At 37.9% G+C, this 121,896-nt stretch overlaps 3 protein-coding genes across 4 annotated transcripts; 1 reads left to right on the top strand and 2 right to left on the bottom strand.

Moving 5' to 3' along the window:
- Positions 1 to 8,719: 8,719 nt before the first annotated feature.
- On the bottom strand, positions 8,720 to 27,425 carry ASIC5 (acid sensing ion channel subunit family member 5). Its single transcript, XM_005509557.3, has 10 exons — positions 25,449 to 27,425; positions 22,713 to 23,019; positions 20,638 to 20,869; positions 19,776 to 19,895; positions 17,595 to 17,744; positions 16,888 to 17,035; positions 15,415 to 15,471; positions 14,222 to 14,390; positions 12,065 to 12,156; positions 8,720 to 11,478 (listed from the first exon to the last, which is right to left on the bottom strand). The coding sequence occupies exons 1-10, from the start codon at positions 25,486 to 25,488 to the stop codon at positions 11,279 to 11,281; spliced, it is 1,515 nt and encodes a 504-aa protein (XP_005509614.2). The 5' UTR covers positions 25,489 to 27,425; the 3' UTR covers positions 8,720 to 11,278.
- Positions 27,426 to 35,067: 7,642 nt separating this feature from the next.
- Positions 35,068 to 48,637, top strand: TDO2 (tryptophan 2,3-dioxygenase). Of its 2 annotated transcripts, XR_272357.4 has the most exons (13): positions 35,068 to 35,216; positions 35,587 to 35,692; positions 36,754 to 36,844; positions 37,707 to 37,777; positions 39,740 to 39,867; positions 41,573 to 41,759; positions 43,001 to 43,108; positions 44,017 to 44,128; positions 44,245 to 44,302; positions 44,830 to 44,909; positions 45,510 to 45,600; positions 46,837 to 47,082; positions 48,006 to 48,637. XR_272357.4 is itself a non-coding variant. In XM_005509558.3 (12 exons), the coding sequence occupies exons 1-12, from the start codon at positions 35,182 to 35,184 to the stop codon at positions 46,988 to 46,990; spliced, it is 1,221 nt and encodes a 406-aa protein (XP_005509615.1). In that variant the 5' UTR covers positions 35,068 to 35,181; the 3' UTR covers positions 46,991 to 47,626. The 2 variants fall into 2 exon arrangements, 1 of the variants encoding a protein (XP_005509615.1); XM_005509558.3 differs by lacking the exon at positions 48,006 to 48,637 and having other exon boundaries at positions 46,837 to 47,626.
- Positions 47,686 to 58,896, bottom strand: CTSO (cathepsin O). Its single transcript, XM_065061471.1, has 8 exons — positions 58,377 to 58,896; positions 57,334 to 57,439; positions 56,151 to 56,284; positions 54,813 to 54,980; positions 53,182 to 53,303; positions 51,806 to 51,969; positions 51,288 to 51,380; positions 47,686 to 49,587 (listed from the first exon to the last, which is right to left on the bottom strand). The coding sequence occupies exons 1-8, from the start codon at positions 58,638 to 58,640 to the stop codon at positions 49,553 to 49,555; spliced, it is 1,086 nt and encodes a 361-aa protein (XP_064917543.1). The 5' UTR covers positions 58,641 to 58,896; the 3' UTR covers positions 47,686 to 49,552.
- Positions 58,897 to 121,896: the final 63,000 nt, after the last annotated feature.

Genomic DNA, 121,896 nt, shown 5'->3' with positions numbered 1-121,896 from the left:
ACACAAACACATTGTACAGTGTTCCTCCAGGGTGAAGGTTGTCTTTCTGCATCCTTCTGGTTGATCAGTGTTGTCTTTGGCTGTCACCTCTACTGAGAGTGGGGCCCGCAGTACCATTAGCTGTGTTTCAGCATGTAAGAGTTTGCAACTAATGCCCTGGGAAAACCCCCACTGAAGGCAGCGAGTAAATTCTGGATTAAACAAACACAGACCATAGGGATAACTCAGTTCCACAGATGGATCACAGCTGGAGGTAGTTCATATGGCTTCAGATGTTTCTCTTAGATACCCAGAAGTGTGATCTGCGATCATGGGGCAGAGACACCGCTGCCAGGCAGGGAAGGGGTTAAGAGCTCGCTGTGGCTGCAGGACTGTGCACACCCGCGGTCTTGTCAGCCTCCCCTGCTGTTGCCATCCTAGCCAAACAGTACGGTGTCAGTTTGATATTTGTGGTTGGTTCATCTAATATGGGCAGTATTAATATTACTTTAAAACCATACAGCTTGTGGTTCATTACATTTTACTTCAGGAATACACAAACCAAATGTTTTGTCTCTGATGAATGTGTTGATACTTTGCGTTGTAACAGCTTTCATGTAAAAGGAGGTAACAGAACCTATCATTTTAAATGAGCATAAAATATTCCAGTATCTACATAAGAAATGGTTAAAATGCCATTGATCTATGGCACTTTTTTTGGTAAGGATTATGTAACATCGGTGTTCCATAACAACCCCAATTCGAGATGAGTTAAACTTTTCCAAAGCAGCACACAGTATTCCCACAACTGTCTTTACAGGAAGCTCTTAGAAGAAAAGTGTCCTAGAAGCAAATAAAACTTGTTACAAAGGAGATATTATTTTAAGGAATTTCATTGTTTAAGATAGGGCATCTTTCTCAGCATTTCATTTCATATTTCACGGATAGTTTCTCACAGAAGAATTTTTGTGTCGTTTCCTCTTGCAAAGCAGAAGATTTTATTGCCTCCATGAACCTGGAGACTTGTGGCAACCACAACATTGCTGCATACAATACTACATTAGGGCATTACCATGACGTGTTTCTCTGGTCTGTTAATGGAACTGGTTGGTTGAAAGAGCTGGTCTGCACTTCAGGAGTGGCTACTGTTATGGAGTGCTCTCACTTCCCTGCTAGCAGTTTCCAGTTCCTACTGACCAACAGCATCACGCCCAATGCAACATTGTGCATTTTACACATATGTTTCTGTGCCTTATGTTCTTTTTGACCACAACTTTCTGGCAAATATACAGAAGAAGTTCTATTAATACAAGTGTTACTGAAGGTGTCTCTGGATTGGTGACAAGACTGAAAATACTTCCAAAAAAAAAAGAAAAATTAATGCCCTGTTATTTCCAGACTGTTGCTAATACCTGGAGAATGCCAAAAGCCCCTGATTCTGATGCTTCTGTTCTACAGTTCCACCATCTTCAAACTACTTCTCGGTCTGTAATTACGAGGATGTGAATAAACTGGATGGACTAATGTTGAAGAGTCTTTGCTTCTTTCTCTCATCTGTTTCTGTAACAATTCCCCTTCTGTTCATCTCAGTAATGCAGATATGAACTTTAGGTTGCATTTACCAGAGTTGTTTCACTTGGTCACTGTACTTGAAAACATCCGTAAGTCATTAGTGTTACTAACTGCAGTAGCTGGGTCAGGTTGGAATGTCTTCTGCTCCTAAACAATGACCACATGCTAGAAAACTCCCTGCCTGGGGAAAAATAAAAAAGCAGCTTTCTTCTGGCTGATATGCAAGTGGGTGAATTCTATCAGTGCATGGCTTGGTACAAAAGAATTTAGTAGCAATGAGGGAATAGGGAACCTGAGCATGGAATTGGGTGATGAAAACCCTCACCCACCAGGACACAGCTCAGTCAGGGAAGAGTTTTAAGCACTGCTGTGGCTTTTTCATTGGTGCCTGTTTCCACCCTACAGGGACAGGTGAAACACATAATCAGGAGGCTGCAGGATAAAGGAGACCTAGTGCTTCCTGAGCATTAGGTTTTGTTTGGGCCCTTCTTGTTTAGCACTTGTATAAGCAACAGCATGTGGGATACACCTGCCTTGTCCTGTGCTGGATAGAGTGTGGCTCTGTAGGGGACCTGTGTGAAAGAAACTGATTTGCAAGGTGCTGGAGGCACCTTGAGCACCATCTGTGCTCAAGGAAATAGTACAAAGTGATGTTGCTACTTTATTACTTTTAACAAGAAAAAGAGGGACAGAAGTTGGCCACTGATTCTGTAAGTATGTCTGGAGTTGTCATTTTGTTTTATAGATCTGAGAGCTGCTAGGCATCTGTTGTCTGTTCCTTTATGCTCTTTAGAGCAAATATTCATCTGTTGATGTATGTGAACTATGCATTCATTTTAATTAATGGATTCTGCATATGCTTTATTTCATTAATCTGTTGTTAGTAATATGTAGTCAAATGTATGCAGTCAGAAAACAGGATATAAATCCCTTCTTCTTGTAGCTTTCTCAGCAGGACAACCATTCTGTCCTGATGGCTGATTGCTGAACAATCTCAAAAACTAACCCTCAACCTCTTTCAGCTGATTATTAGAAGGCAGAGAACTTTTGGGTAACCTAGTGTTCATAAATCTAGCCAGGGAGGCTGGTAGTCAAAATTAATCTTTGATGTAACCTTCCAGAATTTTACTAGCTTTAACCACTGTTGCATAGGATTTTGTTGTTAATTAAATCCATATTGATAAGTGACTGGTGTGTTCTTCTTGCAGGGCACCCAAGGGATGGTCTTGAAATCATGTAAATGAATGATCCATTTTGGGAGGTGTTTATATTTTCTGCTCTATTGAGGGAACAATGTCACAGTTATACAGTTGAATTCTCAAATGTATTTGTTGACTTTGAACTGTGAGAATGTGATGAAAGCTACTGTCAGGGTTAATTAACTGAGCCTAACTTCGCTGCTGAGTGAAAACTCAGTAGCAGGCTCTGTGTTTAGAAAGTATATTTCCTGTTATGTGTTATGAAAGACACAGAGGTTAAGAAAGAAGAAAAATGTTTGGGTTTTTCCTTAGCACAGTAACTGTTTGGATCCTCAGCCCTTCTGATGCTCCTCAGATGTATAAACCATACCTTTCATTGGAAGTGTCACAAGAAATACTGTTCTTCTGTTTGAAACTACCCCTTTTTCTTCCTCAAAGAGCTCATTTTCCTTATTGGACGTATCTTTGGGACTGAATACAATTATTAACTTGCTTATAATATTCATGATTTCCAGACAAATCTTCTACTGAGATTAGCTTATTGTGCTTAAAAATTCTCATGGGATATGCAGAAATTGACAATGCCAGCTAGAGACAATTTGGTCTTGTATCAGCAATAATGAATGAACAGATGGTGTCCAAATTTAGGTATAAACCTCATAATCTAGTATTTGCTAGTGTCCCCAGCAGAGTTTGTGGGTGAATATTTGCTGGAGCAGACTCAAAAGATGTCATCAAAACAACTGGGGGGCAGGAAGCTGGGCTGTTCAAACACTATTCAAAACCATTGCTGTCCCCACTGCCTTCTTCACACACCAGGTGTGTAACCTGTGTCCCTCAGCAAGGGAGGCTTGGGGAGAATGATGCCTGTCTCTATGGCAGTGCTGTTGCTGTTGTCTGCTCACTATTTAGGCCATTTGTTTGATGTTGAGGCACCTAAGCTTTCTCTGGTAGGAGCAGGAATGAGTGAACAGGGAATAGCCGTTGCTTACTTACCCCACTTTCCTATCTGACCATTTAAAGTGGCATCCCAAAATACTTCATTGCTTTGAATTGAGGGAAATGCAGGTGCTTTACAGTTTTCTAAGGCTGAAGGACCATTGGAGCAGGGTCCACATCTTGTGAAGTACTTCACACAGTGGAGTCCCCATCTGAACTGGAATACTGGAATTTAAAGAGCAACTGGTAACTTACTGTTCAGGAAAAATGAAGTCTCTAAAGGGTAGTGCTGTACTGAACAATGTGACTTTGTTTTTCTAATTTTTTTGTTTAGAATTATGTATCTTTCTTAGTAACATTTTTGCCTTTTTTTTTCCCTGCTACTTGTTGCTGTCTGCTAGATTTTAATGTTTCAACAGTGACAAGCTTCTTACAATTAGTCTTGAAGCAGACACTTTGTGGTGTTTCTTGAGTTAAATAGTAGTTTTTTCTCATATCTGGTTTGTTTCACATGGGGCGTTGTTTACTATTTTAATTCATACATTGCTTAGAAGTTTGAACTAAAATAACCCCCCAAAATTCCTTTCATTCAGGCTACAGTAAATGATCAAAATATGATGTAACCTTTCCAAACTAGAACATGCACAACCTATAAATGAACCGTAAGTTTACATGGGCATGGTCTGAAATTGTTTGGCATTTTTAGGTTGGAAAATTTCCACTGAACTCTGGATCAAGTCTGTAACAAATTATATTAGTTCTGCAGACAGTGGCTAGAAACGTTGAGAATTTGTTCAGATTACAAATGTAGTGGGCCAGGTGACCCAAAGGAAAATATGCCAGGGCTAGTCTTATTAGCTAGGAGCAGCAGCAGGCTTTCTGTGTTTTCTTTGGAAGCTTCTGCACGCAAAAACCTGTTGGTTACCCTGGGAAAAGAGCTTATATTAAAATTCTTACCTAAAGTTATTGGAAACTGCACTAAGAGTGGAGTTATTTTCATGGGAGGCATATGGATTGAGCTGAACAACACCAGAAGCAAATTTTGTTTCTTTTAATGAGCGGTTCTTGCATGTTCTACGGCATGTGTGCAGCCCTGAGAAGTCTACATTTTCACAGCTTGTGTACAAAAAGTCTTCCTTCATGTAACTGTTCCTGGTTTTTATCTGCAGTCAATTCACAGTTTAAAATAAAGCCTTTAAGTATGTAATGGATAGATCCACAATGGTCAAATATATAATAGTAAATCCTGCCTTTAATGCCTATTTGCCAAGTCTTCAATAGGTAGAATAGATAACGCAACCCAGTGCTATGCTGACATTGAGACCCACAAAGGACATAATGTCTGTAAATCTGAGTGTTCATGAGTTTAACTCAAAACAACTGGCTTGGTTGAGAGTGGCTTCAAAAGTGTCACAAAGTAAGCAGAAATACTAATAATTATAATGTGGGTTACAAACTTTCTTTTCATCAAGGACCCTGAAGTGTACTGGAAGTATTACTAAATTTTCTAAAGCTTGGGATCCTTTCTTTAAAAGGAAACGCCACAATTAGCAAGGCAGAAGTAGATAGGTGCATAACCAGTCTTCATGTAGCAAAATCACTCACTTTTCTAGAGGTAGAAGTGCTTTAGTGTTTCCATCTGGAAAAATACGGCTACATGCGTGGATCTCTCTATCCCCTTTCTACAGTTTGTGAAAGCGGTCTTGATCCCAGAGGAGGTGTTGTGTGGCAGGTTTTTTTGTTTGGTTTTCAGCATACTTTCCTGAGATAGGGTGCAGGTAGGGAGCTCTCATTTGTACATCAGTTGTGTGTGTAGTGGGAAGGGCCATTTGGGAGTTTATTCTCTTCTGAAGAAGCTTCGCTGCTTATTGTGGTGACTTTGCCTCCAGTGAGGAGTCGGCAGAGGTGAGTTTCTTCTGGCAGATAAAGAGACTTACAGTGCAAGAGTATTAACAGGACCGGGTGGTCATAATCAACATCAACAAGATGTGATGCTAACCCTGAATCTACAGAAGTATCCCTTGCATATAGAGCTTATTGTTTATAACTCAGTTGTGTTACAACAATTCAGTAAGTAATTACTACACTATACGCTTGGAGATCTGCTTAGTGGATGGAGAAAAGGCTGTGGATATTGCATACTTAGATTTCAGAAAAGCCTTTGATGCTGTTTCCCACAGAATTCTCCTGGAGAAAATGGCAGCTCATGGCCTGGATGGGTGTGCTCTTCACTGGGTAAAGAACTGTCTGGATGGCCAGGCCCAAAGAGTTGTGGTGAATGGAGCCAAATCCTGTTGGTGGCTGGTCACGAGTGGTGTTTCCCAGGGCTGAGTATTGGGGCCAGTTCTGTTTAATTGCTTTGTCAGTGATCTGGATGAGGGGATTGAGTGTATCCTCACTAAGTTTGCAGATGACACCAACTTGGATGGGAGTATTGATCTGCTGGAGGGTAGGATGGCCATACAGAGGGATCTGGACCAGCTGGATTGTGGGGCTGAGGCCAATTCTATGAGGTTCAACAAGGCCAAGTGCCACCTCCTGCGCTTGGGTCACAACAACCCCAGGCAGCACTACAGGCTCGTAAGAGTGGCTGGAAAGATGCCTGGCAAGAGGGATCTGGGTGTGCTGATTGACAGCCAGCTGAACATGAGCCAGCAGTGTGCCCAGGTGGCCCAAAAGGCCAACAGCATCCTGGCTTGTATCAGGAATAGTGTGGCCAGCAGGACTAGGGCAGTGGTTATGCCACTGTACTCAGCACTGGTGAGGCCACACCTCAAATCCGGTGTTCAGTTTTGGGCCCCTCACTGCGGGAAAGACATTGAGGTGCTGGAGAGAGGTCAGAGAAGGGCAACGGAGCTGGTGAGGGGCCTGGAGCACAAGTCTGAGGAGGAGCAGCTGGGGGAGCTGGGGCTGTTCAGCCTGGAGAAAAGGCAGCTGAAGGGAGACCTTATTGCTGTCTACAACTACCTGAAAGGAGGTTGTAGCATGGAAGGTGTTGGTCTCTTCTCTCATGTAGCAAGCGATAAGGTGAGAGTAAACAGCCTCAAGGTGTGGCAGGGGAGGTTTAGATTGGATATTAGGAAAAATTTCTTTACAGAAGGGGTTATCAAGCACTGGAACAGGCTGCCCAGGGAAGTGGTGGAGGCAGCATCCCTGGAGGTGTTTAAAAGACGTATAGATGAGATTCTTAGGGACTTGGCTTAGCACCAGCATTAGGTTAATGGTTGGACTCTATGATCTTGAGGGTATTTTCCAACCAAAATGATTCTAAGATTCTATATTTCATGTATCATGAGTTTACATCAACTGTCAACCTGAGGATGTGTTTAAGTCAGGACACAGTTATAGTAACTGGATGTTTATAAGGGATATCTACTCGCAAAACACTGTGTGTTTTGATGGGTGTTATGAGTGAACCATTATGGTTTATCTTGGTCTATGATTCTTTTAGAGTTGCATGATGATCCTTGGATTTCCAAAATATGGAGCAGCAGTGCTAAACTAGAAAGGAGCCATGAGAAACTAAGGGGCTGTATCATGGTGCTGTGGGCCACTACTTGAATTAGAAATATGACTTTCCTGAAGTTTTAACAGCACCAGATTCACACAGTAAAAACAGTTATATTAAGGCTACAAGTCAGACACAGCTGCAAATGTGAGTGATTGTATAGGGGTGTTTCTCTGTTCTTGCATAGTTTAATGAATTGGTGAGGATTAAGGAGATTCTCATTTTAACCTTAACCAATATTTTGTTAAACAACAATAGATCAGCTGGTTTAATAAGGTCTTTAAGAGATACTTTGATCAGCTTATTTTTATGCAGAATGGTGATGGCTGTAGATTTTTGTTTGTTCATATGCTTACCTTGGAAATGAATCTGAACATTGACGCTACTATTCAGCTCAGGCTAAGTAACGTCAAAGCTGCCAGCAACTCCTTTGAAATATTTCTGCAGCTCATATATTGTTAATCAGAGGGAAATAATCTGACTTAGGTTATGATGAGTAATTTTGTAATAGATGCTGAGAAATCAACTCCAGGCACAAGGTGGCTTGTGAACAGGACAAGCCTAAGGTAAGTGGGGCACCTGCTGGTGAGGCACTGCAATGAATTAATCTGCTACATAAAAATCCAGTCCAAGTCCTCCTGTACAGGCCATTCTGTGTTCATTTTGCTTTGCCAAATAAGCAAGTGCCAGGCCTGTGCTGAGCTATTTTGCCAAAAATGCAATTTCTCCTTGAATAAATCTTTAATTTCTGGCCATCTTTTGGAGATGTCTTCCAATATTAGTCTTGTGAAATAGTTAGAAGAAGAAAGGAAATGAGCTAAAGAATCTTGTAAAAAGATGTGATGCAAGTCTTTCTTTCACAATCTCCAGCCCCTGCTTCATTCTGTCATGGCAGGTTCTCTGTTTGATAGATTATAAAGCTGTCTTCCTTGTACCAGGAGCTACAGCAACTTTGATCTGCCGCCCAAGGGTGTGAAAATGAATACGATGCATAAGACAACACAACAATACTCTATGGACATAAAATCCAGAGCAACCAAACACAGGTCGTTATCCACACAACCCATTTGCCTTCCTCCATTCTTTGGAAAATGTTGTATGCAACAGCCTGATATTCTCCACAGCGTTAAATAAGCTTTAATAACTTCTGCAGCATGCATTTAAGTGTTCCATTTTTGTTTTATTTGTTGTGCAACACTTAATTGCTTTGGTCCAGTTAGAGGGTGTCATCTTCAGGCTGATGTGCTTCTAGCTGCAAAATTCTGTGTTGGATCTCTGTGCACATCAGGCAAGGATTTGTAAGTAGCCCAAGGGGGCTTTCCTAATCATGTCACTATTTTCATTGTTATGATTAACATTGTAAAAATCAAGCAATTAGCATGAGAAAATCTTGCTGATCTCTACTTGGAGCATGGACATGCACTTGTGAAAAGGAAAAGAGAACGAACAAGCAGCAAAGTAATGCTAAATTGGGAGACAATCTGTTCAAACTTTTAAAATACCTTGCTTCTACTGCCCTTATAGATGTGTCACCTTTACTTTTGCAGTAAATTAAAATATTTTCTTAAACTTTTTAAAAATTCTGTTGCCTTAGTAGAACAGTAGTCATACATCAAAGTACAAAAGCACCCTTACTTCTGCTCTGCTGCACGGCACACTTGCTATTATATATACATATAGCAGTGCTGGGGGATTAATTGCTTGATACAATCTCGTCACAAGCCATTGCTGGAAAAATATGCCTGAATCAGCTGACCCTGGGCAAAACACCAGTCTTTGTGCTTTCTTCAGAGCTCCTTCTGCCATGTATGTTAGAAGAATCTGTAACTGAGCAGTGATTTCAGCTCTCCTTGCCCAAAGTCAGTGGAGTAAGCAAAAGTCATGTTATTTTTGTAGTTGCACATTCTGTGCTTCATTTCACTGAAACTTTTGGCACAGCAGAAATAATACCAGTTTTCTTTTGTTTATTAGTACTTAAAATACTAATTTATTTAGCCCTTCTTAGTAGAAGTAAACAAAGAAAATAATAATTCTGATTGATAGCTACAAAACACTTTGATCTCTGAAATATGAGCTGTGCTAGATCACTATGTTTAATCTTTCCCCTGCTTTTCTTCTTATACAGGAGCCAGATAATACCTGATTCCTACTTCCAAAACCATCTTTTCTTCTGGCTTGGGGATTCCCAACTGTTTGAGACTCGGAGAAGTCTTTAGAGAAATATTACAGTGTGTTCGTTCTGTTCTTTCCATTCTGCCTCTGCATTGGCCACGCACACCTCAGACACCGGGGTTAGACAGACCTTTTTGTACAGCTGCTGTTCCAAGTGTGCATGTGCTTGTTAAGTCAGGGGGAAGACTCTTAGCAGAAATGACCAATAAAAAAGAGCAAGACAAAAATCTCCAAGTTAACTTTAAGGTCTCTCAACCCTACAGTTACTGAGGAGTGGAATAAAGGCATCTCTTTCTAGGAAGTAAAACATTTCCTGTGTTTCCCAAATTGCTTATACTAGGGCTTATGTTGAAGGGAAGTTGTTGTCAACGATGACCAAGTGGTAGCATTTTCATTACTTTATCCCTAACCTTAAGGACTTGGCTGCTTAATAGGTACACTTCTTTTGTAGAAACTAACTAATTTTTAGCCACTGAATTTGGGCAGATGGTATGGAAGAACAGTGGGAATTGCGGAGCATGGCTATGGCTGGTGCTCACCTGGAGTTTCAGGCACAGCATTGACATTATTTAAGAGCATGGAGACTGGGTTGACTGAAGGTTGCAGGGCCCTGATGCTGGCTGGGGAGCAGTGGCTCAGAAGGTGTGATGTTGTAGCCTTTGTGAGCTTTCTAGTGTAAAAATGTTTTGATTATCAAAGTCTATATTGTGCTAGTCAGAAGTCGAGACAACTTTCTGTAAGTTTTCAAATAAAGAGACGTCTCTTGCTGTTATATATAGTTAATTGAATAAAAATTGGCTTCAAATCAGGATAATATTTTATCTTGTAGTCTTAAATTTAGTCTTGGGTACGTCTTGTCCAAGATGGTTTTGTGTCGATATTTCCATAAGGTTTTCCATCCAGGTTCTGTTTGGTACCTCCAAACACATCAAACGCTCTGATTGATAGACTCTGGCAGCAGACTTGGGTAACTGTGGGTTTATTTGCAACTGTATTCAGGGACTTGTTCTAGGGGAAGAAATGTACTAAAGGTACATTCACTGTTTGTGAAGACATAGTTAAAAACAAAAATCACCTAAGTTGTCTTTAAACATGTAAGAGTCTAAACTACTACTGCTTCATAGGCCCACATGGATGTAGGAAAGCACGGAAACTTTTCTGAACTATTTCAAAGCAATAAACTTTGAGCAAGCCTGATTCACCACCAAAGCCACAAAATTCTTACTCACAGTAAGACTTAGATGGAGCCTTTAGTCTTTACAATCATCTTTCATGATGTTAAACATTGAACTTAGCCTATGTTAGCCTACTTGCCATCTGCTCAAATGCCCTATATTTGTCTAGTTTTGTATTTGCAGTAGTTCTCAGATTCATGAGATTTGTTTTTTGGATGCATTTCAGACAAACAGATACTTCACTGTAGAAGTTACCGTTATTAGGCACACTCCTAATTCTGAATGAAAAGCTACCATATTCTTCATCATTAATAAGGAATCTGCTCTTTCAGCATGGCAATGTTTCATCTTTATGGCAGTTTAGGAACTTGACACATGTGTTAGTTTGGCACATGTATTAATTCTCCTCACACAAAATACAGAAGATAAAAACTGGGTCAGACGTGTTAAGGTGCATTGTATGTCAGTATTGCTTGCTATGTTACTTTAAAACATTGGTAATTCTTTAAAAAAAAGCTTTAGGTAAAGTTTACATATTTCTTCACATGAGAAAGAGTGAGGCTTTCCAAAGTTCACTTTTCAAGGATAACCAGCACAGCTAAACAGTTCTAGGCAATAAATGACACAGGAAGAATACGGAGCGCAGGGAAGGGAGAAATGCAAAATATTACTGTCTCCTTTGTATCTTAAAAAGGAAGTTGCAGGAACAGCTAGTTTTCTGCTTCTACAAGCCACTAACATTCTTGTATTCCAATGTTTTTTTCCTTGTGTGTTGCTTGGTTCTGGGATGGATTATTCCATTGGGGCATTTCAGGAGCTTTCAATAGAAGGAAGATGCACATCCAACAGAAGTTAGTAAAAATATACTCCAACAGTTCTATAATTGTAATCACACTGGCACCACAAAACAATCCAAGCTGGCCACCTACATCAGCTGTAATAGACGGAAATAAACATATGTCATCCTAAACTTTTGATTTAGTCTAGCAAGCAAAAAAAACCCTGCCAGGTTCAAGTGTTAAATAAATTCAATAGATGTAAGCCATTGCTTTAAGAAAACAGAATTCATATTCTTAAGAATGTTTATTGGAGAAGACTAATATGTTTCTTAACATTCTAAATAAAGCAAGTACAACACAACACATCATACTGTGAAACAGATACTTAAAATATTTCCTACTTGTATGCATTTTTAACCATTCTCTTGGTTCTCCTCCCTATGTTCTTACAGTTCTGCCTGTACTATAGACATAAACCAGTGCCGAACTTAATTCTTGCTCTCAGCTGCTGTCCATACTGCAGGTTCTTTAATGCAATGACAGGAGACAGTATTAAAATTTACCATGAGACAGGCATGATTATTACCATTATAATATAAAAAGTATTGCTTTTTGTTTAGAAACCCACATGGGCTATGACTTGGGATGGAGAGACTGAATAAAACAGGTTTGTTTCTGTGGGGTTTTTATTTTTAGATTAATTATTAACCAGCAATAAATAAATATTAAACATTTACTTACCTATCAACTCTGATATAGTCAAGGCCTTCTGCTGCTGTGTTATTTTGTAGCTCAGATCATTATATTTAATGTCAATACACACAAGGTTCTTCCTAATGACAAATGCATATTGTATTACTTGAAACAGTCGGGAGTGCTGTTCATTTTTACCAACATTTATCACCTGGGACCAGGTTCAGGAAGACTGATGGTGTCTTTTACAGAGAAATTAGATGAGTATTATCAAAATGAGTTAGATGACTGAAGAAAGTAAAAGTATCCTATAAGAACAGTGGTAACAGGAGTTTGTCAGATCAGTAGATCTTCAGGCTGCGTAGATCTGTACTGCAAGACTTGTACTTTTTAATGGTCACAGAGGTAAGTTTGAGTGGAATTGTCAAGCATCCTGACCTACAACAGAGAGTGCTTGGAAGTGTACCCTACCACTCTTGATTATATGCAGCTGTATATTTAATTGTGCTTATTTTCATGGGCATGTTTGTGCAGAAGAGCCCTTGTCCTACACTTGCATGTTTACTTCTATCCTCTGCTAATAGCCTCGCTTACCTAATTATATTCTTGCCTGCTGCAAAAGTGGAAGAGTAGGTAAATCTCAGTTGGAGCAAGACCTGTGGAATGATTCAGTGTGAGTAAAGAGCTCATCGTTTTTGTATCATGTCTACATAAAGATTCTGCCTGACACCTAAATAGAATATAAACATAACAGTTGTGGAATACAACAGACCAAAACTGATTGCAGGCAAAATGTTGTGATCTTTAAGAATAAAAGTAGCAATTACTCTTCAGAAGTGTGAACAGCTACAGGCTTTTGGTTTGACAGTGATAATGAGCTCATTAAAAATATTAATGAAAATAGAGTATTTGCTATACAGAAAGATCACTGCTATCTCTTTAGGTGATAATTCTAGAACTCAGGTAGCACTGAGTAATAAAAAAATTCTTATTCTCACCACTTCTATTAATAAGACTTCCCGTCATTGCTATGGAGTTGCTAGCAGAGCTATCCAGTAAATATTTGTCTTTTCCCTTCTTACATCTTCAGAAATCAATAGATTTCTACATTTTATAGTTTGAAATATGTACTTGTTAATATGTGGGCAGGATTTCTGTTGGTTAAGGCTTGGTAACAAGAGAATGTTCTGGATTTTCACTTGCTTAATTGAATAATTACTGTGTTGCGCATGGTGTTTACAGACAATAAAATAATCAACAAAGATAAAATGTTCTCAAAGAATTAGTATCTTTTGCGTATAACAAGAGGTTTAATTTTAATAATCTTCAGTGGGGACAGACTCTTTAGTAGGGCCTGTAACGATAGCACAAGGAATAATGGTTTTAGACTAAATAAGGAAGACTTTTTTATGATGAAGGGGATGAAGCACAATGGTATAGGTTTCCCAGAGAGGTGGTGGATGCCCCATCCCCTGAGACATTCAAAGCCAGGCTGGACAGGGCTCTGAGCAACCTGATCTAGTTGAAGATGTCCCAGCTCATTGCAGGGGGGCTGGACTAGATGACCTCTGAAGGTCCCTTCCAACCCAAACTATTCTGTGATTCATATAGGTCCTGTTCACATATAAACGTATACAATCATTTGAAGACTGATGGCTTCAAGAATGAGAAAACTGAAGTCATTGAGAGAGTGACACACTCCTATTTCATTACCCATATTTTTCACAGTTCTTTATAAACATATTTTGATATTGTGGATATTATGAGTTCATGTAGCACCTTAGTGCTTATTTGTACTGCTGACAATTGCATCTGTGAGCAAGAGGCAGTTCAGTTCATTGACTTCAGTTGTGGAAGGAGGAAGATTTATCTTCTCTATCAGATGGTTTGCTTATGTGGATAGTGGATAGGTTTGATAACCCTGCCCTTTCTTTATTCTTAATTGTAAAAGTGGTTAAAATTTTGTTATAAGAGATCAATGACACAGAAGGTAACTGAAAATATTACTTTTTAACTGCAGTATCTATTTTACGTTATCCAAAAGCCTTAGATGTATGAAAATATATTTTAATATATACAAACATGTATAGATGTTAACAAATTTTGTCTAAGAGATTATCTCACAGACATGATTAATACAACCCGTAAGAATATATTTTTAAAATTGATAATTTCTTCATTAGACAAGGCGTTAAGCAAGATTACCTGATGTATTCTGTGCTTTTCTTCAGTTTTTCAGAAAAGTATTTTATGGCGTTTTCTCCTCCAAAACTTGAATAGGTGACAGTAGTAGGATAATCTGTTTCTTCACATGGGACAGGGCAAGTAGAATTGTGAGTTCCTACTGTACATAATCCTTTTATTTCTATGTCATCTGAAATTTTGTGAGATGGAATTTACATAACATTTATTAAAAAGTACACAGTTTAAAGACTTTTTAAAACTTACAAAATTACCTTTCCCTGACTTTGATAAACATGTGGGTTAGGTATCCAGAGAGAAACAGATACTTAACAGTTTTGAAGGATCAAATAAGTATTTGTAACTGGCACTTGGGAAATTAGTGCACAGTAAAGACTGAGATTTTTTTTTTATTATTATCATTTTTTTTTTGGTCATTTTTTCCAAAGAAATTCAGCATGCATGAGTCTTTCTTCCTTCACTGGGGCCTCGTGCGTTTACTTTTTCTCATCCACAGTTAAACAGTAGGACTACAGAAAACTTTCTGTGTTCTGTGCTTGCTTTCTAATCACATACATAAGTAGTATACGTACATATATAATCCTTGGTCTTGATATCTGCCTGCAGCATATTCCAGAAAGTCTGTTGTAGTGACTTAAAAATTTTGTATCTACTGTGTGCAGACTATTTGCTTATGGAAATGAATTGCATGTGGAGCACTCTGAAAATAGAGAATTCATTTTACTTTTGAAAATACAAAACCTTTAAGGCCAGTGATTTAGAACTATATTTTTTTCAGTTAGCAAACCTGTTATTTTTATATCTCTATATAAACAAGTATATTTTTATATAACTCTGCTCTTCACTTTTCTGTCACAAACGAGAAGAACACGACATTTGATCTGTAAGGGTGATACCACAAAATGCAAAAATGCAAGCCAGAGGCTTGATAACTGAAAACAGATTAAGTGAACATTCTTCCCTTTTAAACCATTTTCGATTACTGAAATGAATTATTATTTTTGTGGGGTTTTTTTGTTTGGTTTTGGTTTGTTTTTAATTGGCATCTATTTAATGCTCTCTCTGGTTCCTATTTTTAGAATATTAAATTAACTGGGATGTATTCCATTTCAGTATTACTTTCAGTATTTTGTCTTAAGTGATAGATATTGCCTACTATTTGGAATTGGCCTTGAAAACATGAAGTTATTACTTACAGACTGCTGGATAAACACAATTGTAGAACTTCAGCAAATCACATTCTGTTCCATTTCCTTAAAAATAAAAAACAAGCTTCAGGAACTCCAATTAACAATCTAACACTTAGCTCTGATTTGTACTAAACTGCAACGTAATGCCATTAAAGCCTGCTCATCACTTCGTGCTTATCGTCATTATATAATTGAGAAATCAATTCAGTTGGGCCCAGTGCAGTTACCAACACCAGAAGGGGAACATAGTGAGGAGAGAGAACGGACCGAGCCAGGAGGCTTGCTGTTGGTGCAAACATCTTTACAATGTGTGCCACCCAGAACTGCCTTTAAGGTTGTAGCTCACTCTGTTTTTCCTAGTGGATATGAAAAAACAAAGCAGGGTAGATGGAATATATGGTTACACCATATGCGTTTCAGCAAAAGGTTTGAACTTCATGCAAGAGTAGTTCAGAGACCTGAGGGGTAAGAGAGCACCCTGAGCAAACAGCAAAATTTTTCTGATTTCAAATGGTCTCAATCTCAGCCCATTTTTTTCCCTTGCATGGAAATATTGCTTAGCAGTTTAGCACAGCATTAAAAAAAGCATTGCTCTCCTTCAGCTGTTACTGTATAAGGCTTTGAGTATGGGAGATCTAGGCTTAATTTCCTTCTCAAACCCTTTGCCATGAGAGTTTCCAGGCAATTACCAACCTCATTTCCAAGAGGCTGTCAAAAAAACAGGCTAGAAAACATTCTACCTTGCTTCAGGATATTTGAAAGTACATTGAGTCAGAAAGTGCAGGCATGACACTGACTTTCTTGCCCACTAATTGACAAAGAAGAGCTGTGAGAATGGAGATTTTTGGTTCCAGCTCTTGCTTCAGAGAGAGGTGACAGTATTATCATTACTTTTAATGCTGAAAAAGTGGGAAGGAGAAGACTGGTTAGATCTCAGCGTTACTGCGTTACATTTCTCAAGTGATTAAGATGCCTGGATTCCTGAATGGGGAGTATTACAGTATACACCTGTACTCCACATTTTGGGATGATTAGGTGGCTCTGCGCAGCCTTTTGGCTTTTACAGAGCCCTATTCTGGTGCCAGACTCTTTCCAGGGTTCATGTGGAAGACCTCAGTTTCTGTTTTCAAGTAATCAGTCCTGTCACGGCTGCTAAACACCTGCAAAGTAGGTTTTCTGTGATACATGTGAAAATCTCTGACTACTTGTGTATTTAGTTCCAGCTCTTTAGGAGTTCAGGTTGAAGAGTACAGACTTGTCTCACAACCCTAAGGCATAATTTTTTCTTGCAAGTAGAGCTGACCTGATATTTTGCTTTTTTTCTATGAACTGAAAAAAAGTAAAAAAAGACTAGTTTTAATGAATCCCAGCTGTAGATATCCCTCAAGCATATGCCCCATCTCCTTTGCTGCTCAATAACAGGTGGGGTCTCCTATTAAGATCATCAGCATATGGTAGAATTATATTTCTGAGAAATACCTGGAAGAATGAATGGCAAACAGCCACACCAGTCCTGTATGTACCGAGCTTTGCATTCCTGCAAACATCCATTAGTACTGTAAGTCTTGTGGTACTGAAGCTTTATATCAGGGTTGCACTCTCCCCATGGGTATTCTTGAATAATTGACTGTAGGATAACAGTAACAAAAGATATTGGGTTTTTTTTTGCCTCTGTTTAAATTTAGATATTATTTTCTCACATTTTAAAGTGCTGAAGGAAGGCTGTTGAAGACATGAGCAGTAATGTTGTGATTTAATTGGAGGCAATTGCAGTCCATGCTTTTTGGATTATAAAATCATCTCCCCCTCTCACAGCAAAAGCAGGATCTGATCAGACAGGCTAGTGTAGAAGGGCAGTCCGCTCCACTTGGATTAGGCTAGGAGTCTGAAATAACCGTAATGGTAACAGAATGTGTTGATGGAGAGATGCCATGGTGTACTTGTGTCATTATATGTCAGAGAGACTGTAAGATCTTAGTAAAGAAAGGCTGACTTTAATAGATACAGATTGTGAGGACCAATGACATCCCCTCCAAAAATAGCCATAATTTTGTTTGTGGCTGGAGGAAATGTTGTTTTTAGGAGTCACTTTGGCATGACAAATACTTTGATTTCCAAAATGTGTAATTCATTGTCTTACTTCAGAATAGAATTAGAGACAATAAAGACCAATTATTTCCACTTACCTTCAGCTGTCGGATTGCAACCTGTGCATGCATGCCAACGGGTGTTAATAAACCTAAACCATCAAAGTGTGGATGCTCTTTGGGTGAATGGATAACAAAAATCATACCAGCATCAGTATAACCAAGATCAGGTTCATCAGTGAATTGTTCCTGATAGAAAAGCAATTATTTAAAATTATTTTGGCTTTGCTTACCTTCTGAAGCTTTAGTTATATTTAAAATGGTACTATACTTTTTGTATTTGGTCTCATATCTCTGCTCACAGTTTTGGCACTTTACAGAAAAGTATAGAAGCAGACTGACTTGAATTTATTTTATTGATTACCTCTGTGAGTTTCCTTCCAGTTACTATAAACTTTCAGGTTTTTTATTCCCTCTGGCATCTCCCAATTTCAAACCAAGAAGACATAAATGAACATTTACTCATAACATTGATACTTGTGCCTTTTATATTAAACTACTCATCACATTTTGGCAAACTTTCAATTACTTTTCCAGAACCTATCACTCCTGCCTCATAATTCCTAGAGAACAAAAGTGAATGTCTAAGTTATTTATCAATCTAGATTTTAGTTTTGCCTGAATGGTTGGGTAGTGAGGTGGACTGTGAACTGGCTGAAGGAAAGAAGCCAGAGAGTTGTAGTCAATGGGACAGAGTCCGGTTGGAGGCCTGTATCTAGTGGAGTGCCCCAAGGATTGGTACTGGGGCCAGTACTATTCAATATATTCATCAATGACTTTGATGAGGGAATAGAGTGCACTGTTGGCAAGTTTGCTGATGACACCAAGCTGGGAGGAGTGGCTGACACACCAGAAGGCTGTGCTGCCATCCAGTGGGACCTAGACAGGCTGGAGAGTTGGGCGGGGAAAAATGTAATGAAATATAACAACAAGGCAAGTGTAGAGTCTTACATCTGGGCAGGAACAACCCCAGGTTCTAGTATAGGTTGGGAAATTACATATTAGAGAGCAGTGTAGGAGAAAAGGACCTGGGGGTCCTGGTGGACAGCAGGATGACCATGAGCCAGCACTGTGCCCTTGTGGCCAAGGCCAATGGCATCCTGGCGTGTATTAGAAGGCGGGTGGTTAGTAGGTCAAAAGAGGTTCTCCTTCCCCTCTACTCTGCCCTGGCAAGACCACACCTGGAATATCGTGTCCAGTTCTGGGCCCCTCAGTTCAAGAAGGACAGGGAACTGCTGGAGAGAGTCCAGTACACAGCCACAAAGACCATTAAGGGAGTGGAGCATCTCCTTTATGAGGAAAGGCTGAGGGAGCTGGGTCTCTTTAGCTTGGAGAAGAGGAGACTGAGGGGTGACCTCATTAATGTTTATAAATATGTAAAGGGTGGGTGTCATGAGGATGGAGCCAGGCTCTTCTCTGTGACAAGCAATGCTAAGACAAGGGGCAATGGGTACAGACTGGAACACAGGAGGTTCCACTTAAATTTGAGAAGAAACTTCTTCTCAGTGAGGGTGACAGAGCACTGGAACAGGCTGCCCATGGGGGTTGTGGAGTCTCCTTCTCTGGAGACATTCAAAACCTGCCTGGACACCTTCCGGTGTAACCTCATCTAGGTGTTCCTGCTCTGGCAGGAGGATTGGGCTAGATGATCTTTGGAAGTCCCTTCCAATCCCTAACATCCTGTGATTTTGTGATCTCACAAGGTGATATTCCCTAAGCTTTCTGGGTTTTGTTGGTCAAAGACAATTCTAATAAGGTCAGAGACTACAGTGCGTCTTAAGTGGCATTGAGAACTTAGGGCTGCTGCTGCTACAACTGAAATTCATTATTGCTTAGAAACTGGCACCACATGAACTTCTCTAATAGGCCTTTTATTAAAATGAAATTATGTTATCCCAAAGTGCTTGTATAAAATTAAATTACTACTTTGACATGTTTCAGTTTTAGATGAACTGTATATATATACATATGTATGCCCCTCACAACTTTCAAAATCATTTAGCTGGAAACAGAGTCAATAATAATTCTGACTTTTAAAATCTGTATTAGAACTTTCCTTTAAAATACCCTCTCATAAATAATCTTGATACAGAATTTTGTGCATGAAATTTTGAAGGTCTGTCTAAAACCAACCAACAAACCAAGCCCAAACCAAAACAACTCTGCTCATTTATAAGTTATTACATGATTTGTTGTTTATAATCATTAGGATAGCTGTACCTGTTGGACATCAAAAAGCAAATGCAAACCTCTTCCAGACAAACTCACTCTTCTTGCTGAAATATCATTGTGATTAAAAGTAAAGCAGTTTCCATATTCAGTGAAAACATGTTCAAAATCCTTCAATAAAGGAAAATAGGGAAGAGTAAAATGAAAGAAAGATCACTTGAAGTTTTCGTAGTGAATTACAGTGCAAGAGATGGACTACTGTAATTGTGTAGGTTGTGTTTGTTTGGTTTTTTTGGGGGTCTTGTGTGTGTGTGTTGGGTTTTTTCTTTTCCAAAGGTAGTGCTAAGTATTACAATCAGAAAAGTGGTAATTGGTGAAAATATTCAAAAATATTTCATCCTTTTCTGTAGAAAATAAAGCTTAAAGGATACATTTCACATTGTTTATTAATATCTATGAGTGTCTCATTATTTAAAATTCCTGTGGACTCTGCATACAGTTACCCTGGCTCTCTATATTCTTGATCTCAAGAACAAAACTATGCAGGTGTGTCATGCAAAAACCTCTGTCCAAAATGGCATATAACGAAGGTCAGTTATGGAAGAGGTTGTTGGATACAGCCTGCAGGTGTGCCAGCTTTCAGAGGCGGCTGTCTGTGCGAAAGCGGCACTAAGCAGAAAGCAATTTAGCCTGAAAACCCCTTGTGCAGCTCAGGGAGTCCAGCAGGCTGTCCCTGCAGTCAATGGGAGAACTGGGGCCCTCAGAGTGCTTTAAAGCAGAGCTGTTTTCTCCATTGGCTGACTCTAAAGAGAAAACAGGGGGATTGCTGCAAAGCTACATGTCTCAAGTTGAGTGGTAAGACTACATCCCTTTCCCCTCTATGCTGCTGTTTTAGTAAAATGAACATGTTTACCTGTGGGTTACATGGCTTTCCAAAGAAATCACATTCTAGCAATGTGCTGCTGTTCAGATAAAACCCATTTTTTCTTGTAAACTCTTTGATGCTGAAGTTCTGATTCCCAAGAAGAAAATCATGTAGCTCTTGAGAATATTTCTCTTCCACATGAGATTTGTGTTGAGCTCCAGACACAATGTTCCAAATTAAAAAAATTATTTTGAGGTTGCTTACTGCATGAGCTTGAAATCTGTCAATGGGAAGGAGAAAGAATTGCTTAGAACTCTGCAGAGTTATAGGACTGGTCTCAAGGCTGGTCTTGCCAAATCTGTGACATGATTTGTTGTCTGATCACAAGCTGTAAGTGATTTTTGCTCACCACATTGCACTTTGATCTCTACAACACGAATAAACAATATAGTCTTCATTTCTAGGAAGGTGTTTCCCATATCTGAAAACAGAAAATAGACACCTTCCCATGGTTATTCTGGACAGTCATATTGGAAACATTTCTGTTGTGTGGTCATTTATTAAAAAACAAAGAAAAATAACAATGAAAGAGGGTAGATTATCCATCTGCATAAACCACCAAACAGATTTGTAGAACTGATGACAAGCTGAACAGCTTACATGTGGGAAGCTACCTGGGAGGAGCTGTTCCTTTCAAAAAAGCTGTCTTCCATCATTTAGAAAATCTATTTCTAAGTGCATCTGCAGTAATCTCTTATACTTGCTTTACTAATGCAGTATGCCCCAGTATAGAGACAGTCTAGCTTCCCATGAGCTCTGTGCGTGGTGACACAGTGGTATAAACCAAGGAGGATCCTTACTCCTAGAATCCACTTGAAAAATCTCAAAAACATGATGAGGCATTGGAGGTCCTTTCCTGAAGTACAGCACTTAAGTCCTTTATTGAAGTAAGAGTTTGCAGAACAGTTGTAAATATAAAAAGAGAATAAATACAAATTAAACTACATTACCATGTTCTTTAGAATTGCCATTTTATGTGATCCTATTTTTAAAAACCTATCAATGCATTTGTATAATAGATCTTAATGCCCACCTTAGGGAAGATTAGTAGGAATAACTCTTCATGACTGAATTTGAGTCAGCAAATAAAGACAAAGGTAGATTTGTGCCTCTTTGTCTTGCCAACAGAAAAAGCCAGTTACTAAAAACAGGAGGGAAGGATAAGCAACAGATGGATGTGGCAGCAAACTATCACTTGGACAACCACCCTGCTTGGTAGCTGACTACTTACAATGTGCTGCTGCTATAGTTACAAGAAGTGAGGCATTTTTATAATAGACAGCCCACTGTAACTAGAAGGGACTTCCATCTGCAGTGCACGTTGTGCACTATAACCCAGGACAGATTTATGCAGGGTGATGGGAAGGACGCACAGCAAGGCAAAGCAGCTCCAGATATGTGAGACTTGGACTTCTGGCTGATTCTGCCAGCAAAAGGTACAAGATAAGAAAACAATTCTTGAGGAGACAATGTGGGTACACTTTCTGTATTTCTAAACCTGTTCCTAAATTGTATATTTACCCTAGAAATCAGGCATAGGTTTGTTACATAATTGTCAAAGCGGCTGCATCTGAATCTTGGCCATTATATTCAAATGTAGAAATCTGTAATGAAGTTCCTGCTTAGATACGTTGACTTCCAAAGAAACCAAACGCTTCTCTCCTGTAAATCCCACTGTCATCAGCTGGAACCATAAAGGCTGAGCACCTCTGAAAAAGAAAGTGTCTGCTTTGCCTAAGATTTCCACATTTGTATGAGGTTTCTATTGTAATATCTCTATTTGCAAATCTTTTGTTTTTAACTTGGATGTGACCGATAACTGTCCTTTAGTTAAGATGTAGAAGCAACACTCATACATGAAAGAACAAAACACAACCACCTCCCTTCCTTGATTCTCATATTTTCGTCTTCCTTTAAATATTGTGTGGTGGTGTGGAACACATGCTCCTCAGAGCCATATTTTCCTTATTTCATGTGATTTGTTCAAGCAACTTGTGGAACCTGACTGCTTTCAGATAAAGAGGTGTTGCCTCTCAAGAGCAAACAACAAACATAATTTTTACCTGTTCAAGTTGCAAAGAGTCACAGCAGGGAATTTGACATTTTCCACATACTGAACTACCACTGTAGTTGTGGTTGGCCAGCTGAAGTAGTACATGAAACGACTGCAGATTTGCCAAATGACAATGGTAAGGCAGCCTGTGACTACTAACAGCCACAGCACTTTGCGAGTCTTGCTCCGCGTTTGAACGATATTGTGCACTCCATGAAATGAAGTGGATGAGGCGAACTCCTGATGATACTTCCTTCTGTCTTCCAAATGTGGCAGCAGTTTCTCTGTCAAGCACAATCGCATCTTTTCCAACATTCCTTAATATGGAGCAAAGTGGAAACATGATTTTAAAACTAGCATTTAAATGGCACTTAAGTAAACCATGTAATTTTGATATTGGAAAGTAGTTGTAAAATTCCTCTTTGTTTGTAAATTCTCTCTTTAAGTAGTGAACTTGCTTCTGAGGATAAAAGATCTGTGTGCTAAGAGATGAGCTCAGTGCTGCCTGACAACAGAGTATATCTTGTAATATTTTAAGCACACAAATTTTTAAGCACATTATTATAAAAAGTGGTTCCCCTTCTGTGGAAGAGATTAGATTTTTGTATGCTTCAGTGATCTAAACCCATGGGTTGCTGTGAACCTCCTGTAAAAAGTGAAGCATCTGATTTTTACCATAACATCCCATTAAAGACCAGGTCCTTCATCCTTGCTCTGAGAAATAAAGTAAAAAGGGAATGATATGAAAGGGATTTTAACTCTTTCACTATTTAAAGTTTCCATGTACAACTTGAAAGGTTACAGGTTCAAAAGGATTTTTTTTTTTTTTTTTTTTTTTTTTTTTTTAAGGTTTATACTTGTCTGGTTTTTGTGACTTTGAAACAAGAATGTTTTTAGTTGTCGTCTACCCCATTTTTTCTACAAACTGATGTAAAAAAACAAAACCAAAAACAAATCAAACCATTTTAAATTCTAAATTTAAGATCTGTAACAGCAATCAATACCTGGAAATGTAGTAATTTCCTTATGCTTTTTGCTGAATGATCTTTTGATCACCTTTGAACAGAATGTTTGCTCTCAAAACATTCAAATGAGAGAAATGTAGTAAGACCTTTCCTGATTCTAGTCCTAATTGGACCAGTCTCTTTGCAAAATGCTTCATTTACATATTATCTGCTACTTTATTCTGTCATTAAGAATGTCTGTAAGAACAGTAAATGAAATAAAGTTTGTGAGACAATAATGAATAGTATCTGAAAATATATTATTTAGATCAATGCTTAACAGCAATGAAATGCTTCCCTAATTCATTTTTTTAAACAAAAAAATAGATGTAATAGTGTGGCCTGCATAGTAGGAAGAGAATTTATCCTTTATAAGACTGATTTACTTGAGGCTATTACAGTTTGGCAAAGGAACAAAGGGAGGTAAGAGTGATCTGCCAAAGCTGTCGTGACCACAACAGTGCTCTAGAACATTGCTTTGAACTCTACACAGTTTCTGGACTATGATAATGAAATCCTAGGTGGCGCTGCATTTCAAAGTATTTCTGAAGGGCAACAGTTTTCTTTATGTTGTTCTCTAAAGCTCTATGTAAGAACTTCGGTATAATTTACTGTGACCCCTTTTTATCATCAATACAATGAAAGTATTTTTGCCAAAGATGTGAATAAACTTGGTATTTATAGAAGATGCAGAGGATGGATAAGTAAAAAAGCAAGGAGGTAACTGAATGAGAGGAATCCAGGTCCAGCAACAGTTTGGAGCCAAATATAGAACATGCATGGAAGAACTAGTAAGGCAGCTCATATATTCAGGATGGGCTGCAAATTCTTCAGCTTGGGAAGCTGATTACTGGAGGAGCCCTGAGAACCATCATGGTTAGTCGGATAAGCCTAATTTTCCAGTCAGTGTTGTTAAAGAAGAAATGACTTCCCTGAGTGTATAACCAAGGATATATGGCCAGGGACATACTATTAAAAGCTTATATAAAAAACCTCAGAAATTCACAGGATCTTTAATGTTAACACTGTAAATTGAATTTAAAGGGGTTTTAAAAATTTAGTCAGCAAATAATTGATCACAATCTATAACTACTTGTAAAGGGAACTGGTAGAGAATAATAATAGTCTCTTTGATCTAGTGGAGAAAAAGATGTAACAGGATGCACTGGAAAGAAGAGGAAGCCAAGTTTTTGCATAGCAAAAATAAGGTAGGTACAACATATTTATTTTTATATTCCCAGTGTTTAATTGTGATTTGATTTTCATTAATAGACATATTAAGAAAGAGTGGCTTTTTAGAAGTTAGCTCATCTTCAGCTGGAGCTCTTAACTGGAAGGAGTTCTTTCAGGAAGGTTAAACGTGGTCTCTGTGCAAGGGTTAGTTAGTTTAGATAGATTTGTGATTTCCTCTTTGCCTTAAACTAAAAATCATTCAAGTATGGTATCATTCAGAGAAGTAATTGTCTGGTTAGAACTATGGTAGCTTTATTTTAAATGCATAAAGAACCAACAGCTAGAAACTTTTACTCACTTCTTAACTAACTGTACAGGTGTTTTTCTAAAAGCTTTTTTCATATCTCCTTTCTTCTTTATATCTTGCAAATGTACACTACTGCTATTTTTGGACAAAGTTACAAGAAAAAGGAAACAGATTGTCTCATTTTGGTGTCAGTCCTGAAGAAAAAACTATGAAAATGTAACAAAACTCTTAGTAAAGCACTCTAAGATGTCCAGTCACATACCTTTAGCATCTGATCGAATGAATCTCCCAAGCTGGTCCATGAGGCTGTGCTTATTTCTGTAAGGAAGGAAAGGATGACAAGCTGCCTTATCACTGTGATCACTACTAGGTAATGGCTTTTATAGAAAACTAAATGGGAGGTGATACTCAATCACACATAACACTGGGCAATTTACCTGCCAGGGTTGCTATGTTTTGCCTTTAAATAACATGGTCTGCAAAGTAAAAAGGAAGATTATTTTTATGACAGGATCAGATGTATTTATATACATTTCAGGTACGTATTATACTAATAATGTTTTGGGTGTTGCATCACCTTGCAATAAGAAATACTAGAAAATTCAGACCTGGGATATGCTTGAATAATGCTTTAGGAAATAATACTTTAAAAAAACCCTTCGCATTCCATCTCTGATCTGCAGGGGATGGGGAATGGCTGCTGCTTCTTTCATTCATTCTCTCATCATCCAGCTGACTGCCCACAATGTTCTTGTATTATCAGGTGTCTTAGCTTGGCCCCTCAGTGCCTCACTGTCTAGATTTTTGCTAGCTGTTTTCTGGCCATATTATTCAAGCTGTGAGCCGCAAGGTAGAGCACTGAGCGCCATGTACTCATTCCCGTGTGACAAGCAGAACATTTCTGTACTCAGCTTCTTGGAAATCCCAGCTCCGCTTGCCACTTTTTCCTCAGCGCGGAGGCTCTCTGCCAGGACAAGCTTTGCACAGCACTTGCATCCACTCAAACAGCAAAGTGCTTAACAGTAAACTGGTTTTCAACATTTGTATGTAACTAATCCACATCTAATGCGCTGCCAAGCAGTTTTTTGCAGATCCATTGAGTCTTATTATTGCAAACCACTCATGGAACCCAGACGACGCCTCTTGCTTGAGTTGCTTGAGTTCTTAAACCAAACTATGTTGGTCTTTTATATTGCTATGTGCATACAATTAAAAAGTACAAGGTTTTAAGCTGCTCTCTACAGAGCAAATATGATTCATCTTACTTGGTTTAAAAAAACAAACCAAACCAAAAAAACCTGTGAGTTGGTGCCTCACAAAGAGCCCTTATGCTTATGCAATATTTTGGACAAACGTGACTTGTGTTCTCCAGTTGTGTTTTACAAAATAAAATAATTTTTAAAATATTATTTCTTTTATGGTTGTTTTCCATTAATTCTTAAGCAAACACTAGGGGGCGAAGGCCAGCCATCTCATATTCATCTTTCCCAAATGGCTTGCACAAATAGCTTTCAGATTATAAATTGGTTACCAGGAGATTGGTTTGTCTGCTTACTCCTTGCAATGTGTATCTCATTATCTAAACAGCACATTTTCTAAAGCTTAATGAGGTAAAGGTAAGGAAAACCAACCAATGACAGAGGTGGTCATGGCTTTTTGTATTCATACATATTGCAAATTTTGTACTCAAAATGTTATTTGAAGTCAGTCCTCAGTGCTGTTCAGTTCTTATGGTGCTAAATTTAAAAAAAAAAAAAAATATGCTGCAGCCAGCATAGCTACGTGGCTATTTGCTGAAACAAATAGGTAACATGTTTCTGGTAAAGTTACTTCTTTATAGCCTCATTGCAGCAAAATGTCTTGTAGGAATTCTTAGGGGCTACTGAGAGAAAATCACAGAATGATAGAGTAGTTTGGGTTGGAAGGGACCTTCAAAGGTTGTCTAGTCCAACCCCCCTGCAATGAACAGGAACATCTTCAACTGTGGTAAAGGTTTCTTTCCAACTTGTTTCATTGCATGAGGCTCTTTAAGTCCCTTATCAACATTAATGCTTCTTATAATGTTTTGCTGGCTCTGTTTTTTTAATAGAAGCATCTAAAATATTATCTCCTTTTAAGACAGAGCAAGTAATGCATTTGCTAATATAGCAGACTGCAAATACTTATATTTAATTCATAAAAAAATATTAGCAAAAATGGAATAACTGAGCAGAAATAGAAGTAGTGACCACCATCTGTACTGTTATAATGCATTGTCATTGCTGTTCCGTGGCAAATGCTGGGATATGAGGAAAATTGGTAACTAATTGTATATACAACCATCTGTCTTGCTCTTTCCTTCAAAGTAGGTACATCAGTGGATTCGGTAAGGAGCGGGGTGGTCACCGCAGAAGAAGGGGTTCAAGGAGTCTGAGGACTCGTTGGGTCTCTGTCTGCACTGAGGCAGATTCAGCTATGACTGGAAAAATTATGAGCTCTCGTCAATGTTTTCTAGTGCTCTACAGATACTAGAAATTTATTTATTTTTTGTTTTCTGATGTCTGTATTATCTTGCCATTATTTAAATAAGGTTACTCCTTTTCCCATCCCATTGTATATAGAAAATTGTTTATTATTATTCCCTTTGAATCACAGAATCAAAGAATGGTTGGAGTTGGAATGGACCTCTGGAGATCATCTAGTCCAACCCACCTGCTAAAGCAGGTTCACTCAGAGCAGATCACACAGGAAGGTGTCCAGGCGGGTCTGGAATGTCTCCAGAGAAGGAGACTCCATAGCCTCTCTGGGCAGCCTGTTCCAGTGTCTGTCACCCTTACTGAGAAGAAGTTTCTTCTCAAATTTAAGTGGAACCTCCTGTGTTCCAGACCCAGCTCTCTCAGTCTCTCCTCATAAGAAAGGTGCTGCAGACCCCAGTCATCTTCATAGCCCACCACTGGACTCCCTCCAGTAATTCCTTTTCTTTCTTAAACTGCAGAGCCCAGAACTGGATGCAGTATTCCAGATGCGGCCTCAGCAGGGCAGAGTAAAGGGGGAGGATAATGTCCCTTGACCTGCTGGTCACTCTCTTCCAGGGTGCATTAAGAATGAGTTTCCATTTAAAATTTCCAGCATAAAATTTTCTCTTTTCACAGTTTTTGCCTTTTGTTGCTTAACATGTTATTTTTTTGAATAACTGAAACATCCAGACAATTTCTAAAGAATTTCTTATTCACTAATTTGGTTATCACAACTGAAGTTCAAAAGAGCTATTCTTTGCATCACTGAAACTGCATATTACTTGTTTCAGTACATTAAAATAATTTTGAATTTTGCCCTCATCTGGCATCATGTGACTATACCTTCCAGTCTGTTTTTATTCATTGCTTTAAGAGGTGTGCAACCTATTCTGTTATCCAAACCATTAATGATAATATTGAATAGCATCAGATTAGCAGATTGTTATCAGTGTCTGTCCAGCCCTTTGCACTTGCTAGCCAGCTGTGCCATGGAGCAAACAGCAGCACGAGTACAGCCACGTGGAGGCATTGGAGTAGCTTATGGCTCCAGATGTACCTGACTGGTAACCAGGATTCAGGTCTTTAGGAGGGGAAAAAACAACAGCCTTCCTAAAGAATTGCACCTTGCCACGTGTGGCTGCAAGGCATTAAAAGAGCATAGGTTTGCCTTGGGATAACTCTGTGGCATGTATTCAAGATATGTTGTTTTTCCCAAGTTTATAGTTTGGTTTATACCGCTACATTTCATTGATGAAAGGAGGAGGTTTTGGCAATAACAGTGAAAGAACATTTTCTCCATGCTTGGGAAATAATTAGCAGACAGAACATGAGGAATGTAAATTGTTCCTCTGGGACAATTCAGAGAACAGGCTGCTTCACCGTCAGAGTACAACTTGTGGGCAACCCATGTAAGCACGATCAGCGTGAGTGCTGTATATGTACAAAATACAGGTGTAGGAGGAACTGGTGGTAATCTAAGAGTTCCCTTTCAAGCACAGTTTTGAGACAGGAGATTTGGTACCAGCATTAACAAAGTCAGATACTGTCCAATGTGAAAGAAATTCTGCTGCATTCCTCTGAGCCACAAATGATAGACAGCAGTGGGGAAATTGTGCTGGGATATGTGAAACATAGATGGACGTTAAAGGTATGCTGGGAAGTGACGACACAGTTCTTTGTGTTTAAGAAGTAGAACAAATACAATATTAAAAAAAAAAAAATTCCTTGCAGCACTATCTCTTCTCTTTGTTTGTAGTTTACAAGACCTTGAGCTCTGTTCCTCCCCCACATACAAATGTCTGATTGGATTATTAATATTGCATCAACTTTAAGCTTGTTTGGTTTAGCTTTGAGCCACTACATTTTATTTTTCTTAAAACCAACTGTTAATTTCAAATGCTACTCAAATAGCAAGTCCAGTTTTGAAAAATCACAAAACAGTAATTTGAAAATAGGGCATGTTTTGGTACCAAATTTATCTTGTCCTCTTCACCTTTCTTTCATGTGTCTTTATTCCCCTCTCTGTCTCTTGTTATATTATTAAGTTGGCTGGGGAAGTGATTTTTGTTCAGTGCTTGTATAGCAGCCAGTGCAGTGAGGTTCTGGCTTATGCCCCAGGGTGCTTCACCTGTGCAATTTGAGTTGCACCTTGTCAACCTAGACCTACCAGTAGCTGCTGTGCTGCATTTCACTATTATGGTTGTGTTTGTTATCCAAGAGACAAATGCTTTCATCACTATAATTTTGTGGGAATAACAATGCTCACATCTATACATTTAAAATATATTCGCCTTTTGAATGCTTCATCTCAAAAAGGGCACAACACAATCTACACAAGTGCAGAGAAGGATGACTGATACTATAAAGGTATAGTACAGTTATTTCTCATAAGCCTATAAGCCATGACTTAGTACCAAACGGAAATTAAAATCACTTGATTACTTGTCAGGAAGTTTGAAACTAGCACAGGGAAATATTCTTTCGTGTGATATACACTTCAGTTATGGATGTCATCGCTGCAGGCTGTGGATTCACAAGGAGGGTTATGAAGTGCAAGGACACAGGCATCTTAGGAAGTCCTGGACTATCAACATTGGAAACTTAGATGGATATACTAGGGAAGTTATCTCACTGTAAGCTTGCTTCTTAGTTTTGTTTGGTTTTGTTTTAATATTTGATTGTTTGTTTTGTTCTAATAGCTCTTCTCAAGGCACTTGCTAATTTCTTGTAGAAACTATTCAGCATGGCATGACCTACTTGGATCTTTTGTCCAACTCACTGCAGCCACCATTACATAGGTAGAAGCTATCTCTGCTGGATAACTCCTGGTCTGTAATTTTGGGACAACAGTGTTGGGAAGCTTCAAGTGCCACTTGTTTGTAGCCAGAAGGTCTCCAAGCTCTTTGTTCAAGTTAATGAACACTGGAAAAACAAATTGTTCTGTGATGATTTTGTAATCAAAATGAGAGTTTGAGCAGAAAAATGGGTGACACTGTCCAAACTATTTGTGTGTGCATTTTTTCTTCTCCGTAAATGGTTTCGTGTAAGATAACTTGAGATTTGGCTTGGGTTAATAGGTTACTTCTAATTTAGTAGGAGAGAAGACCCTTGTTGGATTCGTGACAATACATAGGAAGTCATTCTTACCTGTCCTCATCAGATGGATGTTTTAGACGTGGGGCCCCACACAATAAGAACATGCAGATTCTTGGCTCCAGCTGTATCTACAAAATATACTGCAGGACATCTCTGCCTTACATCAAACCTTTCCTTGGCCAAGCTGGAGGAATGCTCCCTTTTTGACTTTACAGCAAGTAAGTTCAGTTTGCCTGTGCTCTGCAACCTTGTTTCAGCCGAGATGAGTAAAGCTACCCCAGCCTCCCCATGTCAACAACTGGGGAAGGGAAGCAGGGAGGGAAACAAAGTAAGAGGACGAGGGTGGACTAACACTTTCCCATGCTTGCTCATGAAGGCCATGATGGTTCACCTGAAGGCCACAAAGTGCAGTTATGGGAAGCTGTGGATTTTTTTTTTTTTTCTGCTGTGTTTAACTGTTTGTCTTGTATTCAGCCCAGTCACAAAACATACCATTCTCACTCTCTGCTAAAGGTTAGAGTCCTCTGATGTGTTTCTGGGATGAACAGGGGTCTGTCTTGACTTTCATGTGTTAAAAGTGAATAAATAAATAACTACATAAAAGCTCAAGGGCACGCACACGCTCTTGGTTTTCATAGCCTTGCTTGGTCATCCACAGCATGAACAGCAACTTGTGTGTGTGGTTACATCTTATTCGTGGTTATGAGTGTTCAGCACAAAAAAGGGAAATGAGGCACATTTTGAGAAAAAAGCAGTACCATCAATTAAAATAAAGGTTATGTTTTGCTTCCAGATATATTCACATAGATGAGCTTTTTCATCAAACTCATTTATGATTCTGCTAGTATAAAGAGATGGCAAAGTAGCTGTAAAATCTCTGTCAGGGTATGAAGGCCACTCAAACCATTTAAAGAAAATTCAGATCCCTACAGTAAGCCCTAAATTTGAGTAGCATGGCAGAAGCACATGTATTTCTAAGGGTGTCTGCAACCAAGCTGGAGTCGAAGGCTCTGAGTTGAGCCAAACCTGAGAGCTCTTTTAATCTGTGCTATTATCTACACTGCCAACAGACAATTTCATCATCAGGTAGTACAAATCACTTTTTAAAAAAAAAAATAATTTAGCACCAGGTTCATTACACATTTGTGAAGCCTTACTGGGGTCACCTGAATGTAGCCAGTAAGATGAATGAATGACAGCTCTGCATTGTCTGTGGCTTTATTTATTTATTAAGACCTATTTCTCCACTGATCTTGGATAGTTTGAGATCTGTTGTAGTTGGAATGGCTAGAAAGCAGAACTCAGCTAGCATGAGATTAAATTTCCTTAAATGAATGGTTGCAAGGATAATATTATCCATGATACTATCCAGCTTTTTTGGTAAATGGTTGGTCTACAGATGTTGGCCTGGCTAGATATGCAATGCAGGTAGGAGTTACCAACTTTAAGTCCAATACTACTTTTTGCTTCTCTCTATAAAACATGAATACAGTGGTCTCTGTTTGCTTGTTTTTGAGGCAGGGCAGGGAAGAGGTCAGGCTTTTACTCAAGAAGTTGACATGAAGCTACTTCCAACATTTCTAGATTTCAAAGTGAATTGTGGACTGTTAAATTACTGAAGCATCAGATCAGACTCATTGAATTTACGTACATTTTAGACAGAACATTTATTTAATTTGGGATTAGCTATAAGAGATAGAAAAGAGAGAGTAAATTATTTCTGGTTTGTGTGCAAAATCAGAAACTTCGCGTACTTTGCCTGGTAAACATGGGTTTGCATTTAATGTGAAGAATATAGTCTGTACTATAAAAACATATTTTTTTTTCTCATAAAAATATATAACTTTAGCTTACTAAATAGTCTGTACTATTCTCTCTATAAAGCATATACAAAATATAGAGGATTCTGAATTGTATATGAAAGTAACAGTTTACTTATTTTTAATTATCCCTGCCAGGAAAAGGAAATGTTAAATTGTTGAGGCTTTTCTAGGATCTGAGTGAATATTGTGATAGCAGTATTTCATGTATTGAGAGCACCACAAAAAATATTTTTGTTTCTTATTTTAAATCAAAGTACAACGTACAAACATGTTTAGAGGAATATATTTTTCACTCAAGTGTAGGCCTGAAACAAACTGCTTGTGTTTCTTTTTTCCAATGTCTTTGCAGTTTTCTGATGATTTGGAGAATTATATTTTTGAATCCTCTCATGGATATCACAGAGTTCTTTGTTGATAGTGAAATATGAGAGAAACTGACGCAAAGGCAGATATTGATGATAAAGGACGTAGGGGTTCTTGGGAAAGTCCTCTCAGCAGGAGGGTCAGGAGGGTCCTGGGGATAGCTAAGCTTTCTGAGTACACTAGTACAAAAGGGTTTAAGAGGAGAAAATGAACATGGTCATCAAGCAAGAGCAAGGAGAAGTGGCCATGTTTAATTCAGATTGCCATGTTTCATAAGTGTTACTAGGCTGGTGTTTTTTTAGGATGAAGGTGCTTTGGGACCAGTCAACTCTGAGGCTCTTAGAGAGTTTTAACATGTTGGAAATACTGGAAATAATTTTCTAAATCATGGTAGGCTCGCTGATTTATTTGGTTGACTGAACCTTGTCAGTCACTGAATCAGGTGAGAAGTTTGTATAGTGTTTGGTTCAGATAGCATCCTCAGCTAGGTTTTGAAACAGTTTGGTAACTCTGAATCGATTAAGGGTAGTATTACTTCCCAAATAGGGAGCTGATGTTTTGTTAAGCACAGAGTTTAAAAGGACTCTGAGACTTCAAAGTCCTTCACCTACTGAGTAGGTAATACAAAGCCTGCAAGCCAGAGACCATTGCTCTGGAATTTTATTACACTCTATGTCCCACAGAAGAAATTGAAATTGCACAAGGAAACAGACCGTTAACTTATTTGGTGGGGTTAAGAGTTCGATGTTTTTCAACTGTCCTTCTTTTTGTTAGTTTTTCACTCTTTCTTCACTTGTACTGTGAGAAAAGGTAACAGAAAGTTTGTTTTCACTGTGGAGTCTCAGTCCAGATGCTTTAAGTGAAGGTGTAGAAATTACAAGATAAGCCTTCCTTATCCATGCCTTTGAGATCTGTGGATGCGAGAGGAGATTACGATGTTTGTAACCAAGCTGTTTGAGTGCAAATTGGATAGTGAAAAGCAGTTTTCAACATTCAATTTCTGAGGTACATGCCAGTGCACTCTTTGCTTTCATCTCTGATTGCCAACATCCTGAGCAGATATGTATCTGTGTGTGGTGAGTGGATTATTTTACTCTGTCAGGCTTTACATCATAAAGGAGGAACACCTTGACCTTGCTGATAGGTTCCCCTAGTGAAGTCCTACTTTTCTTGTGGCTCAGTTTAGTTTTAAGCTTATATTTGTACAGCCTGACATACAGCATGTGGCTTAGCAGAGCGTACGTCCCATCCCCCATGAGGTACAAATGACATTTTTATGAGCCAACTACTCTTAAGTGGCTGGAACAGCCAAAACCACCACACAGGCACCATTAAACAGTGGAAGCCTTGCAGACAGCAAATGGTTTGGGGTCACGGGGGCCCTGGAGCTTTGTTTGCAGTAAAACTGAGTTTTAACTTCTTATTTTTCAGAAAATGCTGGCAGGCAGGAAAGAAGCGCTCACTGGTTAAATGTTACTTCATTGTGTGTTAGGCTGATGATTAAACAGAATTGGGTAACATTTGTCAACAAACGAGAGTGAAACTTCTGCGTGAGGAAATAAAATTAAGGAATTTTCATGAATTAAACCTCTGGAAAAATAGCATGAGATGTACCTGATTTTTTTTTTTTTACTTAATATTTGTGCATTTTTTTTGAAAGTATGTCTATTACTTGAAATCCATTACAAGCATTATTCAATCTTCCATATAAATATGTTTTCCTTCCCTTTCCTCTTCCATATGTTTCACTTCTTAAACTTAAAAGTATCTTTTGATACAGAGGGCTGCAAGTTACAAACCTGCTTTAATAATTCCTGAATTTATTAAATATTGCCTTTTTCTCACACACAGACCTCTCATTCACTTACCCCTTACACCAGTGTTGATCCCCAAAGAAGCAACTGATGGAAATCTTGCAGTAAAAACTACAAAAAATGTTTTTCATAGGACAAAGCAAATATGCCAGCCATTCCTGTTTTGACTGACCAAAAAAAAAAAATCCTGGAGAGCAAACACAACATGAAATTATTGACCTTTGTGCTGCGATAGTTTCTGTAATTACTGAATAGCGGGGATGGGCTGAGGGCTAAGAAGGAGAATTTGGGGGCTGGCCTAGGCCATGAGCTAAGGTTACATATAGAGTGGCTTCAGTGGATCTGGGAACAGTAACAGAGTGTATTCCCTGGTGCACAGCTTGGCGAGTTTGGATCCTGGAATCATGAGCGGGTGCCCCTTCGCAGGGAACAACTACCCGTGAGTCCCTCATCCCTGTGTTTTGCTTCATAACCTCAGTTCAAATGGTATTTTGTTAATGTAAAATATGTAAGCTCAGAAAGGAATTAATGATTATCGACAGACAGCTGTAGTGATTGCTAAAGGAAAAGGGATTGTACAGGGACTTGTCAAGCACTTGTTATCTGATGAATTAGATGTAATGCTACCAGCTGTTACAGTGACAAGAGATATTTCAGGTGTACTGTTTTTGTCAAAAGCCTTCTTCAGTGGTTCATCTTCTCAAAACAAAGCATTGTTTCAATTTTAGATGCATCTGTTAGTAAAAAGGCAGGTATATTCATCATTATTTAACTGAATAGTTTCTATATTTACCTAATTATTTTCTTAGATTTAATTTTAACAAGCTATCTTTGGAAGATGAAAAAGAAGACAAATCACAAGAAGGGATAAATAAAGCCAGCAAAGGTGGACTTGTCTATGGAGATTACCTACAGGTAAGTTCAAGGATTTCATGTGTACTGCCCTGGTTACTCTTAAGACTTGAGCTAGGATCTGTGACTGACTCTTCTGGCAGTCACTAAGACAGGTGCTGGTCTCCACTGGGAGGGTCGGAGGTGGACTGTGGGATGACTTCTCAAACTGCAGGCAAGCTGGCTATTTTGGGAGTTTCACCTAGTTTTCACCTAAACTGTGAAGTGGTGCACCAGAAAAGTCTTTCTTTGGCCTGACAGTCACCACTTGGCAATTATTCCATGTCAGTAAGACTGTGTGCAGCTTCCCTGAATTATTGCATGGAAGCCCAGGCTGGAAAAATACATTGCAGAAATTTGGATTACAAAAATAATGAATAAAAAAAAGCCCACAACAACTAAAAAGGATTTTTAAATAAGTAAAAATAAACTGGCAAAAGTAAGAAAAAAATTTCCTTTTTTTTTTTTTTTCTTCTTTTTTTTGTGACAGCAGGAACTGAAATGGGTGGAATTACTCTCTACTTGTCAACAGAAGTCTAATTTGTTGATGTATTAGATGGAATCTTGCACATATTTCTTTTAAAGCAAGAATGATGAGATTGTGAATTTGACTCAGTAAAAAAATTAGTAATGCCAGAACTGAAATAACTAGTACAGCCTCAAATCAGAGCTCTTGTGCAGATATGTTATTGCATGATTACAGAGAGTTTAACTATTGGATCTCTGTTTTCCCTAAACAATGGCAGTATTCATATAAGATATGGAAAAATGTGCTGGATATTTTGCTTCCTCTCTCTCTCTCTTTTTTTTTTTTTTTTTTTTAATGATTAAAAATACTTTAAAAATGATTTTCTGAGCTTTACCAGTTGAAATAGTTATACCAACTTAGGCAAGATTTTTTAAAAATTAAAAAGAAGTTTGACACCTGAGACCATTTAGCCTAACTTCTCATACAACCTGGAATATGAGGCCTATATATAGATATGTTTAATATTATCCTTAAACATTAGTTCTACACAGTAGGAATACCATTACTAATAGCAGAATTAAGAGCTTTACAGAACAGTCTTATCTTTATTTTTAAGCTAAACAAAATATTGAATGCTCAAGAACTTCAGAGTGAGAAGAAAGGAAAAAAAATCCATGATGAGCATCTTTTCATTGTGACGCATCAAGGTAAGTGGTTGGGAGGAGTTCAGTGGTGGTTGACCAGTGCTTTTGCCACAGGGTGTTATTTAATGCTGAAATGTGCAATACACAATTTGTTTTCATTTTAGACACAGTCACTACAATTGCTCTGTCTTTATTTGTATTAATATTCACATATATATCCCTATATAATTTGTAAGGTTGTAATCAGCTCTGTGCCTAAGAAGCCATAAGTATAAATTTTGGATTTGGCAAGCCGAAATTTGGGTGGTTCTGTTTCTAGAGAAATTAAGGTAGTGAAATTCATCCCCGTCTGACTAATAAAGGCCGCTATAAAGTTTACTGTAGGCAAATTTTGTGTGTTGGCTTCTGCCTTCTCTGAAACTTCAGTCCAGTTTTAACCACCTAGAGGGTCTCTAGAAGCCTGCATACTTGTTAGGTGCTCCCTAACTGCTAATATCCATGTGTTTTGCAGGCACTGACCCAGTGATTTTTTCCTGTTATTGATAGGAAACATGTAGATGACATTAAAAATGTAAGCAGTTCTGGAGTTAGCTTTTACTGGAGTATCATATCTAGATTTTCTATTTTTCCCCTCTTGTAATGAACGTTCTGTATGTTAAATACCTGATGTGTTATAACATGCTTTTAAAAAAATAATCTGTTAACGTTCTTGATGCTATATTATTTCATATAACAGTTTACATAACGTATAGCACACTGGAACAGGCAATACGTTTGTGTATCAGCCTCTTTGTGTACACCAGCAGTGTAAACGTAGACTATTCATTTCTAATCAAAATGAAAGAATTTTACTTCTTCAGTGCTATGAAAAAAAACCAACAAAGTAATGTTGAAGTTAACGTTAACAATACCTTTCTCGTTGTAGCTTATGAACTTTGGTTTAAGCAGATTCTGTGGGAAATGGACTCTGTGCGAGTGATCTTTCAAAATGGCCACGTAAGTTAAGAACAAATATTAATTTTGCGAAAATTCAGCCCTCTCTTTCTCTTGGCTCCTGCCTTCCAGCCTGATATATTTGGGATTACTAAAGCAACACATGCTCTCTTATAAAAACAGCATGAAAAAACCCCAATGAAATTTGGTTGAATGGCAGTCATTTGATCTGCAAAATCTCTTTCCCTCCTGAAGTCTGCCTTTTGCATAGATCACTCTCCAAGACCAATTCCATTGGCCAAAATGCTCTCACATTCTCCTACTAGTACTGGATGACTGCTGAAACCTAACTTGGGAGTATTCTACTTCAGAATAAGCATGCTCAGAGGCAAAACTGAAAACCAGAGGGCTAGCAGGTATTTTTATGTTGAAATGTCACTTCTCCCTTTGCTCAAATTTTTGAAGTCTGCAGACTATATTCTTCCATCCAATATCTGCTATATGAAAGGAAGACTTGTATCAGTAATTATGAAATCCAACAGAAGAGCAATAATAAATGACAGTGTACAATAGTATGAGAATTTCTGAAAATTACAAGTACAACAGGGATATTTTGAACATCTCTGAACACTTAAAGCTAAATATGTCTCATCACAACAGATAACAAAGGAAAACTCCTGACCTGATATGACATGGAGGGGGTTGGTCTCTTCTCCCAAATAACAAGTGATAGGACGAGAAGAAATGGCCTCAAGTTGCACCAGGGGAGGTTTAGATTGGATATTAGGAGAAAATTCCTCACTGCAAGGGTTATCAGGCGCTGGAACAGGCTGCCCAGGGAACTGGTGGAGTCACCATCACTGGAGGTATTTAAAAGACATATAGATGAGGTTCTTAGGGACATGGCTTAGTGCCAGAGTTAGGTTATAGTTGGACTCAGTGAGCATGAGGGTCTCTTCCAACCAAAATGATTCTATGACATCCACAGAATAAGGCTGACTGCATGTAATTTGAGAAATACCTTGAATATCATCATCAGTATGTGTATATGAAGAAAATTTGAAACTAGACAAGACTGAAAGAAGGAACCTTTTTATCATAATGCCGAATTAAGATGTTATTTGTCCTCCACATTAATGACTTTGTTGACTTTTTAGTTGAACATTGTATCAAATTATAACCAATCAAAATCAGTTAAGCAGAATAATTTTTCATTATTTATTTTTGTGAAAAATGAAACTTTGCTTATAATCAGAATATAAAATGTCAATGTTAAGGTTAAGTAGACGGCAAGATGATTAAGGAAACGGTTATAATCTGTCATTTTTGTAGTTTGGCACTTCCCGCTTGTGCACCCCGGTCTTAGAGGGAAACTTGATCCCATTAAAGCTGTAGGCAAAGTGTTCGGCTTATCCAGAAGAGAACTTCTGTGTTTTCTATTTAATATTTTTTTCGTCCTGCCAGATGTAGTCATCTCTGTTTGCTAATGCACATGTCTAATTAACATCTTTTTAGACATGCTTTCCTGATGTATCTCTCAGATTATTTTGCTTCTGAACTTTTAAGTACTTTCCACACCTTCCTTCACAATAATAGAAATTATCAAATAAGTAATTATAATAGAAAACATAATATATTACATCATCTATCTTTGAAAATCATATTGTAGTAATTGGACATGATAATGGTATAAAGTATTTTGATCTAGAATTTGATTTCTTGTGGTGACTTCTATTTCAGTCAGAAATGTAGAGAAGAAAAAAAAATCCTATATATTTAGCATACTCGTAATATATCATCAGTCAGATATAAACAGATTTCAGTGTTTGAAAATTATAGGTTTGTTTTCCAGTTAAAAACAGGACTCTCTGTTCAATATGAGATTCTGTTGCTGCTGTGGATGTCATGTTGTGAAAGGACTTGGGAGCTATAGTGATGTACAACAGTTAAGAGACCTGAGATGAAGAGGCAGAATATACAGAGAACAGCATTCTGTCTGGTTACGATCTTTATTTTTTTCTACAGGTAAGAGATGAGAGGAACATGCTGAAGGTTATTACTCGAATGAACAGAATTTCAATGATTCTGAAATTACTTGTGGAACAGTTCTCAGTTTTGGAAACTATGACTGCATTGGACTTCTTTGATTTCAGGTAAATACTTACTACTCCTCCACAGTAATCCACAAGCTGATCATTCCCATCCTTAGAACTGATTGCCAATTTTGCATGTGCCCAGGCAGCATGTAATATCTGCACCATCCAGCAAGGTGAGAGCACACTCTTGAGAGGCAACTGTGACTTTAGAATGCAAGGGTCAATTCAGAAGTTGAGCCTGAGTGTGAGTCCAGCATCCTCTGCAAAGAAATACAAGTTAATTGTTGATGTTTGTGTGGTGCTGCTGACTGGCTTTAAACTAAAAAGTTGAAACAATGGAAACAGCTCACAGTTCTGTTAACAATTTATTTGAAACAGCACTGTGCAGTTGCAGCTGAGTTCCATGGCAAATCATAGAAGTGCTTGAGTGAGAGAAATGCACTCTCTGTAGATTGTCAAACAGGTATTTCAGCTGTCTTGGATTGCAGTGTTTCCTTGCTTCGTGTTTTCAGTGGGTCTGCAGTGCTGGAGGCTTCAAGTGGCTAAAGGAAACACTGCTGTCTCTTTCTCCCTGATAACTTCTGCTCTCCATTACCTGCCCAATGTGTCGCTGGGCCAGTGGGTGGCAGCTCTTCTGCCTTCTGCCCAGACTTCCTTTGGTATCCCCTGGCTTGCCTCACTCCTCCATGCTCCTTCCACTCTACTACCTTGTCTGACAGCTTCATCCCATCTGCCTTCCTGTTCTTGTTCTGCTTGTGTCCCTGACCCATCTGGCTCATTAGTTCAGTGCGATCCAGCCTCCCATCCACTCCTGCATTTTTTAGCATCCATTCCTTTCTGTCTTTTAATGATACGTAACTAAAAAACACACGAAACTACAATTTTGCTTCTCTTGGGAGTTTGAAACATCTGTATCATCTTGCATTATACTACAGCAGAGGAAATCTATGGGCTAATCATCTGTTTTGATGCATCCTTGCTTCTGCTTTTCAACAACATACTGTCATTTGATACACACAAGAACAGATCAGTGATCTGTTTCTGCCTTAGAATGTCCTGAGTTGGAAGGGACCCACAAGGATCATCAAGTCCAACTGCTGTCCCTGCATGTGACAACCCCACAGTTCATACTATGTGTCTGAGGGTGTTGTTTGATCTTCTTCTTGGGGCCTGCCAGTACCATTATCTAGCAATGTGGGATTTCACATTACTTTTACTAATAGTTTTTTTTTCAGCATGGTCACGTGATTTAACTCTGAAAGGATCCCATTACTGAATTCCTCAAACAAAACCCACCAAATGTTTCTCTGAACATTATTGTATGCATAGAAATTATTCTGCATAACAAGCCTATTTAAAATGCACTCATTTGCACTTTTATGATGTGGAAATTTTTGTAATACCTATTTGGAGTGAAGCTGCTTATTCTGTCTGGGAAGGAAATGATATGCATTAACGTTTTTTCTTGTTTGTCACACACATAATGCTGCTATTTTAAAACACAGTACAAACACAAGTGTGTGTGTGTATATCTGTGCAGGCATAAACAATATATAGCTAGAAAATGAGAATATTTTATACATACATTGTAGCTGCATTAAAATAGCTTCTTTTTTCTTAATTGCAACCATATAAAAAATGCTCAGATATCTAGCTGATATCTTCAAATGTGAAATATCTATATTTTTTGAGAGCCAGAGAACCCCATAATTGTGAAATAATATGCTACATTTTTGTATCTTATTTTCTTCTGTTCCCAAAGATACTACCTAAGCCCAGCATCAGGTTTCCAGAGCCTGCAGTTTCGCTTGCTAGAGAACAAAATTGGTGTTCCCCAAAGTCTGAGAGTCCCCTATAACAGAAGGCATTATCGTGATAACTTCAAGGGACAGGATTATGAACTACTGCTTAAATCAGAGCAAGAACCTACGCTACTGCAACTTGTGGAGGTAACAATGTCTGTCTTAGACCTTGCTTTGTTTTCCTGTTTCCCAAGAATGTCCTTCATTGGTGTCAGTGAACAATTCTTCTTCCTTGAGAGAATCAAGAGTGCTGGCAATTTTCTAGTCAGTTGTGTTTTGGATTTTTAGCAAATTTTGAATGAAAGAGAGTTAGTCATTAGTAAACCAACTGATTTTTCACAGCATTTCCTCTTGTCTGGAAAGTCCATTAAACTAGTAAATTGCACTGTGGAAACAGGAGCTAAGAATACAAATGTATTGTTTCATTTGCATTGTTTTTCATGATGCTGAACCCTTTTTAGAAGAAAACTAAAAATATTTCCACTGTTAGTGATGGCTACTACGGAATTCAAAAACAAAAGGAAAAATGACAATGCAAAATTGAAAGGAGAAAAGATGTTTAACAAATGTTTCACTTACCTTGACTGAATGACTTCATTTTAGAGTTATGAATGAGTCAGTAATTTGTTTAACTCCCTTGTCATTTTCATACACAAAATTAACATAACTTTCTGGAGAATAATGCAGTATAAACCTCAATAAAAGCATCCACTCTTATTAGTCCTATCCATTTGCCTGATGACACCTGATGCAGAATATATAAGAAATTTCTCTAGCTTTTCTTCATTGATTAAGACTTCATGCTCTTGTATCTTTCAGATGAGGAGCTAAATTAAGTGATCTCTAAAGGGAGTTGGACCATAAAGATTCCTAATTTTTTTTCCTTCCTAATTTCAGTTTCATTATGAAAAGGAAATCAAAGAGAACGCTTTGCTATCTGCCAAATAAATCTGTGTCTTGTATCATCACGTACTGTGGTGACAGACTGCTTGATCAGTATTCAGCCTGTCTGACATGATAAAAACTGGTTGCATAGATGCTTCTATATCTTCTTCCTGAGATGTATCTTTACAATTATCCTATATACCTGGAATAAGACTGTTTTTCTGTATCTATGAGGGAGCTGGTTTTAAAGATACTGCTAGAACGGACCAGCTTTTGTCTTCCAACACTGATTATTTAATCTGCAACCTGTGGGTGTGTTTGCACAGCACCATTATGCAGGTAGAAATCTTCTATGTGGATGTGCTTCCTCCAGCAATAAAAAGCTCTATGGGATATTAAACCAGAAAAATTGTACCAGTATAATTTACGTTGCTATAACATGTAATTCTAGGGTAACGTGCTTGCATTGTTAATGTTTGAACACATTGTTATTATCATTAAAGGCATGGCTGGAAAGAACTCCAGGACTCGAGGCAGAAGGATTTGATTTCTGGGGACAATTTGAAGTGAATGTTTTAAAAGGTCTAGAAGAGGAATTTGCCTTGGTGCAGGTATATAGTGTACTCTTCATCTAGCCATAAACAAAGACAGATGGCAAAATGACACCCTGACATAAATTTGACCTTTGGTGCACTCAGTTTCCCTCTCAATCTTCAGCAGCCTCTGTCTGCAAGAAGGAAATATAAGCTTGTAATCTGACACCTTAGACAGTTTAAAACATGATACATGGGTGATTTTGATTGTGAAACTAAAGAGATGGTAGCAATGTAAAGGTTGAAATAAATTTTAACTTCACCTGTAGTTGATACTTGCATCTACAGTTCACAGTAAACACAAAGTTTGGGCCCCTGAGCTGTGAGTATGGAGTGTCACTATAAACAGCCCATTTCTGTTTAACAGTATGTGGCATTTTGTTGCTACGTGATCATTTTATAATCAATTACACTGGCAAATGAGTACAAGAAAATCCCTGAATATTGTAAGGCCTGTAGCTTTAACTACATTTTTAATGGAAAAAAACACCACAGGAATTAAATTCATTTCCTGAGAATATCTGTTCAGAAAGTTGTAAACTCATCTAAACTCTTCTATTTACAACTTTCTTACCCATAGCTGTGCAAGGATACCTTCTTTTTGCCTTGAAAAAAAAAAATCAGATTTCAAACAAGGGAAGACTAAGTGCTTTTGAGGTCTCTAGACCAAAAGAAAAGTGATAAGCTGCCAGTTTGTTTGAACATTCATTCATCTGAATTGTGTTGACAACTATTTAATTGTACATTTTGTGTTGTGTTTTTTAAAGGACAGTGACTCATCAATCCTTTTTGAAAATACAGTTCTTACATTTAAGATGTAAACTTAGGGTATTTATGATGAAAATAGAAGTCACGCCATGGATCATTCAAGCGCTTTAGTTTGCCCTGTTGAATTCTAAAATAAGTTTTTGTTTTAAATATCAAAGGCCAAACCAGAATCAGAAGAAAAAGATGATTTATTATCTGAATTCCAGAAACAGAAAGATGTATTGCTCTCATTATTTGATGAAAAACGCCATGAACACCTGCTTAGTAAAGGTAGATTTTATTAATATATGTCAATATGCACTTTTTTTTTTTTATACTTATGATCACATAATAGCATTAAATTTGCAGGAGAATCAGTAAAAAATAACGACACCTGTATTTTGCAGGAGACAGACGACTGTCTTACAAAGCACTGAAGGGTGCCTTGATGATCTACTTCTACAGGTAATGTTAGAAATTATATCTTTAATGATTACTGACAGGAGGAGCAATGAAGGTTAAGGACAGCAGCACAGATTTATTTAGGTTGGAAGGGGCCTTGGAAAGTAATCTAATCCAGTCCTCCATGAAAACCCAGATTAGTTAGATTCAGCTTGAAGGTCAGATCGGGCTGTTCAGGGCTACATCTGTTTGAGTTTTGAATATTTTCAAGGATGGAGGTTACGTGGCTTCTGCAGGCAGCTGGTTTGTGTCTGACCAGATGCTGCTCCTCAGACTGAAACCAGCCAGTGCCTGGTTCACACTGTTCTACAAAGTGTTCTAGAAAGATTTAGAGTATTTTTCCAAGTATGAGGGAAAAGGCAAAGATCGAGACTTACATGGCAGGAGCATGTGTTAGGATATCTAATGACACTTCAATACTATATAAGGGAAAATATATATTAAGTCATTGTTATGCATTGGTGGAGCAATACTTTGAAAAATACAGTGCTTCATAAGAGATCTCACTGTCTTCTCTTTCATTTTTCAAGGGAGGAGCCTCGCTTTCAGGTTCCCTTTCAGCTTCTTACCTCCCTTATGGATATCGATGTGCTCATGACCAAATGGAGATGTAAGTTTCCCTTTTGGACTGTGACATTTTCTCTTTCAGATGCAACTGAACTGTTCTGTTTCACCCTCTTTTAGACAAGTCGTACCCAGAGTTTTAGAACTGAGCTTCTTTATGAATGAATTTTTCGTGTTTGTACTTCAACCAGGAGGAAAGATGAGCAGCTTCTTCTGTGATCATTACATACATAGCTATAGCTATACTTCTATGACATGCTTTAAGTTAGGTGAACAATGTCATTTCAGGGACAGGTCTATATTTGTCCAATGTTTGCCAAAACATCATCATGACAGCGCTTCATATGCAAACATTCCTTCTGCTTCTTCCATATCTAGAGATCCATAAATGAATGTATTAATTCTGTATTAGCAGAGCATAATAGTGTATAATAATTAGTGTATTCATTCTGTATTAACAATAATTTTATATTACTTGACTAAAGAGTGGCATAATTAACTCCAGCATTGCTGAAGATCTACTAGTTCTGTATCTCTGTAAAGATCTCTGTACGATCTTTAATATTTCAGTGATACACCTTGATGTTACCCTTTGGTTATAACTTAACACTGAACATATGCCCTGTCTTTTTTTTGCATTGCTAAGACAACCACGTCTGCATGGTGCACAGAATGATTGGCAGCAAGGCTGGCACTGGAGGCTCCTCAGGCTACCAATATTTGCGCTCAACAGTGAGGTAAGATTAATACGTTGCCTTCAATTAATGCAGTTTGTAGATACTCTTAATGCCAGGAGAGAGATTTCAGGCAGCTCACTGGAAGCTGAAGGGCTGTTGTTTCTCTTTTGGGACTCCAGAATTTCCTCCTGGCTGTTGTACTTTTACTTACCAGGTTGACATATATAAATACCAAGCCTTTTGGGGCAAAAAGAACTCCTTTTGATCACTGATGCAAAGTGCCAGTTATAGTTCTCAGTCAAAGGATCTAGGCATGACTGTAACAGCAATAATATTAATCCTCCATTGTTTTGTTTGTGTGCAGGCTAGTCCAAGTTAATGAGGTGATACAGGCTGGAAGTGAGTCCCTTCTACTGTCCAAGTGATGACACTTTCTTTATTCCTTAGCATGACCTCTAACTGTACAACCTAAGCTACTTCAATTTAGGTTTTAATATATTCTTGAAGCTGGTAGTAATTAACACTCTCAAGCTGTGCAGGGCAACAATCAGAAACATGTTTCCTTCTGCTGGGTGAAGCACAAAAGGAACTTAAAAGGGATGGTTGGGGTCTGAGCACAGAACTCTCTGAATGGGTAAAACTTTTTTTATATAAAGTTTGAGGATTCAGATCGTTAGACAGTTCAAGCCTTTTAGCTGCAGCTATGTCCTGACAGTCCCGAACAACACTGTGTTGTTAAATAGCACAAGGCTATTTAAAGAATCTTCTGCTAAGAGCAGCTTCTTTGAGGTTTATTTTTCAAAGAGAAACTGTATGTAGCTGGTGACTGCCATGTATGACTATGGGCAACAATTCCCATCACAAACATCATAATAGAGGGTGGAAGAGAAAGCAGACAGATTGAATTTGAAGACTAAGGTTCAATGTTGGGTTTTTTGTTCGTTTGTTTGTTTTTTCCAGCAAGGCTTCCCATTCTTCCTTAATTTCAGGTTAACATTCTTCCTAAATTATGCTTTGTATCTACCACAACAATGGAGGTCAGGAGATCATAGCCTACATACTCTGCATTTTCAGAAGAAAGATGTGACTACGACAACCATATTTCCTTTTTACATCTGAACTCCTAAAGCCTAGAAACAGTTAGTATTGGATTTTTGCTCTGGAGTATTCAGGAGGAGAGTTAGTGCAGAAACCTTATTAAAGAAATAAAAGAGATTGAATGATTCCTGAGGATTTTGAAATTATGTCCTTCTATGCTGTTATCACAATATTAATTGTTCTAATTGTCTTTTCCAGTGACAGATACAAGGTGTTTGTGGATTTGTTCAATCTTTCAACATTTCTAGTGCCCAGACACTGGATACCAAAGATGAATCCAACCATTCACAAATTCCTTTACACAGCGGAATACTGTGACAGCTCCTATTTTAGCAGCGATGACTCTGACTAGCCTGCCTTTGTAGACTGGTTGCTGCAAAGAACTTCAGGACTTTCACCTTGAGTGGTGCTGCCCGTCAAATACAACAGCTGCTCTCATGGAGGGTGGGTGTGTAAATATCTATTTATGTATGACAGCTATGTGAATAGAATGATTGGCTTATAGAAGAAACTTAATTGTAGAAAAAAATCGTCTGTATTAAGTTAGCCTACCCTAAGACTGAAATGATACCCTAATTCAACTCAATGACCAAATTAACTTTCAGTTGGCTTCTTAAAAGCTACACCTAGAGAAGATTGCTCATAATTATCATTAACAGGTCTTATTTGTACATATTTTTATATTTGTTTGTGTAATGGCAACTTCTAGTTGAAGATGTAATTAGTCTCATTGTTTTCAGAAGAATATTAGTTTCTGAGCTCCAGTGGAATTTCAAAATGAATTTTGGGTTAAAAGTTTAGAAAGTTAGATTTGAAAAAGTCCTGAATCCATAGAAACCAAAGCTTGAACTTTTACATACATCAAGAATCATGTTGCTATATATTACATGTGAATGTAAATCCCTTCTGTAGAAATACTTACTGTTAAGAACAGCAGATATAAATAAGTACTTACTTTGCACTTCAAATAAAGCAGCATTAAAGCTCATCGTTTGTTAAGTCTTCTTCTAAAGCAAGCATAAATTCCAAACAACAATACAACAGGCATTTACAGTGATTTTTTATTAAAAATTTCATTGAAATAGGGATAAAATGGATATATGATAAAAGCAAGGCAAATTTGGCCATAGAATATTGATAAAGCTGTGTTGTCTTCTTATTGATAGACTCTTGTCTTTTTAAATGCTTCCCTTGGAAATACACTGTAGGCCTTAATTTCTGGTGAGTTGTTCTTTATCTTAGCACTTTAGGTACTAATACTTAGTAGTACCACCTCAAAACCACTGGTGGAACGTCAGTTTTTGATACTACTATAACAACATTACTCTCAACAATGTCAATTAGGACCTTTGGCTATTTTTTTCCAGTTGCGGAGGAGTGCTATTGTTGTTTGTAAACTGCTAAGGGAAGGCCATACTACAGAAGACTGTAAGACTACAGAAGACTTCCCCTCTTGTTAATCTGAAGTTTTCAGCCAGTAAATTCAGTAAGTAGCAGAACATGAAATAGCGAGAACATAGCACTTGGTCTTCCTTTAATTTAAAATATTAACACTTAGAAGCAGAAGGACTAAAATTATAATACTTACAATAGACTATTATGATTGCATTTGTCATAAAAAGATAATAATGTGGTGATCTATTGACAAGGTACAGTAACTGAATGCAAAAAACTACAGAATTGCTTCAATACTTTTCATAGTAGTGCTTTAGAAAGGACACAGGTAAAGCATTCAAGATGAAAGACTCAAAGCATTTTGGAATTACATGTTTGGTTGTGAATCTTAATTACATTTGCCTCTAAACACAATTTTACAGGTCAACAGGGCCTTTTGATTGCCAGCAAGTCCCACCTATATTAATTCAATTAATGTATGGAAATTTAACATCCACTCTATTTGCAGTATTGTATAACTGCTGATTTTCTAAAGGTGCTCAATATATATTAACAAACCCCACCCTCACCATTTTTTTCTATAATAAATAAGGTTTTTAATTTCTGCTTTGCACTGGCTTCACTTATTTATGAAGTAGAGAAGAGAGGAGGCATGGACCTGACAGAGCTCTCAAAGCACGGAAAGGCTGATTTGAAAACACATACATCCTCCCAGGACAAAGGATGTTAAACCACTAGAACTGCCTCAGTTTGTCTCAAATACAGTTACTCCTTTTCTATCCATCTAATAAATATTTCAGGCACTCTGCAAAACACACTCCCAGCTCTGAAGAGCTCTGAAGTTGTATTTACCCGATGAAGGTCTGAAGACTGAAAGTGAAGGACTGTGGCACTTCAGAGACAGTGGATACTCAGGAAACAACTTTGACTCCCCATTTCCCTCTTCTACTATTCTAGATGTAGAGAAAAAGTAGGATTTCACAAAAAGGAGGCAAAATGTGTTTGTCAAAGGTGCTAGAAAAGCCAAGAGAGGAATCAAAGCAAAACAGAGAGAATATATTCTTCTACCTGCCCTTCCTTCCTAGCCAATAAAAGCAGACCTAATCATGGTTCTTCTTATATTCACAGCATTTTGATTATATTCTGTCATACTATTGATTATTTCATCCAATTCCTTATTTTTCATCACTCCTTTCCTTTTCCTTTTTTTTTTTTAATGGAGTAATATTCAACACTTGGATAGACTTCACATTCACAGTTTTAGTCCATCTTTGTAACGTCTTTTTGTGTACTCTGCAGTTGATTCAGAGTCTTCTGATTCCATGAGAGCTTTGATATGCATCGCACATTCCAAACAAAACCACATTTAAAAATTCCCACCAACTCAATCCTGTACTGCTTAAAAGCAGGAATTGCCCTTACAGTCCTTTCTTATTTTAGAAAATGTTGAAGTAAATCTTCACATAAAGTGTGTGTCAAACTATTATCCAAATGTTAATCAGTCTTGGGTCAGTAAGTGTCAAACAAATACCGATGAAACTGTATCTGCTATACCTACAAATCAAACAGAAAAAAATAATTAATAAATACTGGAAGTGGACACCTGCCAGAAGTAAGTTCCTAGAATTCACATTCATAGAATGGCCTCTCTCCTCCATGCCATGACAGCAGGTGAACTGCTGGTGGTTGGGGTATGGAATCAGCTGCAACCTTTCTATTTCTTTATTGCCTCACACCATTTTACCTGTGCTTTACAATCCTGCCTCCCCTGCTTTCATGTTCAAAACTTTAGATCCTTTTTGAAGATACAGCATTGGTCCAATCTGGTGCTGAAAAGCAACCTAAACCTTAATATACTCTTACCTTTTAATCATATTCCTTAGCAATGGATAGATGACACGAAGCTATGCAGCTCTGAAAGCTCGGCAAGAGACCAGTAGTCACAAATCCCATTACAAGATGCATTTTGGCACACAGACAGACACAGGGCAAACTGGGCTTTTATTCATGCTGAGTTCTTTTTGCACTGGTGTGCTCATTGCAGCACTAAAAGCGAAGTCTGACTACAGCCTGTGTAGGTATCAAAGGGTGATGACTCATACCCTCAAAAGTGTTGTCAGAGCACATCTAAATCAGAAGACATCTGTGAGGGAAACAGCAACTACTGGCCTTTCCTGGATTCTTCTTGTGGGACACACTACAGAAAATGTGAAGGATCCTGTTTTATTAAAAGAATGGATTTTGAAAATAACACAGCTGTTCTTCCAGACTACTTCTACAATTAATTTACTTTAATTATCACTACTTCTAAATTTATCTTCTCAAACAGTTTGTTTAGATGACAACAACGAGAACAAAAACTTCAGCTACATGGGAAAGCTGTGATTGGATACATTGTCCTGATCTTCACTGAGTGTAGGGAAACTGAATATTATTGATTTTTATCTGCAGATGATTTATAACATCTAACACCTTTTACAATTACTGCAAGAGCTACTGCGAAACATCCATGGAAGGGAAAAGCCAACAGAGGACCTACAGTGTTAATCTAACAGACAAAAACTCAGTGGACACACACCACTCACTATCTAGCTGTCCAATCCCAGCAATTTGGCTCAGCAATCTTTGCTGGTAAACAGGAACTTCACCTGCCTTACCTCCATATTCAGTAACTCAGAAGAAACTGGGTACTTAACGCTACAAAATGCCCTCAAACACCAAGAAAAGTCTCATGCTAACGGTAATAGGGTGGGAGAGAGAGCTAGCACTGAAAGTATATACCTGTATCCCACAAGAAAAGTCACAAGCAGGGTACACAATTCCCAAGCATGGCCAAATCCACTTTCCACCTTCGTTTGCTAAATTAGGCCCAGAGATAATTGCACCCAACAGAAAAGGACAGCAGCTGTTTACCTGCACTTGAGTATAGTGATGGCACTAATCTAGAACTGTGACACATAACCGTATACTTTACAGTGCCATTACCTCCACATGGTGAGGTACAAGAGCACTTTATTTGTTATGCCTTATATGGCTCTACCTTTGTATGGTGTTTTTCAGTTATTCAACTATATGTCCTGGTGAACTAGCAACTGCCACATGTATTTTTCCACCTGGACTCATCTAACCTCTTTCAAAACACTGCAATGATTCATATTCCCTTTCTGAGGATCCCATTATATTGCTTTACTTATATGGAGGAACAGATCCCAGCATATGGGCTTTAACACTTGAGTTATTTTTGTCAGACTCACCACAGACGTTGCTCCCTATCTTAACACGAACATAGCCATCTATTCCCCACGCAGGCCCCCAAGAGTTCTGTACAATCCAGTAAGGGATACTACCTGGAAGAGACATTTTCATAAACAACAGACAACATGAAATGTGGGAATCATAAAAAACTTCTAACACTCTACACAGATAATTACCATTTTAATATCTCATAGTTTCTGATGGTTTGATGATATAGTACAGTGAAGCCTACTGCTGTTCACGAAGAGAACAGAGCTAATAGTCCAGTGTTGAACAGACTGGATACATCCTCTGCCGGTGTAAAGCCGTATTTGTGGCTGTGTCCCACAGAACTGAAGAAGCACAGGCACAAAGAGTTTTCCTCCTGATATCAGAGAGCATTTCCAGAACTGATGTGACACCAAACCAAACAGCTCTCAATAGAACATCCAGATCTGGATTTTAGTCACTTGCCCCACAGGAAATAAGTTTCAAGTAAGAGAAAAAACATGTTAAAGTTCAGTTGATGGAAACATACCTGTTCTGTCAAAACCAGTGATGAGAACAGCATGATTTGCTCTTCCACTGGAGCAGTGATACTGTATGATCCCCCCAAGATAATCCTGCCAGCTGACTGCATCTACTGTTACGGCCAAAGGACCCCAGTTAACGAGCATCCTCATCATTTCTTCTTCCTGGCCGCTGCGAAAGGAGTCAGTGATAAGGCAAAGTGACTTATGTTAGCACGCTAAAGCAACTGAAGAGGTGGTAATCTACTTGTTACACATAATTTAAAAATCAAATAACTAAACTGCTTCTTCTAAGTTCTACACACCACATAACATACGTCAATAAATACGTATTTTATATACTACAACACAGTAATACAAATATAGGACATGCAGACTATGGGAAAGGTGTAGACCCAAATATGCAATGCTATCAAAAAGAAGCAGGTTTCTGGGTCAAGTCAGTGGGCAATGGTAAGCACTATGCACCTTTTATCCATCACTCAATTAAAAACCAGCTTTGGACAAAACATTAGTCTGTATTATTATTTCCTATTAGTTCTTGCAACATGCAGAAGTACCTTTGATATCATACATAATAATGGACTAAAATATGTGTCTCAAACTTATCAAACACAGGACATTACACTATCAGACATCACCATTAGCATCCTCATAGAGTTTTACTTATTATTGGAACAGGAAATCTTTATCACTGCATGGTATGTGTAATGACTAAACTTGGCAAATACAGACTAGCAAAGATGTAATTGATCTAAGTTACTTCTATCTGGCAGTAATTCAATTCCTACTCAAAATTAAATTTCTTGTCTTGAAGTTCAGCTTATTGTACTGATAAAAATTAGGAACAAACTTTCTTGGTACAGAAATCTTAAAAACTATCAATTAGTTGTCTTTACAAAATACAGCTGACAACACTGTTTGCTAAGTCATGGACTGGAAGAGGATGTGGGCGGGTATGTAAATGGATGAATACTGAAGTAACTAAACAGTTTCTAAAATTTTTGACAAATTCCAGTTACTATTGGTAGGATTTACCTTTTCTGATACTTAAGCAATGTAATATTCACCTAGCATACATTTAAAGTGGTAACTGACTCAATATTCTACTTTAAACACAGCCAACTGAAAACATCTAATTTCAAAACACTGACTTAAGCTTTCTAATTTGAACAAGGTTAGTGGTGGCTGTGATGAGTGGATTTACTGTGGCAATTCATAACCCAAAAAAGTGTTATGTATTAATGCAGTGAGCAGTTACAACACTGACGCAATCAACCTCATGACCTTTGGCTGATCAATGCACTATTGGCTCCTGCTCATGCCACAGTCAGCGAAAACAGAAGGAAAGGTACAGCAAATAAAAAGAATCAATAGCAGCTACCTGAAGTCATATGCAGCAAATCCTGTTATTGAAACTCCAAAATCTGAGTGACCAAAATAATGGCACAGTCCTGTCTGAGCTTTAAAAGCATATTCGGAATCTCTCACGAGTTTTACTTTTGTCTGCAAGAAGATAAATCAATGAGAATTTAATGCATTTGACTTTAACACTATGCAGATCAAAGCACATTGAAAATGACCACAGAACTCACTCGAAATTCAGTGTGTTCTTGGTGAGACTAGATATAACAATTTCCTGTTGGGAAATAAGATATATACTATCTCTAGTTTCTTTTTTTGCAGAGAAAGTTCCAGAAGGGATTCAGAAATCTTTAAATAATGAAAAAAATGTAAAGGTATCTCTGGTTTAAACTAACCTCATAAGCAATTTCATAGATTTCAAGACACAGAGACTATGCATTCATTTAATGAATGACTACTCATTCCCTTCAAATGACATCCACACACAAAATTATCCCTTCCCTGAGACAGCTGAAGAACCACAAATATCCCTGGAACAGGTATATAAAACACTGAAATTCAGTCCAATTCTGCTATTAGCATCAAATCCTCATGCTAGTGTAAAAAGTATTATAATGGCTGACACAGTTCAAAGTCCAGCTATAAAGCTATTGCGTCAACCTTTTATACTTTCCTTGTCTTCTGCAGAGCGGTTTGCTTGTGACAGTGTCTCCTCCAGTCTAATTCATTTGGAGTCCCTCTGTTGTCAAACAAGACAGAATTTTGCTTCAGAGGACTCCAGATGAATATCCTCTGTCTTTCTTGAAACGCAAAGTTAAGCAAGTTATCTAGACTGTTATTAGCTGGGGTTATATGAATCTTTAAGGGTAGAATTACAGAGTTTTTTAAAAAGGACAATCAGCTTTTTTTCAAAACTTCAGAAAACTATGGAACTATTTTTATATTATTGCAACTCAAACCATTGTCCTAGATATTGAAAGATATTAAAATGTTTCTGCTTACATATATTATTAACACACATTTTGCATTTTTCATGAATGAAATGTGTTAGCTACAACTAAAGTAGAAATTATATCTGCATTTTCATTGTTTCAGGTGGCAAGCGAAACAAAGTCAATTTCATCCTGAGGTTCTTCACGCTCCTGCATGATTTTACAGGGTTTGCAACAAAAACCAGTGACATTTGAAGGCAGAAAAATCTCAACACCTCTCCTTTTCCCCAGATACTGGTGACTAAACTGGACACTCAAATCCACAAAACAACGCATGGATAAATGGATCTTTCTCGACTGGTACAGTATGTCTGCAGTTCCAACTGGCATCAGTGGAAATACTGTAGCTTTCAAGGAACATTATTTTCAATCCCTGCAGACTGATTTTTTACATTCGCAAGAACATATAGAGACTGTAAAACTCCAATCAAGTTTCTGTTCTGCTTGAAAAAACTGTCTCTTGATTCCAGACTAAGTACGCATACATATATATACACACACAATGTATATGAATATATACATACATGTACACACATACATTTAAAAAAATAAAATCAGATGAGCTGTACACTCATCTTCCCCACCACTTTTTCCCAGTAAAAAAGAATTTCAATATGAAAGTTAAGGAAGGGTTTAAGATTTATGAAAAGTTTCAAACCTGGTTCAGCCAGCTCAAAGCACTAACAGTGGATCCTCCACTGCAGCCATAATTATTGTATGAGCAGTCAATAACCTGCTGCACGCTGAGCTCTTCCAGATTATGTCCTTTAATTGCATAGGCAGACTCTATACCACCCACAACGCTGAAAGCCCAGCAGCCTCCACACTGGTACAAAGAGAAGGGAAACAGGAGAAAGAAAAAGTCAGCTTTGTTTCTGAAGCCCAACAGGAAGAGTCAAAAGGGTCTTCTAATGATCTTACTTTACTACATCATCCTTGAACTTCATTTTTAAGGTAATAATACAGAAATTTATTCAGCGATTTAAAATATTGAACTCCTTTCCCCGCCTTGTACTGCTCACTGAAAGCTAGAAATGCATTATAGGTGTCTTATTTTAAGGATTCCTTCCTGACTCATTTTTGCCTTTTAATATAGGCCTGAGGATGCTTTTTCTGTGAGATACCTGTTTTCTTAAAGAAGGATTTGAGGATGAAATTATTTTTTAACCACATTAGTAAGTTTTTGAAAAGGAGGCACTTACGGAGAGTCTACAACTTCCTATAGTCTGAAAAATTTTATAGAAACATATCTGATTACAGATTAAGAAACAGTAAACTGAAATTAAACATAATAGAAAAATTCTTAGACAGTAACAGAATCTGTACTCCAGTTCTAGGCTCTTTAAACTGTGGCATTTAAAATGGGAAGTGGAATTCATTCCTAGGCAAGGTCCACATTATACTATGTGAAGTGCAGAAAACCACTTGGGATTTAACAGCTTATTTGTTTCTTACCAGTGGCCATAACAACCTTGAGATAAACTGTAATCATGTGGGGTCTGGTTCTCTTTCTATCATGAACGCATCCCCTGAGCTGTTCGATGACAAAGATATGGGTGTTGACCAGCCAAGAGCATTCAGTCATGAGAGAAAACAACAGCAAAGGATCTACAGTCATCCAGGTGAAATGGGGGGATGAGGTCAAGTATTGAACTTACCTCAGTCTCTTCATGAAAATATAAACTACACATGATGCAAAATATTTCCAGATTTAGTTAACTAGATCAAAAAATATATATTACGCATGGTTTATACTTGCACAACTTCTAAATGCACAACTTTCACATCTCATGGTTTTAAGTTTAATCTTGCTTTGCATAAAATGCTCCATGACTTCGTATATGTTCAACTGTCCATACTTGTGCCAGCGCTCCAAGAAACCTTGGTGCAGTGCTGGTCCCTTCCAAAACCTTCACTGTGCTCTACAACGTACCTGCTGGAACTGCCTCTGAGCAGTAGTGCTTGAGAACCATGAAAGGAAAACACCAGTACTTACTGTTTGCTGATTTCTCACTTCTGCAATTACTTTCTTGTCCCTCCAGTCAAACTTCTTTGGCAAAGGTTTTTCCTCTCCCTTTGGCACTTTTAAGTATCTGGGAAGTTTGTGAGGTATGCTTCTTAAGTAAATAGCTAAACACAGAATACAAACATCTATAAATCCACTAACTTAAAAAAAACCCCACAAACAACTGTTTTACTAGAAGCCATAGAGGTAACTTTGGTCTGTAGTTATGATCATGAGATTACATCTCATTCTCAAATCCACAGAAAATCCATGTATTTTAAAATTATAATTACAGTCCAGAATGAATATAAATATTCCTACAGTTCTAGAAAGAACAAAAATATTCTATGAAGGGAATGTGGGTACAAAGCATGGAGATTTATTACTACTGATCAGTAACCACTCCAAAAAACAAGCTTGGGGTTTGTTTTTGGTTTGTTTGGGTTTTTTTTTGGTTGTTGTTGTTTTGTGTTTGGTTTTGTTTTCCTTTTTTTTTTTTTTTTTTTTTTCCAGAACACTTTACTTACTTACTTTATTTTACTCAAGTAAAGAGGGAAAAATAAGAGAATTATGTAAAGAACCTGAAACACATGCAATTGCTAGTTTTTCACTAAAGTAAAGGTTGCTTAATTATTTAAAGCCAAAAAAAGATGTGAAATACCCCAATGAACAGAACGTATAACAGTAGACTTGAACAGCAAGAAGGGAAAATTAGGTTAGGTACCAGACAAATTTTCTTGGTAAAAAAAACAAACTGTGTCATATTGCTCCTGCAAGTCATAGAATTGTTTGGGATGTAGTCAATTTTGTTTTGGGGTAGAGAACAGAGACTTAAGAGCACTCAAGAACCTTGTGTATTTTCCAATTTCAGAACTGTTGCAACTGAAGAAGGCTTTAAGGCCCAGTGAGAACAAAGAAGGAAATAAGGAAAGCAGGAAAGAGGAAAAGTCTGTATACTAAATCATATTCAGCCTCTGAGCAATTCAACCTCACGAACTAGAGCAACATAGAGAAGATTGTTGTAGCCTTCAGAAGTACTTACAGTTTGGTACCAGGCATTGTAAACTAGCTGACTATCAGCACTGGAAGAATCTGTAAATATGAAAGACACAAGGTTCTGGGAAATAATAGGAAAAATAACAGAAAAGGCATTAGCAGCAGCCAGAAAACATACCTTTGAACTCTTCAGGAAATAGGTGAGAAAACTGGTTTATTCCATAGAAAGCAGTCATATTATCTTTTGAAGATGAATTCAGTAATCTAATTCTTTTAGTGCTTTCCTGAAGGAAAGAAATATTGTGGATATTATTAAGTTAGCAGTAGTGACAAATAATACGAGCAGAAAAAGCAGAGGTTAGCAGCAGTAAACATGAACTTATATAAAAGACATCTCTTAATTTCTTCACCTCAGATTAATTGTGGATTCCTATCAAACCAATAGGAAAGGCATTAGACTAATTTCACCTCCAAGAAACATTTGTTAAGTGCATAGTGGGTAAAAAAAAAGAGACAGACAAAACAGGCAAGCTGAGAACAAACTGTGTCACTCATGTGATGTGCTTTGACAGCAAAACAAACCTTGTGGTTCAGAGATATGTAAAAATGACTTCCGATAAGAGTTAACTCAGTTTTGCTTTATGTCCTTACAAAGCAAAAGAACAATGTTATGGCTTAAGGACACTAAAAAACTCACACTTTAAGCTATCAGGACTCGCGGCGCGGTCCCTCAGCCTCGGGCAGCCCCCGCTGCCCGGCGAGCCCGACACCCGGCCGGCCCCGCAGGCTCCCCCCCGGCACGGCGGGGACAGGGGTTCGCCGCCCTGCCCGATTGCTGCCTCTCGCCCCGCTTCCCCGGGAAGACTCTGACAGCAGCGCCGCGCAGCCGGGACGTGGGGCCGCCACCCCACCGCGCCGAGCCGAGCATCGGGGACACGACTGGGGACGCCGCCTCGGCGCGAGGCTGACACCTGGCGTCAGAAACGGGGAAGAAGAGAAAAGCGACTGCACCCCAGGGCCGAGAAAAGGAAACAGCGAAGGATGCCGGAGCGGGTTTCGGTACTCGGGGCCGAAGCCGCCCCACCTTCCTCCGCCTCTGTCCCTCCAGTCGCCCGGCCAGCAGGGACAGAGCGCCGCCCGCCACCCCTCCTCCTCCGCTGGCGCCGCAGGGCCCGCTGTGCAGCGCGGGTGACGAGTGTAAGTGCGGGCAGGGGCACCTACCCGTAGGGCCGCCGCTGCCGCTCCTCCTTCTCGGCTGCCTGCGTCCCACGCCGGGCGGCCCGGCCCGCCGCCCTCCTCCCCAAGCCGGGTGCCTGCAGGCGCCAGGAGGGTGGCGCTGCCCGCCCGCAGCAGGCAGCAGAGAAGCACCAGCACCAACATCTCCATCAGTCGCCCGGGGACAGCGACCGGCCGCGCCGCAGCCGCGCAGCAGAGCTCCCAGCAGGTTCCCAACGGCCTCCGCCCCTCCCCTGGCCGCCATATCATACCGGGGTGGGGCCTGGAGGCCGCACCCCCAGGCTGCGGAGCTCTCTCCAGTCTCCCGCTTCCTCCTCCAGCGGGTCTGGGGTTGGTACTTCGCTGGGCTGCCCCGCCTTGCGGGGCACGAAATGGTGGCGGCCCGCCCCAGGACCTGGGAGTGCTGTGGCCGGCCGGTGAGCTGGGGGCCTCCGCTTCCTCCAGGTGTCCTGCTGCCGGTTTTGGGGTGTTTTGGGGTGCCCGGCAGCCCTTGGAAAAAGCCCGTGTTTAGGCAGTGTGTCTCGGTGCGGGAGATGCGCCGCGGAGCTGTAAACGAGGGGATAAGAGGTGCTGAACGTTCAGTTGACTGCGAGGTTAAAAGTTAATGCCAGGCTTTCCCCGAGAGGAAGGGTTGTTGGTACCTACAAACTTGGCAGCGAGTAGGAGAGAGGAGGTGCAGCTGCTTCCTTCAGGCGGCAGAAACAGAGTTGTTGGGGTGTGGCACGGGGAGGCTTTGGTGGGCAGAGAAGAGAAGAGCCTTCCTGAGCTGCACAGCCATATCTGCAGCCTCTGGTGTCCAGTCTGGTTAAGTTATGCTGGAAGAAAATGTTTGGAAGAAAACTGTATGTGCTCATGTAGGCCATTTGTTGCCTTAAAGACTAGTCATGTGCTGATACTCGAGCAAGCAGGTTAGTGTTTGGCATCTAAAATTTACATTATGCAGGCCCAAGTTAATAATCCTTTTTGTTTATATCCTTAGACAGGTGTTTTTACACACTTGATGTTTATAAGTAGAACATTTGTATATGTAAACCTCTTGTATGTTCACTTTTCTCTGTTGAGTTTCCCCCCTGCCAACTTGTTTACCGTAATGTGGAAGCCCAGGTGTCGCATCCCACAGCACCAGCAGCAAAGCTTGCAGTGCTGTGTTTGGGGAACACGAGGTATTCCTCACACTGAAGTCTAAAGTTACCGGGTGTGAAGTTTTGCTGCCGTTGCTGTGTTTTGTAACAGCAAACTTTGTGTCGGAGCACGCGCTTCCTTAAAGGCGAGGTGCAAAATCATGCCAATGCAAGTCTTTTTTTTTTTGGTGACATGTAGCATTTTATCTGCTAATATGAGTTTGAAAGAGAAATTATACTTTATGAACCACAAGAAATCCATGTATTTTTCATTTTTAGTTCGGTAGGTACATGCAAAGCTGGCAAGTAAAAGACAAAGGATGAAACTACTGGCTGAGAGGTGTGGAGGGTGGGTCAGAGTAGCCCCACAGGTGGGCTCTGGCAGGGTGAGCTGTGCCCCTCTCTGTCCTTTCAGCCCCTGTTCAAGTGCCTGGGTTTGCTGACTTCTGAGAACTGGCTATTTCGTAGTGTTTGGTAACTCCTGTTTGGGGAGGGAGGGTCAGGTACCTTCAGCAGTTGAGTGCTTGACTGATGTCTGGCATCTCCCCACTGGTGACTGGAGAAGGATTTAAGTAACTTTTAGCAGCAGCACTACAGAGTCCTCTGCATTACATAAGCATTTAAAACTCAACCTCTTTCTCCCTTCACATAGAATGGCATCTTGCTCTTTTCTGTGACCAGATTGGCAAAAGTATTTTCATATTGGCAGTATCTATGCTTGCTTTTTTTTTTTTTTTTTTTTTTTTTTTTTAAATGAGCAACTAAACAGCAATGGCTTTCTGGAGTGAGACTACAATACCAGAGGTGTTAGCTGTCAGGGGAAGAGAGAATTAAAAACAAGACTTTATTCATAAGATGACAACAGCTCCCTCCTGTCCACCCCACAGCAGTTGCCTTTATTTGCAGAACGCTTCTCATGCAGGTAGATTTTCTTAATGATGGAAAGGAAAATTCATTATTCTGCATTATAGCCTGGAGTTCTACATATTTCTGTAGTGAAGAGAGAAGTTAACATGCTGATGTTACTGAGAGTTTGAGGCATTTTAAAGGCACTCATGGTGGCAGCTAGATTAACCATAAAACAATCATGGCAGTTCAGGAACAGCCTGGCAGTATAAACAAAAGTTTATGATCTGATCCTACCAAATAGCTCACGTCCAGGGTTGAATAAATCTGTGGGGATCGTGATCCAGCTCTAGTTTTGCCTTCCTTCACCTGTGGAATGGCCTTTGGAGCGCTGCGTGAACTGTCTCCAGTTTTGGTACAAGAAGGCTATTTATGGCTTATAGCGAGAGTATGAAAAAGTTTGTTAGCAAAGCAGATGTTATTCGTTGTTCTCATATTTTATCACTGCAAACCCAGGATTGGCATAAGAGATGTTATTACAACTTATTGCAAGCTCATATTGATATGATGAGGTCTGGGATCAGCATAGGGAGTGGACAGGATGAAGGCAGTAACACACAAAGTGAATGGTGAAGCCTTTTTAAGGACAGTCTCAACCTCAGCAGCCTCAGTGTCCGTGTCAGGGCGAGACCATTGGGAGGAGCGCAGGACAGTGGCTGGTAGGAGTGTTGAAGGAGAGCTTCATACAGGAACCGTAGCTTTGGATGTGCTGATCATGAGAGTAAAAGAAGCCTTAATGCAACAGTCACACGATTTTATTCTGCATGGTAAAGTATAATGGAACAGGAAAGAAATTGTTTTGCCAGTCAGTGTAAACAGCAGAAAGATGCTGAAATTAGCTTTAATGAAAAGTAAGTTATAAAATAAGCCATTTCAGATTTTTGCACCAGGGTAACATCATCAACTTTCAATAAATTGGCCTGCTAGCTTTGAAATCTATTGCTTGGAAATTATGATTATCTCAAGGTGAATACATTTCCATATTTTTAATTTATCATCATTATATTCTAAACCAGTCAGCTTTACTAGAAGAAAGAAATAAACTTTCAGGTATTTTTCAGTTAATTATTTCCATAGGCAATGTCTTGTTCATAACAGACAAGCTGTTGTCTTCTTGGAGAAGCTATTTTACTTTGTATATAGACTTTAAGAGTTACTTTTCCTGTGGAACACGTGAGGGCAGCAAAGGACTTTTGGAAAGGTGGTTGCAAACCATGCAGTTTTAATTTTTATTTTAATTAAAAAATAAACCAAAGCCAAATAAACAAACAAAATCCTCTCCTATTTTAGGAAAATAGATATACCCCAGGTTGATTTCTGTTAAAACTTCTGTGCATCAGAGCAAGAGGAAAAAGTGTGTTTCCTCTGGATTTGTCCTCACTGTGTGCTAAGTAGATGTGTCAATTCATCTTGTTCAAGAGGAGAAAGTGTTGGAAAAGTCTGTCTCCTCTGATGCCTGGCTCAGGGAGAACAGAAGTGTAATAAACAGCAAAAGTTAGGCGGCTGACAACTGAAGTGTTTCAGAATGCTCTATTTTTCCACTAAACCACCATGCTATTAAAGCATTTTGTACTTCTGCTTAGATGAACAAACCCCCACCAAAGTACATAAAGAGAGCTCTGTCTGTAGGCATGCAGTCCCTGCTCTGTTTTGAATTACTCCACTGTAAATCTAGCTTTGCTTCATTAAGATAAAAGAAAATACACTTGTATTAAGAAAATTTGTTCCTCATCAGGTGCAAAACACCCATTTGTAAAATTATTTGTAACTTACAGCAGTGTAATTAGTTGGTGGCTTTTAATTATATTACAGGGTCAGAGGGAGAGAGCAGATTAATATTTAGTAGACTAGTTGTTGTTTTTTTTTTTCCCCAGTGATTTTTGCACGGCTGTTTGAAAACGTTGAGTCTTGTTGGACAGCCTAGCTTCAGTGTCCTTTATCCTCTGTGTTTATAATTATCATAGCAAACAAGGGCAAAGTACAATACATTACTTCTGAGTTGAAGGCAAATCTTCCAAGTATGGGTACTGCTGCTGCTAAGGGCAGTAATGGGATTCGTTAATGGATGTGTGGGGAGGAGAGGAAGAGGGACGCCTTTTGCTTTGATAGGCACCTGCATAGCAGCAGTTTGGAGTTTTGCCTTTTGCATGCGTATAAGATGTCTAACAAGTGGAAAATAATTCCCTTTGTGTAGTGCAGTCCTTGCTCTTGGAGAGAAATGCTCTGAATTTGGCAGCAGATGGAGCTGACTGCCTTCTCTTAAAAAGACTTGGGAAAAATTATTTCAGGGTAAGTTTAAGGATTTGTTTATTTTAAGACCTTGTAGTGGTGGTGTTTGCTAATATAGTTGCAGTGGTAACAGTTATTAAATGTAAGCAAAGCAAGTGAGAATTGCAATTTTGGGATAAAATCTGTTCATGTTCAAGCCAATGTGAGCGTCAGTTAGCAGCATTGCTGAAGCTGATGTTCAGATGTTGTCTTTTCTGAGCCCCAAGATAGACTTTGAAGTTTGTGAGAAGCAGTGAAAATTATAAATGGTAATAGTTGGGTTTGCAGGAATAACCAAGCTGTGCAAAGAGTTGCCTTAGCTAGATCATGATAAATACTTGTGTTGACCAGGAAGCCTCTCCTGGTAGACCTATCTTCCTTTGCAAATAATGTAGGAACTGCTTCTCAAACCCAACTCTTCTGTATTTCAGCTGAATATCCTAGTAAGGAATATCCAGTAAGCTGAATATCCAGTAAATCTCCAGCTCTTTTTTTTTTTCCTTCAGTCTTGTCAGTAGGGGGTGTATTATGAATGAAGATGGCTGGCAGTGGAATTAATAATTCAAATCAAATGGTGAATAGAAATTTGAAAATGCAGAAAGATGTGGTTAGGAGAAACACCTGTTCTGAGTGAGACTGAAGTAAGAAATCTTGGCAGTTTTAGGGAGCTGAGAATTGGCTTTTAAGATGGTGACTGTGCCATTTCTGATTTTCTCTGTTTTCACTGAAAATGCCACTTGTCAGTGTGTATAATAGCTTGTCATTAAGTATTCTCAGCTGAGAAAACTTCACAGATCCAGATAATTCAAATCTTATTTTCCCATTGGCTTTTTTTTTTTTTTTTTTAAATATTTAGTGATCCACAGAAAGAGGGGTAAGTGGGCATCTTTTCAGGATGAAATTCAGGCAATATTAGGTGCAGCCTGGTAAAAGGGCACAAGCATTCATAAACATGTATTCACTTTAAATGTTCTTATTTCTTCCATCTTCTATTATAGGAGGTGGACAAAGTGCTCATAAGTGCAATTAATGCTGTTTTGCAGAATCTACTTGGCAAATTTCTGTAAATCCTCCAGTTAATTTGTTTATACATCCTTCATGAACTCATCAGTGACTTTGTTGGTAAAGGAAATTAGCAAGATGGTAGGAGGGCTTGTCAAATTCCAACAGAAGGAGAAACAAAATTAAAGAAGAAAGTACCTTTCAGGGAGCCATATATTTCTATCCTACATAGATTTTTACACTCATTTTTAGAGGATCTGTTTACTGACTTTCTCCACTGGTGATTACAACTCAAAAATGCTGTTGAATCATCCCAACCTTATATTGTTTCTGTTTCATATATGACATCTCCTGTTTTTGTTTTACTGTGGTACTCAAAAGGACTGTTTTTCCAATTACATTGACATGAATCAGTTGTGACTAGTACTGCTATGCTTATAATACTATTGAAATTATGCCTTGTCCCTGTAGTGTTTTACATCCATAGATTTCCAGTGCTCTTTGTGGGAAGGTCAGCAATGTAAAACTAATGTCAAATTTGCACCTCAAGCATGAGGTCTGTGTCCATGACTCACCTGTGCACAGAAACGGGGCTTCTGTTTTGCATCAGTGGCTGACTTCAGGCTTGCTCAGATTTTGTTGTTTATGTGCCACTTGCTGTTAAGGTCTGGCATAAAGTAAAATCTTTCCAAGCAGATATACTATTATTGTGTAAAGTTCTGGTGGAAGGTTAGCTTTTTTTGGGTTGTTGCTGCTTTGGGCTTTTTTCTAACAGCAGGTTTTTATGCAAGAGGAGTGACTGTCCTGTCTTCCCTACTGCCGCTTGTGTGAAATTCACCCCTGCGTTGTCACCATTTCTGTTCGTGCTGCCAAAGGTGCTGAGCTTTTCTTGTTTTGTAGCTTTTTAAGCTGGGTAGGACCCAGCTGCCTGTTGTGAGTGGGAGGATTAATATGCAGAAAAAGAGATTTAAGGAAAAAGTGAGGAATAGGACCGTGCCCTTGGTTTTCTCTTTTGGAAGCACATAACCTACCATGATGATCATCTTTGTCAGTCAGCATCTACAGCTGGTATATCAACGCTATGTCTTTGTCCTGGTATTATAGCTCTCTGATCCCAAGTGGTGGTGCAAACACACCTGGGGAATTTCCATCTTTCTATTAATCCAGTTTCCCTATGGATGCAGTGTCAAACTAGAGAAGCAATGCTTGAGCTTTTACGTTTTTGATCCATTTTACTTCTGTTCATGTTAACCTTTATGGTGCATTCTAATATCTGTTTGCTTGTAGGCTTTTTTTCTTTATTATGAAGCCTTCTACAGGCTTTGGTTAGGATGTGTATGAGAATTTATATATATGAACACATTCAGACAAGACAGTAAATATTAATCATTATTGCAGACTTTACAAATATTTAAATTAATATAGAATGCACTTAGAACATGAAGCTGCTAACAAAGAAGATATCCACTGGATATCTATAAACAATGTGTTGGAAAAGGTTCACTTGCTGAAGGGCAAGGAAATTAACTGGATGACAGATAAGGACCCTTGGCTTTTATTTGTGTGACTCAATGATTGTTTTTCCACTGAAATCCCTTCTTTATTCTGTGCTATTTGCTATTTAGTTGTGAGAACTGATTTTGCTGTTTGGAAAGAAGTGCAGTAGGAATGAATCATATGTAGTTATTATGCTGATTAAAAATCTGGTGCCAAGGAAAAGGCAAAAATGCTTTCATTATGCAGAAAGGCAAAATGCTTTGGGGTTCATACAGGTTTCCTTTCACTGAAATTAATAATCATTTTGTGAATCAGAATTTGAGCATACTTGGAAGTTAGGGTGTCACACGAAAAGATATTATGCCTATGTAAATTCAGTGTCAGTGAAGCAAAGTGATGCTGGGCTTATAGTTGTTTATACTTAATGTGATTTTTGGACTTAGAATCTTATTTTAACAGAATTTCAAAGAAATGTGGACAGCTTGATTAAGCTGATGCTTCTTTTTTTTTTAGGACTGTAAACAAAAGTATGTTTCCACTATTATTCTGTGGTCTTAGTAGTGGTTTCAGATGGTGTAAACCAGGAGGAGCTCCATTTAAGTGTGTGGAATTACACTGATACAAAATTAATGCCATGGTGAGCACAGCTGAGCCTTGTATATTTATCTTAGTTATGGACTGTGAACTTGCATCTACAGCTTGTCAAGGCAAAAGGAGAAATCTTGTTACAGCTTCTAGTTTTCTTCTTACGAACCAGTACTGTCAGCCTCCTGTGTAAGACCATACATGGCAGTGCAAGTAGAGTTTCCCAGATGATTAAATTACATTGTTTTGAAAAATTTAGATGATGTCAGGAACTGTTGCACAAAGAAACAAAGTTCCATTAATTAGTCAAATATTTATTGTATTGGGGGGTAATTTAAAACATGACAGCTCAGTTCACCCTTTGTTAGCAAAATTCTAAACCTAGTTTTAAAAGGATACTGCCAAGTCTTTGGGTCTTAAGGTCTGGCTTGTTTTGGTTCATGAGGATACTTCACTGCTCTTCTAATTTGCCCAGAAAGTGGGAACTTTATAGGTTGTATTTTTATGAAGTGGTTTCTTAATGATGAGGTTAGCATTCCCTGTTCTATACCGCATAGCTTCTCATATGTAGCTAAGCACAAAGGAGAACTGGAGAGGCAGTTTCTTTTGAAAATCCTGATCATGGCAAGTGTTACATGTTGCCTTCTAAAGAGGAAAACTTTCTTGTATCTCAGCTTTTTCTTTGGGAAGCTGAAAGTTTACTCAGCTTGAAGCCCTTCATCCTAGAGATAAATGTAAAGGTCATTCTTTAAAAAGGACTCAAGAAGTACATTCTGCTTTTACAAAAAGCGTTTGATATTTTAATTTTTCTCGTATAGTTTTTAAAGTGCATTTTAGTTATGAGGCTAGCCACGTACACAGCATCCATAGTGCATTTGTTGCCAGTATTTAACATCTAATTTACCATCTATGTTTAAGTCTCAGTTAAAATGAACAACATTACTGTAATATTGTTTTAAACAACTTTTGTTAAATAGATAGAGGTAGTTCATAAGGGAACATATTCTCTGAAGAAATTAATATGTATTTAGAAGACATTCAAGCTAAAATTGTGTGAAAGCTGTATCTGTAGCTTTTTATACTCGGAGCGTGTCAGCCTCATCTAGATGTCTGTGTTAAGTTACCAGTGTCACTGGATTGGTGAAATGTAGCATCTTAACTATGTTGTTTTTTGTCTTTGTGTGGTCATTTTTGGGGAATATAGGTGTGACATGCATGGACAGATGAGGGTGTATGGCTGAGACTGGTACCTGCTCTGTGTTCTCTGACTAAGAGAAGCAACTAGTTCTGCGAGTTGTTCATGGTGTGCTGCCATTTGCTTTGGAGTAGAGTGCTGATATTTATTGACAGGCTACTATGTACAGATAGATAGCATTTTTATTTTGTGGTTGAGATGCTTATCTGTCCTTTTAACTTGATCAGAATTTCTCTTTGGAGCGGTTAAAGAAGTTGCAGTAACCTTGCTACCAGGCTAGAGCCAACACCAGGCATGCTTCTTCATTTGTTTGACCATGAACGTAAAACAGCAACTTCAGCAGTTTCTGTGCTCGAAACACAGAGAGTTCGACTCACTGAGGTTTTCATGCTTAAGTATTTTAGGTGACTGAAAACTAAGTGAAATCAAATTATGTGTAGTTTGAGCTGAGAGGAATTGTGGATGTGTTTGGAGTATGTTTCTTAAACCAATGTACTTCAGTTTTGATGGTAAGAAGAGAGGAATTTTTTTTCTTTTTTCCCCAGTTAACATGAGCATTTGTTCTCAGCCAAAATGAATGCAGAGTATGAAGTGCAACCAAATTAGATTTTACATTTGTAGACCACAGAAGGAAATGAGCACTAATGAGTGCTTAGGAGTTTGCTATTATGTACCTTTGTGGACCAGTGTTGGGAAGAACTTACATTCTCTGAAATGTGGTCCATATTTAAAGCACAGACTGGCTGGCCCAAGCAATTAAATAGCTGAAGTGTTATTTCCCTTAACAATTTATTGTAATTTGGAGCCAATGTTGTGGTGAACTGCATGCAATTAAAATGGAAAACTGGCTACTGTGGCAAGAGGTGCTCACCGAAGCCCAGGTTCAAGAGCTGGCAGGAGCTCGTTTCCCCCCGCAAACCTGCCTGATGACATCCTGTCCTGGCTGATTGTATGGGCCACCAGCCCTAAGCAGTGCTAGGGAGGGTTCAGTGCTGAGCCTGAACTCCCAGAGGACTTTCACTTTCTTTATAAAGACGGGTATAGTAGGTTGGAGCTTGCGACCACAGTGCCCTAGCTATAACTGGTGGACTCCTCTTTCCCATGTGGTAGGTGGCAGAAGTGGAATGCTTATCAGCAAAACGAAGGCTGGGAGTGCGCTTTTCTTTAAGCCTGGTCTAATAGCTGTGAGAGAATTTTATTCAGAGATCCTAGAGCTTGGGTCTGTATAGATTTAATTTTGCTCCTTTGTTTGAGCTTTATGAAAGGGGGTTTAATAATTCTCATTCTGCTGTTCTGAGCATGATTTTGTATAGTCAAAGGTATCTTCTGGGTCCTGCAGCAGGGGTGGCCAGCTGGGCAGGGGTAGGGAGGTAATGCAGGGAAGCACGACTAGGGAAATGACCGCAAAGCCATGATTTCCAGGTAGGCCTGGCCTGGATGTTTCTCCAGTGCATTGCAGGAAAGGAAATGAACCCATTAGGGTGGGGTGATTTTATCCCTTTATAAGCATTTAAAATACTTTCTTGGTGGAGCCAAATGCATTGAAAAGAGAGAGATTTCTGCCTGTCCTGGCAGCATGTGGCCACTCAGGAGTTCTGAGTGTACCCTGCAGCAGCTGCCTGTGTCCCTGGTGAGCAGCTGGTACAGCCATCTCATGCTCAAAAGATATCAGGTGACATGGACATATTAATTGTTTTATTTGGATGTTGGGACAAATGGCTGATACTTTATCATTTTCCTTGTAGATTTTCCTTTTTGTCAGTGTTGACCATTTTAAGGATCACAAAGTTAAAACTTAACCTTAATGCCATCTCACTTGAAAGCCAGGTATGCATTGTGCTAATTGCTAATTAGCAATTTCCTTGCTAATTACGAGAATATGCCTTCAGTCTGTAGTGTTTTGATCACCTTTTTTCCCAGTCATCTTAGAAAGGGAAGATTTTTTTTTTTCCCAACCTCTGTCGCAAATCAAAATATGAAGACAAAGATCAGTGACTGGTCTGTTTGCCATAAGTCTAAGCATAGCTCTTTCCTAAAGTGTGGATATAGTGCATAACTAGAATAGCAAGAACTACTGGACCGTGAACACTTGATAAGTCACTGATAAGTTGCACACCCCTCTGGCTTGCCTGCTTAGCCTTCCTTAAATTCATTAAACTCTCAAGTGGCTTTTAGCCTCTGACTGCTTTTTTCTGGATTAATCCTGCAGTTATTGAATTACCACCTCTGGGGACTAGGAAAAGAGTCTAACAAGATGATAAAAATCTAAAAATGCCTCCATTGCTTGCCAAGTGAAATACCCCTACAAATGCATCTGATTCATTGAAGCATCAAACTACATATTGTTGAACTAGTTTTCAATAATTGTAAAGAAGAAAGATAAAGTGGTTTGAATACAGGCTTAGCACTTAAATACTGATTAGTCATCAGAGGTGACTCAAATTTTGACTTCACAACTTCGTCCTTGCCAGTTCAATTTGATTCTTGTAATGATTCTGAAAACTGAAAAAGTTAGGGCAACAGCTGTATCAATAGCCAAAATGTGGTACTAAATTTGATGCTTAGCGGGCTTCACTGAACAGTCTTTTGTACTAGTAAGAACAAAATCTTAATGATAAGTAGTCCCACTAAGCTGGGAAATAAATAATTGAAAAGGATGATTAATTTGAGACTTCTTTTCACTTTCATTTTAAATAAATTACTGTGGAGGCAATTAGGAAATTCTTCCCATGTAATAAGTTAACTTGATGAATTGTGGTGGTCCAGAAAAGACTTAGATTTATTTGGGGTAAGTACAGTCTTTCAAATTAAAGTTAGTAATACGTTTTTCTAACAGCCTTTCGATAAACAAGTTTCCCTGCAACTGGTTTTATAAACACTATTTGTAAGTGATTTATCTTCACTTCACTCTTTGAGGGTTTTGTCCAAGAATTAAGTGCAACTTTTACCTGATATTATTTCAGCAGGGAGAACAGTTCATATGTATGAGTGTGCTGCTTTTGGCTGGGATAGAGTTAATTTTCTTCACAGTAGCTGCTATAGGGCCATGTTCTGAATTTGTGCTGAAAACACCATGATAACACAGGGATGTTTTTGTTGCTGCAGAAATGATTATACAGAGTCAAGGCCTTTGCTGCTGCTCACACCACCCCACCAGCAAGCAGACTGGGGTGCACAAGGGGTTGGGAGGGGACACAGCAGGGACAGCTGGCCCCAAGTGACCGAAGGGATATTCCATAACATATGATGTCATGCTCGGTATAAAAGCTGAGGGAAGAAGAAGGAAGGGTGGGATGTTTCATCTTCTCAAGTCACTGCTACGTATGATGGAGCCCGGCTGATGGAGATGGCTGAACACCTGCCTGCCCATGGGGAGTGGTGAATGCATCCCTTGTTTTGCTTTGCTTGTGTGCACAGCTTTTGCTTTACCTATTAAACTGTCTTTATCTCAATCCACAAATTTTCTCACTTTTACTCCTCTGATTCTCTCCCCCATCCCGCTGGAGAGTGGCTGCGTGGCGCTTAGTTGCCGGCTGGAGTTAAACCACAATGAGTCAGTGCATTATGAACAAAAGATGTTCTTTTCCTGAATAGTTTTAATCTGATTAAAATAGATTTAGTGAACTATTTATAATATTTCAGTTACCATGTTTGAAAGTTCTATGAGCAATTTTACTTTTTTTGCACTACAGGTGTATAGCAATAGTTACGTGATGTGCTAAAATCTCATGGAGGGATATAAGGCATTATAATAGCTTCATTGTGTTAAAGAGTTAATTTACAGGAGAAATTAACAAAATTTTGTTGATGAGGGTTCACTTGAATATGACATTGGAGTGGGGACTGAATGATAACATTTGACCTTAAAGAGTTCCATATGTAGCTGTTTGAGTGGCACTTTGGAAATCATAATTTAAAGCCTGTGGAGATCCTGTATCTCTTACCACCAGTTTCTAGTCTTGAGGACTTCTGCATCTTTTCTAAACAAAAAGACTAACTAGTGGTTTACTATGGAATTATTTTACTATCAGTTAATGGAACTAAACCAAGAAGGATGAAAGGTCAGGTTCTCGTAAGAGGACTTGAACAGTATATTATTTCATCGACTGCCAGCTAATTCTCATTAACCAGTAGCTAATGAGGTGCTCAGCTAATAACATAGTATCTTGGGTATTATGAAGACATTCAAGTCCTGTAGTGAGCAAGAAGAGAAGTTCTCCAGGAAAGCAGATGGCACGGGAGGGAGCAATGCAGAGATGCTGTCATTCCCTAGGGATCCTCTCACTTCTGAGTGGTCCATGCCAGCTTATACTGGCTGCGAGATACTCCTTTCCCAATCTAGAAAGTAAACTAATGATAGATGACGTAATAATAAAATAATTAATAAAATTATGTATAGTAGTAGAAGAAAAGCGTGTTTTGAACGGAAAAAGCTTGCAGGTGCGCGAGTGGCGTATATATGTATATAATTAACACTGTACAGTCTTAAACACAGATGATAGTTTTTGATTATAGAATATATACCTACTTTATAGACATAACTAAAATTGCCTAAAGTTATAAGCTTGACTTACAGTAACTTCATATGAAGTGCATATTATTTAAAAAAATGTATTATATACAAAATAATATAATATATAAAAAGATATTATTAAAAAGGCATTTTTTTGAATTGAAAAACAGCAATTCAGATGTTTTAAGCAGTGTTTTACAAATAGTTTCACAGTTATTTGTGAGAGACAATATTTTAGTTAAAATGTATTCAGTGTGTATTTCAACAGGTTTCATCTTTTTTGCTAAGAGATTCGGGGGGTGGGGGTGGCGGCGGCAAGGAGGAAATACCTATATTTTCCGGACTGCAGTTACCAAGATAGAGTGGGGCATACTCAGTCTAGTATAGTAGCCACTATTTTAATGTCAGAAGAACCCCCCGATGTAAAAGTATTTAGGAAGGTGCACAGCTTTTTCTTGCATTTCATTTTGATCTGTCAAATGCTGTAGATCTGTGGGGAGGATAATGAATGCTTAGAAATCTCTCAGTCCTAAATAGTCAAACAATATGCTAAATGTGAGCAAAAAATTTTACTCTAAAAATCTGTAGCTAGAATATGAAATTACAGTTAACTTCACTGAAATTAATAGGCATAGAGGTGATCTCAGCTTTTAAGATCCTCTTGTTTGGAAACTATCTGCAAGTATATCTCGCAGCAAGAGCCAAGCAGGCACTTTGTACATGACAGGGAGTTGGGTACAAAATACATCAACAGGAGGTATTAAGCTGAATGAACTGCAGTAACAGTGGCATGTATTTGTCCTTAAATTTTCAAGAGTTAATTTGAACCTTAATCTTATATTACTTTTTTTTAAACTGTCTAGTATGACGTATGCCCCACTCATGTAGCTGCAGGGGTGAAAATGGTTATTCTGCTGTTGCAGAATATTGTGCGCAGGAAAGGTGCTCATTAAATAGATTTCTGTGTAACCATTCTGCCAGTGAATCGGTTACATTCAAATATGACTTAATATCAGGAAATAATGGTATGATATCTTAATCTTATTTTCCAGTACTTTTTCTTCAATTATAATCCGCTGCACCATGTAAGAATGCAGCAGGTTGAAGGGAGGTTCCAACGCATGGCTGTGGAAATATCAATGAAAAGGTTTCATTGTTCTTCTGCTGTTACATGTTAGCTTACCTGCAAGCAGTTACCTAACCAGAGAGCTAAAGCAGGGGGAGCACTTGTGTATTATATTGTATTTTTCCACGTTTAACTCAATGTTTGTGTTCAAAGTAGAATGCATTTTCAGGCTAGGAATAATTAAATGATAGAAGCACTTGTTTTGTGAAGGGTTTGCTGTACTCTAGCTGTTTAAGCAAGACTGAGCATCAAATTGTTACCCTTCCTGGCAGATAGGACTTGCCGTTTGATTAGAGGAATTTCACAGAAAAGATTAAAAAATGCTTGCGCTGGCAATCAGCAGCTGTGGTTTGATTGCTTTTCAGTACTCCGTGGAGCAAAAACCTACTTTTCTCTGTTTTAAAAGCCTTGCTTGGTCAACCAGAAAAATCCCAACCACCAAACTAAACCCTAAAGGCTTTTTAATTTTTATTCTGATCTTGGTGGGTTCTCCCTCTCCCCACTCCTGAGTCCTGCAGAAGTTGATTTTACCCACTTTCTGTGATCAGCGAGTGAGCTTTGTGGCAGTGTTTCTTACATTGTGTTATGCTTAATATCTGAATTTCAGATTTAAGTAAAATGGACTTGTTCTTTCCTGTCCTAGGCCTATATTGTACCTACTGATGCGCCTACAAATATGTACAGTTTGAGAAGAGACAGAAGATGCTGTTTCTGGTTTTACTTCCTCAATCTCACAGTTAAATATGATTTTTTTAAATCTAATTGTATAGCTTCTTAGTGTGCTATTTCCCAAGAGGTGTCAGTTATGACTTCTACTTTTGTTGTTCCCCATGCTGCCTGCTGATGCACAGAGATCTGGGTGGGCTGGAACTCTGAAGACTCTCCTGACTCAGGAGTCTGGAGTGTCACATCTCAGAAGCTGTCCCATTATCCCTTTCCATATTCCTCTGTTTCACTTGATCTTGTTCTGCTATTATTCTGGTAAGGCTATGAATAGAGTTCCTAAGTTTATACGTCTCTCCATAAGGACAACTGTCTGAGTCAGGCTGGCAGTACTGCGGTATCTGCACCAATAAATGTTTTGCGTTATCTTTTCAGTGCCACAGTTTTTAAAATGGATTCTTTGTATTAAATCAACACCACAGAAATGAGAGCCTTAACCACTGTTGTAATCTCATTAACTCTCCTTTCTGTTGGAATAGAAGTATATATTTACATTGTTCTGAAATAGATAAACAAGTCAACAGAAGGCGAAAGTAACAAGAAAACCATAGAGATTATTAGTATTTAACTTCATTGAAATGTGGTTATCTGTATAAATCTGTTAGCTAAAGCAGATATTGAAACAAAAACAGCTGGCATTTTATAGGTGCTTTATAACACACAAAATGGATGTAGTGTATGTTTGTAAAAATGATAGAGGAGGAGATGGCTTGAAGCTGCGTCAAAGGAAGTTCAGATTGGCTATTAGGAAAAAGTTCTTCACTGAGAGGGTGGTCAAGTGCAGGAACAGACTCCCCAGGGGAGTTGTCATGGTCCCAAGCCTGTTGGTTTTAAATAAGTGTTTGGACAATGCTCTTATATATGTGGTTTAACTTTTAGGTTACCCCATGTGGATTCAGGAGTTGGACTGGACGATCCTTGTGGATCCCTTGCAGCTCAGGCTATTCTATGATTTTGTATGTGTATACAGTTGAATTTTCTTCTGAAACTCTCTTTTCAAATCCTTATGTATATGTCACCGAACTGTAATAAATTTCAAAGTATTCAATGCTGGGATTTTCTGCTTTTTGTGATACTGTAACATATAATAATTAATGCAGAACTTACATTAACTTACACAATTATACATAAAATTGCAATTAAGGAAGAGTGATGTGTTTTTCCTTTTTAAATGCATTAGCAGAAGAGGAGGCAAGAAGTAGGAGTCAGCACCATGTCACCATTTGGCTGTCTTTCAATAGTTGATGTGTCCGTAGCTTATTCTCGTGATTATTCCACAGTGCTATATTAGGTTCATTTTACTCAGTCTTTGTGGAATCTCAATTATGTTCACAAAATGTTGTGTTTTAGCACTAAAAATCAGTTTCAAGACTAATGGCTGGAATGCATGGAGATCAAGATCTCAGGAAACTCTCCTTGGGACATTGGAATGATTTATGTCTTTGCTAAGAATAGGAAACTTATGCTACTAAAATGGTAGTGTTTCACTCCCATTGCTTACAGGTGTATGGGAATAGACAGGATGTAAGGGAGTAGAGAATTACAGTATCAAATACTGTGCAACTTATTTTTATTTTCTAAACCAAAATTTCCAGTATATCATGTTATATATAATTCCAACTTCTGCCTGCAGATACAATGATATTTATATTTAGGTAAGCAGTACAAAGGAAATGAAACAGAGATGAGGCTCATAATGAAATATTACTTCCTAGCCCTTTCCACCACAGAATAATTTGACTTACTTTAGTGGTAAGACATTTAGTAGCATTAAATAAATTACTCATCTGAGCCAAATGAAGAGTAAGAAATCTTACGTTCTGTACATCCCGTATCAAATTACCAGTAGAATGAAAAGAGGGAAAAAAAAAAAAAACAAGCCCCAAATGCTTATTTTAGCTCCTGGCTCTAAGGTGATGGTAACAGGTTTCTCAAGTTGGTGTAACCTTACAATGTTTGAGAGTTAACCCATAGCAATCTCCCCCTAGCTTCCTACCAGTGTGAAGAGAATCTAGGGGTTATGAGATGATGCACAGTAACCTTGTTTTCTGTCAGTACTGTCTTGGCCTGACTTGAAAATCCAGGTTTTTCTTTGGCTTATTAGAAGGTTCAGTGTGCCTTTTGTGCTTCCATTTTATGCTAGCATATACCAATAAACAGAACTAGTCTGGTTTGCTGTTAGGAGGTATGACAGTATGAAGTGCTCAAGCATGATATACTGGTGTAGTCCAAGTGCTTTTAAAAACATATGCATTGAAGATGAATTTATTATCTACAGGAATCAAACTACAACAGTACAGTCTGGAGACTTGAAACATTTCCAGAAAATCTGGGTGTCCCCATAGATAAACCAAACATGTGAAAGCAATGTATCCTCTTAGTATCCTCAATGTATCCTCTTTCCCTGGGCTGGAATAACAAGGACACAGAGAGCAGGTTGGTGCAAGTGATTATTCCCCTCTATTTTGCACTTGTGAGACTGCATCTGAAATAGCGTGTGTGATTTTGGGCTACCAAGTACAAGAATTACGTTGGTATATTGGAGTGAGTCCAGAGAAAGGCTATTGGGATGTTAGAACATATTGTATACAAGGAGAGGCTGAGAGTTCTGGATTTGTTCCACCTGGAGAAGGCCAAGGGAAGATCATATTGCTGTTCTAAACTGTCTGATGGGTAGTTACAGAGAAAATGAAGGCAGACTCTTCTGGTAGGTACACAGTCATAGGACAAGAGGCGTCAGAGAGAAGTTGCAATGAGGTAAATCCAGCTAAATAGTAGAAAAACTGTTTTACATTGAGGGTGGTCAGACATTAGAACTGGTTACCCGGGGAGATTGTGTCATCTCCATCTTTGAAGATATTCAAAACTCAAGAAGAGAATTTTTGCTAATCGTACATCCTTAAACTCGGTGATCTCCTGAGAGCTTTTCAGTCTGTATTAATCTATGATTCTAATTTTGTAGTCTGACAGAAGTGGTAGAAAGTTTTACTCAAAGATGCTATTCTGCAAGAGGTTTGCCTTGGGGGGATATTTCAAAGCAAGGGAGGTACCAATTCCTACTTCATTTAAATGTGGCCTTTTTTTATCAGAGTATGCTAGAATGAAAACATGTTCAGTCAATGTTGTCCTAGCCAACAGTTCTGTTTTCTCCAGATAGGCATGAGACAGAAAATTACTTTCTAACCTTGGATGTATTCAGAAGGAGTGCTGCATATCTCTGTGTATTCCTTCAAACTTCAGCTTCCATCAGAAAGTAAGTGGGTTCATTTGCCCTTGTGATACACCTTTGAGATGGCAAATATATATATATATGTGTGTGTATATATATACACACGCATATATATGTGTGTGTATATATATACACACATGCATATATACATATATATACATATATATATGTATATGTGTGTGTATATATATACACACATACATATTATATGTATGTGTATATATATACACACATATATATGTATGTGTATATATATATACACATACATATAGTATGTATGTGTATATATATATACACACACATATTTGTGTGTGTATATATTTATACACACATATATATATATGTGTGTATATATATATGTGTATATATGTATCTGCAGTTTCCAGATGAATTGGAATCAGTCCACTTATTTTTGAGGCATTTCACTATCATCTACTTTTATAGCAGTCAGGTTATGCATCCACTGACAATTCACATATGTAGTATGAGTTCTGTATTTCATATATGTGATCTCAAATTAAAAAGTTATGTCTTCTGGCACACACGAAGTGTGATTTTCCTGTTAGTGTGGCATGCAGACAGGAAGCCTTGCCCTTCCTTGGAATAACAGAAGATCTGTTCTTGTCTGTTGTCAGCCCCTGTCTATGAACTGGATAACATACTTGTTCTTGCTGGCAGTTATTCCTTAGAACTCCTAGCATTTAGCTGTATAAGAAAATAAAGGGTTTTTTTCCCCCAAACCGGGGACATATATATGTACTGTTGTCATCAACCTGTGTTCTGGTAGTACAACAGACCAACTGGATTTTATTACTATGTGTTGCATTAAAATTTTCTATCAAACAAGATGTTCTGTTAGTGTTTATTTTTGCGGTAATAAGGTATTAATAACACTTAAGAAAATAATAGTTTTTTAAACCTTTCTCCATTTTCTGGATAAAAATGTGAGGTTTGAATTAGAATACATGGGTTGTCATTTTCAGACTGGCAAGCACAGAAGTAAATCACGCTTCTTGTGACCTTACACAGTGGTGAACTGAGAGATGTGTAACACAAGTAGGCTGATGGCAAAACCTGTCATGTAACTGTGCTTCAGTTCATCAGAAGCTTCTTCCCTGTGTTCACTGCTGCTCCTCACAGGAAAGGACTTCTGTGCTGGTGCCTTTCTTGGTGAAGACTGCAGTCTCAGTGAAAATGTTACCAGATTCCAATGTTACAAAGTGATGAATTTTTTGCATATAAATCAACTTCGTGCTTTCTAATGCTCATCTCAATAATAATAGTACATTTCAACAATTACCGTATTACTTAAATAGTTGTTTAAAGCTAGACATTAAATACTCTGGATTGTTTATTCAGCTTTCATATGCACATCTTGGATTTCAGTTACTTTTTTTTTATATCAGTTGAAATCAGGGCAGGGAATAGCTAAAAGACAGGTGACTGTTACTGCTTTTTTTTTTTTTTTTTTTCCCCCTAATTATTTGCTTACATGATTTTCTGAAGAGAATTGAAGGTAGTGGTATTCATCATAGAGATTGAAGTCATGTCCACATAATTTCTACTTGTGATAGGAAATCTAATAAAGATGAGAAAAACTAAATGAGAAAAGGGACAAAATTAATTAACTTACTGTAGCAAAGTAATTAAACCTGTGTTAGTGAACAGGTTATCGCAGTGTCATCTGATGTAATGAACAATTTGTCTGGTAACCAAGATGAATACTAATTCTGTATTCTCTTTTCCTGTGCAACATGAACAAGGACAAAATGAAGCTATTGTAATTAAGAGGGAGCTCTTCATCTGGAGCTGTTCAGAGGGCAGTAGAGCTGTTATATACCAAGTGTGTATCCATCTAGGGATTCCACATCCCGCGTTTTATTTGTTTGCTTGCTTGCATGTTTTCAATAATAGCCTGTTTTATACTTACTTGGTACAGGTTGCAGCCTGTGTGCCTGATTACGTATCTGTGTAGCTAGCTGATAACTCCTGGTTTAACAAGGGAAGGCAAACAATTTGTTTATATATCTGGGACTGAAATACTCATAAAATTCTCAGTATCCTTGTTTCTAAACTGTCAGGAATCTATAACATTTTCATTCACTTGCATATTATAAAATACTTTTTGTGGAGACTTAACTGAGAATTTGTTGTTTCCCAGAACTTCAGTCTCTTTTGTTGCAAAACAGATTGGTAAAATGAGCTCTTTTTGCCAAATCATACCCCCACCTCTGTCGATCTATTTGGAAATGTAAAATTTTTCAAAGTATACCTGAATTTAATGTATAATGTTGTGGAAAGGTATGGACAACTTTATGTTGTTATGCTACAATTTGTGCAAATATATATACTAGAGAAGAATTTGACTTTCAAGAGTAATTTATGTGAAAGGAGTATAAAGAAATTAAGTTGCTTATGGCTAATAAGTATAGATCCCGTAATATTTTTCACATATTAGCAATTACTTTTATTTTAGTATTTTCTACGATATTCATCAAACGCAAGAGGGGAAGCTTTAGATCACAGGTTCGCAGTCTCAGGCCAAGTTTTGTAACTTTTCACATATCTACACTTATTTGGTCTCAGTTGTTCATTAATAATTCTGTTAAATTCTAACAGTTTCATAGTGTGTAAAGCACTATACACTTTGGGGTTATTCATACTGTCTGCACTAGACAATTTTCCTCAGCTTTGTTAATCAGTTGCTGGGTATGATGACTTTACAGTGTTGACTTTCGTTAAGTAGCTGAGAGCAGGTGGTATAAATGCTTCATGGTTTCTTGAGACATTTATTTAATTTTTCAGATTCTAAATTGTATCATCATCCATGCTCTTTAAACTGAAATGAGTATGTTAGATGAGAAAGAACAGAAATGTCACAATCTGTCTTTATTCAAAATTCCTAAATGTAAGAAGAAACACAGGGAGTGTAATTACGAAAACAGTGTATGAGTGTGCCTAGGTGTAGTGGGTTGACCCCAGCCAGCAACTAAGCACCTGCCCAGCCGCTGGTTTAGCCTCCCCACATAGTGGGATGCAGGAGAAAATCAGAAGAGCAAAAGCTGAGAACTGGGTCAATATGAAGCGGCAAAGCTGCGTGTGTAAGCAGAGCAAAATAGGGAATTTATTCACTGTGCATCACTGAGAGGCAGAAGTCCAGCCGCTTCCTGGCGAGCAGGGCACGCATAGTGGTTACTTGGGAAAATAAAAGCCATAACCACAACCCCCTTCCTCCTCCTTCCCCTGAGCTTTTGTTGCTGAGCACAATGTCATATGACAGGGAACGTCCCTTTGGTCAGTTTGGGTCTGCTGTCACAACCATGTCCCCTCCAAATTTCTTTTGCACCTCTGGCCTACTTGCTGAGCCACACAGAGTGAGAAAGGAAACCACAATGCTGTGCAAGCCAAACCACTAGTGTGTTATCAAAACTTGTTTAGTTATAGGTCCAAAATACACCACCATACAGCCTGTACAGGATTAACTCCATCCCAGCTGTGTAGCTTATAAATATGACATCTGCCTAGAACTCTTCCTCCTTGCTGAAAATGTGTTAGATTATAGGGAGGGAACTGCAATAAGCAAGTTTTTTTTTTTTTAAAAGGATAGTCATGAGCTGTTTTCAGCTTTGTTGTTTGCTTCTCTCACATAAAAATCCATGTTAGTTGTCAATGTTTGATTTTCATGCTTTGTAGACATTCAGTTCACATTGTGTTGGCCTTTCAGAGCACTGGAACAGGCTGCCCAGTGAGGCTGTGGAGTCTCCTTCTCTAGAGACATTCAAAACCCACTTGGACACATTCCTGTGTGATCTACTCTAGGTGAACCTGCTTCAGCAGGTGGGTTGGACTAGATGATCTCCAGAGGTCCCTTCCAACCCCAATCATTCTACATTTCCATTAATTTCACTTGTGATTATGTGTAATATTATATTGCTTTGCATAGAATTTCTCAAAACAACATGTGCTGTGCATTAAAGTTGGAGGTTAAAACAAAGTTATTAATAAATATTTTCCTAGAACTAATCCACTGGAGAATTCCTTGCTTTGCGTAAGTCCTAACACCAAAGGAGGAAAAGGGAGAAAATGATGGATCAAGTGTTGTGCTTCTGTGCATGAAGTTTTGTTTTTACCTGAATATCCACTTTATGGTAGAATGAAGTTTTACTTGGTTTGAATGAGCTGGAAAATTCAAGGATGTTTATAGCTCTGGCTTTGGACTCTTTCCCTGCCAGTTGTTCAGAAGTCCTGGCAGGAGATTGCCGTGCATGACTTCTGTTGATACACAGTCACCTTTCATGCCTGCAGAAATTTTGTGTTCTCAAAAAAGGGGCTAAGTCAGATGGTTTTAGAAATCCTTGGAAAAAAAATGTCATATCGGTGATGTAAAGGCCATAATGCAGAGAATAGTCTCTTGGCCCCATCTGGTTTTAGTCTCTCTCATCTCCCACACACACTCTTTCCTACATCACTAAGCCATTGTGTGGTTCCAGCAGTGTTTTTCCAGCTGTTTATAGCATGAATGTACGGGGGAAAAATCATTCTATTAATCTATAACTTTGACTGTACAAGAGGTCTAGAAGTAAAGCACAGAGTACAAGTGGTCCAGAATTGTTGACTTTAGTATTAATATTTTTCCTGGTTTTTATTTGCTGAATTTCTCTCTGCTGCAGTTTTCTGGCTCTGTGAACAGGTTGTAATTCAAGACTAATTCATCGTGTCCCTCTCCAGATTGCTGAATGCAAACCAACAAACAAAGAAACCCAAACCAGCTAAAATGTCTCATTTTGCTAGAAGCGCCCCATCAAAAGTAGTGCAGTATTTGTCCAAGATCAATGTAAAAATTTAAATTATGATTCCCTGAGATGGTGAAAACTAATGCTAAAACCATCCAAATGACTTACCGTGCAACAGCACATTTTGCTATTTGGTAGTAGATTACGTTTAGCATTATAAAACCATAAAATAACAATAAATATAAAGACCTCCATCCACTGCTAACCATTCTGAAAAGACTTGTTGCATCACAAATAGGATGACGAAGCAGCACAGTGTGATATTAAGAGGAATGCAAATGTTTTATTTTTGGTTATGGCTTATGCTGTCTTTGGCTTCAATTCAGTGGAATGTTTAAATCTACCTTTCTTCATGCAGGCAATTGTATTGACACCTAGGGATGGCTTGCAGAATCTGGGCCTGTGTTTGAAAGAAGACTTTTCTGTGGGATTGGGTTGTAGTAAACTGATGTTTAATCCTTTTTCCTATGTCATGGTAAGAAAAAAAAAACTATTTTTAAAGGCTTGAATTTGAGCATTGCAAGGAAATTCTGTACTACATACCATGTAGTCTATTTGACAATCTCTATTACTGTTGTTAAAACATTTGCATTTCTCTTTTTTTTTTAAATCTACCTCTTCTCTTTCCCTTAAGCAGTTATAGTATCTCTCTCGGATTTCTCTCTTAACATTATCATCAGGGCTGCAGGGTAGGGCTTTATCAGGCCAGACAAATAGAATGTACTGTTGCGCAGTGTCATTAAGAGATGAAGTGTCATTAAGCATGGCTGGATGTGTTTTTCTCAGGAGAGAAGATTAACGAAATGAACCTTATCTGAAAGATGTTGGTTAGGCTGTTCATTTAATTTTTCAGAAAGTGCTTAGATGATGATAGTTTGAGAAACTGGGGAGAGCCTTTATAGCTTTTAACAAATGGTTGGAGAACAAGCTGATTTTTCTATTGTTTTTAGCAACTTTAACCTTTTTGATTTTTAGATAAACGTTGTCCTTTTTGTAAAGGACAACATGTCCGGCACACATGGGATTCAATTTAAATCGTATTTCCTTTAATCTATGATTTAAAAAAAAATATTGTTGTAGACAGAAGCCTTAAAAAAATCACAAAAACACTGAGAGCCTGTCTTCCTGAGTTTTACTTATGAGATATTATGGTATGTTCTATTTTGAGTTCCATTAAATCAAGTAAGTGTAGAGGATGAATAAGCTGTTGCCCTGGGTGAAGAATTGGGCCTCACTAACTCACAGCATATGCTCGTTTGTCTGTATAGCTATTGATAAATATATGTGTGATGTAAATATAATGATTACTTTATTTCCTATTTAATTTCCAACAAGAATTTTTGTTATATTTTTCTTCTGTTTTTAGAAAAAAATTGAAACTACTATCTCATTATAACGCTGCTAGAGCTGTGTGCTGGTGAAATTATATGTATTAGTCTTCCCACTCTTTGTTCATTGTAGAACATAAAGGACACATATCAGGTGCCCATGCTTAATTGAGCCTTCAGTATTTGGGCAATGCAATTATTTGCATACTTGAATATATTTTGCACCTTATTTGATTACTAACTAATCAGTGCATACAGATGGCAATCAGATTTCCGATCTGAATACACAAATAGTACATTGTCAATGCAAACAAAGGCTGTGAAGCTGCAGATTGGGAGCACTACTCAGTTGGAATTAAAAATTATTAATACATCTCCTGTGATTATGAAAGTGGAGGAAGGGAGGTTTCTTTCATTAGTACTTTGTAAGGACTTGCTAATTTATTAATACGTGGAAGAAGTATTGGTGAGAAAGTACAAATTGGCTGAGGACTGACTCCAACTCTGTTTCCCTATTTTTTATTTTTAAACCTTATCTGCAAGAGTAATAAAAGTCTTAGCACTTACTGAGAAGCAAGTGAATGGAAGGAGTGGTTTCAGAGTACTTTCAAAGTGCATTTCCCCTTGATCAGTCTTTCACCTTCTCTGTGAAAAGGAAAAGTTTCTGTGCTCACTACGTGAAGGTCTTGTGTATTCCATAAAAGATGATTGAGGTTATAACACTGTAATTGATTCTTGCTTCCTAATTGCCATAAGTTTTGTTAGCAGTTAAACAATCTATATGGATGGATCTGAAGTCCGTCTTCAGACAAAACCAATTATTTCAGTTGTCTTTTTCCTGTCTCTCTCCTAATTTTTATTCTGTGTTAATAGGGGAACTGACAAATTGCAATTGAACAGCACACCACTTTTTCCAAAGAGTACTCCATTGTGCTGTATGTTGTTATACATGTTCAGCCTTTTAAAATAATTAGTAAGCTGAAAGCTCTTTTTATTTCCAAATTTGAGTATATAGAACAGCTGTAGAACTGCGTAATGTATACACGTTCAAAATTGTGAGATTTTGGAGAAAATGCACTGATCTTGATTCTTTGTAATTTAAGTAATTAGTGACACCTTGATTGCAGGTTTAGTTGATTTGGTTATCAGATCTGAAGAGTCCAGCTTATTGCTCTGATTAAAATGTTCAAAGTAAAATCCTGTGAGTCTGGAATTGCACAGTCAGGAATATCTAGAAAAATATCCAAACAATTTTGTACGATTTTAAGAATAAACTTTAGAACCTTATGAAGAAATCTGTTAACTTTCATGTTGGTAGAAAGGCCAAGCTCTTTGTTTTTATGCACTGTAGCTCATTTCTTTATTTGGGGAAAATTGCCTTTGTTCCAGATAGTTAGGCATCTTTGAAACACTAAGGGATTATAGACTTTGGAGGCATTAAAGAGGGGGATTTAAATACAATGGAGGTGAGGTCCAACAGCACTTTGTGTGAGAAGACCATGGATCAGTGGATGTTTTATAATCCAGATACCTTGTCCAGCCCATTACAATACTGATTTGGAGGGGCAGAGGAAGCTCGAGTCAATCCGCCAGTGGAATGAAGCTGAACTTTTAGATTGCTTTTCCTGTCAATATTTCTTCAAACCTTTCTATATTTTGTAAGACGTTGTATTCTTGCTGTGTATTTCAACAGCTTTTGAGGTTGAGATGCATTAGGCTGCTTTACTTACTAGTCATGCAAGTAGCATTTTTTAAAAAGTTTCTAAATGGTGAGCCTAAAAATAGTTAATTCTAGAGTTGGTTTTTTTTTTTTTTCCTGCCATCTTGTTGTTCAGTGGTCCATAGCCTCTTCAGCCTTGGGAGTGATTTCTTTCTATGAGTGTTGTCAGCTATAAAATTTATGCTATTGACCTATCAGCAGAGTTCTCCCTGAAAATAATTAAGCTTCAGAACTGTGTTCTTACAAGGAACTTGACCTCTAACTTACTTGACCTTCGATTGACTCCCCAACCTGCTTTGCACTTAACAGAAATTTCTGTGATAGTAACATCTTTAAGGATGCAATTTCCTTTTGCTCTGAAATATTAGCTACCTTGGGAAAAGCTTTGCTATGAGCATATTCATATGTGTAAAAAGCCACTGTTCAAGAAAAAGCACTGATGTTGCTTGTTGTATTAGGGTATTCATTAGGAAAGCTGCAGTGCTAAAATGAAATGGTCTCTGTGTCGGGTGAATCTACTTGCATATCTCATATGATTAGTGAGGTTGTAATCCAGCATTGTAGTCCTGGCCAGCATTTTAATACTTGTGTACTTTGCTGTATAGGTTCCTTTGATACACAAACTGTATTTTTGTTATTCTTTATGTTGCAAAACAAGCTGCTGCTGATTTGTAACTGAAAGTACTGCATAGCTGTTCCATTACTAGAAGTTTACTCAGCAGCAACCTGTAACACAAGATTGTTTTTCATGTAAAAATTGTAAGATAAATGGGTTTTATATGGTATGTTATTTAATTTACCTTCCTATTAAATGGAGCAATCAAGTAGAATAAGGCAGCTTTTCAAATTAATGAGATTTTCTTTCCTCAGGATAGACATTTGTTTTAAATAAGACATTCATCATGTAGTTAAAGCACTGATTAAGAATATTCTTTGATTTGGTTTCCTTTGTCTAAATGTGGTCTAGGAGAGAGGCAATGATAAAAGATTGATAAAGCTATTTATTATAAAGAAATTAATACTGCTGGTATCTTGTATATCCTTTGCTATTCATCGTCTGTGCTTCATTTTACTTGTTGGACCTAAACTTTCCAGCTCTGAGATAGATTGGTTTAAAATTTTGCTCTTTGGTGACTCATGTACTATGAACTAGTAAAATTCATTTAAAATACTCAGTTCTGCATCTTCAAACAGAGGTGTCAGTCAGTGCTGGGGCTTTCAAAAGGGCTTTCTTGCTCCTGTTAACTTTGCTGAGGTGACCACGTTATACACCACCTGGGTAAGTGCACTCGTACTCAGCAGTGCTTGTACAGGGCACTGAATCTTCCCACAGTTTAAACTCAGTGTTGGTTTTTGGGTGGGGGGAAGCACCTGCTGCATCTGAACCTCCTGCTGCCTGGAGCACAACTCAGCAGAGCAAGGACCTGCTTTTCCACAGCCCACGAAGTAGGACGCTTGAAGTTTGGAGATGTGAAACTCGAAAGTTATGGTGACACTGCAGAAAATGAGATCTAGAAATAAAAATAGTTACAGAAAATTGGCTGTTAGATGATCAAGAAAAAGAGTGGGATACTGGTATCATGTTTTTATACCTGACTGTTTGAATTCCTTTTTGTAACTCAAGTTTGATCATGTAGGAAATAGGGGAAGTGCAGCGAGTCACAACTACAGCACGTGGAGCTCAATGTGAGCATCCTGCAATGAGCTGTGACTGGTCACTAATTCGACACTGTCCAGCTCTCAGCCTTCTCTAATTGATGCTAGGGTACCATTTACATTTTCAGAGTCGAGGCTTTTTATATTTGCCCTTTTACTTTCTCACTTAGAAGCAAACCACCCTATTTTTTACTTGCTTGAATAAAATAAAAAGTGTAATAATACACCCTCTTCTGAGGGCAGGAACGAACTAGAAATTTGCAAATTATCTCCCTTCCCCTGTTCCCACTTCCACAGACACACTTCAGAACTGAAGCTATGTAAAATAAAGCCTTAAAATGTAACAAATAGTGCCAATATGAAATCTCACAAAGACACTGCAGGGTGAGAAGATTTTAATGTGATTGTAAACATATTATTGTGATTGTAAACATGTTATTTTTCCATGCATGAACAGCCCAGAAGTGTAAAATATTTATTTTATCTCTTAAGCATTTATCAGCTAAAAAGGGGAGGAGGGGGAAACCTTTCTAGTAGCTTTTCAGACTGTAATTGTATTTCAGAAGTATAATTCTCAAATGGAATTCTTGTGCAAGTCTTAAGCTCAACATTTTAAAATCTAAATGTAAACTAACACTTCATAGATGTAAATTGTGAAAGGGTTTTTTGTTACTTTCTTCTTTTCTTGGCTTTGAAATTTTACCTCAAGGTCAGGTTAGAAAAAGGCTGTACATGGACAGAAATAAGTTACTGGAATTCAGTGTAAATTTAAAACAGACAGTCCCATGGCAATTAAATGGTGTTTACAGACAGGGTTACTAATACCACTTTGTAAAAGCTTCTGATAAAAAGAATGTGCCACTCCAATGCTGCAGACCAAAGGAGGATATAGGCCAGAAATTTGTCTGAAAGAGAAAACAGCTCCTTGGTGCAAAACTATGAGCACTGGTGCATTATAAGTTAATATCTTGCAGGTGTTGACACTCCGTCTTCTCTCCATGAACACAGAGACCAGTTAACAATAACTGCAGGTATTTTGTGCAGGAATTTATAGCTGTAGGTGTGGAGTGGGTTTTTTTTGTTTTGTTTTTGTTTGTTTGTTTGTTTGTTTGTTTGTTTTGTTTTTTCTTTGCTTGTCCCTGGTATGTGCTGTCTCCATTTTGTTAAGTTGCATTGGTAGCTGTGATAGTGACATGTGTTTCACATGGCTGTTTCAGTTCAGCAGCTTTGTGCTGGGCTGGATTATGCTTTGTTATGTGCCCAGCCAATGAGATCCAAAAAGCAGTCTAAATGTGCTTCCAAGTCAAATGGTTAATAAGTATTTCCTAAGCTAATTTAATACTTCAGGACTGGCTTGTTTTGTGATAAAGGTGATACTATTGCAATTGTATGGTAATATTTATTCAAATAACTTTCAGAGGTACAGGAAACTCATAGGAAAGCTGAAGCTCACCTTCCCTAAGGATACCTCCCTGCTAGAGGCTGTGTCTGGGCCCCTTGTCTGGAACCATGCACTGAACTGGGACAGTTGTACACCTTGGCTGTGGTTGAGGCTTTGGCCTGTGTACAGGCTGCTAAATATGATTACACTTGGTGATTAAGTAGTGTTTTTACCTATTCATATGTTATTCTGCTTTAGTTGGTATTGCCCAGTGTTACATTCAAAGCTTAGAGTTGGATTCCTTTTATTTGTTAGGTGAGATTTTTTTTTTTTTCAAACTCTTCCCTGTTGTTTTCATGGTGCCTGAATATCTTGTGTGGAGGGTGAAATAGATGGCAGTACTAAAACCTTGTTCTGGTACTATTTGTTGGAGTTGGACACTGTGTGATGTATCTGTGCATCTCAGAACTCCTTTGGAAGTACAGAAGTGAAAAGGAACAGGTTGGTCATGGCTCTGCATGTGTTGTTGCTGAGAGCTGCCATAGGGAAGCGTAATGAAGCCCCAGGGTCTCTTAACTAGGAGGCACAAAGCCCACTGTTAGCTACGTCAGGGCACACAGTGACAATTCCTTAGAATTCATACTCGTGGCAGCGCACTATTTATCAGCGTCTCATGCCCAAGCTGTAGCTCTCACGCAGAGTGTGTTTGCTCTCTAGCCAGAAACTTGTCCTATTGACTTAACCTTGGCTTTCAGTTTACAGCACCCTCATCTTCAAAGATGGCAGGAAATTCTTTTAATGGAGCACAGAGATTGTGTTCCAGAGACCTAATTTGTGTCTAACCCCTCCCGAGCCTTAAGCCACCTAAACTTGCCTTACTCTGGCTTAGAGCTTTATGCCGGTGCAACATGCAACCTAATTCACTTTTAAAAATGATTGGTTTGTTATTGCTGTGCTGAAACATTTTGGCTGGTTTAAAATGAAAAAAAATGAAATAAATCTACAGCTAGAATTTTACAATTGCAGGAAAAAACGGTCTAAAAATATGAGGACTTGTACTTTTTTATATGAGCTATTTTTCTGTGGTCACTTCCATACACTCACTGGGAATTATTTCTGCTTACAGCCATTTCATGATATAGAAACAATTTTTTCTGTAACAGTATGCTTTCCTGTAAAATAGTTATAAGCAATATTTTTGTAGTTTCCTATATAAGCCAGACATTACTATGATGCATTGAGGATTGCTTGTAAGAGTGACCTTTAGAAAAATGATAGTTGTGTCTCATGTTTCAGGCAAGATAGCAAAGTTGGCAGCAGTGGTGGCTGCTTTATAAAGTGTTGCACTGGGTATCTCAAATCTATAAATGTGTTTGGAGAAAAAAGGGTAATAAAATCAGGGGGTTGAAAAAAAGAGCGACAGATACTGGTAGGAATGCTGTTCTTTGAGAAGAAAGAAAGAAACCTGGAATAGGACTGGGAGACATTGTGAGGAGTAATGGGATATTTAAATCCTCAGTATTTGACCTGGGATAGACCATGGGGATAAAGGAAGAGAACTGGCATTTTGCAGAATGAAGGTTCTGGAGAGAGATCTGAGACTTTAGAGCACTTGATGCCACCAAGCACCAGTGTCCGAGCACCTGTAAATAAAATTCTGCTTTAGGCAGGAAGGGATGGGGGATGGTTGTTTTAGATCTACTGCTGTTAACAGTTATTTGCAGAATAACAGTTAAGGAAGGGATCAACGGTGGGATAAAAAACTAGCAATGTGGATTGATGCTCTTTGGTACCTAAAGAGAAGTTTTTAGGCCAAACCTGAAGAATGGAAGACAACAACTGCCTTCCTGAAAATACAACATAAATGAAATGTGAGTTAGAATGGCCCATGGAACATGGCAATTCTGCTATTGATTGAAGACTACAGAAGCAGAACTTCATGATAACAGATCTTATTGGAAGACTGCTCAGTATATTTGATTTCATAAAACCAGCCTTAGGGCATTACTCATCTTGGCTGCAATTCTCTATACTTGGTCGAGACTACATTTTCCTTGTTAGAAAAATCCTTTCATTCCTCTTTAAAACATAGTGAATTAGGGGATGACCTGAGACTGTTCTACAGTAAATAGCAAGTAGTTTTTCTCTTGTTTGTAACTTAAGAAATCATCATGATTGTTTTCAGAAAGCATTTCTTTGAAAATGAGCGCAGTTAGAATGAAAAAGCCCTGTGATTATGATGAAGTAGAAATTTCAGGTAAGATTTAACCTGCAAATGTTTTGTTTTCATCTGGTTAATAGCTGCTGTTCCCCATTTATCCCCATGTTATGTTTCATATGTCTGTGGAGAGAGGAAAGGAAAAGTACCGTAAAGCAAAATGTTGTACAAGCTCCAGGTGAGCAGGTATTTTGAATACCCATCACTCAAGCAGGTGAGTGTCAGCCGAGCTGAACATTAGCTCACTGCTGAGAAAGCAAATTGCTGATTACTTTGTTGCTAGCGAGTCAGATTTTTGAAATCCTAAGACTACGTGGAAGAAATGTGATGAAGGAATTTAGCGAATTTCTCCTTATTTTCTAGTCTGTGATTGTGTTTGTTTCAAGATCACTGTTCTCTATGCAGACCCCGTTTTTGAAACCAGAACTTGGCACTTCCATTTTCAGTTTTTGCTAAAATTGTTTTCAACTTTAGCCCATGGAACAACAACATGAGTATGTAGTATGCCATTTTTTTAAAGTTGCCTCTTATTATTCAGGTATCATTCTTTACATAGAAAGTAAAATGAAGTAGGCCATTAAGCAATTATGAAGTAAAAATGCTAAAATAAAAATGTTCAATATTTGCATGAAGGTTGTACTGTTTTCTAAGCTGTTGCTTGCTTTGCTGGCTTCCTTGCTATATGTTAGGGTCATGCAGACAAGGTCATACAAGCTTTGAGGTTTTCTTTGCTGTGCTCAATTATCCAAGTCCTTTATATTGTCCCCCACTGGCTGACCTCGTGGTGGTTCTTTGTATTCCAGTACTGATATTTTCCAAGGTTTCTTAATTTTTCCATGTATAATTTTGTCTTTTTGATGGAAGTCAATAATGATACTTTATTATCCAGTGAAGTATATTAAACATAAAAAAATCTGTGGTGAAACTGAAGAGTTCAAAGGTATTTGGATAGGACAACCACAGGAGTGTAGCTAAGAAATAAAATGAAATGTGAGTTAGAATGGCAAGAATTGCTCCCTTTAGTTCATGTTATAACATGACAAGTGTTGGGCTGCTGATGCATTGATCTCCTTGTTTCCATGGTTTCAGATTTACAGAGGCTCAAGAACATTGTTTTTCTCTTATATTTGGACAAGACACTTTTCAGTGCAGATACTGAGACTTCATTCTCTGGCCCCATGCCAAGCCTGAATATGTATCTGTGGTAAACAGTTAAGTCTGTGAGTCAGTGTTGGTTTAGGGAACTGATCCGGAAATGAGTACAAGGTTGAAAATTGGAAGGTGGTGGGCATTTTGTTGTCATTTTATGGTTTTTAACTCTCTGCAAAGAGAAGCTTGTTTGACTTCTGAAATAGGTCAAATAAGCATTCAGAAAAACATTGGTAACTCCATTATTCTTAATAAATAGAGTAATGCATCATAAATATGCTAAATTATGTTATTTTTACTTAAATACCCATAGGAAAATTTAGATACTATTTTAAGGGTAAAAACGAAAGGTGGAACAGTATTCAGCTTGTTTGTAGTGTGAGTAGCTGAGAGTTGCACAGCAGTTAGATTTGGCAGCTACTGGGAACAGGTTCACACAAGCTCATTTGTTTTATGAACATAAGGATTAGATTTCTCAGACAGTCTCTTGGGAGATTAGACTTGGCCACAACAGTAGCCTCAGAGCATTTCTCTGATCTCCTTGCATCTGGTAAGTATTAATGTGGATCAAAATAAAGACTTGTTTACATTGTGCACATGTATTTGTATCTTACCTTAAAGAAGAAAGCAGCTTCAGCTATCCCCAGATTCCTAGAGGACGTGCTAGCCTAATGCCTTTCCATAACTTATTTTCTGTACTTGTTCCTGTCTTCTGCCTTGCAGCAAAATCTAGTGGAGATGCATGTACCCATTTTGGGTGCAAAGATCATATAAAGTGGCAGTACAAAGCTTAGAATAAGTCTAAAATCACTGTAAAACACACCACCTTTGCATCTAAAAATGCTGTCATAAGTACCTGGCTCTAACTCTCCTGACAAATCTCTTGTGCTATCCCTGGAAACATTCAAGGTCAGGCTGGATGGGGCTCTGAGGAACTTGATCTGGTTGAAGATGTCCCTTCTCATTGCAGGGAGGATGGACTAGATGAGCTTTGAAGATCCCTTCCAACTCAAACTATTCTGTGGTTCTATGTGTATTACTAGTGATGTGTCATCTTTGCAGCATGTGTGCACACAGACACACGTTTCCCACGTTCAGCTTACCTGCCACTCCAACCATCCCAGGAGCACTTTTGTGCTCTCAGTGCTCAATAGATTCTCAGAGCTCTGATTCCACTGACAAAGGCCATGGCAAACGGTGACTTTCACATGTGACTGCCTCTAGTCCTTTCAGTAGTAGGACTATGTAGACTGAATGAATTCACAGAATCAACTGGGTTGGAAAAGACCTCAGAGATCATCGAGTCCAACCCTTGGTCCAACTCTAGTCCATTTACTAGATCATGGCACTAAGTGCCATGTCCAATCTCAGTTTAAAAACCTCTAGGGACGGCGAGTCCACTACCTCACTGGGCAGGCCATTCCAATGCCTGACCACTCTCTCTGTAAAGAATTTCTTTCTAATATCCAGCCTAAATTTCCCCTGGCAGAGTTTAAGCCCATGCCCCCTTGTCCTATTGCTAACTGCCTGGGAGAAGAGACCAATCCCCACCTGGCTATAACTTCCCTTCAGGTAGTTACAGAGAGTGATGAGGTCACCTCTAAGCCTCCTTTTCTCCAGACTAAACAACCCCAGCTCCCTCAGCCTCTCCTCATAGGTCTTATGTTCAAGTCCCTTCACCAGTCGTGTTGCTCTTCTCTGGACCCGCTCCAGCACTTCAATGTCTTTCCTGAACTGAGGGGCCCAGAACTGAACACAATACTCCAGGTGTGGCCTCACTAATGCAGAGTACAGGGGAAGGATCACTTCCCTTGTCCTGCTGACCACGCTATTTTTGATACAGGACAGGATACCGTTGGCCTTCTTGGCCACCTGGGCACACTGTTGGCTCATGTTGAGCTTCCTGTCAATTAGTACCCCCAGGTCCCTTTCTGTCTGACTACTCTCCAGCCACTCTGTGCCCAGCCTGTAGCGCTGCAGGGGGTTGTTGTGACCAAAGTGAAGCACCCGGCACTTGGCCTTATTGAACTTCATCCCATTGGAATCAGCCCTTTTTTCCAGTCTATCCAGATCCCTCTGCAGAGCCCTCCTGCCTTCCAGCAGGTCGACACTCCCTCCCAACTTGGTGTCATCAGCAAATTTGCTGATGATGGTCTCAGTCCCCTCATCTAAATCTTCAATAAAGATGTTAAACAGGACTGGACCCAACACTAACCCCTGGGGGACACCACTAGTGACTGGCCGCCAGCTGGATGCAGCCCCATTCACCAGCACTCTCTGGGCCCGGCCCTCCAGCCAGTTCTTAACCCAGTGTAGAGTACACTTGTCCAAGCCATGGGCTACCAGCTTTTGCAAGTGTATATTATGGGAGACAGTGTCAAAGGCCTTGCTGAAGTCCAGATAGACCACATCCACAGCTTTCCCCTCATCCACCAGGTGAGTCACCTGATCATAAAAGGAGATCAGGTTGGTCAGACAGGACCTGCCCCTCCTAAACCCATGCTGGCTGGGTCTGATCCCTTGTCCATCCTGAAGGTGCTGTGTGATTCCATTCAGGATGATTTGCCCCATAACCCTGCCAGGCACCGAGGTCAGGCTGACAGGCCTGTAGTTGCCAGGGTCAGCTCTGCAGCCCTTTTTGTGGACTGGGGTAACATTGGCCAATTTCCAATCATATGGGACCTCCCCAGTGAGCCAGGACTGTTGGAAGATGATGGAGAGCGGCTTGGCAAGTTCTTCTACTAGCTCCCTCATCACCCTAGGATGGATCTCATCTGGTCCCATAGACTTGTGAGGATCCAGATGGCTCAGTAAATCACTAAATATTTCCTCCTGGAATACAAGGGGCCTATTTGGCTTCCTATCTCTGTCAACCACCTCCAGAGATGAGTTCCTGATGATATGGGACTCTAATACTAATTACTTGTGAGAACACTGCTGTTTGGATGTACAGGAGGCATGCTATCTTGCTTGCAGTCCCAAAGATCAGGTTCAGTGAAGTGCCCAGGATATTTAAAGATTTTTTTTTTGGAAGAACTTGAAAACTCTGTACAGTCAACACATGATTTATTTCCTACATATGAATATCTGGGCACTTTCAATTAGATTTTAAACATATACTTAAAGTAAATGCCTGAATACTTCCCTGGATTGAGCACTGTATAATGTTTCTAGCAATCAGTGATAAATCTGTCAAAAAGCAATGTGTTTTCCTTGATCTGTGCAAGTAAGAGTAACCATTTCATTATTGTGTTTAAGCACTGTCAGACTTCATGCGAGATGTACTTTTAAGGTGTGATTTATGACCTATTCACTTTGCCTTAGAATGAAGTCCTATTTTGTATGTGTAAGCATTCAAAGTAATGTCATTTATTTGTTGTAAATAAACAGCAAATGCTATTGCTGTCAGGAGTACCAGGGAGGAGAAACTCCTGTGTGTTTAACCCCCTACCCCACCTCCTACTACTTGGCTGCAATGTTGAAATGTTGTTTTCTGTAGCCAATAAACTAAGGATTGATATTTATAAAACAACATTCCTTCAAAGTGTTCCATAGTTCATATTCACACTCCTTGCTATAATTACAGATTAAAGGCAAGGTCCCCCCCACCCACCCCTGACAGATTTTCAAAACATTGCCTTATATTACATGTAATTTTGAATGGAAATAAGTCTGTGTTTTAAACCTAAGGGAATGATTTAAGGAGGCAGTGAGTGGTAATGAGCTGATAGCTGCACCAGACATAAGGTAAGTGAGAACATATGCATCCAGTTCCAGTCACAAGAGCCTTTACTGAAACAAAATGTTGAGGTGGTAATACCATGAGCAACGTGCCTTGAGAATACTGTTAACTATTAAAGATCCAGTGCATCCCCTAAACATCCTCTGTATTAATTTAGTGACAAAGGATACCTCTATTTTTGGTTATAACTTTAAACAAGAAGTCATTAAAAAGTCTTTGAAATTACAACAATTATTGGTAACGCCACAGGCTTTGCTGAGGAAATGCAATAATTTCCATGTGCATTATCATAAAGGCTTCTGTGATTGATTTTTTTTTTTTTTAAACTTCATTATGATGACATATTTGATCATTTTGTATACTGATGTTTAAATTATGCAGCATTCATTGCCTTAATTTATAATCTCATCCTGAGAGTACCATGCCCTGTTTTCAGGTAGCGAGTGCTGCCACGTTTCAACAGCTTTTAATTGCCATGTGGTGTCAAATATAAAGATGTTACTTTTTTTTTAATTGTCATTACTAATTATAGGTTCCTTTGCATGTCATGATTTAGTAGGAGAAAATGTATGTCTATGGGATAATGACACACTTTTCCTACATTATTTTTTTAAAAAGCAAAACAACAATGTTTCTCTAGAGGATGTATACACGTTGTCCTGATATTTTTAGATAAGTATTGTACAGAACAATATGTGGTATTCTCCTGGGGAGAACTACAGGTGTATAGTTTTTACTAACTTGATATCAATATTGATCATTTTTAAGGAATATAATGTTAATGGAGCTGGGAGCTGACTTACAGTCAAAGTGATGGCTAGACAATTATTTAGGTAAATGCTACTGAATGTCTGTGTATGAGATCTTTGATTCAAATTCCTTTGCTAGAGATTGTTATTGTTTTGTTAGTTGAGTAAGAGAAATATTTTCCTCTGAGAAAGAAATTGTAGTTGTCTGTCTGGACTGCACCATCTTCTTTTATATGTCCAGTCAAATGCATTTTATGTTGTTCTGTCAGTGGAACAAAGGCTTAGGAAAAAGTAAACCTCACTGAATTTTACAATTTTATTCTTCCAAATACTAAAATAATGTAAAGTGGCTATCATAGAAATATAAAATAGGATTTTTTTGGTTGTTTTTCAGTTGCTCATGAATTGATACAGAATCATGGAATCACAGAACGGTAGAGGTTGGAAGGGACCTCTGGAGGTCATCTGGCTCAAGCCCCCTTCTTGAGCAGGTTGCCCAGGTCCATGTCCAGGTGGCTTCTGGGTATCTCCAAGGAGGGATACTCCACAACCTTCCTGGGCACATCGATTTAATCTGTGTTTCCACATTTGTTGCGATTATCATATAATGTATTGTATATTTTATAAGCTTTAGGAATCTTAATTACTTTTGTTGCAGTGATTTTGTACCAAACTTAATACTTTGAATGTATTTTGTCATAAATAATTTGTTAAATTATTAGATGCACTGTGCAATAATATTTTATCAGTGTTTTCTAATGGTTTATTACTATTTTGCACTAAGTGCTCTCTTAGTTTTTTGTTTGTGTTTGGTTGGTTTTTTTTTTTTTTTTTTTTTTTTTTGTTGTGGTGAGTATCTTCAAAGGCATAGAATCACAGAATACCAGATTGTGAGGGATCACAAGGATCATCTGGTCCAAACATGTTGGCATATTTCATGTTTTACTCCATGAGACTGACTCACCAATTCCTCATTTTCATCGTATTTTACTTTCAGTGGTGTCAAGAAGATCAGTACCTTTATTTTACCTCACTAGGCATCATTTTGCTAAACCTTGCAAAGGCTGTTAACCTGATTCTGTCACTTACTGAGGTTTTTGGGGTTTGTTTTAATTTTTGAAAATGTCAAAATTTTTAATGGACTGTGCAGGAGAAATACTATGCAGGGATTCCTGCTATCACTCATTCTTGGTAGATGTTCACCCTGTAAGTATGTGGAATATTGAGCATGCAATAATTTATTCAAATTTATGGTGAGCATACAGTGCCAGCGAGCAAAGAAAAAGAAAAAGTTTGAGGTCTAAGTCAGTACCACTGAGGCCAATAGTAGGAAATTTCAGTCAATTTCTTACATTAGTTTTAATGTAAATGCAACACTCAAGTTTGATGTTTCCACTGACATGTGGGAACATGAAATTCCTTACCATAATTTTTCACAGACTTGTAAAACAAATCCTAAGATATTTGGGAATATCTTCTGTGAGTTACTGAGGACGATTGCTTTTCTTGTGTAGATGTTCTGTCCTGGTCAGAGATTGCATATGGTCCACAGGGGAAATTCCATGTAATTGTCCAGATGAGATGCATTTTACTCAAAATATTGTTTATTTTTTTCTTAAATACCTCATTGGAAGGGGACTTATTGCCTAACCTGACTTAAAATGATCATTTTTGTACTGTTCGGTTCTAAATTTTAAAAAGAGTAGTTGAGTGATACGCAAAATGTATAACAATTGCTGTGATTTGTGTGGTATTGTTCTTAACAAATGGTGGTCCGGCACAGGAAATATATTTAAATGATTTGCAAAACATCATGTAAGAACTTTGTATTAAGGGCAGAATACAGTTTTACAAGTCAGTATTCAAAGACAATTTCCATTTGGTCATCCTTTTTTCTTCTAAGTTTTCAGGGAGTGCAGCCTGTTGCATTCTCAACCCTTGCAGAAAGTGAAGCAGAGGTCTTAGATTTTTATTCATTATACATCCCTGTTCCATTCCTTAAGCACCACTCACCCTTTCTGTGCATCAGTGTTTTTTGTGACAATAAATTATTTTAATTATTTTAGCTGCTGCTGAGGTTTTTGTATTTTGTGTGTGTGTGTGTTTTTTTTTTTTTAATTGTTTGTTTTTGTTTTTTGTTTTTGCTTTTCCCTTTCTCTACTGGAAAATGCACAGACCTTGTGTGGTAATGGAGCAGTCTGTGAAAGTTTATCTAAAAACACTATTTCATCTCAGGAATCGTATGTTGACCTATTTAAGGCTGATTTCTGAAGTGCCACGTGAGTGAATAGTAAGAAATGTCTGAAAGTCAAAATAAGGGCCTTGTTGCCTGTTTAGGTAGGTATGAGATTAAAATAGGCAGATAGACAAGGAGTCCTTTCTGCCTGGCTGTTCTTGTATTTTGTTCGCTGCATGAAAATGTCAACATGTCTTAGGTCCGTTATGGAATAGTGTAGGAATTGCTTACATTTCAAAATACATCATGGGTCATGAAAGCCAGTTTTCTTCAAGCTCTGTGACGTGGAAGCATGTTTCAGGTTTTGTTTTTTTTTGTGTGTGTGTGTGTACATGTTAACCGGTCAAAGTGGGGAAGTGTTCTGTAAACATTTTTGTCCTGATAGTGAAGTTCAGTAGGATGAGACCTGACCAGTAGTAACTTGACTCCTTGCCTTATCCGTGTCATGTATGGTATATTCACCTGTGTGTGAAGCCTGGAGCTTCTGTCAAGGTAAGAGCTTTAAAATGTGAACAGTCTGGTTCAGCAATATGCAAACAAACCTCAGTTGTATAGCACAATCCATGTGTGACATAGTTATGGAAGTGTAGAATGCAGTTATTACACTAATATCGTGCAGCTACTTAGTAAACGGTAAAAAAGGTAAAAGTCTGTTCTTTCAATCTAAATTGTGGAAACTGAGATGTAATATTGAGCTTCCCTCTGAAGGAAGCATTTTTCATTTAGGGGCCTGTTTTTGTAATTAGCAGAAACATTGGCCTTGATAGTTAAGTTTTTTGTATAACGTGTGATTTACTGGGAATGTTGCCTCAGTTTTAATTGTTTTCTGGGTTGACTTTTTTTAGTCATTATTGTTTGTTATGGGATATTTCCATTTAACATACGTCAAATAAATACATTATGTATGAAATGAGAATACAGAACTTTTAAAGGCTCTATAGGTCATTTGTGCTCTTTCAATAGTAATAAAATGGCTAAATAAAACAGTTGATACTGAAGTGTCATACTAAAGATGAGATTTGTGGGAATGTTTTGTTTTCCTGTTATGGGATATACTGGGTTATATCGCTGTTTCAGAAAAAAAACCACACCTCCTCTGATTGTTAAACAGCTTGGATTTATGGGCTTTTCCTAAAGGAAGGCTCCTGTGGATGTCCTGTATTCCCTATCTGACTTTGAGTCCCTGTGTCAGGCATTTTGCAAATAGACCCAACACATGAGAATTTCTAAGACTTGATGCTGCTACTGATACCCTTTATTTAAGAAAAAAGTGTAATTAATCTCTCAAAGAAGCCTTTGATGATATATGGAGAATGATTTGGTGGGAAGGGGAAGGAGGGTGTTGTGGTTTAACCTGAGCTAGCAATACAACCATGATAGCCACTTGCTCACCCCCTCCCAACCTCCCCCACCCAAAGAGGGGAGAGAATTGAAAAGGAAGGGAGAAACTTGGATTGACCTAAACAGAGTTTAATAAAATAATGAGATACTAATACACTATTAGTATATATATACACACACACAATAGAAATAAAAGATACTCAAGGCAATTCGTCACAAACTGTATCCACAACTGGGCAGCCAGTCCTAGCAAGCCACGCCTGGTCCTAAAGCCGATCCCAGAGAGAGAAAAAAGAGGAAAAAAGGCAGAAAAGGCCCCTGCAGAATGGCAAAATGCCGGACTAAACGTCCCAGCTGAACTTCCCTGGCTACCCCCAGAGAAAGAGAGATAGAGGAGGAAGAGCCAACCGGAAAGCCCTGACTTCTTAAATAATTAGCATGTTGCTAATGGGATGGAATACTGTTATTGATCAGTCTGGATACCAGTCAAGCTCTGCCCCATCTCTGCCCCCCTTCCTTGATGCCTCACACCTGTGTGCGGAGTACTCAGAATGTCCTTGGCTCTCAGACCAGAGCTCTGTGCTGGGGTGTTAGCTGCTTGTTCTCAAACTAAGTCCAAATAATGAGCATGCTAGCTACGGAAAAGAAAGGTTTCTAACTGCATGAAGAAAATTAATCCATTTTCAGTCAAACCAGCACAGAGGGCCAAGCTGATCTGTAATTGTTTCAGTCTGTTGGAAAGTCTTGTACTTCCCAGCAGGCATTTAGTGTATTAAAGTTATGGTTAGATGACAAAACTAAGTTTTTATAGCAGCTATCAACCTTTATTTTCTGTTTAAAAAGGGGAAAAATAATTTCATTAAACAGCGGAAAGTAGAACTTGGAATATAAACTTCAAGCACCTTTTAAAATTTTTCATGATCACTCATTAAAAACGAATGGGTACAGAAAGATTGGAGTTCAAAAATTTCCTCCTTTGGCAGCCTCTTTTCTAGCTTTTCTTGTTTTTTTGTAGTGGATTCTAAGAAAACTAAAATGCTCTGGGGCCTATTTTGTCTGCATTGTTCCTTGTAGTATATTGGTTACCAGATTTATATTCATACTGATAATTGGTTCATATTCATCTATAGGACACTTTGTAAGCTGTCACCTGTAGTGGAAAATATGTACAAGTGATCCGCTGAATATTGATTTAATAGAATCATAGAATAATTCCGTTTGAAAGGGATCTCAGGAGGTTTCTAGTCCAACCTGCTGCTTGAAGCAGGGTCAGTCTTGAGGTCAGCCCAGGCTGCTCAGGGCTTGATCCAGCTGGATCCTGAAAACCTCAAAAGCTGGAGACTGCACAGCCATTTGGGCAGCCTGTTCTATCATCTGACTATCCTAATAGTGAAAACATGTCTCTACTTATAACCAGTGGGTTGACTTCAGTTTGCTTGTTATCTTTTGCTCTCCTGCCATGAACTGTTGTAGCTATGTCTTCTTGGTAACCTTGCCATGGGCACTGGAGTGCTCTTGTTGGGTAACCCCAAAGTCATCCCTTCTCCTAGCTGAACAAGTCCTGGACCCTCTCCAAGCAGGACAGCTGCTTTCATGTCTATCAACTGAGGGTACCCCCTCAATTTTGTGCCAGCTCGAAACTTGACAAACAAGTGCCCTGCCTCTTCTAGGCCATTAGCAAAGATGTTAAATGTGACAGGTCCTGTGAGAGAACATTGTGGGAGACAGTGCTGAAAGCCCAGTTGGAATAAAGGATACCCACAGCTCTCCCCTCATCCACAAATCCAATCATTTTATCGTAAAATGCAATCAGGTTTGTCAGGCATGATTTGCCACTGGTAAATCCATGCTGACTGTTCTCAGTCACCAAGCTTGGCACAACTTCCTTAACATAAGCCATATAAAGGCTGAGTAACTTCTCAAGTGCATGGAATGTGACAGTTTTGTCAGGCCATTATACTAGGCAGTAATTTCAGAGGAACTGTGGTGTATGCTGAAAACACAAATGAAAGCATTTTAATCGTCTGGAGGGTACTGTTGACCTTGCATCTCAGATTCATAGTTTCTTCATGTCTTTGCATTTAATTTCTATTCCTGGTGTAATGTCCAAGGCACAAGGGAAAATTTGCTATAGATGTTTTGCTTCAGAATGCGAATACTGATTTTTATAGTGGAGTCTAAAATTTCTGTTGGTGTCTTGTTCTGAAATGTCTCTGAGCCACTTTTACTTCATACTGCAGGAATATTTTAAGAAAGTTGTGGTTGTGTAACTGATAAGGCCATCTGAAAGAGTGAATCTTCCTTGATGTTAATCAAGAAGCAGTTGCCTATAAAAACAGCAACACTTTTAAATTTCTGATCTGTATCTTCCACGTTTGCCTGTTTAACTGTATTTATCTGACCTAGAATCAGCTTGTAGGTTCTGTTGCAGTGTTTTTATGTGAAGCATGCTGTTCCACTACGCTTTTTGCAGTGTTCTGTGTACTAGTACTCGAACTGCATTTTGCTGTATGATGCAACTAAAGTCAAGGTGGTAATATAAATGTTTAACCACACACTATCAGAAGGGGTTGTTAATAAAGGAAATTATATATTAATAATTCAAATGGAAAAAAATACACTATAGTGGATTATTACATATTAATTATCCAAAGGTGGTTTCATTTACTCAGATTGTACTAGTGCTTCATGAGGCCTGCATGTATGAAACCCCTAGAGCAAGCACTGCAAGAACTGCATGGTAACCTCTCTTTTAGTGCCTATGTATATTTAGAGTCTTCAATGAGAGTATCTCAATTTAACCAGTTTTCAGTGAGGTTTTGTTGGAAGCAATATTAGAATGGCTTAATAACACTGTCTGATTTTACTGTCACATTCCTTCCCATTCCTTTTAGTTGTATGACATAGCCCAATATGACATGACTAGAACCAAGCTTCAAGGGAATTACATATTCTGTTTTCTAGTCAGAATGTTTTAGCCTCATGTCTCAAATGGGATAGAAACTGGAATGTTGAATATAGATGTACTTTAAAGCTTGGCTGTCAGAGATATATGGCACGTAGGTAGTTCTAATATATTTTTTTAATATGTCTGAGGAAAGAATTAATGGGACCACATTTTATAACCATGGAAATGGATTCTGTTAGCTATGGACCTAAATGAGAAGATAAAGGAATGGTCTGTGGGAAATGTTGAGGCAATCTCCTGCAGGTATATAGGTAGAGAAGTGATTAGAAACAAGGTTTTGGATATGGTTTTTTATTTGCCATTTGCATGAAACATTCTGTAAATAATAAATTAAGTTAAATAACATCTGAGAAAAGGTGTGGCATAGAGGATTTAAATGTAGTAGATCAATTGTAGCTATTAAACCAGTTCTACATGTAGCAGACTTTAAGTGTTTCTTTTTTTTTCAGGCTAGTTCTCGAATATGTTTGTTGTATTCATTAAGGAGCATTTAACCAAGAAATAGAAATATTTCTAATGATATGTAATCTAGAGCAGTATAGTGGTACCTGAACTATGGTGAACAAGCAGTTCCTGGAGTTAAAATGGAACTAATGAGCTAAGTTTTGCTACACTGATGTGAATATTACTAGTTTAAGAAACAATTTCTATTTTATATGAAATCTACCATATGAACCATATGTTGTATATGCTTAATGAGCAGCATTTAAATTTTGATAAAGAATGACTCTGCCTCTCTTTGGGCAGAACAGTTAGCAGTGTCTTTCAGACATGTTCTGAGTAGTGAGTTATAGTGAGTTATTCTGTCGCTTATTGTGCAGTAAGATGAAAGAACTGAAGAACACAGGATTTACAGGCTGATGACAGTGCTATGACTGTGCCTAATGTATATTACAAGACACTAAACTGCTGCCTGTGTGGCTTATTCCTGACAACACATTTTCACAACTGTAACAGCACTTCTCTTTCTTATGTGTGTCTTGCTAATCCTAGCTTTAAAATCCATAGTAGGTTTTAATTTCACTTGTTCATTTCAAATGAACAACAAATTCTGCAACTACTACAGAAAAAAAATTAACATGGAGGTGCCAGTGAGTAGAATCAAAGCTAGATAAATTACAAAGGCAACAGTGGTTGGAAGCCATTGAGCTGTTTGGACATAGAATAATATTTAATAGTAATGGGCATGAGTAGTCCCTTTTTCCTATTAACTCTTTTTTTTTGGTCTGACTCTCCAAGATTTGCTGAATGAGTGACTTGCCCTTTTTGGTGTTTGGAATTACTCTGTTTTAGAGGAGAATCACCAAAATGGGAGGTAGAAGTTAAAAAAACAGAGAGCCGGTAAGGATATTTTCTCTGTATGAATAAATATATATTGTTCTCAAATCTATATAATTATTTCATTCTGGCCTTTTAAATATTTGATTTGTGTGTTATATCACTCTTTTTCCATTTCAAAGGTACCTAAAATGACCCAGAAACAATAGTGCTATTTAATCTTAATTATGAATGTTCTAATTCCATTAATGCAGTAGTGATTTTTTTTTTTTAATTTTGTTTCTTACCAACTTGTAACCCACTTCCAAGGTTCTAGATAAATTGTTTTAACAGTAGGAGAAAATGTGTTATTGGTCAGCTATTAGCAAAAGATACCAGAAATTTCTTGCATATTTGTAGGTTGGGTTAGGCATCAGAAGTCATTTGTGGCAGGACTGTACTTACAGTCAGTCTTGGAAGAATATAAATACATATATCAACTTTTATTCTTCCTTATGAAAGAGGAAACCACTATCTCCCAAAAACAAATAAAAAACCCTCCATGCTTAACCGATGTTACCACTGGCACTTCTTTTGGTCTTTCCCCTCTGATGCGATGCCACTGTCTTGTCCAAGGTGCTGTTGCTCTCATTATGAATCTTCTTCTAGAGGAATGGGGAGAAGGAAGTTAAAAAGAGAACAAGGCTATTGTCTGATTTGGTTTTGTTGCTCTTCTGTGAGACATGTTGAGATGGATCCAGAGTACCTGTTACCTTCCCAACTATAAAGTGTGTACAACTTCTTTTACTGGTGTAGCTGAATAGCTGTTCTGCCAGTCCAGATCTCTGGTGTAGATGTGCAGCTCTGAGGTATGCAGGATCCCTCCTCATAACAGAAAGAACTGTACAGAGCCCATAGCAAAGCTTTTTTACAGGTGGAAAGCTGGTAAACTTCATTGGAGGAAGTCACAGGAATAGGGATAAATGTAAAAAGGAAGGCTGTCTGTGAAGAATGGACGAGGTGGTCAACCTAAAAAAAAATGACTTTGAAATACATGAGACATGATGCGCACTTACATATCTTACATTGAAGCAGTTTAGTCCAAATATGGTTTAAATGTCACAAATCCAAGCCTTTTGTGTTACTAAAATAAAAAATCAAACTCCTGTGAATAAGGGCTTGTAACAGAAACTCTGATGGACTGCAGAAATGGAAGCGGGCATCATTATAATGAAAATTTATTCTGATTAGTAAGGAAATTCAACTAGATCAAGAACACTTTTTTTTTTTCTCCGTTGAGAAATTGAAACTATGCTAAGTTGAACCTGTCCTTCACTTTGTAGAATCAAAATTTTTTTATATATTTTTTTTGGCACCTTTGTCATTGAGACTCAGTGAGTGCAGTCTTTTTGTGATTTTTTTTCCTTTTGCATGAAATGTTTCCCCTGGCTATTTGTTGTGAGAATGTGACCTTGCTTTGGGTCATGATTTGGTTTAATCTTTTAGTGTGATTTTTATCACAGAAGAAAGGACAATATGCAATAGATCACAACATGAACAAGGGTATTTTCTTGAAGATTATTTCCTGTGTGTTTGTTGTTTTTTTTTTTTTAAGTAGCGCTCTGGCACAGAATCTTGATGGTTGTCATTAACTCTGAATACAGGGTTGTTTTATCCATCCGGAGCTGCAGAAAGACGTTTTGATGAAAATAAAAAAGCCTTCTTCCAGGAGAAGGTAGAAATGTCTGTTGATAGCAAATGTTTAAAGGGCTGATAAACTCTTACGCTAAGGTAGATTAAACATAATATAATGTTATTGTAATTTGTTGGGAATCTGTAGAGAGGCTGATGGACAAGCAGTTTCTCATCTGTTTTGTGTGGATCCTAAATCTGACCTTGCAGGACTCTACATTAAGCTCTGAAGTAAAAACCTGTGTATTCAGGCAGGCTGGTGTAAAAGAATTAATGGTTTTATCAGATAGCCATACCTTTCAAGCACCCTGCCTTAAAAGTCCAAAATCTAGGTCCATCTGTGTAGATATATTATACTTGAATATGATGTAAATGTAGGAGCAGCACTTCAACGTGTATGATATCTGCTGGGTTTTTTTTTTCTGGTGTGTCTTCACAATATTTCTAGCTTTTGTAACTTGCACAAGAATTTGAAGTATTTCAGTATGCTGAATGTGTGCTAGAAAATAGAATGTAAAGCAGTGACTTTATGAAGGTCAGAAAATGTTTAAAATGGCAGAGGACTTCAGGGTTTTGAGATCTGAAAAATAAAAAAAGAAAGTAAATGGATTACAGCTGACAATTGGGAAAAATGAGGCAGTCTGTTAATGATAAGACATTAGAAACTTTAGCTTAATCTGTAATGGTTTGCATTGCTAACTTAGATTCAGGTTTTATCTGTAATAAATCATGTGTAGAGAATCACATTCCAGAAAGTAAGGGAATTAAAATAAATAACAAAAATTGGAAGCTTACCAAGAGGAAGTATCAGTTGTATACAGTTTTCTTAACTTTTTATGTCTTCCCTATTGTCCTGAAGGTTGTAAATTTTTTTTGTGTTTATATGGCCACTGTTATTAATATATATATATGTGCTGCATAAAGTGGATGATTGGCCACAAGATGATACCAATTGTATGACAATGTAACTGTACTTGAGAATAGAAACTGGTTCATATCTATATTAATCTGTCTTGAAATACTTAAAAATATTTCAATTTTCCAGGCATATTTTTGTAAGTGATTTTTTGTTAGATTTCCCTTATACCACTAACTGTAGTGTTAATTCTAGGAAAATATTCTGCTGTACCAGAAACAGCATTTCCTTAAGCATTTCGAGATATCAGAGGTATTTTTAATAATTAACAAAAAGTCTGTTAGAAAATGAGAAATATGAACTTCCTAAGCTTTTTCATGTATTGACAATCCAGTTCTGAAGGGAAATAAAAAGAGAGACTTCATTGGCTTCATTGGTCTGCTCTGATCCATCAAAATGCACATAGAGGAAATTTATGTTGATTAGAAGTCTAATTATGACTCCTTTTTTGAAATCTAATTGCTTGTAAAAGGTACAAGAATGAACAAGAAGGAGGTTGTTACCCTCTGTACAGGTTCAGTAAAATGCCAGCTGGCAGGTCACTGCTTTCCTGATCTCATTTATTCTCTGTGCTTTAGCCTTGATGTGGATATAATAGTATCTTCTTTTATTTTCAGCCTGATTTGGATTCCACATTCTCTGGGAATTATTCCTGGTCTACAGAGATGTAAGGGAAAGAAAAAGTAGAACTGTAAGTTTCTTAAGAGAGAACTTCTGGAACTTATATATACACACAATTGGCAGCTATTAGTTCAGATTCATCAGAGGGTTTTTTTTTCCTTCTGATCTTAGGTCATGCCCTACTAAGAATGTCTAGGAAAAAAAAATCTGCAGGTCTGGAGAGTACTGCAGGTATATAGGGGGAGACAGGTTAAGGTTACTTGTCCCTCAAGTATGTAATTTTGCTTGGGCTAGTTCATTTTTATGAAGAAGGGTCTTTTAGCAAAACTGAAATGTTGCTGAAGTTTCAAGGAAACTACAGAGAAGTCCTGCGTATTCTGCCAGAATTGAGATGAGCACAATAACTTCTAGAACCACATTATGATTGTACAACCACTGCTTGGATGTCTGGGTGTACAGCTTATTGGAAAATGGGCAATAAAATTTGGGACAGAAATAGTGGCATAAGTATTATCTGTAGCTCTTAGGCCTTACCTGTTTCACAACCAGTGTTTTCAGTTGAACCTTAACCTGAGACCAATAGGCATCGTCCTGAGGAAGGGGAGATTTCCTTTGCTAGCCCTCCCCCTTACTTTGGCAGCCCCTTTCTGGCCCTACACATGCTGTAGCTCTGGGATCTCTCTGCCAACCTTTCTGACAACCCTTGGTTGCCCTTGATCCTCAGGTAAGTATTTAGCCAGGACCAACAGCCATGATGCAGAGAGAGAGGTTTTCAGGGGAAATGTCTTTTGGAAACCTTTCCCTTTGTTTGGCAGACCTTTTAGACTTATTTATGCTTCAGCTCTAGGATCTAGCTTTCTTCTCAAGCTTAACTCTAAGCCCTTATCTGAGCCTTAACCCAAGACCTATAAGGAGAATTTTCTACTGCCCACGCCTTGCTTTGGCAAAACCTTTTCAGCCTTACTTAGCAGCTTTAGGCTTTCTTTATTTCCAAATCCTAACTCTAAGAATAATTGCAAGCCTTAATGATATTTTATAAGACTGTGTTTGGCGACTTTTATTTTTTTTAGGAAAACGTGCTGTAAATTCATATACTGAATTCTGAAAAGGCAGGATGCTAGTGTTAGTCTTCTCAGATACCTGTTCTTATGTATTTTGGTTTATATTAATGCTGAAGTTAATACTGAAGGGAGATAGTTACTTTTATGGTGTGGAACAAATGGAAAGATCTGTCTAAACTCTTTCAGATTAACAAATCTGAAAGTCTGTGTAAAGTCTGTTTAAAGAAGATTGCCTTCTATTCTCCAACTGCTGTATTCTCTCAATTCCCCAAAGTAATTGAAACACTTCATTTTGTAGATGTTACATTCATGAGGCATACTGAATTGTTGTGCATAACGAGGATGTAAATGCTTCTATATTTCACTTCAAAGAAGAAATGATCTCACGAGACTTCAGTGAATATTGCTGTCACACTTATTTTAAAAACCAGTTTAACTGCATCTTTAACTTGAAGATGAAACTTTAGCATAATAATATCTTTCACTGTAGCATCTGGCATAGAAACAAATTTTCTTCTCTGTGTGAAGGAAAAAAGATCACCTTCACTTATTTAGCAAATGCATAATGTAGTTTCACATCGTGTGTCTGTTTTACCAACAGACCTTGTAAGGTGGCTGGAATGATAAATCTCACATCATCATCAAATTGTGAAAGACTTTAACAATCTCTCAGTTCTGTTGCTTGTAATGTAACTTTATGATGTTTCGGAAATTCATGATAATTTCAAGTCTTGGGAGAAATAGAATACTAACCCTAATGAAGGTGACTCCAGTTTGGTAGGAAAAGGCTAAAAGGGTATGTGATCAAGGTCTACAAAATCATGAAGATGTTAGCTTAGGAGGAAGGTGATGACAAGCAAAACTGCTACTCACCAAATTCCACAGTTCTGGAACTAAAGGGCAGTCCCTGAAACCACTAACAAGTCAGTTTAAAACATGTAAAAGAAAATACATTTTGATGGAGCAGGTAGAAATTCAGGGATTTCTCACTCCAAGAAGCTGGGGAGTGCCAGAGTCTGAGATAGACTTTTGCTGGAGGGAGCGTAGGATGGCACAGTGGAGTATTTCTTATATTGTAAATTCTAGTCAAGCAGTTAAAGGAAACAACCTACTTTCAACACTTGTTTCTTCATGAGCAGATTGTATAAGTTGTAATTAACTATGCAGGGTGCAGAGATGCTGGCACTGCTTTGGCATTAAATAACTGAGTCCTGGAAGACTTACAGACACTTTTGCTGAGAGCTGCCATAAGACAGTTTAATGGCCTATGTCACTATTAATTCACTTATTTCCTTCTATTAAGTGCCCATCATAAGCTGATAGAGCTGTTTGTGTTGGCTAATTATCTCTGTTTGGCCTCAGTAATTGTTTTGCTTCATTCAGGTTCTCCTTTCATTTCCAGAAATAACTGTTAACAAGCTGTAGTTAATGACATCTTGGTGCCATACAAGGTGCACGGAATTGTCTTCTGCATCGTCTGCTATGCCCTGCTACTTCAGCAGGCAGAATTTTGCTTAGGGATGATGGGGTGTCAGTGTAACAGACGCAGACACTGATGCTTCCTCTAAAAAATGTCTGCTGCAGTGAATAAGCTTTGAGCCAAATGACTCCTTTTCAATATTTTGCCTTCATTAATATTCACTTTCAAAAGAAGAGTTTACTATTATTGTGGAGAGAGATTAATTTAAATAGTGAGCTATGTGGACAGAGATCTTTGATAGTACTGTTTTCTCAGCATATGCTTCAATGCAGTTCTAAGGAAATAGCAGGTATTGAGACTTGCAAGTGTATCTTCTTGAAGTGTGCTAATTGCTGAGTGATGACCTTGTGTGGTGAGAGCATATTGATTTGTTGTCTTTTTGTAGAATTAGGTGAAATATTTGTTTCAGAAAGGGTCTTACTTGTTATTGAATTGTGAATTATTAGAAATCAAGCATTGGTTTACATCCTAGTAAACAGCATATAAATTTGTCTCCTTAAACTGTGGTATGTTTTTAATGTTCTTTCATTGTTTATATAGCAATTGCTTTCAGATTGTCTGTTTATTTTCCAGTAGGTTGTCCCTGATGACAACTTTCAGATTCTTTTTACAAAAAAATGTCTTGGAATGAAAATGCATTGTTCTAATAGTGCTTACCTTTTTAGCAAATGTAAAAAACAAATTCATATGCCAGGTTGAGCCATAAAAGGAGAATTTAAATTTGTAATAATTTGGTCTTTGGTTGGTTCTCTCTGAAATACTAGGAACTGGAACTTTGTCCCAGAAGACATTTGTATTTGATCCCAGATGGGTTTAAAGTAATTTTTTCCTATAGAACAGGTAGAACATGTGATTTAATATATTATCGTTGCATGCTGTGGAAAGCTTAATCTTGTGTATCAAGTTAGTACACAGTGAAATAGCATAATTTCTTAGATCCAGAGCCTCAAAAGGACTTGGGTCCCAGCTGTGGGGTGAAGTGCCCAACTGTAATTACTCCTTGACATCGTGGTGCCTAACTTGCTTTGAGCAGTGCAGGAACAAGCTGAGACGACTCAATGTGAGTGATAAAGCATAGTTCACTTTATTAGTTCAAACAGCGCATACTTATAGAGTCTACAATAATTATGCCTACTTGTCACTCACTAATTGACTTAAGCTCTAAAGATTACATTTGCATGGTCCTCCTACTTGCGGCTCACTTGCTATGCATGTTTTCTTAAAGTTATCTATGAAACTCTGCCAGTGTCCTTGCCAATTCTGCTGATGCAGTCAGTAGTCTCCACTGCGGCCTAGTTTTGCTACTTATACTAAGGCTTTCAGAACAGGCTCTGCTCGTACAACTGCTCTGTAGACCTATGTCCTTTGTCCTTAAGCCATTCCCTAACAACTTGCCTTTGACTAAAGCTTTCTAGGCATGTAAGTGTGTACATAAGGTTTGCCTCTGTTGTATCACAGTTAAATGACTTGACACTGAGTTTGTGCTCGAGCCTACTTCACATCCTCAGGAAAGGGTCATCCAACAGCTACATTCAATAAGTCTGTGCTTCCACACAGCACAGGCAGGTGCTCAAATGTCTTTCGTTCAATAATGTAACTCAATTTTGTTAAGGTATGGTAGTCTAAAATCCGCTGTCTTTCTGAGTCTGAAGGAGTTTCCCCTATGTTTTCTACACAAGTGAATGTCAGAGTTGGAGACTTTGCCTAATTTGTTCAGAGGCCCTTTCCATGCTTTTATTGAAACTGTTCCACTGTGCCATGAACTACCAAATGGCAGGAGCAGAAAAAAGAGAGCAAAACTTGTAAGGGATTTGGGAATTCTGAAGAGGCCTGTTCTTCAAGTCATATTTCAAGACAAAGTCCCTTTAGAATAGACAGATGTTCTATTGAAAGCACAAATCAAATCTTCAGAGCAGGAGTAATTTTAAATTTTATCTTAACATCTTCCTGCAGCTCTTCCACTGTTCATATCCCCTCCCATGTGTTTGGAAGGTTTTGGGCTCCTGCAGTGTCTAATGTTCTTCCTGCCTGCCAAAACCACTAATGAGTATCCAATACACAGTTTTTATTCTAGATCAGTTATTTTCATTTTTTTTTTTCCTTAGCATGTGTACCTCTTTAGAAAATTCACATTAATAGTGTTGTACAGCATGTAAGAACTTGCTTTTCTTTATGTACTGTGGACTCTTTTAGAGGCACTTATGGGAATGGATTGTATTGTTTACAGAAGAAGTAGATGTGTTGCACCTCCTGTCTGAGAATACCAATTCTTTTAGATAAAAAACTCTATTTAGTGCTTGTTTGCTACTTCACATGACCTAGATTTAGATTGATGACCTCTATTAAAGAAACTTTATCATTACAAGTAATGAGGTTTAAATTCCACAGTTCTTTTCACCAGAGGATCTCCAGAACTAATGGTTACTCTCGAGTAAATTATTTACCTTAAGTATATAATATACACATTGTAATATATTGCTCTAGTTCTTAAAATACTCTTACTGTTAGCCTGAGATTTTCAATAAAACCAGTAAGCTTAAGTTTAGAATAGCTTTAGTCTTATTCATAGGGACAAGCCATCTTCAAAGTTTGTGTATGTACACTCTTTGTGGAAGTGGGGCATTTAGAGATTATACTTGTAGAGGTATGGTTCACTTAAAGTTAATTTATTTTTTTATGCAACTTTATTTCTTTTAACTGAGGCTGAAAAAAAAAATCAATTTCTATGATACGTTGCTTCTTCAAAGTCATAACCGATGTTGCTGATTCATGACAAGATTACTATGCTTTCAAAAGTTCAGTTAGCTCAATCTGAAATAGAATTTCCAAAGGCAGTGTTGTCCTTTGAGGTAATATAAATGTCAAAAAAATGTACTAGCTGAATAAATATCATCCACTTACATTTAAATACTAAGACTGCAGATGGATTATACCTATGGCACTTAAACAAATAGAGCCATATTGTAGAAAAGGTTGCAAATATGCTTTTTAACCCTGAGCATTCTTTTCAAGAAGAATTGATTATAATACAAATAGGCTTGCAGAGTCCTAAAGTAAGGTACTTCTGAGTTAGGTATTTGTTTGTGAAACTTTTCCTGCTTTGAAATTAAGTGCACTAGATTCCATTTGTTGGAATGTACTCACAGAATCACAGAATGTTAGTGATTGGAAGGGACCTTGAAAGACTGTTCTTTGTGTATTGATGATATTTTAAGTTTGTAAGTTTCACAGAATTCTGATTTGAACTTCAGATAAAGTGAAAGAAACAACAGCGTTTTAGTTTTGTAACAGTTTAGCTGTTTGGGTGCTTGAGGGTTAGTGTTGAAAAAGGTAATTACTCAAAGGTCAGTACACTGCTTCTCTTTTCCTTTGGAACATTAAGTGACTTCCAGCACAATTTAGGATGAAATATGGTCAGATTTTGATAAAATCCTATGTAAGTATTTACCTGTGAGAGTCATGTACTATCTTTGGAAACCAAGCAACACTTCAGATTTCTTACATTGGTCAAATGACCCTAATGCTGCACAAGACTTGGGTATTGAAGGGAAAGAGCTAGATGCTGGTTTAAAGTTTTACTTTTGCCATGACATGTCAGCTTTGAACCTTGCGTGGTATTTGCTGTGATATGTATTTGATTTTTCTTGCATAAAAATGAAAATATTAACAAGATTTATGGCTATTACATTTTGTTCTTTTCTCAGTGGTATCAGTTTTATTTTTTTGTTTTATTTTAAACCTGATTGAGAATCCCAGCAGGCCAGTGCACCATCCTAAGCCTAAGCCAGAACTTCTGGCAGTGTTTGTATCCTGGAACTGTGCTGAACATGGGTTTGGTAAACACAGGTAAAATAACTCTCAGTTGCTCTGTAATGAGGGTAAGAGTGCCAACGAGCAGTGTTTGTGCCAGAAGCCTGGAAACTACCCTGTGATACAGGAAGTGGCTTACTACCTTTGTAATGACTAGAAATGTTAGAATGGACACAGGACTACAGGAGTTCAAATAGACTGCTGTATTATTCACTAAAAAGTTACACCTTTGTGATATCATAATTGGCTATTATGGAAATAGATTAGTGTGTCCCAAATAGAAATGTGACTTTAAATGCTGAGCATGAAAAGGAACTACTTTCTTGATAGGTCAGTCCTATGTAAAGAGCACACAAAAAGGTATCAATGGAAATACACAAAGAATGGGCATGCATTTGATTTTTCACTAGAGGTGACCAATAACAAACGTAGTTTATCTGAAGCTTATAATGAATATGATTAGTTTAGGAGAATAGGCAGAGGAAAGGAAAATAAGAACACCTGGATATAGGAACACTGTGTAATAAGCAGCAGCATTTTGCATTGTAAGAGTCATATTCTGAAGCCATTGATTTGAGATATTTAGCTGGGAGTTTCAAAGAGAGATTTGGAAATATAAATATACACCACAGCACAGGCTGCTTGTAGGCTTTAGGATGTGCAAGCTGTGAAATGGGGTTCATCAGCTTTGTAAAAGAAATGAGTTGGTAGAAAGATCAGATTGATATCAGGATAATAGCAAGGCAAGAGGAGGATACTGGGAAACACACAACATGAAATAACTGAGAGAAAGTTTAGTGACTTGCAGTTAACCAAATAATATTTTCCAAAATTAGTGGTTACTAGATTCTTGTTAAAACCATAAGAAAACCCTTCAGAAAAAAGTATTTTTATAATTTGCCAGTTGATCATAACTTACTATATACATATATTATATGTTTCATGGGTTGCCAAAATTATTTCAGAACTTCTTGAAAGTATGCAGGAACATATAATTGTATTAACAGGCAGTCCTTGTTCTATGCTATGGTAAAAAGGGCCTTAATATTTCTCTTTTAAATTCTGCTGATCATTCCATGTACTCTTAATCATGTTCTTTCAGCCTCCTGTCAACGTTGAACGCAAGGCAACAATAAACCGTGGCAGATGCTTTGTTAAGCCCCTCCCCTCTCCCCCACTGCCCCCCAGCCTCTCCTCCCCGCTAAGGAAAGGCAATAGGAGGGCAAAGAGAGGCAAAAAGAGAGGGGACTTGCAAGTTGGAAAGAATTAAAAATGTTTTACTAGTGCTGCTAATAAAACTGGGAAAATAATACAAAATATACAAAACCAATCTTGAATTTCCTGGCTCCGCACTGCTCCAGCAGCTGCAGGGCAGGCACTTGGAAGTCCTGGGTTGGACTCTGCAGCAAACTGGAACTGGATTCAGGGATGCAGAGTCTGTCACTAGGCCTCACATCACAGAGACAGCAGACAGGGTCCTCTCCAGATGCTGGCCATAGACGAACAGAATGACACCCTCATGATCTCCCACTTTTATATGAAGTATCATGTAGATGGGATGGAGTACTTACTTGGTCAGTTTTAGCCACCGGTTCAGTTTGCCCCTCCTTGCAAATACGGGACGTGCATTCTTATCAGAGACCTTGTGTGCCATTGCTATGTCTGGAAAAACATGTATCCAACTTCAGAAAAGTGCAGTTACTTAGAAGAACTTAGCTGAAAGGAAAATTCACTAAAAGAGAACTGGTCTTACTTTTAACAAAAACCATAACACCTTCAATACTTGTATTTTAGTTAATTTCATGAATTATTGTTTACTCTCTAGTTCTGCAGTGTTGCATTTCAGTGTTCTTTGCTCTTGTCAGTACCAGAGATATCTGTATCCTTCAATTACTACACTAATGTAGCAGCAGTCCTAAGGCTTAATTTCTGATCATTTCATGCATTTTCTGATATTAAGAGACACATCAGACTGGATGGCTCCAGTTGTCAGCTATTTTCTTACTTTAATGAAATTAAAAATGAGTTTTGTGGTATCATTTATATATAATGTCTTTAGATTTTATTTTTAATCCTCTGGCATAAATGATTTTGTGAAACAGAGCATTTAACAATATTACAATCAGAGGAATTATGGCTTAGTAAAGTATCAGATTTGAAAATGGGGTATCTAGTTTCTCTTTACTCTTAGTCTAATGAGAGAGCAGTGATGAGGCAGGTGCTCTATCTCTGTCTGCTGTAGTTAACCTGTCTGTAAAATAGGCATAACTACGCTAATGTGTATGAAGTGTGTACATTAGACTTTTAGAATGCTGAAGGAGGAAAGCTACTATTAAAGGCTACTATTCCTGTATTATTTATGTTTAGTCTAGTTTGGGAAATCCCAAACTGATTGTTAGACAACTACAGTATTTTGAATAATCTAAATTTTGACACACTGTTTTTTTTCTGTGCAGGAGTTTCTTGATTTATTTCAAAATCAAGAAGTTGGTGTATTATTTTGAAGAAAGCTAAAGCACATAGTGTAAATAAAAGGTAGTGTACCTGGAAAAACCTTCTGAAACAAGTTAGATTGGTAGTCTAATTTTGGTATGGAAATAAACAGTCCTCTTTCATCTAAAAGTATAGAAAGATAAACCATACAAATGTTAATTCACATCCCTAATTTTTACTCCTTTGGGAAGGTGATCGCCTTCCTCTGAAGTTCTGTATGTACACTAGGAGTGCCATTATGGAGTTAGGAGGGTTATACAACTCAAATTAGTCAAATACTGATAATATCCAGTTCTGAATAAAAGCTTTAATACAAATGGTAATGTGCTACTAGTAAATAGTAGTATTATAATATTAAATTAATGTGTTGTTAATGGTACTCACAAATACAGCTCTGCTGTTAGAAGTAGTGCAAAGTTACTCTTTGACCCTTCTAGTTTGTCCCATGAAGAATATTTACTCACCATTCCAGCACGCAGTAAATCTTTGTTGGACAGAACAGTTCAAAAAAGTCTGCTTTTGACCTCACTTCATGATGGCTTGGCCTCCTGCAGTAGCTGCCAGCACACCAAGGTTTCAGCAAAGATTGACAGGACAGTAAATGAGATACTAAACTCTCTAACCATACCAAAACCCAAGGCTATAAGATGATAAATAATACTGTAAAGAGAAACTGGAAATTACTCCTGTACACAGGCTATAAAATCTTTCCATTTCTGTTTAATCTCTTACCAGTTCCGACAGGGGACATTCTCCTGTCTCTGACTACGTTACTGGGTGGCAGTACTTGTCTAGTATAAATGGAAGAATAAAGCGAGTGTAAGAGTAGCATGTAATAACACCAAAAATTATCTCTCTATTCAAGAATTTGCCTGAATCATAAATTTCTTCAGTACTTTATCTATGGAGTAAAAGAAAAACAGAAATACAACAATAACAATAAACCATAGCAAACAGAATAAAGTATTTTTTCCGAATAAAAGCATAATAATTTGAACTATGCTATTTATATCAAGTAGAACGAGCCTAGACATGGAAGTAACAAAGATTTATTTACAAATAACCAAAAAGTAGGTCTGTAACTGGGGATGTGGAAGAAATATATCACTATTTCAAATCAGTGGGAATCAAAAAACAATAATTTTTGACATTCAGGCAAGATGCTAAAAGATGATGATAGACTGACTTGTAAAAGTTTCCTGGAAAAATTTGTTTCTGACTCTTTTTTAAGGGCCTGGGTGATGGTCAGATAATGAGAATGTGCAATGATCACTTAGGAAGGTAGGAGAAGCCTTACATTAGACCGGGTTACATATGATTTCAAAGAATCTTAGGTGATGATATTATATGGTATAAATGGAAAATAGTAGTTAAGGTCTGTAGATCTAGGGGTCTCTAGATCTAAACCATGTGTATTATATTCAAGATGACATCTAAAATGAAACAAAACCATTCAGATTCATCCACTGACTACTTTTTGCTATATTTATGTGATGAAAGGGTTGAGGGAGGTGAGGAGTTTTTGTTTAATGTGGCGGGTTGTTTTTGTTTGTTTGGTTTAGTTTTTGTTTTTGTATTTTCCTTCCCTGAGTTTTAATAGTTTCAGGCTGAGCTTCTCATTAACTAGGAAAACATTAGGATGAAGTAACTTGAATTGCACCGATGTAACCTGTCAAATGAATAGATCCACAGCCAGAATTACTGAAATGCTTTCTTGTGCAAAGTGTATCCTCAAACCTTGAACAGAAAATGTTTCAAATCACATCCATCCAGTAAAGACTCAGTTGACAGCATTGATAGGTTCCAGGTACAAAAGCTATTTTCTGTGTCGTCGACAAATGGCAAATCATCGGTCATTCAGTGGAAGAACGGTTACCCGAGAATTTCACTAGCTGATTTTGTGTCCTAGAGTATAATTCTCATATACCACATCCTCATTGTCTTAACAATTCTACTTTAAATAACCTGTACGTGCCTTTATAAGATTTTATTATCCTGTTTGTTTTGAGAAAGGTCCATATGTAAGCATGTTTATTTGTGTAGAAATAGAAGCAGACATTGTTCTCTGTACTTTTTAGGAGCTTTTATTTAAATCAGTTTTTTAAACTCTGTCAAAATGTCAAATCCTTGCCTTGAAGATTGGAATGGAAATTTTAATTCAGCTTTTGGATGCCAATGTTGTAACACAATATATAGTACACACAGAAGTACAGAGGCTTCCCATGCCAAAAATATTAAATTGCTTTTTCATAATAATTGTGACTTCTTTAGACCATTTTAAAATGAGCTTCATAGTTTCTTAATTTTATGTCAGACTTTATATAAAGCATATTGTTCTCCTTTAGGAAAAGTCCTGCATAATTTAGTAATAAAACAAATATATTTTGTAAAAGTTAAAATCTCAGCAGTTCTAGCTCATATGTGATACAGATGTGTGATGCAGTCAGTAAGTGATGTCACAGTTTTTATTCTGTAGTACTTTTGTTATGGTTTTATAGAATTCTATAGAAACTGTAAAGTACATTGTAGACATCTATGGATTTTTAATAAAATGCGGTGGTATTACATGAATCTTCAGAGGAATCTGATTAATAGTTTTTCCCTAGGTAAATTAAATTTGAGGGGCATTATCCTGCTGTAATCAGGCAAAAGAAACTTAGGTGACTTGAGCCAACTGTAGCTGGGATGATGGTTCACAATTCACATTCAGGCATGTGGGTAGTCATTGAAGAATTGAAGTAAATACATCCGTAAAAAAATTATTAATATGCCATGGAGTTTGAGTTTGGATGAGCCTGGTTTATTTCCTCATTTTAGAAGCATCAGTACTTCAATTCTGTATTTCAAATGCATATGCTGAAATGACATCTGTCAAAAACTGCCTACAGTTGAGAAAGTTGAACTTTATGTGTAGTAGCTGCACGTATAAGTCTCTCATAAGAGCTTTAGTACCTTGATGCTGATCGTTTGTTGTGAAAATGGGTAGAATATCTCATGTGGTCAGAATTCTCAGTGGTTGCTGTAGGTAATTGGGATGCCGGCACAGGAAGGAGTAGTGGGTAGTAGGACATCAAGCTGGCCAGGGTTCCCTGTGGACACCATGGAGTGTGTCAGGAAAGTGCTGGCTGCAGGAAGGGCAGAGCTGGTTAAACTTCGCTTGGCAGCTTGGAGAACATGGTGGAAGTCTCTGTAGCTAAAGGGCAGGCCAAGAAAGCGGGTAGATTCTGCTTATGTACAATGTCTATGTAAGTGACGCCAAGAATATCTTCAGTCCTTGGGACACTGCAGAGTGTGAAAGACACACAACCTAAAGTCACTGAACTTCTTCCCTTCTTTCTATGGCTTGTTTTTGCTATGTAATGTGTAGTTTTGTTGTATATATGTAATACTAAGGTAACAAAATGAAGACCTCTCTGCAAATTTTATGATCTATATATGAACTAAGATGGAGACCATATCTAGATGACATATCATGTAATGAAAGTGCATTTATTTTCTGTATAATTGGGAATTAGGATAGCTTTATAAGTCTGCTGTGATGTCCTTGAGGATATTGCCAAAGAAAATGTAAAACTGCCATGGCCTCCATGGTTCTCTCCTAAGAGCATGTTTTTGTCCTGGAAGCAATGGAGTGTGGTATGAAATACAGCAGTTGCCAAGGTAACTGTTCTTTTTTAGTTTGACAGCAGCAGGTGAATGGTTGCCTGGTTATCCACAGTAATTTGCTGGTGCTCTAGTAATTCAGTGAGGATGTACACATTTTTATTTAAGCTTGTTTTTCTCTTACGGAGGTTTCAACTAAAAGCCTAAGGTACATGATAATTATTAAAATATTATTCAATAATTATTATTCTTCTGGTGCTATGTTATTAATATTTTATTAAGGTTTTAAATGCAGAATATTAGAACAAAGTCTTTTTATGTTATGATGGTTCTTTTCAGAGAAACTTTTTTTTTTTTTTAAATATACTTAGCTTTCCATTTCAAGACCCTGCAAAAACTTACCTAATTAACTCCACATTTAAATCTGGAACTAATGAGACAAAAGCTGCAAGCAGAATTTCTGGTTTGTTTTTATCGTATGCTTCTTTACTGAAATTGGTAAGCTGTTTACAAATAAGACTGATCTCCCATTCTTTGTTGCAACATTCTCCTGGATTTAAAAGAAAATACATGTCGCTAAGAGGGGGTTCAGATTTTATGCATGGGTGCATGACATGAATGGGAAGGTTCTCATGAAATGAGACAAAATTATTTTATTGACCATAGGTTTGTGTGTGTGTGTGCGTGTGGTGTTTATTTTTTATTATTTTAAGTTGCTGTTGGTCTGAATCCTGTTGATAATTAAATAATGCAATTTAGAAGATCCACCATGCTCTGCATCCTGTGTTCTCCTGTATTGTGCTGACTTCATTTTGCACATCTAGAGTACAATTTTCAGGGATTAGAACCTAAGTTTTCAGTGCGTCATAATAAGATTTTTAGATTTAAAGTAGTAGTAAGATTTATAGCTTTACTTAGTCTGTTGGCAGACTCAGAAAGAGAATCTGTTACATCATTTAGACCACAGTTTGTTAGCTTATTACATAAACACAATCAGAATGTGAATTTCATTAGTTTTCTGTGAAGAAAATCTTAGATTTGGGACAATCTGAATATGTTTTAAAGGCTTCATCTGTGTATAAAGTTGACCATACAAGCCTCTGAGCACATGATATATGTGGCCTGAATTCTAGCTGTTAAAATGTAACCCAAAATTGAGCAATCCTCATAGTTTCTGAATTTAGCCCTATATGAGAAATAGCATTTCTCAAAGGAAAAGGAAAGTCTTTCTTCTCAAATCTGTTACTACTATTAATAATATCAACGTCCCCAAAATAACATTATAAGTAAGCTGACAGTACGTAAGTAACATTGCTAAATAAAACCTTCAGCCATATTTTTGAAGAGATGGACAAGATTGGGTCAAAGCTGTTCCACCTAAGAATGAAATCCATATTTTCGGTGGAATTATTCTGTAAAATGAGAATGATGACACTCTGAAAGATTTGCTGGAAATCTTATATTTATTTTTTCTGTAGATTTTTTTTTTTTTTTCTGAACACCCGATTTCTGAAAAGGAGGATTTGTTCTGGAAACAAATCTTTCAAAGCTGACAATGCAACTGCTTTATAACAAAAGTGCAGTCTGTTTTCTCTCTTTACTGAAATAAAATGTGAGGTATGCTGTTGTATAGGACAAGTTGTTCTTGGCTCAGAAGTGGATTGTTTCACGCCACCCCCCCCCCCCCAAAAAAAAAAGAGTTGGGGAATAAGTATATTTGTTTTAAGCATCCATCTTAGCCAAGACTACCATCTGACAGGTAGACTCAACATTTTGACACTACTGTAAATGTTAATGTTAGCAGTGCCTTTGTTTTGATAGCCTTGTCAGACACTTTTTCAGCAATAGTACTTATTTAAGTAGATCAGACTCTTAAAATTAACAAAACTACTGTAATTCCCGTTCTGAGGACACATTTCTTTGAGGCGTATAACTCCACACAGCTGTGATAGTTGTTTTCTTCTCCCTTTATGACTTGCCACTAAATCCTGTAGCTCAAGTGAGTGACCAGCAGTGACCAGAGTGCAGCTCTAAGATTCCGGGTTGACTTAGAAGTTACATGAAGTGCATCAGCTGGTAACAAAGAAACCTCTACAAGACTTCTGGAGAAGCTTTTTTTTTAAACTTTTTTTTTTTTTAATGTTTAATTATTGCAATAAATTTTTGTCTCTGACTATAATGATTTCCCAATTAAAGCCTGCTATTAAACAAATGCAAACAAAAAGGTTACTTTAGCCGTTATTCGCTTCTGAATAATAGAAAGAAAATGCCTTATTGATACATATTAATTCTCTCTGGTTCTATGGATCATGCTTTTGACTAATAAAGGCTCCCATTAGTAGAGCAGGAGGGAAAATAGAGTCCTTTAAAACTGACAACTAGTACTCCTGGTTACTTCAGTAGTGTAAAACTGACTCTTTGGTATGAAACAATTAATGTTTTAGGTTCTGATTTCAGTGAAGTTAATTGTTAAAAACAACAACAAAATAAAACTTTGAAATATAGCCCTGTGAGTCCAGGTAACAGCTTTGAAATGGTTGAGCATTACATTTGAATAGAAGAACCACTTGATTTTTTTTCTTTTTTAATTATGACATTTAAGGTTTGGCTTTTTTATGTCTACAGAAGCTGCAGAACAGGTGTAATATTTACAAAAAGGTAAATAATATAGTGATCTTTATTTGTTGTCAGAAAATGGTATGTTCTGCAGCAAACTTCTTAGCATCTTACTTCATCTGCTCTTCTTGTCACAGATTTTTGATAACTAAAATGGTAGTGTGAATGGCACATGTGAACAACTGCTTAAGCAACCTGTTCACAGGGGTAAGGGTAAAATTATACATACCAGATTTTCTTAGGTGAATTTTTTCTTCCTTAAAATATAAGTAAAGTAGCTTTCAGACCACAGATGAGTTTAAAGATTCAGCCTCTGTCTCTTGATCAATAACATCCATAATCAGATTGATGAAGTATGTCTGAATGTCTATTAGATTTTTATATAGTGTTTCAGTCCAACTGCTTCTGTAAACACTTCCCCTGCTGCTATTTAAATGATACGGAAGCTATGTTTGCCAAAGCAACCTTGTTTTGGGGGAAAAAAAAAAAGAAGCTGAGCATTTGTGAGAA

The sequence above is a fragment of the Columba livia genome, chromosome 4 (genome assembly GCF_036013475.1).
Source record: "Columba livia isolate bColLiv1 breed racing homer chromosome 4, bColLiv1.pat.W.v2, whole genome shotgun sequence".
Taxonomy (NCBI): Eukaryota; Metazoa; Chordata; class Aves; order Columbiformes; family Columbidae; genus Columba; species Columba livia.
This window is presented reverse-complemented; position numbering and strand designations above follow the sequence as displayed.

Excerpts from the sequence above, each read along its gene's own strand:
- TDO2 (XM_005509558.3), top strand. The coding sequence starts at position 35,182 with ATGAGCGGGTGCCCCTTCGCAGGGAACAACTACCC. Across the intron at positions 37,778-39,739 it reads TGATCTTTCAAAATGGCCAC|GTAAGAGATGAGAGGAACAT; the intron begins GTAAGTTAAGAA and ends TTTTTTCTACAG. Across the intron at positions 39,868-41,572 it reads TTGGACTTCTTTGATTTCAG|ATACTACCTAAGCCCAGCAT; the intron begins GTAAATACTTAC and ends CTGTTCCCAAAG.
- ASIC5 (XM_005509557.3), bottom strand. The coding sequence starts at position 25,488 with ATGGACCAGCTTGGGAGATTCATTCGATCAGATGCTAAAG. Across the intron at positions 20,870-22,712 it reads ACTCTTTGCAACTTGAACAG|ATTTCAAGCTCATGCAGTAA; the intron begins GTAAAAATTATG and ends TCCCATTGACAG. Across the intron at positions 19,896-20,637 it reads GAAAGCCATGTAACCCACAG|GATTTTGAACATGTTTTCAC; the intron begins GTAAACATGTTC and ends CCTTTATTGAAG.
- CTSO (XM_065061471.1), bottom strand. The coding sequence starts at position 58,640 with ATGATATGGCGGCCAGGGGAGGGGCGGAGGCCGTTGGGAACCTGCTGG. Across the intron at positions 56,285-57,333 it reads ATTTCCTGAAGAGTTCAAAG|CTATTTACTTAAGAAGCATA; the intron begins GTATGTTTTCTG and ends TTCTGTGTTTAG. Across the intron at positions 51,381-51,805 it reads CACTGGTTTTGACAGAACAG|GTAGTATCCCTTACTGGATT; the intron begins GTATGTTTCCAT and ends TGTCTCTTCCAG.